The sequence below is a fragment of the Heloderma suspectum genome, chromosome 4 (assembly GCF_057233095.1).
Source record: "Heloderma suspectum isolate Gila_16-S chromosome 4, 16-S_ref, whole genome shotgun sequence".
NCBI lineage: Eukaryota > Metazoa > Chordata > Lepidosauria > Squamata > Helodermatidae > Heloderma > Heloderma suspectum.
The window spans coordinates 185,313,965-185,443,780 of record NC_139461.1 but is presented as its reverse complement, the minus strand read 5'-3'; the positions used below and the strand labels follow the sequence as shown (position 1 = coordinate 185,443,780).

The 129,816-nt window shown below is 42.5% G+C and overlaps 4 protein-coding genes across 7 annotated transcripts; all 4 read left to right on the top strand.

The window, feature by feature from the left end:
• Window positions 1-9,148: 9,148 nt before the first annotated feature.
• On the top strand, window positions 9,149-42,219 carry ZBTB41 (zinc finger and BTB domain containing 41). 2 transcript variants are annotated; one of them, XR_014790441.1, is made up of 12 exons: window positions 9,149-9,282; window positions 13,227-14,467; window positions 16,697-16,904; window positions 20,871-20,940; window positions 22,134-22,281; window positions 23,633-23,762; window positions 25,604-25,699; window positions 26,210-26,316; window positions 34,420-34,525; window positions 35,894-35,982; window positions 36,705-38,909; window positions 39,219-42,219. XR_014790441.1 is itself a non-coding variant. In XM_084851495.1 (11 exons), the coding sequence occupies exons 2-11, from the start codon at window positions 13,318-13,320 to the stop codon at window positions 37,358-37,360; spliced, it is 2,760 nt and encodes a 919-aa protein (XP_084707621.1). In that variant the 5' UTR covers window positions 9,149-9,282; window positions 13,227-13,317; the 3' UTR covers window positions 37,361-42,219. The 2 variants fall into 2 exon arrangements, 1 of the variants encoding a protein (XP_084707621.1); XM_084851495.1 differs by having other exon boundaries at window positions 36,705-42,219.
• A 1,255-nt stretch (window positions 42,220-43,474) lies between these two features.
• ASPM (assembly factor for spindle microtubules) lies at window positions 43,475-77,329 on the top strand. The gene is made up of 27 exons (XM_084851493.1): window positions 43,475-43,962; window positions 44,325-44,468; window positions 45,062-46,361; window positions 47,635-47,730; window positions 49,636-49,782; window positions 54,982-55,227; window positions 55,442-55,509; window positions 56,878-57,019; window positions 57,100-57,230; window positions 57,669-57,844; window positions 57,937-58,082; window positions 58,168-58,253; window positions 58,942-59,157; window positions 60,998-61,202; window positions 61,303-61,448; window positions 61,536-61,658; window positions 61,777-61,908; window positions 62,231-65,074; window positions 67,136-67,299; window positions 67,416-67,575; window positions 68,535-68,684; window positions 69,230-69,400; window positions 70,670-70,862; window positions 71,681-71,835; window positions 74,490-74,666; window positions 75,720-75,892; window positions 75,981-77,329. Exons 1-27 carry the CDS (start codon window positions 43,642-43,644, stop codon window positions 76,084-76,086), a joined length of 8,118 nt encoding a protein of 2,705 aa, XP_084707619.1. The 5' UTR covers window positions 43,475-43,641; the 3' UTR covers window positions 76,087-77,329.
• A 1,449-nt stretch (window positions 77,330-78,778) lies between these two features.
• On the top strand, window positions 78,779-104,545 carry F13B (coagulation factor XIII B chain). 2 transcript variants are annotated; one of them, XM_084848202.1, is made up of 11 exons: window positions 78,779-78,903; window positions 86,018-86,218; window positions 88,057-88,254; window positions 95,060-95,236; window positions 95,379-95,555; window positions 96,492-96,671; window positions 97,342-97,593; window positions 98,783-98,989; window positions 101,574-101,756; window positions 102,640-102,850; window positions 103,530-104,545. In XM_084848202.1, exons 1-11 carry the CDS (start codon window positions 78,840-78,842, stop codon window positions 103,531-103,533), a joined length of 1,854 nt encoding a protein of 617 aa, XP_084704328.1. In that variant the 5' UTR covers window positions 78,779-78,839; the 3' UTR covers window positions 103,534-104,545. The 2 variants fall into 2 exon arrangements, with proteins under 2 accessions (XP_084704328.1, XP_084704329.1); XM_084848203.1 differs by lacking the exon at window positions 103,530-104,545 and having other exon boundaries at window positions 102,640-102,854.
• Window positions 104,546-118,478: 13,933 nt separating this feature from the next.
• Window positions 118,479-128,215, top strand: LOC146347842 (complement factor H-related protein 2-like). Of its 2 annotated transcripts, none has more exons than XM_084851489.1 (5): window positions 118,479-118,601; window positions 122,471-122,533; window positions 123,651-123,833; window positions 124,278-124,509; window positions 126,431-128,215. In XM_084851489.1, the coding sequence occupies exons 1-4, from the start codon at window positions 118,544-118,546 to the stop codon at window positions 124,472-124,474; spliced, it is 501 nt and encodes a 166-aa protein (XP_084707615.1). In that variant the 5' UTR covers window positions 118,479-118,543; the 3' UTR covers window positions 124,475-124,509; window positions 126,431-128,215. The 2 variants fall into 2 exon arrangements, with proteins under 2 accessions (XP_084707615.1, XP_084707616.1); XM_084851490.1 differs by having other exon boundaries at window positions 126,434-127,097.
• Window positions 128,216-129,816: the final 1,601 nt, after the last annotated feature.

Here is a 129,816-nt window from a genome sequence, read left to right as displayed (position 1 = left end):
GCTGTTTTTTTCCATCCCTGAATGTTTGCTATAGCTGGAAGTGCCAAAAGGATTTTCTGTATTTCTATCCTTTTAAAAAGGGATACTAGTTCCCAAACCTGACCTCATCTCCTGGGAAAATCCATTTGTCAAGGGTTCTGAGAAAGGAGGGAGATCATTAGGTGTGGTAGGATCCTTCGTCGGGGATGTCAAGCTATGCATTTTCTGGGCAGATGTTTCTTTTGGTGAAATGTCACCTACTTGACACTTGGGAGATCTGTCAGAGTCAGGGAATAGGTGGAGGGGCTCTGTCAAATGGAAAAAGGGTAGCTTGGATATAAAGTGCAGGGGAAATGTTACTGAATACCAGATGCTAAAGGCAGTACTAAAATATTGTCTAGTTTTATCTACTTTGACTAGGAGTGATCGTCCAGTATCTCAGGTTTTGAGTGCTTGTACCTGGTGTTGAGAACTCAAGGCAGGCCAGCAATTCTCTTGGTGTACTGTCCACCCTGCTGCCCAAAAGTCTCGCTGCCCAAGCTGACAGAAGGTCCTCAGCTATTGTCTTGAGAACCCCACAGGTGATGGTCTTTGGGGATTTCAGTGTCCATGAGGAGGCCACCTTCTCTGGAGCAGCTCGGGATTTCATGGCTTCCATAATAACCCTGGCCCTGTCTCAACACCTGTGGCAGGACACACTCGTGATCTGGTGTTCTGCTCAGGAATAGGGGAGGTTGATCTGCAGCTCGACCAAGCTTTGGTGGCTCCACTGTCATGGGTAGATCGTTACCTCATGAAGCTGGACTTTATGGTTACCTATAACAACTGCAAGGGTGGAGGATCAAATTTGATCATCTGTCCCCAGAGGCTGAACAATCCAGAGGATTTTCTGAGGTCACTGGGGGAGTTTCCTACAATTTTCCTGCTTAGGCCTTGGTCTCTGTCTGGAATAGAGGGCTGACCAGGGCTACTGATGATTGCTCCCAAATGCCCATCATCAAACTGTAGAGCTGTGTCAGCTCCTTGGTATTCTGAGGAGCTAAAACCAGTGAAACACTTGGGCTAATGGCTAGAAGATGGATGTGAAAAATGCTCTGCAATCACAACCAAGCACAGGTTAACTGCCCATTTAGGGACTTACATTGTCATGGTGTTGGTGGCAAAGAAATCTTACTTTGTGGCCACCATGGCATCCATACAACATCAGAGCTATTTAAGGACTCTTTGGTAGAGTCCTGGGAGAGCAGAGTGTGGCGTGCTCAGAAGCTCACTAAGATTTGTTTGCTTTAGATTTTGTGGATAAAGTAGCTCTCAGTCACACCAAGTAGAATACCATGGTTTAACAGAGCCAGAGATAGATGGGGCTAGGACAAGGTCTTGTCATGTTCTAATGGATATTTTTCAGCTTGTGCAACCTGAGGATGTGGACAACCTGTTTGTGGTGGTAAGGTTAACCACCTGTTCTCTGGATCCATGCTCTTATAGTTGTGAGCAGCCTTATAAGGACTAGGTTTTAAAAGGCATGGTATACATAAAATATTAATAAAATAAAAGATCTGTACAGCATTCTATTTGTCAGTTCTGTTGATCATCAGAGGCTATTAAATGCATATGAAAGGATTTGACTTCCCCACAAAGTATATTTTCCTTTGTTGATCAAAATAGCAAAGTAATTGGTTTGTTCCCCAATTTGAGGAAGATTTCTCTTTTCATTCTTCCAGCTGATGGGAGGGAGAACAATAAAAACAACCAACAACAGAGAAGGAAAACTGACAATAAACAGAAATGGGGGAACAAAGCCATTTCTTTTGAAAGGGCTGAGTTCCAAGAAATTCCAATATTAGAAGACTGTTTTGAAGGAAACAAAGGGATTATTCAAAGTTGGGAGCATCCTTGGAAATGCTGTGAGTGTGGAAAGAGCTTCAATCAGCAGATGGACCATAGTGAACATCATAGAATTCACACACCTGAGAAAACGAATAATTGCTTGGAGTGTGAAACACAATTCATTCACAGCTCAGACCTTAACTTGCATCAAAGAATTCACACAGGCAAGAAGCCCTATGAATGCTCGGAGTGTGGAAAGAGCTTCAGTCAGAGAACAACCCTTAAAAATCATCAAAGAATCCATACAGGGGAGAAGCCCTGCTTAGAATGTGGAAAAAAATTCAGTCACAGCTCACACCATAACTCGCATAAAAGAATTCACACGGGGAGAAGCCCTATAAATGCTCAGAGTGCGGAAAGGGCTTCAATAACAGCACAAACCATAAAATTCATCAAAGAATCCACACAGGGGAGAAGCCCTACAAATGCTCAGAGTGTGGAAAGAGCTTCAGGCATAGCAGGGACCTTAATTCTCACCAAAGAATTCACACAGAGGGGAAGTCCCATAGATGTTCAGAGTGTGGAAAGAGCTTCAGTAAGAACATAAGCTTTAAAAACCATCAAAGAATCCACCCAGTGGGGAAGCACCATAAATGCTCAGAGTGTGGAAAGAGCTTCAAGAAGAGTGCAAACCTTGCAAACCATCAAAGAATCCACACTGGAGAGAAACCCTATACATGCTTAGAGTGCGGAAAGAGCTTCAAAGAGAGTACACACCTTAAAAACCATCAAAGAATGCACACAGGGGAGAAGGCCTATAAATGTGCAGAGTGTGGAAAGAGCTTCAAACGGAGCACACACCTTAAAATACATCAAAGAATTCATACATGGGGAGAAGCCCTATAAATGCTTAGAGTGCAGTAAGAGCTTCAAGCGGAGCACACACCTTACCTCACATAAAAGAATTCATGCAGGAGAGATAAATTCTCAGAGTGAGGAAAGAGTTTCAGTCATAGTGTAAGCTGTTAGTTAACCTCTATTTTTGGAGTTATTTTGTGGATCCTGGGGTGCTGTTGACAAGAAGAAGGCCCACAATGCTTGGGCTTCCTGTAAGCAAAAGCACTGGCTCACAAATGTTGACAATGCAATCTTGGTGATGGTATGCAGGAGATGCCATGAGATGGGCCCGAGCGCCACAAAACAATGGAGCAATAACATATGGATACTCCTTTCAGCTAGGAGTCACGAAGGCTGTGAAAGCTAGTGATTTTCCTTGAAGATACCACTGCACCTGGAAAGTTCACACCCATTAAAATCAATATTAAAAAATGAGAGCTTATCTCTGAAATGACCTTGCCTGGTTAGAGAATAGTATGGAGCCAGTTAGGATAATATTTAGCAAAGGAGCAAGTAGGGCAGAGTCAAGAAATTATTTTTAATTTTTTTTGGTTAAAATACATTTAGGATGCAATCCTATGGCCGCTAGTCCGCAGCTAGACAGCCATAGGATAGGTCAGTTTCTGGGAACTGACCTCGGAGCCTGCGTTCTGACGTTGGTTCCCTGAGAACCGATCTCTACCCCCTCCCACTCTGCCTCATAGGCAGTGCGGAACGGCCCCGCGCTCAGAAAAAATGGGGCGTTCCCTGGGGCATGCCGGGGTGGGGAACTCAAAAAATCCGGTACGACACATCCTATGTGTCATCTGGCTTCCGCTTCCCATGCTCTGAGGACCAAAATCGGCTGTCTAGCTGCAAAAGCTGGGCAGGGGGATCGAGGAGGAGATCCGCTCCTCACCACTCCTCCCGCCCTTCACTGGATAGGTGGTCTCCCCCAGGCTCGGAGGCGACAGTTGATCAAGGTAGGATTGCTCCCACCTCCCTTGGCAAAGTCTTCTAGAAGTGATAGAAATGTAGAGGAGCTGCTTGCTTTGATAAAAACTTTGTCTCTTCAACTGTCAGAACAGGCTAAGAGATAGGATACAATCCAGGATTCTATTACCGCCTTTCAGGGGGCTGCAGCCCTAATTAATACTTCTCTGCAAAAGACAAAGGAGGAAGTTAATGACCTGCAAGTTTGCATATCAGCTCAAAAGATTACAATGAAAGCTTTGTATAATATCCTGTCTACTAGAATCTCACAACTGGAAGCATTTACACGAAGAGCGAACCTATGCATTATTGGCATCCAAAAATTACCCACTGATGTAAGCCTGTCTAAATTCTTGGATAAATTCCTGCATGAATTGCTTTGCCATCTGATTATTTACTTGATATTGAGCATGCATTCTGTGTTCCAAGTCCGGTGCATGGTGTTAAAGGGGCTGCTGTTACTGTCATAGTTCAGTTTGCAAGAGTTTCTACAAAAAATTACATGCTGCGCATGGCAAGAGGGAGGGGAGATCTTCTTTGGGGGCCAAAACAAGATAAAATAATGCTATTTCCAAATTACACTAAAGAAATGGCTGATAAAAGAAGGCAATTCACTAAGGTGAGAAATCAGATAAGACAAATGAATTTACAATACTACATAAAATACTCTGCCACATTTTGCATCCTTGTTGAAGACCAGATGAAAAAGTTTTTAAACCATGAAATGGCAGAAGCTTGGCTTGTTGGTAAAGCACGGGAGACATCTTGTTCAGTCCCATGAGCTGGGAATGTATAAACAATTGCTTGTTGGTTTGTTTGGGTTATAAGATCCGGGCAGTATGCCAGAGATGATTGTTTATATATATCCATTTTTTTCCTTCCATTTTCTCTTTGACTCATATATATATGAGTCATATATATATATATATATATATATATATATAAAAATGGAAAATATATATCCATTTTTTTCCTTCCATTTTCTCTTTGACTCATATATATATATATATATATATATATGAATGAATGAATGACATGATATACTGTATATGAAATTCTAGTTTGTGGGTGTATAGAAATGTACACACTCATGTATATATTTAGAAATGATACTATCTAAAATATAGATAGTATAAAATATACTAGTGATTGTTGATCTTGTTTTTTCTTTTATCCTTAATAATTTTCTTAAAAAAAATTATTATGAGTATTATTATTTGAGACTATGATTAGTAATATTCCTGGTTGGTTGATTTTAACTTTATCATTATATGTTAGCTGAAAAGCATTTTATGGCTAGGGGAAAATTTATAGCCTGTTTCTTTGCTATAAATCTGAGGATATGTTACTGAAATAAGATGGATTACCTAGGCTGTACTGAATTGTAATATTGGCAGTGGTATAATCTTTTAAGTAGAATGATACTTGAAGTTTATGTGTAATATGTAACTTTTTCTTTTCTTTTCTCTTAATACTTTTTCTTGTTCTCTTTATTTTCCTGTTCTTTAATCTTTTGCCTTCTTTTTCCTTTTTATATTTTCTTTCTTGCTTTTCTGGTTGTTGCTGTGTCCTCAAGAATACTGTAATGTTGGAAACTGTAGATGGTGATTATGTTGTTGGTATTCTTTATTTCATTTATAAAGATAAAAAGTAGAATAAAAATTAAGTTTTTAAAAAAGGTAGGATTGCTCTCTTAACTTTGTATTTTCTTGTTTTTCTTTATTTTGTGGCCTTTCTCCAAAACAATGCTGAAACTTAAAACTCTGCTACAGAAAGTTTGCCTCAGGAAGGAAGTGAAGAATGATTTAATTTTAAGATATATCTGGCTTACAAACTTAGGGTGCAGTCCTATGCATGTTTAGACAGAGAAAAGTCATACAACTCTCAGCATACCCCGCCAGCCATGCTGGCTGAGGAATGCTGGGAATTCTAGGACTTTTCTCTGTCTAAATATGCATAGGATTGTACCCTTAGCTCTTCTTTTCCTATATTTTTGATGCTCATAAACAGTATTATTTTGTTCTTTGATTTTTAGGAGCAAGGGCAGGCTTTTCCCCCCTTCTGCTCTTATGCTTGGTTACTTCTAAGGTTCTTGTGTTTGTCCTGAGAACCAGGCATTGAGATAGCCTGGAGCTGTGTCCTAGGTGATCCTGTGCTACAGGTGATCTCTCAGGACACCTCTCCTTCATAGTAGCCACTTGTCCTCTGTTAGCTCTGGCTGAACAGAGGACCGGGTGGCTGCTCTGGAAGAGGTGTCCCAGGAGATCACCTGCAGCAGAGGTGATCTGCTTTGATGCCATTTCAACCAGACAGTGCTTGGCTCTGAGGAAGGCCCTCCTCAGAGCCAGATATTTGAGTCTGGGTAGCTCTCCATAGAGCGTGCCCACCGTCTGGGTTGCTCTGAGAGGGTTCGTAGAGTGAGCCAGAGTGTGGGCGGCTCCTCGGGAGCAGCTGCTCGTCCTGTGTCTCAGTGGGTGGGCGGCTGCTCAAGACCCCTGCCAGCGGCTCTCCTGCTGTGGCATTTGTTGTGGCAGGTGAGCAGGGCCCACGGGGCTCTCCAGAGCACCTGCTAGTGCCACCGCCTTGCTCCAGCAACGTGGCACCAGGGAGCCCTCCTGGTGGCGGGGTGTGCATGTCACTGTGCAATTGGCTGTTCCTCCTGCTCTGCCACCTGAGGCATGGGATACATCCTGCCTTATGGGGGGGGGGGGCTGGCCCTGGGAACATCTGTTGGTATAGCTGAGTGCGGCCAATGAAGTTCAGCTGGTACCAGGTAGCTGAGTAGTTTTATGATTAGGCACCAACCTGGCCACCTGCCAACGTTGCCTTCCAGTGACTCTGTGAATCCAAACTGCCCTTAAGAGAGATTCGTGAATAGAGCTGCCAGACAGAGGTATATTTTGTGAGCCAATGGGATGCCATATTGGTGCCTAACATTATACTTTGTTTTTTGAAAACTGCATTGAGATGATGTTTTGTTCGCCCCATTACATTGGATCTGTGCTATAATGTCTTCATTAAATGATATGATATTGATTTGCTGCTGCTTTGTCTCCCTCTGCTTGGAAGTCTCTGCTTTTGTTTGGGTTGGTCTAGCTCTTCCTGAATGCTACTTGGTTCATTTGGCTTATATCCCATTGATTTCAATGGGTCTGCTCTAAGCATGACTAAATCTGGATCCAACCCTGCATTAACAAATTGTGTTCAAGATGCTTGTTGTTGTTCATTCGTTCAGTCGTGTCCGACTCTTCGTGACCCCATGGACCATAGCACGCCAGGCCTTCCTGTCCTGCGCTCCCTCCCAGAGCGTGCTCAAGTTCATATTCATTGCAACAGTGATGCTATCTAGCCATCTCTTCCTCTGCCGTCCCCTTCTCCTTTTGCCTTCAGTCTTTCCCAGCATCAAGGTCTTTTCCAGGGAATTTTCTCTTCGCATTAGGTGGCCAAAATATTTGAGCTTCAGTTTCAGTATCTGTCCTTCCAATGAGCAGTCAGGGTTGATTTCCTTTAGGACTGACTGATTTGACCTCCTTGCAGTCCAGGGGACTTGTAAGAGTCTTCTCCAGCACCACAGTTCGAAAGCATCAATTTTTTGGCGCTCAGCCTTCCTTATGGTCCAGCTCTCACGGCCATACATTACTACTGGGAAAACCATAGCTTTGATGATACGGACCTTTGTCGGCAAGGTGATGTCTCTGCTTCTTACTATGCTGTCTAGGTTTGCCATAGTTTTCCTCCCAAGGAGCAAGCGTCTTTTAATTTCATGGCTACAGTCACCGTCTGCGGTGATCTTGGAGCCCAAGAAAGTAAAATCTGTCACTGCTTGCATTTCTTCCCCTTCTATATGCCATGAAGTGATGGGGCCAGATGCCATGATCTTTGTTTTTTTAATGTTGAGTTTCAAACCAGCTTTTGCACTCTCCTCTCAAGATGCTTCTCCACTGCAGAATTAGTCATCTATGCAGTAATATGGGCTTTATACAGTTACAAATGAGTGCTGGACCTGTGATTTTTATGGTTCAGTCTGTGGAGGCAGATGTGATGTGTGACTGGGTAGTGGTTTGGGGGTTGTTCCCTTTAAAAAATAATATGAAACCATCAGGATCTGTTTTTGATTTCATGGATCAGGCTTTTACTTTCTTCCAGTGAAGGTTGTAGTATTGAGGACTGTGTTTGCTGGGCCATCCAGAAGGATAGTTCAGGTGAGCCAAGGCCTGTCCCCTCCACTCTTAATGGTGTAGTGGGAAGGACATGCTAAGGGTTCCTGTGGCGTTCCTGCCTTCTCCCAGTGAGAATTCCCCTTTTCTAAGGCCTTTCTCACACCCAGCAGGAACCACCTTGTCTCACACACACTGGGTTTTGCTTCCACCAGGACCTTTGAGGCTTAGGTCCGACCCTTTACTCAGTCCTCTATCTCCGAGGACACTTTACTCATAACCTTGCACTGTTCCCTTTAATGAATAATAAACCGGTAACTCTTAATGGCTTTATCAATATATGTTCTTTCATACACAGTAGTCTAGATCACATGCTCAGACAATCCCCTCACAATTGCCACAGCCCGCTTCCTCTGTTTTCAGCCCTAAAATCCTGCTTCTCACAAATCCTAGCTCTGTTCTAAGCCATCTCATATCAAATCTCTACCATATCTCTGATCTTACCCCTCACTAACTCTGCCTGACTCTCTCCAGCGAAGCACACAGTTTATATAGCACATACTTTTCACCCTCACTCAGCTAATCATCACACATATGCAAAGCCACCGTTCTTCCTCTCACTCATCTGCATCTCGCCCTTGCACCAGAGATGCTCGCCATGAAGGACGGAGATATAACAAGTTATATCTCCGTCCTTTATGGTGAGCATACGTGACTCATGTGTAACGCCACAGGTACACTATAACTAGTGACGGCTGGTGGCTCCAATTTCGGTGGGCGATAAAATCCATTCTGGGTTTCAGTCAGAGCCAGTGAGAACTCTAAAGGAGTTATCCAGAGTGCTGAACCTTACCCCCCAAATAGTTTCAGGACCGTTGGATAGATCCTTTGGAGCTCTCACTGGCTCTGACTGAAACCCAGAACGGATCCCCGGCCCCACCGAAATCGAAGCCGCCGCTCTCCACTGGCCCTGCCTATTGCTTGAACCCCTCTTGCCCGCAGTATGGAGGAGTCGCATCACAACCGGAAGTGGGGGTAGCGTGGAGCGCTTGTTCTGCTCTGTCTTCTATTCTTCGACGGCAAACGGGACAGGCGCTCTCCCCACAAATCTCTGGTCTTCTTTCTTTGCGTTGATAGCCCCGCAACTTCAATGGGGGACCGGACGCGTACGCTTAGCCTGCGACGGCCCCCGCCTGCCCCGCCCTCTCCCCACGCCCCGCCCCCTTTCCATGCACGTGCGGGTGCCTGAAAGCGTAAACATGCCGCGCTTCCTCCCAAACCGAGGCTGCGTCTGACGGAAGCCTTCGCCGGAACCCGGAAGTGATGGCGAGAAAGGAGGTGTGTGAGTGGGCGGGGCGGAGCTGTTGGCGAGCGGGGCGAGGCTGTTGTGGGGATTTGGGGCTGAGTTTTGAGGCCCATCTCATAACAGTGGCGGCGAATGGGCAAAGAGGTATGTGTTCCTCCGCGCGCAGTTGGGCACTGAGGCGACCGTTATTCGCTCCCCTCCCTCGGGCGGGGGGAGAGGCCACGAGGCTCCTCCCCTTTCCAGGCTGTGCTTATTCAGGGGGGTTTCCGAGGGGCGCGGCCCTGGTCTTGCCTGCCTGGGGGGTGGGCGAGCGGGGCGGGGTTAAGCAAAAGTGGGGGGTGGGATGTGGGGTGTGTGTGTTGGTGCCCCCTTGCTAGGGGATTGGTTGATGGCTGCTTCTCGCCCCCTCGCTCCAAACTTGGGCTTGGAGGGTCACCGTTTTATGCATGTGTGAACGTGGCAAGTGAAGACACGTGTTGAACACGCTCGAGTCTTGAGGGCCCAATCACACATGGCGTTAAACATGTAATTAAAAAGGGATGCTTTATACTGCCACTGTTGTATGTGAAGGAAAAGCAGGTGAGGAGAAGCAATCAAATACTAATCACTCCTCCTTTTCCCTGCCCCGCAGCAGAGTCTGGGAGAGAGAGTGGGAGGGGACTTCACAGCCAGGAAGCCCCCTGGAAATCCCCCCCCTCCTGAGTTCTGCTACTTCTGAGGTGGGGAACCAGGGAAGCATGCAAGCGAGAGAAGGCAGCAGCTGCTCCTACCTTTTCTCTTCTGCTCACCTCCTCTGGGCATCGTGGCAGGGAGGATTGGGCCTGCCGTGCTGTCTCTGGGCAGTGGAGCATAGAGGGCTGGTCAGTGAAGGAGTAGCCATCTCATCCTCTCTCTCCTTCACCTGAGCTCTCCCGCTGAGTGGCATAGTGTGGGAATTGAACCCAGTGAGCCCAGCTCTTCATACGGCCCAGTGAAAGAGGGCGAGTGAGTAAGCAAATGTGGTGGTGGCTGCTTCATTCACTCGCTCACTGGATGGCTAAGCCCAATTCTTACAGCATTGCTCAAAAGGATGGGATGTGCAAGCAGGTAGTATGTTCCATAGGGAGAGGGCAGGTGAGCCATCAGAGAGAGCAGCAACCATGACTTGCCCAGCCCTTCCTGCTGAGAGAAAAAAAGTTGAGCAGTGGTGTGGAGGCAGCATTCGCTCCTGCAAGGAGTAACTGCTGCTTCCTCTTACTCACCCTCTCTCTGGGGTTGTATGCTTCTGGGGGCTGGTGGGGAAGCATGCCAGCAAGAAAAGGCAGCCACTGCTCCTACTTCCTCTCTCTTGTTCACTCTCCCTGGGTACTGTGGATTGGGCCCCTCGTGTTCACTAGAGAGCATGAATAGCTGCCTCATTCACCACCACCCCTCTCTGGATGGTGCAGCATACAGGGTTAGTCTTGGGAGGAGCAGCCACCCAAGCGACTCACCTGAATTCTCCTTTTGGGCAGCAGAGTGGTGGGAATTCTGTCCAGTGAACCAAGTCCTCCCTGTTGTGCCAGGAGAGGAGGCAGCAGCTGCTCCTTGAAGAAGCAGCCACTGCCTCCACATGACCACTCTGCCTTTCTTTCTCAGAAGATGATGGTTGCTATTGTCTCTGATGGCTCACCCATCCTCTCCCTGTACAATATTACCTGCTTGCACATCCTATCTCTAGGTGATGCGACAGGAAGGATTGGGCTTAGCCGGGCGAGGGGGCAGAAGGTGGCAATGGACTGCTCACTCACCCTCTGCCTGCTCATTTGTCTTCTCTCACTATGTGATATGGAGGAGAGAGCCTGAGCAAGAGAAGGGCAGCTGTTCCTTTGGGAAGCAGCTGCCACCTCTGCATGCTCACTCCCCCTCTTTCATTGGGTGGGGTGGAGGATTGGGCTTGTTGGGCCCAGTCCTCACACCACTCAGTGGGAGAGTGCAAGTGAGAGGATGCAGTGGTTGCTCCTTCCATGACCACCACTGTATGCTGCACTGCCCAGGAAGAGAGGGTGAGTGAGAGGCATCTACTTCCGACTCGGTCTTTCTCCGTCTCAGTAGCCAATCCTCCTTGCTGAAGTGTCCAGTGAGGATGGACAAGATACAGGAGGCAGGAGCAGCCATGGTTTTCTCTTGCTTGCACACTTCCTTGTCTGCCCCCAGAAATGGCATTGCTCAGAGGAGGTGCTGCCAAGGGGAGGGGAGACTTAGGGGCTTCCTGGCTGAGGAATCCCTCCTCCCTTACCTCTCTCATCCAATCAGCTGCTTTCCCTTCAAAATGAAAGTGGCAGTGTTAGGCACCCTTTTGAAATAGGTGTTTATTTAGATTCTGAGTCCTGACATGCTATGTCTACCCATACAGCAGAATGTAGTGGTTAATTGCATAGTAAAAGCCTGAGGTGATAAGATGGACCAACCCCCTTCAGGTACTTTCTCATGCGAACCAAGTTCCCTGTAAATACACAATTAGCACATCAGCTGGGAGAGATCTTAGTCTAGTTCTTTTTGCTGTGGCAGTTGTCTATTTGGAGGATGCTTTGAGTGTGGGAGAGCATTCAGAAATTTGACCCTCCACCTTCAGTCTGAAATGGTACACTCCTCTGCATTTTACCACTTCATTCTGATCTCTTTCTCTTACATGTGTAGCCCAGGCCTTAAACATGATGATTGGTGAGCAAGGACAGCTTACCTGTGCAGACTTACACTCACCTGGTGTCTTGTGAAAGCCATGTTGTCTTGTCTGCAGGTGCAGCATTGGCACAAAAGTGGGGGCGGGGGCTGTAGTCTAGGTGGGTGTTCCACTGGCCTGCTAACATTGTAGCTAAGCGACAGGTTTAAATGAGACACTTGAGTTCGTGCAACATTGGATGAGGAAATTATTCTTCCCAGGGGACATTTCAATTGAGCTACATCCTCGTAGTTGTGGGCAAGTTTATTGTTTAGGGCAATGTTTTCATTGGCACTTAAGGACTTAATAACCAGATCCTAAACATGCTCAGCTGGAACTAAGGCTTTAGTCAATCCTTAATTGGGAGTAAATCCTGTTTAACTTGGAGCTGTAATCTAATGTATACATATTTACTTGAAACTAAGTCGTATTGATTACAATAGAGCTTATTTCCTAGTAAATGTGTTTAGCATTGCCACTTACTGTGGCAGTAGGCTCTTGCTTGCAAACTCTTTTGTTACAAGTTTGTTTTAAGATGCCACTGTTCTTATTCTTTCTCTCTCTTCACCTGATACTGCCTTTGCAATAGGATAATTACAGTGGCCAGTTTAGGGGTGGAGATGCTTCTGTAGCAAAACGTTTGTATGTATGGGTTGTATGTGATGCTGTTGAATTTCAGGGGGGAGATTCCCCCCAGCACCCCCTCCTTGCACCCGTAAAATCTGCTCTGGAGGGCTGGGAAACCCTTTAGAGCAGATTTTTGGTCAGTACAGAGGGCTACAGGGGGTAAGAGAAGGAGGAAGTCCTGGCATGCTAGTGGACTTCTGCTAGCATGGTGTTGGATTTAACCCCATGTTTGTATTTTTGCTTAATTATACTCTGGAATATGGCAGAAAAAATGAAAATTACTAATTACATTCATGCTAACAAAGGAAGCCAAATCTCGGACACGCTTATAGAAAACTCAGTCTTGTTTGCTAGATAACAAATCTAACTCTGTCTATCCATATGCTTTCACCATGCATGTACTGCTTTTTTCTATACTCTGTGATTTATGTATGGAATGTATTTTATTTAAAAGTACAAAATATCTGCACATGCACACAAAGTTCTCATACTCTCTTTCATGCCAAGAAATAACCTCTAAAAAACCATTTACCATAGCTCTTGTGTAACAGTATGCTGCATATGTAAATGTATTTCTGGATGCGTGCTCACTTGGACAATACTTCAGACAGAAAGCGAAACTTCATTATAGTCTCTAGAACAGAGGAGCACCTGTTGTGAGTAGTGTAATACATATGAACATGTGCAAACCATATTAACTGTTGGCGAGTAGCTCAGTTCTTGTTAATAAGTTACGTGCCGTTAGGTTTCAAGCAAAAAAAAATACTTATTGTATTTGCAGGTCATAACTTCAAATATTACTGAAGCAGCTGTCCATTTGAAAGACTTTGGCTTACATATGAAGTTCCTGATTTTAAAGTGGCATAACTGCAATGAAGAAAAGGAGAAAGCTCACTTCAAATCTAGATGACAAAACACGTCCTGGTCACCGGCGGCAATCTACTGATAAGATTCCTGTAGCCGATTCTGTTCAGGAAGCTGCTGCTGGTTCCGTAGGAGTAGCTGCTACTGATTCCGTAGGAGTAGCTGCTGCAGACCAGCTTGCGTGTTCCAAAGAACTTCCTCCATCACCAGATCAAAGAAAGCTCTTAAGTTCCTTGCAGTACAACAAAAATCTACTCAAATACTTAAATGATGATCGACAGAAGCAAACATCTTTTTGCGATCTACTCATAATTGTTGATGGAAAAGAATTCAGTGCCCACAAAGTAGTAGTCGCTGTTGGGAGTAGTTACTTTCATGCTTACTTAAGCAAAAATCCGGGTACAAATGTTGTTACCTTGGATCACGTAACTCACCCAGTTTTCCGTCATCTACTTGAGTTTCTCTACACGTCAGAGTTGTTTGTGTATAAAAATGAAATCCCCTTAGTTTTAGAGGCAGCCAAGTTTTTAGATATTATTGATGCAGTTAAACTGCTAAACAGTGAAAATGTTTCCAGTTCGCAAGCTGAAGAGAGAACTGGGAACCCATCACAGATAGAAACATTCACTGAACTATCTCCCAAAGTAGCAAGCAATCACCAATGCACTTTGTGCAGTCGCAACTTCTGTTACAAGAAATCCTTAGAAAATCACTTGTCCAGAGCGCACAAATATTCTGCATGGGAAAAAGAACATGGGCTAAAAATGGTTGAGAGGCCAGATATCTCTACCAGAAGATCAACACGAAATCGCAAATGTCCAGCTAAGTTTGATCAGAGTGACAATGAAAGTGGTGATGTGTCTGATAGCAATTTAGATAAAGTCACTCCTGGTAAGGAAAACAATGAGTTTAATGAGTCTGAAGACAGCGGGAGCGAATATAATACCGATGAAGACAGGCAGGATGAGGACACTTTGGAAGATGATACCGAGTCTGAAGAGCAAAGTGAAAAAGAGCTTGATGAAGATATCCATGAACCTGATGACCCAGCAGGAAATATATCTGAAGGCAATCTTTCCACGTATATTCCAGTCATTCAGAACAGTAGCAAAAAATATTTGCAGTGTCCTAAGTGTGATAAAACTTTTGATCGAGCAGGTAAGAGGGAATGAGATTTTCTTTTTTCCTTCGTTTGTTTAGTTTTATTTATTTTTTACATTTCTGTATTGCCCAAAAGCTGGGTGGTTCACAACAATCAAAACCATAAAGCACAACATGATAAAACATAATATCAGCGTTTAGAAGTTTTGTTGGAAAGCAAACTAAAAATTGTGCTTTGCCTCTGGACTACTTTGTGGGCTCAATGAGATATTTGTGCCCCTCTTGGGAACTGCTCACACCTTTAAAAAGAAGGCTTATGTCACACTATGGAAATGCAGGTCCTGTATAGAGATGAATATTACAACATACAAGAATGTTAGCAATATCGAGCAAAGTGTGTAACCTACATTCTTAGAGTAGGAACAGAAAATTAGGACCTTGCACGTTTCTGTATATTGCAAGATCCTTTGTATGGACCTCTGATATATCTACCTTTTTTAGGTAGCAGTGGTTCACAGTAACTTAGGGCTACAGCTAGGGATGCTGGAGAAATTCAAGATGGACTAAAATGAGCTCGGATTTCTAAGAATCCGACCTGCTGAATCCGCTGCGGAGCAACCCCTTCAGGCCTCACAGAGTCCATGGACTTTGATGATTTTTTTACTTTCTTGAAATTTACGCATATATATTTTTAGGAAAATATGCAAATTTCTGCTGAGGAAACGTTGAATGGAATGGGGGACAATATGCTAAATGTTACGAACCAAGGTAAATTATGTAAATATTTACAAAAATACGTAATTATTTGCATATTTTTCTGCGAAAAAAATATTCTAATCTGTTTGTGGGTGGATGATGGAACAAAAGGCACCTGACAATCCACGAAACGCAGACGGAGCAGATTTTACAGTCTGTACATCCCTAGCTGCAACATATTACTACTAAAAGACCTTCATTTTGAAAGGCATGTGAAGATAATATTTGAAAAAGAACACATACTCATATTATCAAGAGAATGCTTGCCTTCTCTGGACTTGCTCTCGTGGCTCTGGAGGGCCTATGCCACCTTTGGAAAACACGGTAATGTTATTGTTAGAAGTATGTTAGCATTTGGGCATTCTCTAAATCACCAGTCTTGAAACTGGTGGGTTATGACTTTAATGGTTTACTAACAACCATATTACAGATTGGGTGGGAGAAAAAGGGTGTCAGATCTAGGTTCTAGGCTTGATTCAGATGCTTACTCATGGAGCGTCCTGCAGTTCAGCTGGGATCTCATGAAGACGGCAGTTGTATGAACTGAAGTTGCCACACTGTGGCGTGTATGTCAGACACATAGCTGCTGAAATGTACGTCATTCAGTCATGTAAATTGTGAAAGCTACATGTTCACCCCCAACATGAAGCACCAGTTCATACCATGGCTCGCTCAGGTTGTGACCGCACCAGCCGCCCTGCATGCTCCCAAGGATGATCAGCCATGTGACCCAGGCCTTTAGTAAAGGTAAAAGAAATATATAAAATAAAATAAATACGGCTGTGGACTGGGTTTAAGATCACTGCTTTTAGATACTGCAGCAGGGATAGTCTTTTTATTTGTTTTAATCGCTGAATGCTGGGTCTTCCAGGGCATGAGAGGGTGAATGAGTAGTCTGTCGAAAGGAGTCTAGCAGAGGAGCTGAAACTGCTTAGTAATATCACTATAAAGTCTGGAGAAGCATCCTATCAATTCCACCCCTAGCAGCCAGTCCAACCAGTTTGAAGGCAAGGATTGAAGATTGGCTGCTAGAGGTGAAACTGACATTGCACTTCTGTGCATCTTGCATAGCATGTCTCCTATGTGTAGGCTGACCTGGTGGGGATGGCAGTGGTATACCACCACATTCCAAACACCATTTGGTTAGCTCTGCCAGCTAGCTCATCCTTCCCTGACCTGGTGTCCTCCAGATTTGTTGGACTACATCTCCCATCATGCCCAGACATGCTGGTTAGTGATTATGGGAGTTACAGTCCAACACATCTGGAGGGCACCAGGCTGGGGAAGGCTGAATTAGAGGAAGTGCAGTTTCCTGACTGAGAAATGAGATCCTCCCACAATGGAATGTTTTCTTTGAAGGATAACGTCTAGCTTTCACTTTGTTGTGTAATGCACTACAAACTGCTCTGTCTGGGAAGGCTCTCAGGAATGTAACAAAACCTATACATTATACGTGTTATTACTGGATGTTAGCAGTACTGTTTGGCAGCTGGTTATGGAAGCATTTAATGCAAGTGGTTTCTTTTGTAGGGAAATTTGAGAGCCATGCTCGTGTGCACACTGGTGAGAAGCCTTTTGAATGCGATATCTGTCATCAGCACTATTCGACCAAATCCAACTTAACTGTACATAGAAAGAATCACAACAATGAGACTGAATTTCATAAAAAGGAACACAAATGTCCATACTGTAACAAACTGCATGCCACCAAAAAGACCCTGATAAAGCATGTAAAGAGGCAAGTATCAATGCAACTTGCTCGACTGTGGTTATAGAGTGTGAAAATGTGGTTGCTTTTCAGTACGAAGCAGTACAAAACGTATTGAGTCAGAGGATTATACATAAACAGTGCTCCACTGGAAAGGATGGGAGTTGCAGTCCATTGCATCTGGAGATCGGGGAAGGCTGACATAAAGTAGCAGCTCTGCACACTTTTATCAAGTGACTCATTGTTACATGGGATTGAGAATGCTTACACACTTCAAGCCAGTTAATACACTTGCCTTTTGTCATGTTCCCTCCCCCCCACAAAAAAAACATGGTAGTATACGAGTGAGGAAGCCACACAACAATAGTACAGCGTGGTTTAAGAAAATGGGGCAAAATACTGTTTAAAGCAGGGATGGGGAACATGTGGCCCTCCATACGTTCTTGGACTGCAACTCTCATCAGTCCTCGCTGTTGGCTATGGTGGCAGTTGCAGTCCAACAACATCTGGAGGGCCCAGTGTTCCTGATCCCTGGTTTATAAGAGAGAGGGACTGCACATGGGAATAATATTTGACAGCTGCGCTGATGCTGTAGATTTGGAACATGCAGGTAGCACTGCGGTTTTAAAAGTATGCTATCTGAAAAATTATACCAGTAGAAATATAGATCAAGAAGTGTTTGCTGTGAGTAGAAGTACAACTTAGCACAGTAAGCAATTGCTGTTCATTCGTTCAGTCGTGTCTGACTCTTCGTGACCCCATGGACCGCAGCACGCCAGGCCTTCCTGTCCTCCGCTCTCTCCCAGAGTGTGCTCAAGTTCATATTCATTGCATCAGTGATGCTATCTAGCCATCTCATCCTCTGCCGTCCCCTTCTCCTTTTGTCTTGAATCTTTCCCAGCATCGGGGTCTTTTCCAGTGACTTTTCTCTTCGCATTAGGTGGCCAAAATATTTGATCTTCAGCTTCAGTATCTGTCCTTCCAATGAGCAGTCAGGGTTGATTTCCTTTAGGATGGACTGATTTGACCTCCTTGCAGTCCAGGGACTCGTAAGAGTCTTCTCCAGCACCACAGTTCGAAAGCATCAATTCTTCAGCACTCAGCCTTCCTTATAGTCCAGCTCTCACAGCCATACATTACTACTGGGAAAACCATAGCTTTGATGATACGAACCTTTGTCGGCAAGGTGATGTGTCTGCTTCTTACTATGCTGTCTAGGTTTGCCATAGCTTTCCTCCCAAGGAGCAAGTGTCTTTTAATTTCATGGCTACAGTCACTGTCTGCGGTGATCTTGGAGCCCAGGAAAGTAAAATCTGTCACTGCTTCCATTTCTTCCCCTTCTATATGCCAGGAAGTGATGGGGCCAGATGCCATGATCTTAGTTTTTTTTTAATGTTGAGTTTCAAACCAGCTTCTGCACTCACCACTTTCACCCTCAACAAGAAGCTCTTTAGATCCTCTTTGCTTTCTGCCATTAGGGTGGTATCATCTGCATATCTGAGGTTGTTGATAATTCTCCCGGCAATCTTAATTCTGACCTGTGATTCATCCAACCCGGCATTTCTCATGATGTACTCTGCATATAAATTAAATAAGAAGGGCGACAATATACAGCCTTGTTGTACTCCTTTCCCAATTTTGAACCAATCGGTTGTTCCATGTCAGGTTCTTACTGTTGCTTCTTGATCCTCGTACAGGTTTCTCAGGAGACAGGTAAGGTGGTCTGGTACTCCCATCTCTTTAAGAATTTGCCAGAGTTTGTTGTGATCCACACAATCAAAAGCTTTAGTGTAGTCAGTGAAGCAGAAATAGACGTTTTTCTGGAATTCTCTTGCTTTCTCCATGATCCAGAGAAAGTTGGCGATTCCTCTGCCTCTTTGAAACCCAACGTGTACTTCTGGTAGTTCTCGGTTCACATGCTTCTGAAGCCTAGCTTGTAGGATTTTGAGCCTAACCTTGCTGGCATGTGAAATGAGCGCAATTGTACGGTAGTTTGAACACTCTTTAGCATTGGAATGTAAACTGACCTTTTCCAGTCTTGTGGCCACTGTTGAGTGTTCCAAATTTGTTGGCATATTGAGTGCAGCACTTTAACAGCATCATCTTTTAGGATTTTAAATAGCTCAGCTGGAATACTGTCATCTCCGCTAGCTTTGTTGTTAGTAATGCTTCCTAAGGCCCACTTGACTTCACTCTCGAGGATGTCCGGCTCAAGTTCAGTGAGCGCACTATCATGGCTATCAGGGACATTCAGATCTTTCCTGTATAGTTCTTCTGTGTATTCTTTCCACCTCTTCTTAATCTCAGCTGCTTCTGTTAGGTCCCTGCCTTCTTGGTCCTTTCTCATGCCTGTCTTTGCACAAAACGTTCCCTTGATATCTCCGATTTTCTTGAAGAGATCTCTAGTCTTTCCTATTCTATTGTTTTCCTCGATTTCTTTGCATTGTTCATTTAAGAAGGCCTTCTTGTCTCTCCTTGCTATTCTCTGGAACTCTGCATTCAGTTGGATATATCTTCCCCTTTCTCCCTTGCTTTTCACTTCCGTTCTTCCCTCAGCTACTTGTAAAGCCTCATCAGACAGCCACTTGGCTTTCTTGCATTTCTTTTTCTTGGGGATGGATTTCGTTGCTGCCTCCTGAACAATGTTACGGACCTCCGTCCATAGTTCCTCAGGCGCTCTGTCTATCAGGTCTAATCCCTTAAATCTATTCCTCACCTCCCTTGTATATTCATAAGGGATATGATTTAGGTCATACCTGAACAGTTTAGTGGTTTTCCCTATGTTCTTCAATTTAAGCCGAAATTTTGCAAGAAGCAGCTCATGATCTGAGCCACAGTCAGCTCCAGGACTTGTTTTTACTGACTGTATGGAGCTTCTCCATCTTTGGCTGCAAAGTACATAATCAGTCTGATTTCGATGTTGACCATCTGGTGATGTCCATGTGTAGAGTTGCCTCTTGTGCTGTTGGAAAAGAGTGTTTGCTATGATCAGCGTGTTCTCTTGGCAAAACTCTATTAGCCTTTGTCCTGCTTCATTTTGTACACCAAGGCCATGCTTGCCCGTTATCCCAGTGATTTCTTGACTTCCTACTTTAGCATTCCAATCCCCTATGATGAAGAGGACATCTTTTTTTGGTGTTAGTTCTAGAAGGTGTTGTAGGTCTTCATAGAACCGATCAATCTCAGCTTCTTTGGCATCAGTGGTTGGGGCATAGACTTGAATTACTGTGATGTTGAGTGGTTTGCCTTGGATTCATACTGAGATCATTCTGTCGTTTTTGAGATTGTACCCCAGTACTGCTTTTCCCACCCTTTTGTTGACTATGAGTGCTACTCCATTTCGTCTAAGGGATTCTTGCCCACAGTAGTAGATATAATGGTCACCTGAATTAAATTTGCCCATGCCTGTCCATTTTAGTTCGCTGATTCCCAAGATGTCGATGTTCAATCTTGCCATCTCATGTCTGACCACCTCCAGCTTACCTTGATTCATTGATCTTACATTCCAGGTTCCTAAACGATATTGTTCTTTACAGCATCGGATTTTCTTTTCACCACCAGACACATCCACAGCTGAGTGTCCTTTTGGCTTTGGCCCAGCCGCTTCACTCTTTCTGGCGCTACTTGGAAATACCCTCTGCTCTTCCCCAGTAGTATATTGGACACCTTCCGACCTGAGGGGCTCATCTTCCGGCGTCATATCTTTTAGCCTTGTGATACGTTTCATGGGGTTTTCTTGGCAAGAATACTGGAGTGGGTTGCCATTTCCTTCTCCAGTGGACCACATTTTGTCAGAACTCTCCACCATGACCTGTCCATCTTGGGTGGCCCTGCACGGCATAGCTTATGGCTTCACTGCGTTACGCAAGCCCCTTTGCCACAACAGGGCAGTGATCCATGAAGGGGACAGTAAGCAATACCAGAGCTCAAACTGATGATACGCTTTCTATTTACTCAAGAAATAGTTTCTCACTGGATTTCTCCCCCCCCCCCCAGATTCCATCCTGAAAATGTACAGGAGTTTCTCTCCATCAAGAAGAAAAAGAGTGAAGGCTGGAAATGTGATGTAAGTACGGCTTTGATTTCACTGGGAGAAAATTGACACTTTGGTTTTATAATGTTTTGAATACTGTGCCTTGGATCCAGGGAGGTGAATGTGCATTCAGTGGGGCTTTCTGGTTTTTCTATTTCAACTGCAACTTCTCATATGTCATTGGAAGCTTCTCCAAAGGGCTCCCTGACTTTCTGGAGTGCGCAATAATGGGGCACTTGGAGATGCAATGGGAAAGGAGCCTCAGAAATCCCAGATCATGGCTGAAACCTTTACTCCATGCTCTTAGATTCTCCTCCTTTTCTAAATGGTGAAGTTTATATTTTAGCATAATTGGGTTGTGACTTCTTCAAAAATCTGATTAGTGTGTGGGGGAAGTGATGCTGAAGTTCACAAATCATAATACTAAATCCAAAAGGGGCAATCCTAGGCTGCATCTTCCTGCTCACGCTTCAGACTCTGCTCTCACTTCAGGCTCTGGCTGTCTCTGCGCTTACTGGCTCTCCTGTTCTCTTTATAAACTCTCCTCCCTCAAAACCCATAGTACTGCTTCAAACTTGAAGAAATGAAACTTATGTGGAGAAATGAAACTGACACTGAACTAGAGAAATGAAACTACTCCTTTCAGGGTTAACCCCTCCCAACAGACAACTCCAGGCCTCCATGTCTGACCTTTTCTCCCTTTGCCTCTGTAGGCCTCAAACCTTCACACTTGCACTCTGTTCTATGCACTTGTGGGTGTGCCTTTCATGGTGTAGCTGGGTTCAGCACTTCAATCTAATGATTTAAAAATTAAATTGACTTCATGAAGTGTTGATGTGTGGTGCTTCTAGTCAGTAGCTTGACCAGAGTGAATTCGTTGAGAATAATAGTACCAGGTGGTAATCAAGGTACTTGATAATTCTGCCTTTATGCTTAAGATGTTGCAAAACTTGAAACTATGGAAATGCTAGAGAAGACAGAAGTCCACAGTTGTGCACTTGTTTTATAACACCTGCTACAGGGCACTTCTGAAAAGATAATATTCTTATAGGTTGAGCATTGGCTTTACTTGGTAAAGCTGCTTATCTAAGCATTAGCACTCCTAAATAATTGATTTATTTATTTCAATGATATCCTTCCTTCCTTCAAGAAGCTCAAGGCTGAGCAGGTGGCACATTGCAGTGGGTGTTTATAGTTAATGGTTGGTTGACTGTTCTGTCACTTAGATTTGCAATAAATCTTTCACACGAAGGCCTCATCTAGAAGAACATATGATCCTTCACACCCAGGATAAGCCTTTCAAGTGTATGTATTGTGAAGAGCACTTTAAATCCCGCTTTGCGAGACTGAAGCACCAAGAAAAGTTCCATCTAGGTATGGAAATCTCATTCTGATGTTATATAATGTTTTCTTCAATACATGTTTGTTGAATTGGGTGTAATCAAGTAACCAATATTCAGCTCTTTTTCAGAATTGTGTTTGGGTATATTTACTTAAGCGTTTTTTTTTTTTAATTGCTCAAAGTAAGAAAAAATGTCATTTTAATGAGATGAATCTTCTTAGAGCAGGGGTGGGCAACTTGTGTTACTCCACATGCTTTGGCCTACAACTTCCATCAGCTGTAGCCAGCATAGCCAATGGTTAAAGATGATGGGAGTTGCAAGCCAAAACATCTGGAGAGAGACAAGTTGCGCACTCCTGACTTAGTGTGTGCGAGAGAGGCAGGTAGTTGGGGAGAATAATTTCAGCTGATCTAGTTGTAGTCTGGACTTTCTGTATCCCACAGCTTACCGGGTGTGGGGATTTTTTTTTTCTATCCAGCACTTGACTCTTAGTTTTCCTTTACTGCTTCCCCCTTGAGTTTGTCAAAGACCAAATTTAATATTTGTAGCTTGTTGCCGGGTCTCCTTCCCCACCCCCCTCCTAATTCCAGGTTGGGAGATGAGCTGAAGTTGATTTTCAGTTTTAGAAGTGTCTTGGAGATAATTGGAAAATATTGTGTGAATTAGGGCTAGGCACATTTGAGTGTGTATATGTAGGCCTCTATTGCTGTGTGACACCCAGCATGTGGAAGTCAAGCAAGCTCAGAGCCTGGACTTCTCCTGTATACAGGGCTATGGTACATTTGATGTGGGGAAGACCAATGATTGGATTTCCCAATTCCTTTTTTAAAAAAGCAGCTGGGGTGGGGGGCATCTGGGCTAACTTTGCAGCACTGGAGAAGAGGTAACCATTTTCAGACATGCTGTTTCCCCATATTGTATTCTCCTCTCTTCTCCCCGCTGCCCCATTACTAATAGTAGTTTTGAGAGTGGCTATTTCCATTTAGAATATGATGCAGAGGGAAAAGGGTTAGCCCCCTTAGCACACAGGACTGGATTCAAATTAGCGCTCATCCATGCATGTACATATACACACTGTCACTGTTTTTATGGCTAAAAGAAAAACGTCAGGAGATTTTCCATATCATGTATAGTTTGGCAAACAGATTGTGCCTCATCCACTAGGATTTTAAAAAGTGAAAAAAAAATACCAGCAGAGGGCAATGCTTGCCAAACTGAACACAGAAATGGAAATTTTGACTTGTTTTAAAGGGGACATAAAAAGTGAGTGTTTTGCTATTCAGCTTTATATTCTTGTACTTGAAAATAATGTGTTTGGGTATGACAAAATCCTCTTGCTTAAATTACAAAAAATTATGATTTAAATTTCTGTCTCTTCTCAGGACCCTTTCCATGTGATATTTGTGGTCGTCAGTTTAATGACACTGGGAATCTGAAGCGCCACATTGAATGTACTCATGGAGGAAAGAGAAAATGGACTTGCTTTATTTGTGGAAAATCGGTTAGAGAAAGGTAGGTGGTAAAGTACATGTGAGCAAATACATACATTGGGTAGTATCATGTGAAAACGCTCATTTCCAGAATGGGTATATCGTGCCCCTTTTGGAAACGTGTTTTCATACATGTCAGGGCTTGCCCCTGGAAGTGCAATATTCCAACCACACATGGTAGGGGTTGCGTGTGGATCTGGGCTGGTGGGGCTAGGTACCCATGGACCGGGCCTGGTGGGGCTTGCCACATGCGCATGGCTCCTATTGGATACTTTCCAATGTTTAATGTAAATTAGTAATTGTTTCCAGGTGAAATATAATAAATACAAGATGGTTGACCTAGTATTTCAGTCTTTGAACTTATTGAAGGTGCCAGTGCTAGAATCTTTCACAAAGCAACCTAAAATAAAACTGCATTGGTCACCCCTAATTAGGACTCTGAATATTGCATCCCTAGGTTCCTTTGTGATTTGATGTAAGTTATTTGAAGCTAGTAGGATTATGTCACATGGAATGACACTAGAAGCAGATCTTAAATATGAAGTTATTTACTATAAACTATGTAGAATTCTTGCAGAATTATTTGCTATCAGAGAGCGCAGGACAGGAAGGCCTGGCGTGCTATGGTCCATGGGGTCACGAAGAGTCGGACACGACTGAACAACAACAACAACAACAAATATATTAAAAAGCCAGTTCACATAATGCCATCATATTCTAGTACAAGTAGGACCTGCAGCAAAATGTTGTAGTGTGGAGAGTTCTTATTGAGGGTTCCAGACAGCCAACTATGCCCTCTTCCAGGATACTCCACCCCACCCCACCCCCACCCCCAGTCAGCATTCTGTCCTCTTGAGCATGCTTAAACAGCATCGGGCTGTTTTTGGATTTGCCAACTTGCAGTTTTATTTGTACTTCTGCAAACCTTGGGGTTCCCCCCAAGCACAGTGATACCCCCTCTTGTGCTATCTTGCCTACATAAGAATAGGCACTCAGAGAATGGGATTTTTATTAGTGTAAAGCTGATGAAGAAACCGAGGATACAGCTATGTAGATCAGCAGAGGCCTGATTCACAATAGCTGTAATCACCAGGGCAGGGAACAGGCTTAGCCTCTGTCCAGTGCTGTTCTTGAGTTGCCTCCTTTAGTTTCTCTTGCATAACTGAATGTCAGGCGTCATATATACCAACAGCAAACTCATTCTCTGAGTACTTATTGTTATGTAGCCAAAATGGCACCATCCATGCACAAGAGGGAAGGTATCAGCAAGCTTGCAGAAACCTTGAGGGTTGCAGAAGTACTGAAAAAGCACAGGAACAGGAGCACTCCACACTTCAACATTTTGTTGCAAGTCTTTCTACTTTGATTCTGTGGAGAAGACCTTGGTCCTGGGGACATTGTTTCAATGTAGGGCACTGCAGAGCATAATCTCTGAAGGAGTATAAAGGGGAAAATAAGTGCTGAGCTATTGTTGGGGAGCTAGCTTTTATTAATTAATTGAGGGGGTCAATTTGTATTCCTCCTTTTCACCCAAATATTGCTCAGGGCAGCTGTTGCATGCTGGTAGTTATCTTAAAAGCTGTAGAATGGTAGGCTGAGTTTGCTGGTGAGCACAACAGGCCATGCTCAGGCCTTACCCCTGCAAAGGCTTTGGAAAGCAGGGCATGCTTGCCAAGTCCCAGCCTTGTGATAGTCCAGAGGAGGTAAAAGATTTGCCTTTCCAGTGATCTATTTGAGCAATAGCCTATATTTAATTCTTCTTCCTGCTCCCTGGCTGCATTAGACTTTGGCTGTAGAACTATATAGCACAGTGAAAATACTAGAAAACATATTCTTCCTAATAGTTCAGTTTCTCTACTCCAGAACAACTTTGAAAGAGCACTTGAGAATCCATAGTGGAGAGAAGCCTCATCTGTGTAGTATTTGCGGGCAGAGTTTTCGTCATGGAAGTTCCTACAGGTAACAGAGCCTATATTATTATGCTACTGTCAGCAATGCTCTGAAAATTATTTATAATATCTGTATCACACTTTTCATCTAAAACTGCCCAAGGTGGTTAACAGCAATGATAAAAGAAATTAAGAACATCCCTGTGGCATGTACTTTCAGAAGTTAGCAAACATTAGCTACTGATAGTGCAATCCTGTGCATGCCTACTCAAGTCTCTTGAGTTCAGTGGGGCTATGAGATTGTAGTTTGGAACTACATCACATGATCCATTCCCCCCAAATTCCAAGGACTTCATATGTTAAGCTCTACTGTTAAAGAAAAGTATGAAAATCAGTAGGAGCATAGCGATTCTTGCTCTGTTGTATGTGCCAAGAAACAATGTAATGTCTTATCCCGTGGCATGCTGAGCCATTGATACGTCACAGTACTAACTGTGGAGACTGCTGTCTGAAGGCTTGTATTGTGGCAGTCTGGGTTTAATTTTGAGCATAACAGACCCTGCGTGCTTATTAATTGCAGGCTTCATCTGCGAGTCCACCATGATGACAAGAGATATGAATGTGAAGAATGTGGAAAGACATTTATTCGCCATGACCATCTGACAAAACACAAAAAGATACACTCGGGTAGGCAATCGCATTGACATTGGCTTTCTCAGCAAAGACTCCAGGAACACAGAATTTTTGTGTGTGTATATATATTTAAGGCAGTCATGTGTTCTTTATGTAGTTAACGTGTATATAGCATAAAATGGGCTGCTCAGTAGTGGGAGGACACTTTAAGACCCATCTCTTTTCACCATGTTAAGACAGAGTGGTCAGAGGTGGTATGCATGCATGCATATATAACCAGAGAACTGCTTCCATCCACTGTAGACACAACGATCCAGTGGAGGCTCATTGCTAGAGGAAAGGAGTATGGAGGCAACCTTTGTCAATTCCCCCTTTCCCTTCCAGCCCCCTGCATCGTGTCTCATGCTGCCCCAGAGGGTCCCCCAGCTCTCCAGACAGATTTTTAGGAAACACAGGAGGCCGCAGGGAGAAGGAGAAATGGTAAAAATGGCCTCCATACCCCCTTTCTCCAGCATGAGTAACACTTCACTAAATGCTACCATGGATCCTGCCCATAATGTATGACATTACAGAAAAATATAGCAAAGTAGGGGTGTGTGTGTTTAAATTAAGGGTTCAGATGCAAGGTTACCATTCATTACAATAGTTGAAGTACTTCTCTTAAAACAAGTGAATTGTTACTGAGTTATGGAAATTGTGATCACATATGATGCCTTACACTATTTGTAAGAGTTTCATTTTTATGATGATGTTCTTAAAGCTCTTTCAGAAATGTGCAGTTTTTTATTGGTTATTTTTTTTGTTCTTTCTATTCTCTAATTAAAAGTTCTCTAGCCATAAAGTGAAACTATAGTATAATACAAAAAAAAAAAAAAACCCCTCACAAAAAACTGGTATCAACAAAAGAGAGCTAGTGTAACAGGAAAACAACAACTACAAAGTGCCTTGAAGATGAATCTTTCACTTGGGTCAAAACAGAACAGCTTCTGTTCTATGAAAAATACAGAACATATTTCAGATAAGTCTTCCTCTAAGGACTGGTTCAGACATAATACAAAAGCAAGGTGTTGTGTGCATGAGCTGCAGTGAGTGAGTTCACACCCTATCCTCTCTTTTTTCGCATGCCAGGGGAGGAGATCAGAAACTTTTGGTTTTAAACTTACTCCATTTTTCCATTACATCTAAACTGGGGAAACTCTTGTTGGTGAGCAAGCCAGGATTATGGCTTGCTCCTGGCTTGTTTGAACAAAACATAATTGAAACCAGCCAAGAGTTAGTTCAGATATAACTGGGAACTCTGGTTAATCTAAAACCAACTTTTGATTTCCTCTTCTGGCAAGTCACAAGGGGCCGGGGTGCGGGGGGAGCACATGAGCCTGAGGTTAACTGTGGCTTATGCACATTGTGCTGTTGCAGAACCCAGAGTCAGAGAGACCACGGAGTGAAGGAAAAAGAGATTCTTTATTTAACGCGCGGGCTTAAGGCTGGAATCGTTTCCAAAGAGCCAGAAGCCCTGATTTACATTAGCACATTGGTTTTATAGACATTGTGACACATATGAAACGGCTCCTCTTCCCCCTCCCGCATGGGGTTGCAATCCTTAACATTTCTTTTCTTAGCACTATTGTTTATAATACAAGAACTGGGTTATAGGGTAGCCATGATAAGGAGAGAACAGAAGAGAACAGCAGAGAACAAGATATACAACTGTATGACCTTTGACAAGATAAGGAATTCCTGTGTCTCGTCAGCTTACAACAATATATTCAAGGGAGAAAGAGCTCAGCAAGAACATGAAGCATGAGACTGCATGAGGCTACTTAGTCTGACCCCTGATATGGCTGCTACATTCCCCCCTTAAATGCATAATTTCATTACAATTATAGCATTTCTGATAACTATACAAAGCTTTTTGTGACATACATATTACTTAGCCTCTTGTTGGGCTATTAGAGCATAGAGGGCAGCAGTTTTACTAGCTGAGACATAAAACAGATTGGTTAAACAGCGCATAAGACAAGGAACGCAGAGACATAACAGAACTTTTATGAACAATACTGGTAGAATTAGGATGAACAATGCTTTTAAGCTAGCTAAGATCTGGAAGCCAAGGGGTTAACTAATTGAGCTAATTGTTTTGTCTTATTGTTTTGTTAGCTACTATATTGTGCAGCTTGTTGATTTGTTTATTTATAGCATTGCCATTATCAGTTAAGTTAAAACAACAGAGCTTTTGGTGTGTCTTACAACTTAAATGATGGAGAAGGAAGAGGTAATCTATACCAGCTCTGTTTTCTAGAACTGCACCTCTTAGATCACGCAACTCTTTATTTAACAATGACAATGCTCGTGAGGTGGCATTTATGCTTTTGGCTAAGCTGCAAGCTAACCAGTTGTTCTTTAGACCATTAGCCAAGGCTAAACCTGGAACCCCAACTAGTGACATTGCTAAGGCCAATTTTTCTGAGTCAGAATATAACTGCACATGACTATTACAATTTTTAGTTAGTTGGAGTGCTCGAGGCTGCCGTTGACGGATTTTTTTCAGGCTACAGGGGAAGAATTGGCACCAGTTCAATTGGCGGCTGAGGCAACATGGGTGGTTATCAGACAAGTTGGCAGGAATGAATGACCAAGTGCGGGAATTACATGTCTAAAACCATCTATGAGGCAAAAGTATGTGGGCATCATTAAAAGATATGTTTTGAATTTTATTACAGTGGAAGGGGGCCAGGGATAGCTTTGTATTTTCTGGAAAATTTTTTGACAATTAAGCATTTGTGCACACGTAGCATTTGTTTCAGCAATGATGGGGGTGCGTAGAGTGAACTCTGTAGGGGGTAGGATCTTTGCAACCACGCCCCAATTAGCATTTTGGGAATAAGTTAAACTTACACCATAAACTCTTAACATGGTATCTTTTTGAATTTTCTCAGGATGTCTACAGACAGGTATTAGGCAAGAGCTAATAAGCCTGTTTGCAGGTATACCTCTTGGCAAACAAAAATGTTTTACTCTTGTGATGTTAGCCAGGTGAAGCCAGTAATTATCAGCAAATCACTGGGACAAACTTCTCCTTCCAGGGGCAGACCCCCCTTTTTGCACCTTATTAAGGAAACACAATGCAACACTACTAACACTACAACACTACAACACGCATGTTTGATCTTCTTTGGGATCTGACCGTACGCTGGGCAGCTATTCACCTGGCAAGCTGCAGTAGGGTCTAGTCCCCTTTTTCAATTCTCCAGTTGCAGGTCTGACCGTACGCAGGGGGACAGTTTCTCGGTGTGTCTACAGTAAGGTCTAGCCTGAGTCTTCTTACTGCTTTTTCAGAATGATTTTTAAAGGATTTTCAGGATTTCTGTTTATGGTCTACTTTCCCCCTCTCGCTCTCTTGACTCGTGTCTAATGTATCCAGGGTTTAATTCTAGCTGCTTTCATAGCTGCGGGGGTGGAAAGTATGACAGTTCTGAGTTCTTTCCATCTGGGAGTCAAAGGGTTATTTTTCCCTCTTTAACTCATACTTTAACTCTTGGTTGGAAAGGATGAACTTCTGTGATGGGAATGGCTTATTTTTTTAAGACAAAGCGACGCTGGGCTTGAAGACCTTTGCTCAGTGTTTGGACTTCTTGTTTAAGGCTAATGTTTGCTTGCTTTTGATGCTGCTCCAGTGTCAATTATGAAGTCAATGTCACGGCCCCTCACAGTCAATATCACGGCCCCTCTCAAGCTGTCTCCCTCTTCGCCCATTCTGGCCTCTTTGGTTTTTTCCTTTGTGTATTTGATTTATTTTATTTGGGCATTCATGCCACTAATGTCCATCTTGTCCACACTGGGCACACTGGTTCTTTTTTTAAGAATCTTTTGCCTCTGCCGGGTCTTCTTCTTTTTTTTTTCGTTTACATCTTCTTGGGCCTCTGGGTCGAGGGGGGTGTACTGGCGATAGGCATTTGAAAGATGCTCCAAGTACGCTCTGGGGCCTCGGTGGCACCTTGCAGCACTTTAGACACTTTGGTCATATTAACTGACTTCTTCATATCTGCTTTCATGGCTTTTAACAGCAGGGTTTGATACTGGGTGAGGCGCTCTAGCCCCACTTGTGTTTTGGGATTCCAGCGAGGGGGGGATTTATTTACAAGGAGACTTTATTGGGTAACTTACAGCACACAGGCGTACTTAATGGCTGGATCAGACAGCTTCTCTGAACCACGAGCTATTGGGCTAAATGGGTTTTTATACCATACATGTTACCCATGAGGCAGCACAACACTAGCAAGCATTTTTAGCATAGGCTAGAAGTGTTTGGTTCTCAGGCACAGCTTCCTGTAAACAACTTCGCTTTCCAAAGTGCTTGATAACACTTTTTATTTATTAGTATGGGAAGACAAATTTTTTCTCTTTCTTTTGCTTTCTTTTTCTTTGCTGATCTGCCTGTATTGCAGATCATGTTTCAAACTTTTTATATAAAACTTTCTGCTCCATGCACCAGCCTTGTCTCTTTATTTGTCTTTTTTAAGTTAAACTTACTTAAACTTTTCTGCCTTACACTAGTCCCACTGACACACATTTGGGATAGGCTCTTCTTCTCCTTTTAGTTACATTTTCTTCATCTTAAAGAACTATTACATTATTGTGGCTACTTTACCCCAGGTAATAAGCTCCAGGCACAATCAGCTGCTTTTAATTTACCATGGGGGCAACTATGGCCACGCTTCTTTTTTATAAATGTTTTTTCTTTGCCTCTTGCCTTTTCTTTCTTTCTTTTTTTCCTCTCTTCTCTATCTGTCTGCTACTTTCTCTATTCCTTCTTTTCTACTTGCTTTTGTCTTTCTTTCCTTGTCATCCATTGGGAACCACACTCAGTATTATTTGGAGTTGCAACTAACACTAATCTGCAAATATCACATATATTTTATGATATTTAAGAAATCATAAAATATACACAACAAACTTTTTCTGCAATTTAACACAATGAATGGAAAACACTTCTTGCATGGTAAGGCATGATGGAGCAGATCCAGCAATTATACTGCTCTTCTGGCTGAAAGCTCAGGGCTCATTAAAATCAAGGGACGGGCATACCTACACACGCAGAGTTCTAGGTCACCATTTTTGCATTGGCAACTCTATGCTGCATGAGTTCTGGCAGAAGGAAATCTAAAAGTCACAGATCAAGCTCAGCCTGCTGTACACTGAGCTGACTACAAACACAGACACATGGTCTACAGCGATGAGAGTTCAAGTTTATCCAAAGCTTCACAGCACTGTCCATGGCAAGTCTTTGACAATTTAAAATTTTAGTTCATGTGCAGAGTGTCTCTAAAAAAGCCCAGACATTGATGGAGGCAAACAGAGAAGGCTCTGGGCAATGAAGATGCGATGTTTCCAGCAAAGGCTCTCTACTTTTGCATCAGTTTAAAAAGGGGAAGTGTGGCCCTACACCCCTTCTGACAGACAAGGGCCTTTAACTTTTTAGCAAGGCTTCTGTTTAAACAGAGCGGCACAGCTCAGCTCTCTAGCCATGATGCTTTAACTTGGGCAACTCCTCTGTAAATTTTATTTTACTTCTGTCAGGTTCTCTCACAGACATTTTAAGAACTTACTCTTTTTTTTTTTCTTTTCTAACCTGGTACACGAAAGCACTGAAACACTGAGTGCCGAAACTCAGGACGCTGGGGGGTGATGGGCATCGCTTTATACTTGCATTTTTCAGGCAGCCATTAATCTTCGGGGAGGCGGTGGGGTGATTTGCAGGACTTCAAAGGCAAGCTTCTCAGTTTGTTTGTATTTGTAAATCCCAAGCTCAAAACAGGACACGATGAGGTACAGGGCCACCAAATTCTTGCTTTGGCACGGGCAACAAATAACTCGGGTTAGCTTTCTTCGCTGGGGTCTCAAACAGGAAAACAGTCTTAATTTAAAGTTGTAACATCACTGACAGCGTCAGCCAGCCAGCTACACAGATCTCATTGTTTTTCAAGACAGTTGCTCCAATATCTTTTTCTCAATCAGGTTGGGTCTTTCAGCTTACACAGTTTATTGCAGCTTTCAGGAGCATGGCAGTAGCATGATTTTGGCTTGGCTAGGAACATGCTGTCTGGTTTCTCGGTCTCTTTAGCACACACACTTAGGCAGTGTAACACTGGACACTCAAATCAGTGAGATTTCTTCATTGCAGGGAATCCCACGGCAAAAGCTTAATGGTTACGCTCTTCAGAAATCATATAGCTGATGGTCAGTAGCTACAGGCTCTATGCAATTCTAACACAGTTCAAAGCTAAACACGGTTACCTTGACAGAGATCTTCAACATGGTCTTTCCGCTTCATTCTGCTTTGGGACAGTCTTATGGCACACTTTTCACTCGAAGAGGGGTCTAGCCTGTGCTCTGGGGGCTGATTCTTCACCTTTATTTTCTATTTTGCCTTTATTTTCTGGGTCTTCATTTTCAGTTTCTATTTCTTAGGGATTTCATCTCAATTAGGCGAGGTGATGATGTTGCACAACTCAGAACGTTGTGGGCAATTTTCCTGCCCCCCCCCCCTCTCGGCGCGCTAGGCTAACAGCTACTTCTTCGGCCTTACACTCTCATGCTCCCACGCTTTGTTAAAAGCCAGACTGTCCTGCAACATTTTTCTAATTAACAGCCTCAGATCTTGTTTTTTTTCCTCTCAGCTCGACCTTGAGCTTTTTGCTGTTTTCTCTTTCTATTCTGAATCTTTTTAAAAAAAACCTTTTTCCTTCTTTGTTTGACATACATCTCAAGGGGGTGCAAGGTTTGCTTCCCCCACCACCCATAGCCTCCCTCCTAAATTGAAGACAGACACAATTAGGGAATGGGAATTGGTCAGTGAGTAAGGGGTCTCACTGGCCGACACAAGAGGATTTTTCACACCACGCACTTTGCTACTGGCCTGGGCACCCGGACGGTCAACGGTATGCGTCAGAAACCGCAGTAGCCACTCACACAATCATCAATCTCTCCACTACATCCATATGTCCCTGCCACCCACTTTTCCCACTTTTTACCAGAGCGGAAAACGGCTTCCCCAGCTTCCTCAGCTTCCTACTGAGTACTGGCGTGCTAGGTACTGGCGCCCACTCGGGGGTGTGATCAGGCCCCCCTTCTACCCGCAAGGAGTAGGTTCTTTTGTATACGTATACCACCAACACTGACCTTCTTCATAAGGCGGGGCCCTCTTTTTTTCTGCCCAGTGGCCTTTCTCCCTAAAGGCGGGGCCCTCTTTTTCCCATATACTTGCCTTTCTCCTGAAGGCTTCCAATGTGGGTTTCAACTCAATTGCAGCTGCGATACAGGCAGGGCTCAAGTTCCTTCCTCCGCTTCCCAAGGTTCTCTTGCTGCTCGCTGCCGTTTGGGCGATCCCGGTGCAGGCTTTCTCCCATTCACTCGACAAAAAGGTCGGTGGCGCCAAGAAAGGGAGGCATGCGCCGAGCTCGTCTTCCCGGTGCGGCGATCAAGAGCAGGCAACTGCCACCTGTCTGGCTCAGAGCCTGCCACATCCGAGTCACGGCACCATTTATGTTGCAGAACCCAGAGTCAGAGAGACCACGGAGTGAAGGAAAAAGAGATTCTTTATTTAACGCGCGGGCTTAAGGCTGGAATCGTTTCCAAAGAGCCAGAAGCCCTGATTTACATTAGCACATTGGTTTTATAGACATTGTGACACATATGAAACGGCTCCTCTTCCCCCTCCCGCATGGGGTTGCAATCCTTAACATTTCTTTTCTTAGCACTATTGTTTATAATACAAGAACTGGGTTATAGGGTAGCCATGATAAGGAGAGAACAGAAGAGAACAGCAGAGAACAAGATATACAACTGTATGACCTTTGACAAGATAAGGAATTCCTGTGTCTCGTCAGCTTACAACAATATATTCAAGGGAGAAAGAGCTCAGCAAGAACATGAAGCATGAGACTGCATGAGGCTACTTAGTCTGACCCCTGATATGGCTGCTACAGTGCGAAGCTACAGTTTAGTGTTATGTTTGAATTAGCGGTAAGGGTATGAAAGCGCACGTGACTATTCGTAGTTTTCTGACAGACTCTTAATTTTCCTTGTTTGGATGCTTCTATTTTTTTGTTTTGTTTTAAAATTAGAACTAATTCAGATTGTGGTGTTGGTTCTCTTTAGGTGAAAAGGCCCATCAGTGCGAGGAGTGTGGAAAATGTTTTGGCCGACGAGACCACCTCACCGTTCATTATAAAAGTGTTCATCTAGGAGAAAAGGTGTGGCAAAAGTAAGTTTTATTTTAATTCTGAAACATACTCATACTGTGAGCAAAGATTGGACATGCTACTATTTACAATATGGCCTGGTTCAAGCAAAACTATCTTGATCTGCCAAACCATGACTTACTAGAAGGAGCCTTGTGCCAGCACGCTTCCTCCTCACCCTCCCTTTGCACACCAGGCTTTGAGGGAGATACTGTAGTTTGTTAGAACAGTTTCCATGATGTCCGAATTGGGAAACTCTGGTTTAAATACAGGTTCAAAGCTCCAGGTGGGGGCATTTTAGATCAGCAAACCCGTGTGGGAGGAAAGGCCATACCTTGGCACCAGTTTCTGGATCTTCAAAGCAACCGCGAGGACTGCAGATTAGTTTAAAAACAAAAATGGGATATCCTGATCTTGGATTGCATGTGCTGCATCTAGTTTGCTTTTGTTTTTGATGCTAAAACATATATCCTGCTTTTTTGCCAAAAGCAGTCCCTGAAACAACATACCATAACAAACACTTTCCCTTGAAATAAAACAACACAAAAATGTAAAAAATCTGTATCAATTAGTTTTACCCCAAGATGCCAGTACTAAGCACAGAGGGTAAAGTTGCTTTAACTTTTGCTGCTGTTCAGTGTTGTACATAGTTTGGTTCAAAATACCTTGGGATTAGCCCAATGTCTCTGAAGTAACTTGGGCTGCAATTGTGTGCATACTTCTGAATAAACTTGCATGGGAGCATGCTGTAGAGATATTTGCAAAATGTTCTTTTCTATATAGTTTCCAGAGGGGTATCCATGTTGGTCTTGTGGCACATTATAGACTAACAAACTTATTATAGCCTAAGCTTTTGTGGACTAGAATCTACTTCATCAGGTGCATGAAGTGTTATCCTAAGTTGGCATGTACACATGTGTACACATGTAATTTGGTAGTGGGGGTGGAGGATGGAGAGAGGGAATTGTAAACAATGAGGTCAGAGGGAAATGAAATGCAGAAATTACAGTCAGTGATAATTACCTTATTGATAGTGGCCATTCACAAAATAGTTTTTGGATGATAACAGACATCCTTGCACTGGTAAGCTGATGCATATATGTAGTGCAATTAAAAAAAACATACACTTTTGCACCTGTTCAAGCTACAGGAAATAGAGTTGAACCTTTTGATGAACTGTAAATTTGTCTGCCTTCCCATTCTTTGTGACGAAGAGACTGAAATGGTTCACAAACAGTGACCTAATGGATTTAGATCTTTCTACAGAACACAAATTAAAAGCAGGAAGAATTGAATGGTTAAACCTATGGTTTCATGTAAGCACTGAAAATATTCCTGGATGGGCAGCTGATCTTCTAACACATTTCTATTTCTTCGTTTTTCTTTGAAAGGTACAAAGCAACATTTCATCAGTGTGAAGTGTGTAAGAAAGTTTTTAAGGGAAAATCAAGTTTGGAAATGCATTTTCGGACACATTCAGGTAAAGAGTCTTAAACTATGATAGATCTGCATATTCTGAATCATAATAGTAGCAGGAAAGAGCACAGAGCTATTTCAGTGATCAGACAGATTTTACTTTTTTCCTGGCTACCATTGACACATATTGGTTGTTATAATTTTCTTGCAGTGTCAGTGCAATGTCACATTTTTGTGTCACATAGTGTACCTTAGCATCTTAAAAGTGAGTTTAGACTGCAGATAAGTAATTGTCAAAACCTCTGTCATGTGGAAAGCTAGCACTTCTAAGTCTAATTTTCTAAAGTAAACAGTCTTCCTGATACAGTAGCTTTTAAATGCAGGGCATTCTTGATATGGGGGAGCATTCCGTCCATGCAGCCTTCTTGTTAACGTATTGTTTTTATATATTTGTGTAAGAAAGCAGGTTCTCAATGTCAATTTGTGGCTATTTTGGTTAACTGTGATTATGCAGGCAGCTTGCCTATTGTTTTTTCAAAAGCTTTACCAATCTGTTTCCTTATTGTTCATGTTGCAGAGTTATTAAAGCACTTCAAAAAAGAATGACAGTAAACTTTAAAATGGCTTCTCTGTGTTTTTTCCTCAAATATATGCTGGACACTTTGGGTTCTGTAGGAATTACTTGGCAAAATATTTCTACATGCAACAATGAAACTAAGAACAATATGTACCATTGGTATAATAGGTGATAATGTTTACTTTATTAATGCTGACTTTTCAACACAGGTGAGAAGCCATACAAATGTCAAATTTGTAACCAGTCCTTCAGGATTAAGAAGACGTTAACTAAACACATGGTTATTCATTCAGATGCTCGCCCTTTTAACTGTCAATACTGCAATGCAACATTTAAACGAAAGGACAAGCTGAAATATCATACCGACCATGTGCATGGAGGAAAGTCTGCAGAAGAACCACTAAGCCCACTGTCAGAGGAGAAAATAATCTCTTTACCAACTCAGTACACACCTGATGACAAGGCTTTTCAAAGTGACTCAAAACCATTCATGGAACAGACCAAGACTTATCAAACAGAAACCAAAACAATGCTACAGAATGTATCCCCAGACACATGTGTGCCGGTAACACTGATACCTGTTCGAATGCGTGAAACTCAGTCAGATCTTGTACAGCATACCACCTCTATTACATCCTCTCCTCATAACATTCTTCCTCCACAGCCCCCTCCAGCAGACTATCAGCAAGCAACAGATCTGGCATTTCTAGAAAAATATACTCTCACTCCACAGCCAGCAAATATAGTTCATCCAGTCAGGCCTGAACAAATATTGGATCCTAGAGAACAGTCTTATCTTGGGACGCTATTGGGTCTTGATACAGCAACTTCTGTACAGAATATTTCAAGTAATGAACATTCATGAACATGTCTAATGGAATGTTAAATTCCATTAATTTTACTAATGCATTTAGCTAGTAAAAAAGCTAACATGCCTGTTAGAATTTCTGTGGCTTCCTCAGTCTTGAAAGCTGTGGAGCACAAAGAAAACAAGTGTTGGTTTTTTAATGCAGTGGTTTAGCACTTGAAGTATATTCATCATGTGGTTTTAAAAAATTGTATAGTTATTTTTTAAAAAGACTTTCAAAAGGTACTAGAGTCAAGAAATCCTAATGACATGTCTGCTCAATTGCAGATAACTGTTTATCTTTCTGTGTTTTAATTTTCCATGTACACAAATTTCCTTTCATATATGACAATGTTCTGGAAAGCTTTAGGGTGAAAACCACACACACCCCTCTTCATGCTGCAGATTAGCTTCATCCCAAATGAATGTCACATTAATTTGTGAAATTATTTGCATTTTAACATTATAATCTGAGAAAGTAATGGAGCAGATTGCAGCCTTTATTTAAAGTTAGAGTTTTGCCATTGCTGTCAGTAGGAGCAGGACTACATGTGTGTGTCAATATGTGATGCACACACTGGAAATCAATAGCTTAAGCATACCTTAGTTTCTTGCTTGGGCTAGCTTTCTTCATTTTGTCGAGGGGATTTGAAATATTTGAGAATCTTTTATTCAAGATCATTGCCAAATGTTATAACTTGTCATAATTAAAATCTGCTGAAAGGCAGGCTCAAATGGAGTTGAAACATCCATATCAACTATCTTTATTATGTTGTGATATAATGTAATCTGGCAGTCTGATCTACAACCAGGTTAAATCCAGAGTAGGTTAAACATGCTTTGATTGGCTTAATGTATGTGGACTAAAATTTTGAGGATCAAGGATTGATGCAACGACCTCTTCTACTTCCTTCCATACACAAATCCAAGGCTCTCCACTACTAGAGACAAGAGCACATATAGCCTTTGACATGGATAGGTTTAGGTAGGATGCCAGCAATGGCAGCATATTAGTTTGTGTAGATTAAAATGATGCAAAGACTGTTTTGACAATACCTAGCTCCACAATGAGACTGGGAACAGCTTTATCTATCTCATACTTCACTTTAGGGTACACTGAGGGAAGTGGAGACGTTAACACCCAAACCAGGAAATCCAGTGTTAATTTGAATGTGAGATCTTTCGACACGTACTTGTTGTGAGGAGAGTAGGAAAGCATGTGAACCTGATGCTCACTGCTAATCTTGCCCTGGGGGAGTAAGTAATGTGGGTGCTTCCAGATGGAGGGCTCTTAGTGCTACTAAGAGAAGGCATTGTGCAGCTATTCCATCTTTTTCTCCGTAACAGATTTTCTGCAGTAGTGAAAAAGACTGAAGAAGCTATGGGAAAACATGGGAGGGTTACAAGAATGTCATCTGGACGCGTACACACACACACACACACACGGGTAAAATTCTGTGAATGAGGCAGGGCAATGGTGCAATAAATGCTTTGTTTGGAAGCACCCTGTGTGGGTAGCCTCTTGGGTCAAAATGGAATGAAAATGGTTTATTTTTTGTTGATTACTGTTTGCAGCCCTATAAAATCCTTACTTGAGAAATATCCTTTTGATAAGAACCTTGACTTGCCCTGTTCCCACATGTGTGCTCATGGAGCAAGGTGATACTCAAAGGCAAAATGAAAGTAATGAATTCAGCAGTAAATGATTCTTCCCTTCCCAATCATGTTGACTACAAAACACCAAGTAAATTAAGGGCGCAATCCTATGCATGTTTAGACAGAGAAAAAGCCCACAACTCTCAGCATTCCCCAACCAGCATGGCTGGCTGGGGAATGCAGGGAGTTGTAGGCCTTTTCTCTGTCTAAACATGCATAGGATTGCGCCCTAAATGTCCTTAAACTCCTTCCCTTTTGCCTTTCTCAAGGCCTACTCAAGAATTGCTAAACATCGTTTCCCTTGTAATACAAACTTGTTTATCCAGATGATGTAGACAGCAATGTTTTTCCATTGTAAAGAACTGGTTTAAATTATGAGCATACTGTGCATTTCAATTCATGTACTTTAGTGCTGTATTCAGGAGGAAGATCCAAGTGGAATGTTTAACTGAGCAATCCTAGGTAAATTTACTTGGAAGTAAAATTCTGTTGAAATCAATGTGACTTCTGAGTAAAGTTGATTGTGATTGTACTGCTGGGTTGAAAGCATTCAGCTGTAAACCTTGATAGTGAAAGCATTTTTAATGCCTGATAACGTTAAAAAATGTTGACCGAGTAGTTACCATTTCTAGTGTTGAGAACTGTCTGGAGATGCAGAAAACTATCCTTGGTGCCACATACAACCTCCACTGGTTTTCTTTAGCTACTTGTGAATAGGACCTAAAGTGTATTTGAGATTTTGGAAAGATACAAATTGGTTCTTCAGTCCCCGGCAAATGTAGCACTTGATACCTCATTACATTTTTTTTTTAAATAAATAATACATTCTTAAATCTAAGCAATGATGGAACCAAAAGCTAGCTTGATGCTGGGCAGTCTCTGTTCTTGCTTGTGCATTCAGATCCTTAAAGACAGTTGCTACATGTTTCTTTAGTGAGTATTAGGCAAACTGATATTAGATCCAAAAAGGTTGAAGACGTTTTAAAATTCTTAGGGAACAATCCTATGGCTGCTAGACAGCGGCTAGATGGCCATAGGATATGTTGTTTTCTGGGAACCGATTTCCCCCCACTTCCGTGCTGCCTCTGAGGCAGCGCGGAACAGCCCTGTCCTCCATGCTCGCAAGAGGAGTGTGGAGCGGCCGGAAAGGGGTGTGGCTGGGGGGGTGTCCCGGGGTGAGGAGAGAGTAACTGCATGTATGACACATCCTATGTGTTGTAGAGCAGCCTCCTTCCCTGCTCTGTCCTCCTGTGCCTAGACAACCGCAATCGAAAATGCAGGGCAGGAGAAGCGCAGAGGGAACGATCCCCTCCGTGCTTCTCCTGCCCTGCTTTGGATAGGCGGTCGCCTCCGAGTTTGGAAGTGGCCGCCTATCTAGATAGGATTGCTCCCTTAATTGTTCCCTAAAGACACCAAAGATGTCTGTTCACTGTTGACTAGTACTAGAATATGTCGAATTGAACATACCTATTGAAAGATTGGTCCAAAGAGGCACAAATAAATCCTGGGGTTATGGCTATTTCAGGCTTAGTTCATACGAGAGGTGTGTGTGTGTTGGATGTTTGTAAGCGTGTAGCAAGACTAGAAGCATAGAGTAGTCGCTTTGATTTCAATTAAATTAGTCATGACTATCTTAAGCTTCATTAATTTCACCAGTTCTGCTCTTAGTATAACTAAATCTGGATCCAACCCAGTGCTATATTTTGGCATCCTTTTGATACTCTAGGAAATAAGCTCCATCTCTTCCAATATTGGTGTGTTCAGTAGAGAGGGCCACATGAGCTGGAAGCTGCTTATTTTTAATTGCTTGTGCTTAACAATGTGTGTGTGTTATATGGACACATTTGATGCTAAACTACATCTAGCTGGACTTGTGCTTACTCTGCAGCATATTTATTCAGAAATGGTTTCAAATGTGAAAAACATGACATGGCCCTTAAAAAAATGTCTTTATATATATTTTTTGACTTGGAAACCATAAAATTAAAAATAATATTGACTTCCACAAATCTATAGAATTTTTTACCATCACATTTTCAACATTAATGTTTCTACTACCTCAATGTAATCAGAGGTTTTCTAATGAGCTCACAGGCCATGGTTTGCCCATCTCTCTCCTAACCTGACCTTCAAATGCTATTGTAGAATGTTACTTGTAAAGCAGAGCAGGTTTTTGAGAACATAGCCAGTCACTAATACTCTATTGTGATGTCTGTTTGAAATGCAAATGCATGGAGACTGTACCATGTGGCTGAAGCCCCAGGGGCCAGAGGGCAGGTGCCTAGCCATGGTGAGAATTGCTTCTGTGTTTACTATTTCATGATGTGGGTTAACAGAACAGAATGAAATAACATATTCTGAAGAGGAGGGACAGTGCAGATCTGTAACTTTAAGTATAAAGCCATTGAAAATGTGAAATAGCACTAGTACCAAATTTGACTGGGCAGTATAGAAATTAGAAATGGGGTTGAAATTTTAGTGTAATACAGACAATTGACTAAGGATACTTGCCACAGAGAGCAACTTTCCCATGTCCACATTTCAAATGGCCACCACCCTCCAGTTTGTATTGATCAAGTCTGAGACTTTTTCTGCTCCTTCTGCCAACTATAGATCTTCGCACTTCTATCCCGTGTTTTTCCTCATTTCACAGGTTTCTCTGAACCCCCTTCTCTCTGCACCCCATAGCACTAACTGTTGTTTTCTCTGCATCACTACCCTTTGCTGTGCCACCCTCACCTGTTACTCCCTTCCCCCCCCCGATACTTTTTGTGTAACTTTGTTGAATATGTATACAAAGTGTAAAGTTTTTCTGTAGCTGTTACTGTTGTAGAAGAGTTTGAACAGGTTTGACTCTGCAATGAATTGGTCTAATAATTGTCTGCATATTTCTGAGTATCAAATCAATTGGAACATTTGTATGGCTCCTTGTTTCTTAATATTTTTAAGTACTTTATAAAATTACATTTGAGAAACACCAAACTATGACTCTAGTCTTGTGAGTATCTGATGCTTCTTGCAAAAGTACAGAATTGACCTGAGCCTTGCATATTAGTGAGAATGTAGGTGAAGCATTTTGCATACTCAACAAATCGTACAGATGCCAAATAAATTCATTGCATGGATACAAAATCCAGGCATTTTGTAACTATTTGTGCATGGTTTGTTGCTCAGTCCTTAAGTCGTGTCCGACTCTTCGTGACCCCATGGACCATAGCACACCAGGCCTTCTTGTTCTCTGCTCTCTCCCGGAGTGTGCTCAAGTTCATATTCATTGCATCTGTGCATGGTTCCTGGATGCTAAAGAGGGCAGGAGTAGGTTTCTCTTTCCATACGTGTCCTGTTCCTCGAATAGGACTGCGGCTTTCTTTTAGTCCCAAGTTTTGACTTGTTTGCCTCCTAACATACATACAGTGTATTGTGCACACTCTGCCTCCCCCAACCTGGTGCCCTCCAGATTTTAGGAATAACACTCCAATACAACCCAGCCAGCATGGCTGATTGGGATGATGGGAGTTGTAGTCCAAAACATCTAGTGGGACCCAGGTTGGAGAAGACTGGAACAGCGGAGGTGGGGCCTTTGCCCCTGCCTTCCCTGTTGTTTCTTAGTCCCTTCCTGTAGCTCAGCTTGATCCCTTCAGCCGTGCCTGGTAGAGGAGGCTGGCTGATGACAGTACCTGAAATGACTTGGTAATGGCTCTCTCTGGGGTAGGTGGCTGGTTCAGCATGATTTTGAAACAAGGTTTTAATTTAGACTTGAGGGTAGTTTTTTCTCCCCTCCGAAAAAAACTATTTTAGATGCAGAGATTTTTTTTTGTCTCCACTCTTAATTCTCATCTTTCTCCTTGTAAAATTTTTAAAAATGATAGAATGGGAAGTTTCACTAGTACTTCTTTTTTGAAGAGAAAATAACTAGGGCTTCAACATTCACGCAGTGTAAGCTGGGGGGGGGGGCACTTGTGGCCCGAGAGATGTTTTGTCCTACAGCTCCATCATCCATGGCTATGCTAGCAAGGGTGATGCGAGTGGAAGGTGAAAACATCTGGAGACCATAAATTGCCCACCCCGGTCTAGAGTAATCAAAAAAGCTGACTCTGATCAGACAACGCGCTTCTAGCTGGCGAACGCTGGGAGTTGCAGGACTTCCTAACTATGCACAGGATTGCGCCCCAAATTCACAGCCTGAGTGTGAGGAGTCGGGTCGCGCACGCCGAAGCAAGACCCTCCAGCGCCTCCCCACACCCGCAGCCCCTTTTCCCCCGTCTGCGCGCGTTTCAAATACGACGCTCGCTCGTCATTGGTGGGTGGCGGTGCACGCACCGGCTCTGCGGCTTGGCGCGGCTGAAAGGGGGCGGGGAGCCAAAGGAAGGAGCGGCTCGCGCGGTTGGCCGAGGCTTTCTTCCCTGTCGGCCGTTGGAAGGGGGCTCCCGCGCGAGGATTGGCTGGTCGTCTGCCGACGCTCCTGCTCTGATTGGCGGCGGTTCTGGGTTTGAATCCCGGAGTAGCGGTTGGAGGGGAAGGGGCCGGCTGTGCGTGAGGGGCTTTATGACCGCGGAGGGGAGCGGGCCCGCGCGGCTGCCCGTGCCGAGGGGAGCCGAGGGGCGACGCGGCTTGGCTTGGCTTGGCTGCCCCCGCGCGGGGCTATGGCGGCGGGGAGGCAGCGCGTGGAAGCCGCCGGGCTTCGCGAGCGGAGTTCTCCCGCGCGGAGGCGGCGCCGCTGGGCTGCCGGCGGGGGCCGCGAGGCTGCCGCCGACGGCTCGGCGCGCGAGAGCCCCGCCGTCCTGACGCTCAGCCACTTCTCCCGGCCGCCCTTCCTCAGCTTCGGCACCGTCCGCGTCGGCGCCTCGCGCGTCCGTCGCCTGGCCGCGGAGAACCCCAACGCCGAGCCCGTGCGCCTGGCCGTCTGCCGCCCGCCGCCCGCCGCGAGGGGCTTCACTGCGGAGCAGGGCGCCTTCCTCCTCCAGGTGCGTGGCAGGGCAGCCTGTTACTGCCGTCGTCGTTCTTGTTAGCCTCATCGTCATCTTATTGAAAAGCGGGACCCGCCGCATCCAGGACTGAATCTGTGGTTGATCGTAGCCTTTACGCGCCGCTGATACTTTGGGAGCTTCTGTCCATAGGAAGCAGGAGCAGGTTTAATGATTCCCCCCCCCCCCCCCATGGGGATGTTGTTAAATCTGGCTGTTAAATATTTAGCGCTCCCTTGTAGCATGCAAGGGAACGCAGAGGGGTCGGTCTGAGTTGTGCTTGTAAACGGAGGTACTCTTCTGTAGGTGTTCGTCACAGCAAGTAGGCTGGCAGTCTGATGTTTCGTGCTTTCCTTTTGCAGCCTGGAGAGAGGATATTCATTTCAATTACGTGGACGCCGCTGGAAGGTGGCAAAGTTCGGGAACTCATAACCTTTGTTGTAAATGATGTTGTCAAACATCAAGCCGTTTTGCTGGGTACTGCAGAACAGCCGTTAAAGAATAAGGCAAGCAGCTGTTTAAATTTTTCTTTCTTTGTTTATTTGCAACACTGTCCAGGCTTCTGCTTTGGCTTGCAAGTTGACGGTCCAGTTATATACAGCTTCGGTAGTAGATTGAAAATCTCCTCTGGGCAGGGTGTTTTGTGCAACCTGTGTTTGAAGTAGGAGGAACCAAGCTGGTGTGGTTTAATCCAAGCTTCCATAGGTGATAGGACTTTTTCCTAAAAGTCTCCTATTCCCTGCCCCTAGAATACCTCCTTTGGTTTCAGCCAGTCCTGGACTTGCCAGATGCTCTGGATTCTACAAAATTGAAAGTAGCCACTGTGAATAAATATGCTGTGCTGATACCTGTATGAGTTCTGAGTACTGGCTTTATTGGCTTTATTGCAACAACTTGCTGCCTTTATTCCCTTTTACTTTGCAAGGTTGCATCAATACTGATGTTTGCTGTTCCAGTTAGTAGCAAAAATGTTGCAGCAGTTGTATGCTGCAGGCTATATGGGACTAGGGAGAAAGAAAGGAGGCACCACGTAGCTATTCAGGGCTTTTAATATATGCACTCATTAATAGCTGTTTATCTGTGTTGGTTTCATTTGCAGAAGTGTCTGTGGGATACTATTAAAAAGAGAACTCCTGCACTACAGTCACGATGTAAGAAAAGACTGTCCATCATTAAAAATGTTAATGAAACTTTTCAGATGTCTGAAAAAACGGCTAGAGGTAGAAGCCCTCTTCAGTCCTGTGAAAACTTGGAAGTGAATAGAGATAGCATTTCACCTAATGTGGATTCTCTAATCCTCTTGGAAAATAAGCTTTCTCTCTCTCCTATTAGTCCCATACTGCAAGAAAACCAGCATGTCACGTGCACCCCTCTATCAATGAGATCAACTACATATTCTGTTTCTGGCATAGCAGTGTGTGATGAATTATTAAAGGATGTAAAAGAAACCTGTACTGTTATGCCACTGTGTGATTATCTTGTAGAAACAAAATTGGGAACTGCACACAATACTTTTAATTCAGTGGAAGCACAAAGTTCCAATCCAGATTCAGTTTGCACTCCAGAACCACTGAAAAGACCACAAGTTCCTTTGAATCACAGGAGGATTTTAAGCCCTGATTCTTTTGTAAACAACAGCTATGAATTTATTGAAGAACCTGCTCCAGCAGTGTCGATTCTTTCACCTGATCAGTTTTTAAAAGAAAATCAAGTCGTTATTCAGGCAGCTTCACAGGCTCCTAAATCTGTGTCTATTTCAAGTGTGAAATCTTGCATGTCAAGGCCAATTTCTCCAAAACAGAAAGAAAAAGTGCAAGTTGTAACTTTTTCTGTGGAATCCCAGGTTTCAAATAAAGCCCGTAACAATGTCTACTATAGAAAAATTGCAACGCCTCAATATGAGAACTTTGAACGAAATGTTAGTGGCAATAGGAAAAGTGACAAAGATCAGACTTGCTGCTTCCAGAAAGAACAACCTAAGAAAAGGCCTGTTCTTACCAGCACTGTTACCAAAAGTAAGCCAGATCCTCCTGAGGTAAAAGGAATAGAGATGCTGAAACCAAAATCTAGAAAATGTCTTTCTAATGCAGTACAGCAGTGTGTGGATATTATTCCTCAAAGGGTAATGCCAAGACTTCCAGTTATAGAACCCCTCTCAGGTGAAGCTAAATGTTGCAAAGTTAAACCAGCTTCTACTTGTTTGGGATCAACTTCATATAGTCGTAAAAGAAAAAATGGAGAATATTTAGAAGATGCTATTAGCAGAAGTGAAGAACATGAGAATTTTGAAACAAAAAAAATCCTGATGTCCTGTGTAGAAAATGAAAATCAGAGTGCTTACAAAACATCAGTTCCCAAATCTGTGAACAGAGGGAAGCAAAGTCAGAAAAAGAGACCTGGTGATGTATTCTTTAAAAAAATATATTTGTTAAAGAAAATATTTGCGATTGCATGTTGCCAGGGATTGGTTTGTTATATGTACAGTAAGTAGCATTTGATGCAGCGCAGTGGGAATCTGTGTGTGTGTGTGTGTGTTACTCATGTTTAGTACCTTGCTGGTACATAGCTTTCATTTGGCATCTAATACAGGGGTGCACAACCTGCAACTCCCCAAGAGGTTATGTGTGACTTCACCAATCACTATTGCTTTTTCCCTGCTGCTGCTAGCAGCAAGGAAAAAGAAATCTGCATCAGGATTGATGGGGGAGGTGGAGAGAAGGCTCTTCACTCCCTCCCATAAAGAAAGAGAATTGCTGGCATGTGTGTGCGTGCACCTGTGTGCTGCCCCCAGCTAGCATCACAAGTGTCCCTTGGAGCTTGTGCATCCCTGCTGTATTAGAAGCACCACTTTGAATCTGAGAAGAGCAGAAACGTCTACAGTTAAATTGAAATGGTGTGTAATTTATTTATTTATTGAGAACATTTGAGCCACCCTTTAGTAAAAACTGTTTCCATGATGAAGTGAAGTCAGTACATTGCTTCCAACAAGCTGACTTTTCTCATATACCTTGAAGAACAGGGACTAGGGGAAAAGGGGAAAAATTCAATGCCACAAATCTTGTTGCCAGTGGCGACTGCCTGCCCTGAATGGCCAGCATAAATTGCAGAGAACTCAGAATTTGGGGGTTGGAAGATCTTCCACTGCGTCAGGCTCAATATACTATTCCCAGTTTGCACTGGACAACGGCCAAGTGGTAAAGGGACTCGTACAGCTCCAAACCTGGTGTGAAGTGGAAGATGCAGTCTCTCCATCTCCTTATTTTCCTGCACCTCTCAAAGGAATGGGAATTGATGGTGACCACAAATAAATGGTTGGCTGGGACAGTGAACAAAGTTTGTGAATCTCTGAAGAAAGAAGCTTGACACCTGTAGGTAGGAAAAACAATTAGTGGAAATAAAATTCAAACTGGGGTTACCTCCTGTGTCACAGCCTGGAGAGCATTCCCACAGACATTCATGGTATATAGTTGTGGGGAGAGGGAATGTGCCCTCCATAGTATCTGAGCTGAAGCCAAGTGGGTATGGTACTATCTGAGAGGGTTTGCAGGTTTATATACTCTTGGAACAATGAATATTTCCTGCTCAGGAAGACTGCCGCAGAATTATGGCTTATTTGCATGATTTCTTTGTCTTTTGCCTCTTGTTTAGTCTTGTTTTTAATTTTTTTTTCAGGTACCTTATCTCAAAAATCAAAGACTGTTAGAAGAACTAAAAACATAGTTCCTGTTGCACAGTCTCATCTGACCTTTGTGAAACCTTTAAAAACAGGTGAGAGTAAATTCTTGATCCTTTGTATTCTTCAAGAAAAAGAAAAACCTCTTTGTACCCGTTTAGATGTCTACACTTTTGATAGAGTTTACCTGGAATAAAGGACTGTCTGTGGCTATTCTCTGAAGTTGTATTGTATTCAGTAGTAAAAATCTGCAGATTTATATGCTTTTTATTCTGTTTCACAACTGGTAAATGTATAAATAATAAATTACTTCTCTTTCAGGACATATGTAAGTTATATACTGTGCTAGGTGATAAATTTGATCTCTGTGTTTTACGCATGATAAAATATTTCATAATGATTACATAATGTCAAACTCCCCAGTCTGGTGCATGTGAATAAATTGCCACTTAAAAATTGCATCTTATCCTGGCTCCCCTGCCTAGACTGGTGAGTCTGACCTAGGGAATTTAGCTACTGATGCTGTTCAATTCTAGCACAAAGATCTGCCTACATAACTAATGTGATGATGCCGTAGTGCTGTATAAGCTGTGCTCGTCACAGTTCTGCCCATTTTCTTAGCTTCACTAATGCTAGGGCTGCATCCTTGCATGAGAGGATGCCTGTGGACTCAGTGGCTGCTTGCTGCCTGCTTTGGGCATTTAAAAGCACACACATGAAATTAAGGCAGAATATGGTGAGTGTGTAATAGCCTAGCAATGTGACAGGCTTGAAGTACAATAGGCAGTGGCCCATGTTACTATTGAACTGATTTATTCTTTATAATCTGTCTGGCAACTAGTGTTTCTCACAGGTCCCATGAGGGGAGACAAGTGAAACTATGTGCTCCTACCCCACAAAGTGACCTACAAACAAGTTCCATTGCTATTCCTCCTCTGTCCTGCAGTACCTATAACTTTGCTTCCCTTCCATGGTACTTGAATGATGTAGAACAGACAGCAAGGAAGCATTCTCCTATTAATCTTATACTTTTATACTCTGTTTGCTTTTTCCCCCTCTGTCACTTCCGACAGTATATAGAGGAGAAGTAAGAGCTAAAAACTGAGGCAACCAAGCAGAAACCCTGCAGAGGGACAGATTTGGTGCAATGTTGCCAATTCCTAGCGTAATAGCATGTGTTGTTATGAGCATATGCACTTCTTATATGGAATAAATAGCTTGATGGACTCCATCCCTATAGCTATTGTGTTGTGCACTGAAGAAGTCGGGAGGGGAGATCAAGAGGGACAGGAGAAGAAAGATTAGGCTGAAAAATGAGTTGCTATTGGCCATATTGTAGGATAAAACCAGAGAGGGCCAAGTCTGGCTTTGCCCTGCCTTGGGAAAAATGGAGGATATGGGATGCAAGATTACTATATTGTTGTTTTGCTTTTTGATTGTTGATTTTAGTTTTGCTAGCCACCTTGGGCATTTTTTATCCTATATTTATAGTATACTAACATGTATAGAAAGGCTCAGTATAAATGTAGTTAAATAGGTTGGATTCAGATTTGCCGTTCCATGAACAGAAGGGCCCCTGTTCATAGAAGACACTGAAAACCAGTGGAGGCTTCGCGCTGGTTGGAAGGGAGCATGGAGGTGATCTTCGCCCATTACCCCTGCAGCTCCTTGTGTCACCTCTCAAGCTGCTCCAGAAGGTTCCCCAGCCCTCCAGAGCAGCTTTTAAGGAGCTGCAGTGGGAAGGAAGAATAACAAAGATTTCCTCCCTTCCTTCCTCCAGCACAAACGAAAATTCTGCTAAGCGCTCTTCTGGATCTATCCCGTAATGTGCACCCTCAGATAATGCACTTGCTAGATGGTGTTTGTGCCATTGTCTTTTAACTTGTGCACACCTAAAACTACATTTGCACACTGCAATTGAGTGCTGAAGTATCTCTCATTGGACTGGGATCTCAGTGCTTCATGTAGAAAATTAATGTCACTTTTAATTCTTTTAAAAGATATTCCTAGGCATCCAATGCCTTTTGTGGCCAAGAACATGTTTTATGATGAGCGCTGGAAAGAAAAACAGCAACGAGGGTTTACTTGGTGGTTGAATTTTGTACTTACTCCTGATGACTTTATAGTGAAGATGGACACTTCACAAGGTAAAACTAATCTTCAGAGTCTTCTTAATATTTCAGAAAAGGTGCACTTATACAATTGCTCTAGATTTCAGCACTCTGGTGTGTCTACATATAAACCGTCCATTAAACTGTCTCCATCTATTATGATCAGTTGGGGAAATTTTGTTATGTGTCCTGCTGCCATCTGAAGTGAGGTTGGCAAGCATACACGAGGAGGCTTTTTCCTGGGCCTTGCCTAGGATTTGGAACTCCCTGCTCAGAAAAACCTATCTGGACTCCTTGCTGATGACATTTTGAAGACATCTGAAGACCTATTTATTCTGGCAGGTGATCGACCTGCTGGATAAGTGATTGATTATTACTTCCCCTGGCTGGGAATCTGGAACTTGTTTTATGGGATATCTACTGCCTCCTGTCCTTCTTTTCTTTGTATCTTTTGATTTTTAGCTATTTGTTTTTAAGAAATTGTTTGAACTGCTTTGAATATTTTTTTAGTCCTTTACATTTTTTAAAAAGGAAAACAATTACAAAATGGGCAGTAAGCAGTATTATGTACATTTTAAGTTATATAGAGTATTCAAAAATCTAAGTTCAGGAAAGATTACAATTCCAGAGTGATTCTTTTGCAGGTAGCAGTTAGATGGAAAGAGAAGCATCTATTATTACTCTGGCTTGATAAAATGTGGGAAGTTTCAGTCATGCCTTGGCCCTCCCAAAGAGTGTTCCTCTGACCATTCAAATACGTAATGGAAAGCAAACCCTTGTCCAGTCAACACTGCTGTTTTTTTCCATTATGCATTTGAATGGTTGGAGGAAAATTCCTTTGGTGGGATTAAGGATCTACAAAACTTTGTAAGAGAACGTGTATATCTTCCGAGAATTATCAGTTTATTAAAACCTTCAGTCATGGACAAGTAACCCACATTCTTTGTGGTGGACTTTTTCCTAGAAAAATGGTTTCCATTTATTATATACAAAAACAATGCATAGAAAACCATTGTATCTTGAGTTACTTTGTAATGTGAAAGTGAGGAAGGAAGAAGCATAATACAAAACAAATTTTTTAATGGAAAGGATGTAAATTAGTATTTACCATGCCTTTTAGGATAACACATTACAAGGCAGCGTTCAAAATTCAGAGGCAATAAAAGCACTGTATGCTTAGTAAATGCAATAAAACCATGACATAACAAAATAATGTAAAACCATAAAATGATGTAAACATTAATAACGTATTTTGACATATTACTTAATTTGAATCACTTCTTGCATTCACATGTACAGAGCTGCTTTAACTTGACAGCTAATATTAAACAAGTTTTATTAAGCAAGAATTCTTTCAGTGTTAAAGCTGTGTGTCCGTTCTTATTTATTTATTTATTAAATTTATTAATCGCCCATCTGACTGGTCACCCAGCCACTCTGGGCGATGTACAACCCCCATAAAACAATTTAAAACAATAAAATTTTACCATAATTTTTTTTTTTTAAATACCCTAACCCACCCCAAATGCCTGCCTGAACAACCACGTTTTTAATGCATGACGGAAGCTCATTAAAGAGGGGGCATGACGGAGTTCCCTAGGGAGGGAGTTCCACAGAGTGGGGGCCACCACAGAGAAGGCCCTCTCCCTCGTCCCCACCAGTCTAGCTGTCCTGGCTGATGGGACAGAGAGAAGGCCATCTGAGGCTGATCTTGTTAAGCGGCCTGTCTGGTGTTGCTGGAGGCGCTCCTTAAGATAGGCTGGGCCGGAACCATATAGGGTTTTAAAGGTCAAAACCAACACCTTGAATTTGGCCCGGAAAACAACTGGTAACCAGTGCAACTCCTTCAGCACTGGAGTGATGTGATCTCGCCGGCAGCTGCCTTTAATCAGGCGAGCCGCCGCGTTCTGTACCAGCTGCAGCTTCCGAACCGTCTTCAAGGGTAACCCCACGTAGAGCGCATTACAGTAGTCTAAACGAGAGGAGACCAAGGCATGTACTACCGATGGGAGCAGATGGTGAGGAAGGAAGGGGCGCAGCCGCCGTATCAGATGGAGTTGATACAGTGCTGTCCGGCTCACAGCTGACACCTGAGCCTCCATGGACAGCTGGGAGTCCAAAATGAACCCCAGGCTGCGGACCTGGTCTTTCAAGGGTAGCCGTACCCCATTCAACAGCAGGTCCCCCAGCCTCCTCTTGTCTCCCACCAAAAGTACCTCGGTCTTGTCAGGGTTCAGCTTCAGCTTATTCCTCCCCATCCAGCCACTCACCGTCTCCAGACATTTGGACAGGGATTCTACGGCCAACCTTGATGAAGATTTGAATGAGAGGTAGAGCTGTGTGTCATCCACATATTGATGACACTGCACCCCAAACCTCCTGATGATAGCCCCCAGTGGCTTCACATAGATGTTAAATAGCATCGGGGAGAGGATGGAACCCTGTGGCACCCCACAAGTAAGTGGCCACGGGTCCGAAACCTCCTCTCCCAGTGCTACCCTCTGGTACCTGCCGGAGAGGAAGGACCGGAACCACCGCAATACAGTGTCTCCAGTGCCCAACCCCTCCAGGCGGTCCAGGAGGATACCGTGGTCAACGGTATCAAAAGCCGCTGAGAGGTCGAGGAGAACAAGGAAGGAGCATTCACCCCTATCCAGAGCCCTCCTCATATCATCCACCAAGGCGACCAAGGCCGTTTCTGTCCCATGCCCAGGCCTGAAGCCCGACTGAAATGGGTCTAGATAATCAGTTTCTTCCAAGTGTGCCTTCAACTGCACCGCCACCACCCGCTCAATCACCTTGCCCCAAAATGGCAGATTTGAGACTGGGCGAAAGTTGTTCAGAACTTGAGGATCCAAGGAGGGCTTCTTTAAGAGCGGTCTTATCACTGGCTCCTTGAGGGCTGATGGCATCACTCCCTCCTCAAGGGAGGCGTTCACCACCGCCTTGATCCCCTCACCCAGTCTCTCTCTGCAGCCCATAATGAGCCAAGATGGGCAAGGATCAAGTAAGCAGGTGGTCGGCCTTACAGATGAAAGCACCTTGTCCACTTCATCAGGAGGAAGACGCTGGAACCGATCCCACAAAACTGTTTTGCCACAGGCCGCCTCTTGCTCACTAACTGTATCCACAGTGTGCAGAGTAACACACCTAATCTGATCAGTTTTATCTGCAAAGTGCCTTGCCAAAGCCTCACAGGAGGCCTTAGAATGCTCCAGTGGTTCCGGAGCCACTGGACCAACCAGGCTCCGGACCACTTGGAACAGCCTCCTGGGGCAGCACTCTGCAGACGCGATGGAGGCAGCATAATATTCGTTTTTTGCTGCCTTCACCGCCACGTGATAGGCTGAAGATATAGCTCTAGCCTGTGTCTGATCGTCTTTGGAACGAGACTTCCGCCACCGGCGCTCTAGCCGTCTCACCTCCTGTTTCAGAGCTCGTAACTGCGGATTGAACCATGGTGCAGTCCGAGCCCTGTTCAGGGGGAGAGGGCGTTTCGGAGCCACCTGATCTAATGCCCTGGTGATTGCGGCATTCCAGCCACCCACCAGGGTCTAGACCGAGTGGCCGTTGGCATGCCCCAGAGAATCCCCAAGCGCGTTCAGGAATCCATTTGGATCCATAAGACGCCTGGGGCGGACCATTTTAATGGGTCCTCCACCCCTGCGGAGGGGTTGTGGAACCGAGAAGTCCAACATCACCAGATAGTGATCTGACCATGACAAGGGGGTGGTGGATATACCCCCGACTTCCAGATCACTCCCCGCTTCTCCAGAAACAAACACAAGGTCTAGTGCATGACCGGCTACATGGGTGGGCCCAGTTAGAATATGGTGCAGCTCCCAGGAGGCCATGGTCTCCATGAAGTCCCGAGGTGCTCCTGTGAGGATGGCCTCCGAATGTACATTGAAGTCCCCCAACACCAGTAAGTTAGGGGACTGTACACGCACATCAGAGACCACCTCAAGCACCTCGGCCAGGGAGTCAGTCGTGCAGCGGGGTGGACGGTACACGAGCAGAATCCCCAGACTGCCCTTCGGGCCCAACCTCCAGTACATGCACTCAGCAACCTTGGTCTCCCGGAGAGGGGGTCTGGTGAAGACCAAGGACTCTCGGTAGATAACAGCCACTCCCCCTCCCCGATCCCCAGCCCTCGGCTGTTGTGCATACGAAAATCCAGCTGGACATATGGCTGCAAGGGTTGGAGCAGCAGCCTCGGCCAGCCAGGTCTCCGTAATACATGCCAGGTCTGCACCCTCTTTATATTCTTGATAATATTGCTTTCCTGGAAAGCCTTAAATTGAATATTGTATATGTCTTCAGCTTTGAGAAACACTCAATATTTTCTCATAGTCTAATGCTAATTAGATTGCCTCATACTAGTACTGTAATTCTTATTTACTTTAAAATGTGGTCCTTGTCTAGTTAAATCAGATATAACTAGACTCCTGAGGGTGCGATCCTATGGGTTGTGCCCTGGGAACTCGTAAGCCCCCAAACTTGGAAACTTACGAGTATCCTATGCAGAGAGGGGGAGGCACTTTGAGCCTCCTTCACTGCATTTTAGCTAGACAGGCATTTTCGCCTGTCTAGCAGAGACTTCGAGGAGGAAGAGGGAAAGAGGCTGGGGCGATGATAGGAAAAGGCATACACCAGCAGCCTGGTCCCCGCCCCGCCCCTAGGCATGCCTCCTTTCCCCCATCTCTGCGCTCTGTTTACCAAGCATGGAGAGGCAGCCAGTATGGTTCTCTCCATGCCAGCTACAAGGGAGAGGGGGCGGGGAGCACGGTTTCCTGGTTCTGAGCTCAGAGTCCTGTCTATGACCATGGAGCCAGGAAACCAAAAAATCCTATGTCCCCCAGGGGGGCATAGGATTGCTTCCTAAATGTGGTGTTCCTCTTCTATCTCATTTTGTGTTGAGCTTTTATAATCCTAGGTTATTTACACTTGGTTGTGAAGTACCCTTCAAATGATGTGAAATAATATTGCAATACAGAAAAAATCTAACTTCACAGACAGGAATGGGCCATGAGACCCTTTAGCCCAGCCTCCTATCACAGGGCAGGATGATCCAGTCATATAGATTTCCCACCCAGTCAAAATACTGTTTACTACAGAAAGATGCCAGCCAGCTTAGCAAGTTGCTTTGTTGACTTAAGGCAGTGAACCGAACCACACTTTCTAGAGGGAGGCAATATAAGATATCAACATCTGCACTTGTTTTCTCTCCATCAGTCAATGCAGCATCTCTTATCTTGGGGACAGAGTCTCACCATAAATCCAGTGTTCCTAAAGCACCAACCAAAGAGGAAGCATCCTTAAGAGCATATACAGCTCGGTGCAAATTAAATAAGCTTCGTCGCTCAGCTTGCCGTTTGTTTACCTCTGATGAGATGGTTAAAGCAATGAAAAGGCTGGAGGTCGAGATAGAAGCAAAACGCTTGCTAGTTCGAAAGGACAGGCATCTGTGGAAGGATATTGGTGAGAACATAGCTGTTTTGATATTTATATGTAGAGAATTGAACTGAGGTGTTAAATTGTTTACAATTCAGTGTAGTCTATATGCCCATTAGTTCTATCATCAGCAATACACAGATTCAGTATAGTAACTTCATAGTGGGTACCTAAGAATATGTAACACCCTTTCCAGCAATATTTTCATTTTGTCATGCTCTTGCTTCTGTGTTTGTTCCAGGAGAGCGGCAGAAAATACTCAACTGGCTTTTATGCTACAACCCGCTATGGCTGCGTATAGGTCTAGAGGTAAGTCTGTACTTCTCTAATGTTTAAAGTATTCTACCAGTAATATACTGTCTTGTAGAGTCTTGCTGACAATGGTACCGGAATTGATTATTCAGGATCAGAAAGTTCTCTAATCCTGGTTGGTGCAGAACATGAAGCTCGGTGATAGTAGCTATTTGTGGCAAAACCACACCCCATGCATTTCAGGGCTGTTAAGACTTATCCAATATTATGGGTGAGAACAGAAGCTGCTTCAATTAATAATTCTTTTATTTTATGACATTGTAATTTTAAATTACTGTAAGCTGCTCTGAGTATTGCATAGCCAATAGAAAGATTAGATAGGAATCTGTATGTAAGTAAATATTAAACTAGTTTGCATTACTTGCAGCATGAATTGGAGCTTTTTGACATCTGTCCTATCATTCCTTTGTTTTCCCCAACATCTTCTCAGCTGTTGCTGTTTAGTATCAAGTAAAGGCAATCTTGTAATGACACAAATGAAAACCTAATGTGCACGATATCATCTTGAAAGTGACTTAACAAAAATCATGTGAATCCTACAGTAAGAAACAAATTAATTTTGCTTATTGAGGTTCATCTATCTGTAACAGCACATATCTCTTCTTACTTCCATCTTACTTAGTTAAGCCAAGACTTTTTGGGTAAAATCCAACCTAAGTCCTACATAGAGTAGACACACTGAAATGAATAGGACTTACATTAGTCATGACTAACTTAAGTCCCATTAATTTCAATGGATCTATTTTAAGTAGGCCTTGTGTTAGATTTTACCCTTTGTTTAGTTTCAAACATTCTGTCAAAGGTCAGTGTTGTGGTTAACCAAGTACCTTTGCTGTCTTAACTATTTATTAGTCCATACATGTTTAGCAATTACTCATTGGAAGATGTCCATAGGTGTGGTCAAAGTTGTTCTATAGCCATTTTCAAGAGTGCTTTCAGAAACAGGTATAGACAGCAGAATCACTTTACAACTTGTGAACAGCAAGAAGCCTTGAGTCACAAAGAAAATAAATTGTGGTTTGAGGGGCATATCCATATCATATGTTCACCAGCTGTTGCGGAAGGAAAATGCAAAAACGGAATGGTACTACATAGCAGTACACTCCCCACAACAGTCTTACACTGCTTTGCAGTAGGGTCAAACATGTTTGCTGCATTTGGAGATTGGATAGATTGATTTACTAGCTGCTTTGCGATTGGTGCTATATTTGGGAACCTGTGCCTTAACTATTCTTGTTGGCTCTGTCAAAGGGAATACTGTAAATATTGTAGTACTGTTGTTTTTTATGTCTGGTCTGAACTGAAGATCTGAACCTTATTGATGTGAGGGTTTGAAAAAAAATTGTTTCTGTAATTCTCTAACAGACAGTCTATGGTGAACTGATTGCCTTGGAAAGCAACAGTGATGTGATGGGCTTGGCAATGTTTATACTCAATCGCTTGTTGTGGAACCCAGATATTGCAGCTGAATACAGACACCCAACTGTGCCTCACCTTTATCGAGATGGTAACTGCCTTTCTTTGCTCTTTAATCTGATTTAAAGTTGTAACATAGATCTCTGTAAATAATCTAACACTGTATTATAGGTCATGAAGAAGCATTATCCAAATTTACACTGAAAAAACTTCTGCTACTGGTTTGCTTTCTTGATCGTGCCAAATTGTCTAGAATTATTGATCATGACCCTTGCCTCTTCTGCAGAAATGCAGAATTCAAGGTACTTTCATTTAAGCCTCTATTATGTTCGTTGTATGCATAATTAAGATATTTATTTGCAAGCCACAAGAAAGAACTGGCATATTAATATTAAGACGTTTGTGTATTTCCTGGGAAATATTCTTCTCCTACCCACAGAAGAAAAACAAGTGCTTGGTATGAAATACAAGTTGATTTTGTATGTTAGTTGAGGAGTAGGCAGTTGGTGATGGTTTTTTATTGAAGTTTTAGCTTGAGAAATAATTGGTAACTAGCAGCCTTAATGTTAAAGACTAATGCCCACAATTTGATTAAAGCAAACTGGGGAGGTGATAGGAATGTTTTGCTTAATTTATAGCACGATCCTATGCATCTTTACTTGGAAGTAAGCCCTTCTAATTGCACAGGATTGTAGCCCTCCTATATGTGTGTATGTAATGATTTATTTCTTTTTCTCCAGGCTAGTAAAGAGATATTACTGGCATTTTCCCGAGACTTTCTAAGTGGAGAAGGTGATCTGTCTCGCCACGTTGGCTTCCTAGGCTTTCCAGTTAATCATGTGCAGATGCCACTTGATGAATTTGACTTTGCTGTAACAAATCTAGCTGTAGATTTGCAATGTGGTATACGCCTTGTGTAAGTTTTTACTGAATTTTGTTACTGAAGCTACAGAAAGATTTAACCTGAAGGAATGGGTTACTTTTAACATGGAATGTTTGTATTTTCAGGAGAGCATTGGAGCTTCTGTCATCAAACTGGAGTCTTTCCAAAAAATTAAGAGTTCCTGCAATAAGCAGACTTCAGAAGATGCATAATGTCAAAATTGCCCTTCAGGTATTGAAAGACCATGGAATTCCATTGAAAGATGAACATGGTAAGTTTTGGCAAGTAGCGCAAGGACAAATACTTCTAAAACAAGTGTGTAGATGCTGCTAATCTTTAACTAGTTTGATTTATAGGTGCAGCAATTGACACAAAGGATATTGTGGATCGGCATAGAGAGAAAACATTTGCATTGCTGTGGAAAATAGTGTTTGCTTTTCAGGTATGCATAATAAAAATTTGGGTAGTTAATCTTTACAGCATATATTGAGGATGTGTAGTATGCATTCAAGGACTTTTAATATTGTATCTTTGGAACTTTAGCATACTTCTCAGGTTGCTGCATAAAAATGGTCTGTATGTAGAACCAAATACTAGTGTAGGGCTGGATTGTGACCACTGCAATTAGATATGGCAATTTGGTCTTGTAACAACAGAAGAAAAACAAGTTTTTAAGTTGCCACAAAACTAAATGTAGTTTTGCTTTATGGAACTCCTTACACATATTTACTCAACAGTAAATCTCATTAACTCAATAGGGTTTACTGTCCTGTGCAATCCTGTGCTCATTTGGGAATAAGCCTCTTTGAGTTCATTGGGATTTCTTTTTGACTAGGCATGTATAGGACTGCATTGTCAGTCAGCGTTGTTCTTGGCTATGAGATCTTTCTCACAGCCTAGCAACAAAACAAAAGTTTCCAAAGGTATATTATACCCCATCATTTCCCTGTTGCCTTTTAAGTTTTGTTCTGAAATATCAGATACTGCCACTGGCTTAGCAATAATCTGATTTAAACATCCCTAAATATCAAATACTGATTTTTGATAATTTCTGAAAATAATCTTATCAATTTATCTGTATAAGATAAGTGTTACGAAAAAAATATAGCTTTTTGTTTGTTCTTGTTTAGGTGAACATTTACCTAGATGTGGATCGGTTAAAAGAAGAAATTGATTTCTTAAACAACATGCATGCTGCAAAAGCAAAGGCAGCTGCTTTGGAATCTTCTGTTGCTAGCAAAGTGAGAAAAGACAGCAGTACCTTTTATTCATCTGAAAGCTACAGTGAAAATGTAAAGCTGCTGATGGATTGGGTGAATGCTGTCTGTAGATCTTACGGTGTTCAGGTAAAGAATTATTTCACCCAAAACAACTTTTAGAATTGATATGCTCTGTTTTGGCCTGTGTGTATTTGATAAGCTAATTAGGACTGAGAGTTTTAATTGGCAGACCAGGGATGGACAACTTCCGGAGGTCCAGGGGCAGTTTTTGCCCTCCTGATCCCCATTGCAGTTTCTGGGGTGCACCCCCCAAAAGAAAAAGGCCTGAAATTGCCAGTTTGCTGCCAAATTTCAGCAGCAAACTGCTCCATACATCTATAGACTTGCTCTGCAAACAAGCTAAATTTAGCATTTTGGGTGCTCCATAGCTGCTGTGAATGCCATTTTTTTTAATGGTGGGGGGCAGTGGGGGCCACATGTGGCCCATCGCTTTGGTAGACCAAAGCTTTGGTACACTAATCAATGGAAGTGCCAGTTTTAATCAACATGGCTGAGACTTCAGGGCACACGCATTTGTTTTGATTCCTGTGTGTTTCGGTTCTAGGAAATGAAAATTAAATGATTGAAAATTGTATGATGAGGTCATGGTGTTTCATAGGCTTGTTTGTCACAGTCCTGCCCATTTTCTTCATATGCTTCACTGATGTTAGGGTTGCATCTTATGTGGGAGAAGATGCCTCTGGAAGAGGTGGCACCTTGTTGCCTGCTTTGGGCATGATTAAAAAACCCCACACATTTACTTAAGGCAAGATGTGGCAAAATGTAGTGAGTGTAATGGCGTAGCAGCATGCCGGGGCTTGAAGAAAATAGGCAGTGACCCATGTGAGTCTTAACAAACACTCTATGTTACTGTTGAACTAATTTTTCTTTATACTGACCTGTCTTGCAACTAGTTTTGCTGGCAGGTCATGTGACAGGATGCAAATTATGACATTTGCTGTCAGTCAATGTAGACAACACAGAGCTAATTGGAACAATAGTCTGATGCAATGTAGGATAGTTTCCTATGTTTGTAGGTGGTGATCCTATTGAGATTAATATTTTCCCTTTTTTCTTTCCAACAACTTACTTTAAATTTTAAAGGAAACCCCAGGAGTGAACTTTTATAATCTATAAATAAGGACATAGCTTAACTAGTAAATCATTGATGATTCAAAACTAGTTTGGCAAAGGCCCAAGATAAAACAACTGGTTTCATAGACCTGTGTGTAAGTGGCTGACTGCTCAGTTAGAAAGGCCTGAGAAACGGTAGGGTCTGTAGCTTTGTGCTGATGATACATACCTGAAAATTTCTCATTTGCCTTTGATAATTTTGTGTGTGTGTGGGGGGTGTGTGTGTGTGTAAAACATATGTTTGTAAGGCTCTCTGTATCAAATATGATAATGTGTATGTTGATTTTAACAATTTTCTGCTAGCAAGTGCTCTCATATAATATTCCAGAGAGAATAAGGAAAAGAGAAGACCACAACATTATTCTGGTTGTAAAAAAGCAAGGGGTGCTACAAGTAAGCCATTTTCAGCTTTAAATACTACTTTGTGGTGAGGGTTCCCCCCCCCCCCACCTTTAATTTTGCTTTTTAAAAAAGCCATGGGGAAAAAACATTAGTGTAAGGCAGCCTTCCCCAATCTAATGCCCTCAAGATGTTTTGGACTACAACTCCTAGGATTCCTGACCATTGGCCATGCTGGCTGGTGCTGATGGGAGTTGAGGTCCACAACATCTGGTTGGGGAATGCTGGTATGAGGGAATGCACTGAAAAGTAGGTTCAAACCAGAATTAATTCAGTAGGAATGAAAGCTCAGAACTGTCCTTTTTAGCACGTAGTATACTGATATAAGTACTAGTAAGAGATGTCGCTGGCAGCAAATATTTGTATGGTTCTGTTTGTTTGTTTTTTAAACTAGGTGGAAAATTTCACAGTATCCTTCTCAGATGGAAGAGTATTATGTTATTTGATTCATCATTATCATCCATGTTATGTTCCTTTGGAAGCTATATGTCAACGCACTACTCAGACAGTAGAATGCACCAAAAATGGTACACTCGCACTGAATTCATCCTCCGAGTCTGATGCTTCTCTAAATCTACTGAATGGAACTTTTGATCAAAGTGAGTTCATCAAATGGTGCTTGAAGGCAGATAGAAGATGGTTGTTATCATTGTATCTGATGTAATAAATTCAATCACTTTTTGTCTCCTTTATATAAAGCTATAACTACTTCAGTGCTTTATAAAGAACTCCTTGACAATGAGAAGAGAAACTTCCAGCTGATTAATGCTGCAGTTTCTGATCTTGGTGGTGTTCCAGCTATGATTCACCATTCAGACATGTCTAATACAATACCTGATGAGAAGGTAAACAATGACGACCGTAAACGTCACAATTGTCTTGTTCAATCTGAACTTACTAAGTTTCTGTGTGTTCTCTGCTCTCTTTTTTAGGTAGTTATCACCTATGTGTCATTTCTGTGTTCACGACTTCTAGATCTTTCTAAAGAGATTCGAGCAGCTTGGCTGATTCAGTCTGCTTGGAGGAATCACAGACTGAAAGCAAAACTTGCTCAGGTATTTCTTCTCATTGCTTTACATTTTGTTCTAAATTGTCAGCAGAAATTGACTACGGGAAGAAGACAGAGTTGTTCATATTAATTCAGTCTGCTGTGGGTTTTTTTTCTCTTGTCAGACCAAGAAGCAAAGATTTAATGCAACAGTTGTAATTCAGAAGTACTGGAGAAGATATTTGGCCCAGATGGAACTTCAGAAATTAAAAAAGGCAAAGCAGGAAGAAGATGGAGTATCTCCTATAGTCATCCAGGTATGACTGACTTCATATGAAATTACTCAATGAAAATAACTGGATTTTCCAGGTGACTGAGATTGCCAGGTGATGTAGCATTCTTGACCAGAATCATAAGATTTGAAGATCAAGTAATGTGGGTTTCAGTATTAGGATGCCTTCTAGCCCACAACTCTGGAAAAAACAAATCATGGATCTTTTTATAAAGTTCAAGCGTGTGTGTGTGTGTGTGCGCGTGCATGTATATGCACACACACAGACAATATCTTTTTCTTGTATTAAAAGTGTAAATGTAAATGAAATGGATTGTAACAAACATGTTTCTTCTCTTGTGTTTCAGGCTGCAATTGTATTTCAGGCTTGGTACAGAATGAAGAGAGAGAGGCAGCATTTTCTAAGGATGTGTGGAGCTGCTGCTACAATTCAGATACGCTACCGTGCATATAGAGAGCAAACCTCTCAGAGGCGGAAGTTCTTGCAAGTAAAAAAGGCAGCTGTGTGTTTACAAGCAACCTTCAGGGGTTATAAACTACGCAAAATGCTTAAACGACAACAAATGGCTGCTGTTAAGATCCAGGCTGCGTTTAGGGCGTATGCAGCTAGAATGAAACATCAAGCTTTGATTCAAGCTTCTCTTGTGATTCAGAAATGGTACAGAGCTGTCAAAGCCAGTTCCAAAATTAGAACAAGTTTTTTGAAGACCAAAGCAGCCGTGACTTTCTTGCAGGCAGCTTTCCGCGGCTGGCAAGTTAGGAAATGGATTTGGGAGCAGCATTCTGCTGCAGTTACTATACAGTCTACCTTTAGGAGGTACAAAGCTCTTAAAAGATACAGGATGGTGAGAAATGCTGCTCTAATACTTCAGAAGCATTATAGAGCCAAAGTTTCAAGTAGAAAACAATGGCAGGGGTATGTTGTGCTTTGCAACAGAATCATACAACTCCAGGCAGCTTGGAGAGGGAGTGTTGTAAGAAAGCAAATCCGAAGACAACACCAGGCTGTTGTGGTCATACAGTCCTGTTACAGGATGCATATCAATCAAAGAAAGTTTAAACGGTTCAGAGGAGCTGCTGTTACAGTTCAAAGGTGGTATCGTGCTACTATCCTAGCCAGGAACAAAAGGCAGGAATACCTTGCTTTAAAGGAAGCAGCTGTTAAAATGCAGGCAGTTTACAGAGGTGTGAGAGCACGGCTTAGAATTCAACGCATGCACCAAGCAGCTGTTAGTATCCAAGCTATATTTAAGATGCATCAGGATAATGTTAGATATTGGGCAATGAAACTGTCAGCTACCATAATTCAGAGAAGATACAGAGCTTTTTGTAGAGGAAGAAAGGAGAGGAAAAAATATCTGGAGCTAAGGAATTCTTCCCTTATCCTTCAGGCTGCTTACAGAGGCATGAAAGTTAGACGGGAGCTAAAAACTTTGCGCCAGTCCGTAACTTTTATTCAATCATTTTATCGAATGTATAGGCAACGCAGATCTTTCCAAAAGTTAATTGCAGCGGCAAAACTGATTCAGCGGTGGTATCGTAGCTGTAAAGATCGAAATGCTCAGGTGCACAAATACAGGCAGATGAAGATTTCTGCTGTCCAAATCCAGTCTGCATTCCGAGGCATGAAGGCAAGGCTCCATTTGAAAAAGATGCACGTGGCTGCCACCATCATTCAAAGGAGATTTAGAACTTTTCTCCAGAGGCGATGTTTCTTTTGTCTTAAAGCTGCTGCTGTGACAATTCAGCGGAAGTACCGAGCAACAGTGCTCTCAAAAAAGCAGCGTGAAGAGTATCTCTGCCTCCATAAAGCTGCTGTCATGGTGCAGTCTACCTTTAGAGGTCAGCTAGTAAGAAAATTTGTGAAACGAATGCAGTGGGCTACTACAGTTATACAAGCTACCTTGAGAATGCATATCGCTCACACTCAATACAGAACTATGAAGCTTGCTTCTTTTTCAATACAGCAGCATTACAGAGCATACAGAGAGGCTAAACGTGTGAGAGAACTGTACTTAAAACAGCGCCACTCTGCGTTAGTTCTTCAGGCTGCCTACAGAGGAATGAAAGTGCGACATACCTTGAAGAAGCAACATGATGCTGCAACTATCATACAAAGTAACTATCGAAAGCACAGGCAACAGTGTTCCTACCAAAAAATGCAATGGGCAGCCATAGTTATCCAGATAAGAGCCAGAGCCAATAAGCTGAGCAAAATTGCAGTCCAGCAGTATTCATCTGTTAAGAAAGCTGCAATTTGCATTCAGAAGGCATTTCGCAGGATGAAGGTGAGACAATATTTAAAAAGGCACCAAGCTGCTATTGTGCTCCAGCGGAATTTTAAAATGGAGAGAGAACGCAGAATTTACCGCACTTTTAAAGCAACTACTATAGTCCTTCAGAGACGGTACAGAGCATTGATTTTGGCAAGAAGACAGCGTCAGGAATACATTTCAGTTTGTGCAGCAATTGTTTGTGTCCAGTCTTTCTACAGAGGTTTTAAAGTAAGGAAGGAAATTGCATGCATGCATTTAGGAGCAAGGACAATTCAAGCATCATTTAGAATGCATAGGGCTAGGCGCTCTTACCAGAGGCTGAGGTATGCTGCTGTCACCATACAGAATTACTACAGATCTCACCTAAAAAGGAGACATCAGCAAAATGCATATCTGACATTTCAGAAATCTGCTATACTGCTTCAGGCCACTTACAGAGGTATGAGAACACGTCAAAAACTGAAAGCCATGCATGTCTCAGCAACTGTTGTCCAGTCTCTTTATCGCATGCATGTACAGCGCAAACAATACAAGCTGATATGCTGGGCTGTGCTAACTATTCAGTCTGCCTATCGTGGAGCAGTAGCACGCAAAAAGGGAAAGGAAGTGCATGCAGGAAGAAAAATTGAATCCTTTTGTATGGCTGAGGATCACACAAATTTTATTCAGCTCGGAACTGCAGCTCTTGTGTTACAGAGTCAGTACTATGCAAATGAAGCTAGAGAACAGTACCAGAAATACTGGAAAGCTGCACTTTTAATACAACAGCGTTATCGATCTTATTTGACTGTAAAACATCAGAGACTGGCTTATTTACAAACTCTGAAGAATATCATCATTATGCAAGCTATAGTCAGAGGTTTCATTGAACGTCGAAGGCTTTGCAAAATGAAAAGAAGTGTAATAAAAATTCAGGTATTTAGTAATACTTTCCCCAGCATTAATTGTTAGTGACTACAGTACACAAGAACCACTCTTGAGTTAAAAACAAGGGTGGGAGTACAATACTAGATGCCTCCTATAATGATGATGTGACTGTAGCCTTTCCCAACCCGGTGCCCTCCAGATGTATTGCATTACAACTCTCAGCATTCCTGGCCATTGGCCATGTTGGCTGGTGCTGATGCGAGTAGTAGTACAAAGCATCTGGAGGGCACCCAGTTGGGGTGCTGATGTGATGGTTCCTTCTTAAATTCTATCCCTCAGAAGTGTTTTGTTGCCATTGTATCTTCCTAGTTTTCTATTTTATATCAGGAATAACGGATATATACATTAAGCTGATTTGGATACTAAAACAAAGGACCTAAATCTCTCCCGTTGAAATCAATTGTATTTAAAAAAATAGTTTTGGCTGGATCGTGTGCAAATTTCTCTGATTCAGAAGGAGGAGTGAAAGCCAAAAATGGTGGTGGGGTAGAGGGCATTTTTTAGCCTTTGAACAGAGCAAGGAGGGGTTGGTTTGCAGCTGTTTTACTAATCAAATTCCTTCGGTATTGTTTGAGATATTTGTTCATTACTGGTAACTAAATTATTTACCACTCTGCTTTCTTTCACTAGGGCACAAAAGATGGTAGTTAGGTCTCTTTATACATCAATAAAGGCTGGGGCTGTTGGAGGAAGAAAACAGTATTTCTAGTCATGATTCCAGCAAGAATCCTACAACGGTGGTGGGGTGGGGATGTGGGGAGGATCAAGTGATCTTGTTTGGCCTTCAGCGGTGGTTGGGAGTGCCATGGGGCTTTCTTTGGATGGCTGCTTCATTATTAAGTATAAGTTGGAGGCATTTCTTTGGTCTTCCTGGTTTGTTACGTTTCTTCTAAATAGGTCATAGAAAGGAATTCTGATTGATGAACATGAGTATTCCTTTTAACTGGAATGAAGGTTGATGCTAAGATTGAATCTGCCAGCAGCTAACTTTCTAGGATGAGGGCTCAGAGCTGTATGTTTGCAAAACACTGGTAACTGAAAAACTCTTGCAATGAATGGTGCTAAGCTTCAGAATTTTGCTTAACTAGAACTCGGGCTTACTTGCCCTTTTATGCTTGCTCTCACCATTTGGCTGATTTGTTTTGCACTAGAAAAATTTCTCTACATTGGCTTATGGTGGAATGGAATCTAAAATAGAAACTGTCTACGCATTACTATTAGCAGTTTTTATTATAGGACCAGTTATGTACAAGAAAAATATTTTGAATAGGTTAACTCTCTAACTGTAGAGAGTTAGGCACAAGAAAATTAGTGCTCCCCTCCCCATGCCACCTTTGTATGGATTTAATGTTTTTCTGCATTTTTAGGCAGGTTTGATTCAGGGGCAATATAGTCCACATGGCCTTCAATTTTCATTTTATAAAATGTTTAACAGTTGGTATTAGGGTTTAAGAGTATTTGGGGTGGTGGTAAATTTCTGCATCAGGAGTTCTTGATGTATATGCAGACTTAAGTACTAATGATACTGGACTAATTTCAATGTTTGAAATACCCCAACATACACAGTAGCCAATGACACAAAGAAAATGAATTCATTTACCTTGGGACTCTGAGGTTGTTCTCATGTAATGATGGCAAATTGTGGGTTAATTAAGCATGTGCCAGGCGCATTCTGCAGCCGTTTTTAATATCCAGCCCCCGATCGGGCCTGATACATGACATCCCAACCCAGATATTTTAAGTTAATTGTGGGTTAAACAACCCACAGATAACATAAATACTAATTTTATGTTATCTGTGGGTTGTTAACCCATGATTAACCTATAATGTCTGGGTTCGGATGTCACATAGCAACCCCCAATTGCTGGTTGAATAGTCAAAAAGGCTATGGAATGCACTTGTGGAATTAACCCATGATTTGCCGCAGTTACGTGCAAACTGGGTCTCTATGAACAATTTGTAAATACTGGACTGTTCTGTGACCAAAAAACCAGAGACATGAGTGCAATTTTATAACAATAGTAATGTTTGCATACATTTCTCCATTAGGCTTTTTTTAGGGGCTATAAAGTAAGGCAGTTGGCAGCAAAGAATCTGAGCGTGTTTCCGCAAGCGTGTTTCATCAGATGCAGAACAATGAAAGAATACAGAGCCATTGAGAAAGCTACCTGTGTAATTCAGAGTTATCAAAGAGCTAAGCAACAGAGGATATGGTAATGCATGCAGCATGAACTTTAAATATTAACCATTCTTCATATGTTTTGCGGGAGGATAAATGTGGAAAGCTCAGATTGGAGGAATTCAGTGTTCATATTTGTTTTTCCTGTAGGTTTTTGAGGATGAAAACTTCTACAATTCTAATTCAGAGGAAATGGAGAGCAACTGTGGCAGCAAAAATAGCTCTTCAAAAATTCCTGGCAATCAAAACAGCTGTAGTAGTAATTCAATCTGCTTATAGAGGATACAGTGCTAGAAAACAGTTTAAAAGGGTAACTACCCATAAAACTGACTTTTAGTGGGAAAATGAAGGGCATTGATACCTGATGTAATTAAGTTCAGCTGAATGTATATATGACCTGAGATATACAATAGAATGTCCAGTCAAATGTATTATTTTTTAAATAGTTGTGTCAACCTTCAGTATAGCTATTTTCAGGATGGTTTATAGAACTGGAATGTTTGATACTCTTTCGAGAAGAACAAAATTTGTAAATCCCAACACTGAAATGCCTAGTAAGTGTGGACTATTACCCATTCTTAATATTTAATCATGATCTGTAGTCTAGATTCTGAGGTTTTATTTTTTATTAACTTTTAAAAAATCTATACCACCCTTTCGTCACAAAAGGCAATCTCAGGGCAATGTACATAAAGTTATAAAACCAATATAATACAGCCATAGAAATTAGAAATATAACAATTATTTTAGAATTTGTGTAATGTGGGTCCATCCAGGTAAACTAGTCAGAATCCTAGCAGCTGAATTCTGAACCAGTTAAAATCCAAGTGTAGATTATTCTACACCTCTTTCCTCAGACTTCATTTGTATGGCTTGAGGGTTGGTTCATGGTCTATGCCATTGGTGGGGAATGTGTGGCCCTCCAGCTCTTGTTGGACTCCAGTCAGCCCTAGGCCACATAGCCAATGGTTCAGGATGATGGGAGTTGCAGTCCAACAACATCTGGAGGGTCACATGTTTCCCACCTGTATTCTAAACCCTTGATGCTCAGGGTGTTGTCTACTATTCTGAGTACAAGTACCAACACTTTAGCTAAAGATAAAAAGTATAGGTTGAGGAAGTATGTTTGAATAGATAAACAGATGGGTGAATCAGTGAGTATCAACATCTTGCTGACTTTCATATACTGGAATCTGAAAAATAGACACTGCAAAGTTGGCCTTTCTCTCTGGTTTGAGTACTAATTCAGTTTATTTTTATTTTCTTTAGATTTTGCAAGAGAGACAGCAGAATCGTTTGCTTCATTTTACAGCTGTTGCATATCATCATCTTGCTGCCACTAGAATTCAGAGGGCTTACAGAATTCATCTTCACTTGAAACGTGAACACTTGCGGCTGTCTTCAGTTCTGTACATTCAGGTTAGGTTTTTTTTATCAAAGATGTAATTTTAGGCACTCCTTTCTGTTCAATGCATTTAGTCTTGTTCATAAAAATATTCAGTCTTTGTAGTAGTCCATGTTGCTTAAGCTTGTCTTGAAGTTTAAAATAGTCATCCAGACCAGGGGTGGGCAGAAAGTAGATGTGAATGTACTGGGTGATTTGCAGTAGATAGGCAAGGATTTCTGATTCACATTGTCTACTCCCCCCCCCCCCCCATTGTAGTGCTGAAATAAAGAAATCTTGGGGTAACTATGAATGGATTTTTGTGTAGAAAGGATTATGAGCTTCATTCAATTCTGGTACTCAAAACAAATCCCTGGGTTCAAAATTCTTTAATTTTAAGTGTATGTTTTTTATTCCAGCCTCCAGTTGGTGGATCTTGGGTTCTAGTAAAAAACAAAGTAGATCCTGCAAACCTGAAGTTTCCCAACCCCTGATCTAGACCATCAGTTCAAATCCTTTTAAAAACTTCAGGTATCTTTATCAAGATAAAATCCTTTTTCTTCTCTGTCTGTTTAAACAGTGGTGGTATCGAGCAAAACTGCAGAGGAGGAGATACCTACAATATCGTGAGAAAGTTATTAAATTACAGAGAATCATGAGGAGATGGATGAGTTGCAGAAATGTAGCTGCACATGGAGTTCAGGAAAACCTGAGCCAAAAGACCATAAGCAATGGAATAACTAAATTTCAGGTAAATAAGCAGCCTAGAGAGATGATACTACTTTATTGAGTCATAAATGATATTTAACATTTTGTGTTTCCCCCTGTGTGTGTTAGTGGTAAAAATGGAGCTGTGGTGCATGAAGGGAAATGGTCGTAGCTCTGTAGTAAAGCTCTTAGTGTAAAAGGTCATAGGCTCAATCCCCGTCATCTCCAGGTGGTGCTGGAAATAACCCCTTGCCTGAAAGCGTGGAAAGCCACTGCTACTTAGTATAGGGTAGAAGAATCCATTGTCGGCTTCCACATTTGGACTAACTTAGAGACCTCATTTACTGAAGAGAGTGGAATTATGATCCCTCTTGCTCTCCCCATTTTGTATCTGAAGGTCTGAATACTTATTTTTTTATTTCTAAATTTTTATCTTGCCTTAATTGTCAAAACCTCAAGGCAACTAGCATTAAATATAAAATCTTAAAATAAACACTCTAGAAACCACTAAAAGGAGGAGATAAAATGAGCATAAAAGCAGGTGAGAAAAATCAATACTAATTTAGGGGGAAAGACTAAACCATGCGTAAGTAGTGCTTGCCATGAAATTGTAGACCCGGCAAAAGCTGGGTTCCAGTCATGTATAAAGCCAACACGTCAGCTCTGAAATCTTCGGAAAATGCATGGACGTTTAGAGTAAGGGTATCAGGCCTGTTCCTGATTTCCTTAGTGTCACCTGATCATCACCCCAAGTAGTCATTGAACATGTAAAAAGAACTTAACTTCTTTCTGGGGAATATCCTGTAAATGACATCTAAAATCTAGCGTACCACTCAAGGATCATCATTTGAAATACTACATCCATTACCCACTTCATAAGTCTCTCTTGTCTGCCTGTTCTCACTGAATTACTTCCAAAGTCACTGAATATTATTATTTATTATTACATTTATATACCACCCCATAGCCAAAGCTGTCTGGGTGGTTTACGAAAGTTAAAACTTTAAAATACAGTATACAAAGTGTAAAAACCATTTACCTAAAAGCATATGGACAATATATACAGACAGCATATATCTAAAAACAACTTTGAACTAAAACCATTTTTTAAAAAAAATCCAACAATAAAACAATAGAACTTAAAAATATTGTACAAAAGTCAACAAAACATTAGATTGGAACTGGTTGAAAAACTGTGTAGAATTAACTTTGTGAGGTACAAAATTGTACTTCATTGCATTCCAGAATGTAAGGGGCTTTCTCTTCTCTTGCTTTCTAATAAATCTTTTTTCTCCCCTCCCTCACTCATAAGGCATTGTGGAGAGGATATTCATGGAGGAAGAAGACTGATACTGTAACAACTAGAGCTCTGCGAGATAGCTTGTTGATTGCCAATAAAGAAAGCAAAGAAGAAAAGAAGCTGTGTAACAGAACTGCACTTGCCATTGATCGCCTTCTCAAATACAAACACTTTTCTTACATTCTGGCAGCTTTAAAAGACCTGGGTTTGTAATTCCTTGTTTAAAAAATTTCCTGATACACCAATATACAAACTACCAGACTTTGTTACATGTACAAAGGACTCAAAGTAAAAGGGACGGAAGTAAAGAGATTAAGAAAAAATTATTAATACTTTTATCACCAAATTAGTCTTTTGCTATCAAAAGCACTGGTGTTCAAATGGGGAGGGGAAAAGATGTGGATGGCTTGGCCAGAGTCAATTATGTCCATCTCAAAAGAAGCAGGATGGCATCCTACCTCATCCCACCCCACTTCAAGCACTGATGAACACAAAACCCAACATCTGGTCGTCTTCTGCTTTATCTCCAATGGTGGGCCTGTTCACTTATTCTATTTGTCCTGCAATTAGAATCATGTGAGGGGGGAGCGTGGATGCACTGATGACTGGTCCTGCCCCCTTCTTTGTGGTCCCAACATCCTCCACGCATTGGAGCTGAAGGGCTGAAGCAGAGAGCCTGCTGTACTTTTGTATGGTCCCTGCACAATTTAGTTCCATATCTTCTAGATTACAATATTGCCTAAAATTTAGAAACCCTGGGTTCTAAATTGTATGAGGAACCTACTCGGATATAGTAGGTTCCCCCACTGCAGACCTTCAGCCCTAACAATCGAAGGCTGTTAGTGTGAGGCTATGGGGACAAAGTTCTCCCCCTCACAGGATTCTAATTGTGTGAGGTATCCTACAAGTGAATAGGGTTTGGATATCAGTGAGAACTGGCTATTTAATCTACCTTTCCTTCTGATAGTATGTTTGGGTCAGCTATTGCTATTCTGAATCCCTCCCCCCTCTCTCTTTATACAGAGGTTGTAACTAGACTATCTCCTGTTTGTTGTGAAAGTATGGCCCAGAGTGAAGCAGTATTCACTATTTTTACTCTGATACGGAGTTGCAATCGTAGTGTCCCTTGCATGGATGTTATCAGATACTCGGTCCAAGTTCTGCTGAATTTGTCAAAGGTATTTACTTTCAAGTTTTGTTGAAAACCTAGTTTCATAAGTTTGTATAATGTCTCTGCTTCTCGAAACAGGAGATCATTTCCATCCTTTTCAGCTAAATGACACAAATTGAAATGGGGAAATCCTTGGTCTTTGACTGAAGCCCAGGCCAACATATTTCATTGTTGCTAAGGCAACTTGAATGTATATGGATGCACCCCTAGTGTGAAAGAGTCAAGTCACTTCTGTTGTGAAAAGTGCCAGTGATGTGTGTGTTCAGAATTTTTTTCTAATGTCCTAAATTGATTAGGATCTAACTTGGCATCTTTGACTCATATTTAACAGAAGTTTATTTGCTATATAAATATATCAGGTTTTCCAGTAGGCAAAGTACTTGAAGTGAATACTTGATTAGAAAAAAAATCAATAAACCATATTACAGCACAAATATAAAAACGTTTACTCAGAACCCACTAAGGTAGTCCCCATCTCCCAAACAAGTTAGCCCTAGCATTGCAGCCTTAATGTGGTTTAAATGTTATTCAAAGTTTTACTTCACATTTTTTTATCAGAGTATTTGCAAATATTGGGCTAAATCCAATGTCATGCAAGTGGACTTCTGCTGGTGCAATGGCGATTTTCTTTCCCCTTCCTCTCTCCCCTTGAGCCCCCTGCATGTTCTCCAAATCTCTTCTGCTAGGTCCCCCAACCCTTCCTGGGAGACTGCTGGTGGGAGGGTGAATTCAATCCACTACTGATGTCCATTGTACTGGCGGAAGGACGCCACTGGATATAATCCATTAAGACATGATGGTTAATTAATTTACACTTTCCTTATATTGTTGGTTTAAATGTTAAAGGGGAAAAAGTTAACAATTTTATGGAACAATGCATTTTTAGCAATTTTTTTTCCAGGGGGGCGGCGGAGCAGCAGCAGCAGAGTACAAGAACTGGGAAGAATACAAGAACTGTTCAGTTCTATACCAAAATGAGATTTAGTATTGTAAACTTGCCGTGTTTTATAGTTGTTTTCCATAAATTGACATCACTTTAAATTATATATTCACTTTATATGTGTGGATATTCTTAACTTCTAGGCTACAATTAAATTCATTCACAGCACTTAGAGTATGTATATGTTAGTGTGAAAAATCATCCTAGGATATCTTCATGCACTTCATTTTAATGTTTTGTTTATTCAAAATCCTGGAACTCTCAGCTAAAAATGATGAGAATTTGCCTTTGAGAATTAAGCTGTTTGCTAAAATTGCAAGCATTCTGAGTGCACTCTGCTTATGCTGTTCATACTTACTGTTGACAAAACAGAATAAAGTGACAAGGCTTATTTGTACCCAAGCATCTATATTGTACAAATCATTGGCATTGTGAAAGAACAGAATTGTCTTCCATTTTTGTTTTAGGATATTATAGGCTTAATGTGTGTGCGTGCATGTGTGTTAGTTTCTGCCAGAATATTATTAGTTTAGAGGTCATTTAGTTAGAATATAATGGTCATTGTGTTCAGAAGAGCAGGCGATTGTAAAGTTCAACAAAGGTCAGAGGAAGAGAGGGGGCATTTTAACTTAGGAAATAGAAACGTAGTATGCTAAAATGAACAAGAAATTACCCTCCTGATTGGCTGGAGTTGTGGGGAGAGGAAAAAGAACCAAAGTAATTTTAGAAGATATAAGCCAAAGGCAGAGGAGCAGACAGAAGGTGAGAGGGAGGAAAGAATGCCTAGAGGAAATTGGAGTCAGAGCTGCTGGAACTGGTGAACTGATTAAGAGCGTTGGACCTATGACAATAAGATATTGCTTGGATAAGGGACCTGGATAAAATAGGGACACAATTTAGTTAGGTTAGCTGGATATGCTTATCTTTAGTTCTGTTAAAGTTTAAAAATCTGAATGGATGTGTGTGTCTATCCATTCAGATTTTGAAACTTCCTATTAACAGCTTTCTTCAGTAAATTCTTTAAAAAACTGAAATGTGGTCTCCTTTTTCTGTTAAAGTACATACCTGAGATCCAGATAGTTTTAAGGCTGGTTTGGTGGAGTCAGCCAGCGAAAAAAAGATTTCCATCTTTTGGAAGCAGAAAAGGCTACAGAAAGGGAAAGTAAAAAAGGAGTGTGGGCACACTATTTTGCCTTTTTTCCCTTCTGCTCATGGAACAAGGTGTTACTGGGCTGTGATAGGCATCTATGACCTGGTTCAGATGATTGAACAACCCATGGTTTGTTAACCATGGATTGTTTCGGTGCACAGAGGAGCGAGTATGCTGGCTCCCAACTGCTCGCCTGCTTCTGCTTTGCTAAACAAACAAGGAGCTCTTTGATGTATAAACCCAGGAGAAGCAACCCAGACTTTGAAACCATGGCGTGTTCTTGGGTTAAAAGTGGGTTTTTTCTCCCTCAACAACCCAGAGTTCTGGGTCATAGATCACAGAGAACAACCCAGCAGCAGCATTCCTGGGTTGTTTAGCCAAACGAAAGCAGGCAACTCCCATGTCTCACAAAAAATACATGGTTAACCATGGGTTGTTTAATCGTTTGAACCGGATCTATATGTCCACTCTAAAAGATCTATTAATGGTTTGAAGTACAGTGGAACAGTCTTGCTCAAAGTTGAGATTCTTTAGGTTGCACTTAACATGGAACTGTTTTCTTCTCTTCAAGTATGAAAGGACTACTCAAGCTGTTTATACAGTGGAAAATTCTGTAGAAACTTTATTGGACCTACTTCAAATGTACAGAGAAAGAGCTGGTGACAAAATTTCAGAGAAAGGTGGAAGCATTTTTACCAAGACATGCTGCCTATTTGCTCTTCTTTCAAAGGATTCAAGAAGAGCTTATGTAAGCTTTCATCTTTCTTCTCTACACCTCCACCTGGGCTTACATCTTCCTCCTTCAAACTACCAGGTCTGTGAGGGATAAGCAGGAGAGATTTAATACAGCAACTGTTAATATACAAACCTAGCTGGTTTGTTTGATCAGTTCCTCGGTTTGATTCTTGCCCCCTTCGCTTCCTCCCTCTCTGTATCCCAAATGCATTTGTGGCACTGTAGTACTGTGACATGTAGAGTGGTTGGTATTTTTCCTGTTCTTGCCTGCCACTTCCTGTAGCCTGGGTTCATACATAATGACAATCCACAGTTTAAACAACCCAGAATTCACAAACCAACATCAAACCATGGGTTCTCTTCGTGGGTTTGTGGTTAACAACCCATAGTTAACCCATAGTTAATAGAGACAACCACTTTGAATATTGTTGGATGGTGTCTGGATCAGGTAAATTAAATTCTGATTGGCTGGGGATTCTAGCTAGGTGGAAAGGAGCAGTGGGGAAAAGACAGTTAAGGAGTTGACAGCTGGGAGTCTCAGTTGGTAGACAAGGAGGGAGAAGGTCTGCTGATTGGTGTGTGGTGTTTTAGAAGGACTAAGAGAAAGCTGAGGGGAAAGTGAATAGCTAAGGCCTAGATGTTAAGCTATTCCTTCTCTGTGGGATAACCATACATGGCTGGTGAAGATGAGGAATAGGGACCTGTGTTATGCCAGGAGGCTGCCCTAAGATCTTGCTAGAAGAAAGTTATATAACTGGGCAGTAAAAACATAGATAAACTGTCCAAGCAGCCAGAAATACAACAGGAGGAGATCTGGGAGAAAGACTGTACCCAAGAGATGGACCTGGTTGCGAGTGTATTTGGCTGGGGTGGAGGTTTTTCTCATACTGTGAATTATACAGGTAACAGAAACACTGAGGTGGAGATGAGGTATATTAGGGATGTGTAACTAAGATATAGTCCAGCAAGAATAAGTCCAAAGAATTCCCTCAAATGTAACTGCTTTCAGGCATCATTGAACAAATCATTACACTCTTTAACAGTAAAATTGTGGCTTACTTTTTAGGAGATCCGAAGCAGTCCTCAAGTAGTTGCTCGTCTTCAGAGCTTATTTAAACTCACAGCCCGTAAACATCAAATGGATGCCCAAAGAATACTTGCCAAACAGAAGTTAGGTGCATACAAAAATGGCCATTGCTCTGTCCCAGTAACTCCTCTAAAAACAAGACTAGTTTCAAGGTAAGAAGCCTTAAACCGTTAACTTCTGGCTTAAAAATGTCCGCAGGTCCTGCTTTCTTTTTTTATAGCATTTATTTTCATCCCACAGACAGAGACCAGATTGGGTTTTAAGGAAAGATAATATACAAGAGATTGTTGATCCACTGCAGGCCATTGAAATGGTAATGGATACACTTGGAATTTCTTGCAACTGAAGGATAATAATGTTCCTGTAATTATCTGCAATTATGTCAGTTTTAAAAAGAAACAGAATTCACATCTTCGGTGTCAATTCTCTTATTGGCCCTATTCGCACAGCACAGAAACCAAACGATCAAGTGTGCTACTTTATTGTTGGGATTTTTTTCTGGCTTGTCAGGGGAAAGACAAGGCAGAGTTCCTGGTTTGCACATTATAACAAGCAATCCAGGGATGGAGTGCCCTGGGTTATTTAGCCACTCCTGTTTTCAGTGGGAGTGATCGGGCAGCATGCATCAGCACACTCGCTCATTCACAATAATGCACAATTGTTGTTTTTTTAAACCTAGGTTGTTGTGATGTGCAAACTGGGCCATTATGTAAAGCTACTTTATTAATATTGAACCTTGTTTATTAGTATCTTTCAGCTATGATATGTTATATTACAAGTGTTTTTAGCTCATTTGATGATTTTTTTTGTATTAATAAAGACTCCAATATTACTTGGATATGATTTATCAGCAGTGAACTAACTGTGTACATGGGTTTTTTTTGTAAGTGCCATTTTATACAATAAAATAGGGGGAAAAGAATTCATTGTTGGCTAATGTGACTTGTACTGGTTTGGTCTAGTTTATTTGGGAATTTGGGATCTATAGCTGTTGTATTTAACAAGTGTAGACATTATGTTGCCCAGCAAGGTGCCAGCTGACCAGATGCTCTGGGGCGCACTGTGGATCTATATCAGGTTTTATTTAGTCCTACCCCACTTCTTTTCCTCCAAAATGCGAACAAAACCTTAATACTTTTTCTTGAATAGGCTGACTGGTTCCAACCACCTTGGGCTTTTGAGACACAAGTTATAGTCGTTAAGAAGGTGGGTCCAGCCACTATGTGATTTTCTGATTTGCTGGCTAGACCAGTGATATCAGAAGGCTCTCATATTATTGGACAGACCAAACAGTAGTCACTGCTAAGGGGCTGGCTTTTACTGAGCAGAGATCCCCATTAAAACTGTCCTAGAATTTCCTATATACTATCTAACTGGAAGCCAGATACTCTCTCACTCTCAGACCATCCTCCCTGCAGTAAACTCTGCATATGCTTAAAAACCCAAGATTATGCTCAAGTAGGTAATGTGACTAGATAAGTTAGACTTCTTAATTTTTATTTGGAGTTGTGTATGTGTGCAATTGTTGCCTTCCCTGTTCTTTTCCCCTTGTTTCTCTGTTTTAAATAAAATCCTTTTCATATTTGGACACTTGGCTGTATTTCTTTGAAAAGGGACTTCTCACTGAACTCTTCCCCATGTGAAAGACCACGTGGTTACAAAGCTACTGCTTGTGTTTTAAGATTTTTTAAAGGTTTTGGTAAACTCTCTGTTTCAGGGCTTTGGGAAGGAAAGTCCAAAAGTACCTTTCATTTTTTCTTTTTCCCTAGAGCTGGGCTAAAGGGAGGGGTCCTTGACAATGGGACTCAAAAGTCCCCAAGCAGCTGTACAGACTAGGGGGTGTCAGGAGGTTCATCCTCACTGGTGGCAGCCTGTAAGGAATTATTTTCCTTGTGAACCCACATAAAAGGGGGTCCACCAAGAGGAAAAGTTATTGCCCCTCCTGGTCTTGTAACAGCCCCGTTTTTCTGGATGCTGTACCTTTTGCTGATCTAGCCCTCCATTTTCCATGGCTTCTATGTCAAGAATAAGATGTCATAATAAACTATGGATATGAAACCATGAATAAACATTAGAGCAGCAAAAGATGCTCTAGTCCTCCATATTCCATGGCTTCTGTCTCAAGAATCTTATTCTTGAGAGAAACCATAGAGTAAGATAGGCTAGATCAGCCCACTCTCTGAACAGAGAAAGGAAAGACTATGTCATGCAAGACTATGATGAAGATACCCTCTCCCAGTGGTGCTGTTAAGCTTAGGGAAAAGCGTAATAGCTGTGTGTAGGTGGGTGGTATCTTTAGATTATGGGGTGGAAGTGAAGGGGGAAACCGTGTGTGTGTGTGAGAGAGAGAGAGAGACACGGAGACAGTGAGTGGGAGGAGACTATGTTGTATGTGTGCATGCAAAAAGGTTACTCACCCCTAACCTAACAGAAGGACTGTCAGGCACGGAATCAGGTTCAGACATGTGTCAGATAAATGTGCCCTATGCAAGCGTAATTATCCCAATTTCTTACTTTGTTAGAAGGATGCTCTCACAGAAGAAATGACAGCTGAAAGAAAAAGGCACAGTATTTAATCTGGTTGGTTAAGTGTTCAATAAAGTGAGCAGTTATTCATGCACAATAGTGTGGTTCCTGCCACCTGTGATTTTTACAATTCCCGGTACAAAAAATAATATTAAAAGGAACAGCTATTTATTTCATCAAATAAAAAGTTTGTAATTAACTGATCAACTAAACATTGGAGAGCTACTCTTCATACACTTGGACTAGTCTGCTGAACTCTCCAGCTGTGGGTTTCTTAAAGCTGGATTTTTATAATTGTTTAGTGCATTCTCAAAGGTGGATGGAAGTTAAAATTTGCATTGATTGTGTTTATGAACTAGGAATGGTATTCAGGAGTCTTATTCCCTACTGAAAGATTGTTTGTTTTGTTTATTGCAGCACAGATGTAGGTACACACAGTTCTATTTAAGGAGTAAACTTTAACGCTGGAAGCAAGTATGGGGCTTGCTGTATAAATGATTAACTCAATTTCCTTCAGGAATTGAGTAAATCAGCAGAATTGGGAAAATACAAATCTACCAGGGAGCACTCAGGATGGGATATGTAGGCTGGATTTTTCCATTTATATTGGCTGCATCAGGAACACTTCTTGCAGAAGGTAAAAGCACTGAATCCTCTTCGTTCTGTATGTTTTAAAAATGGGTATACTCTATAAAATGTGCTTTCACTTCAGTTGTGGAGATGGTTGATTCAAGTGTGAATGTTACAGTTAACATGTCTTATTTAGCACATTATTTAACACAGGGCAATTCATCGCTGATACTCACAGTTGTCATGAAGACTCTTAAGTGATTTGTACATTCAAGATGCTAAAATGTGTAGCTTTATGGAAGGAAGATCCATGGTTAAATGTATTACAGCAGGGGTCCCCAACCCCTGGGCCACACGGTCCGTGGCCTGTTAGGAACTGGGCTGTTCAGCAGGAGGTGAGCGGTGGGCGAGCGTCCCTGTTTTTCAAGTAATAGGCTACGTAAATCTTTACGTAGCCTATTACTGCAAAGAACAGGGACGCAAATGGCGTCGGCTATGCCTGATGCCATTTGCGTCCGCAGTCCGGGTGCAGCGGGTGGACAGCAGTGGACGGACCTAGACCAGCCGCCGCCAGGTAGGTTCTGTCCCAGGGGGATTTCGGGGGGTGGTGGGGGGTGGGGTAGTAATAATAATAGAAATAAAGTACAGAATAAATGTAATGCGCTTACATTTAACCCCCCCCTCCCCCCGGTCCGTGGAAAAATTGTCTTCCACGAAACTGGTCCCTGGTGGCAAAAAGGTTGGGGACCGCTGTATTACAGGATCCTTTCCCTTTTGAATACTTCCTTTTCTGCAGCATTTTGTAGAAAGGGCCTCTAAGAAATGCACGATACCATGTGTATTGGTATCCAGTCCAATGCACTGCAGAGCCTAATATAGGCTTGTAAATGTTTTATAGTCTGATGTAGGTAAGAATTACTATAAATTGCCTCCAGGTCATCAGGCAGGCAAGCTTTTGTAAATTGGTAGGGGTGTGCGTGTATTAATTTCAGGCTACAGATACGCTGCAATTGACAAATGTAGACTAGTAACTCTTGATCCTATTTTAATTCCTTCAGTAGAAGATGGTGGCATATTTTAAAGCTGCAAAATCCCTAGCGTATGCAATATCCCTGGGCATTTTATCGTTTTAGTCTTTTAGCTCTGTTTTAAATCTGCTACTATATTTTAAATCTCTGCATTGTTGCTAGGTTTTATTCTCGTTGTACCTTTACACTGTAGTTTTAAACTTTTATATTTTATATTGTGCTTTATGCTGTATTTTTGGTTTTAATTTTTGTGAACCGCCCAGAGAGCTTCGGCTATTGGGTGGTATAGAAATGTAATCAGTCAATCAATCAATCAATAGTGTAATGAAGATTGCCTCTCCTCCAGAAGCATATTGTTCCTTTTTAATATTTCCCTTTGGTCAAACAGAGTTAGCAAGATGTCTGTTTCTATCTCTTTTAAAGCAAGTTAATTATTGAAATCTTTAAAGCTGTTTAAGTGTTTGAAAATTTGTGTGCTACTCCAATTTATTTATTTATTACATTTCTAAGTTAAAGGGCTTGTTTTTAAATCAGGCATGGAAGTAGGTGAAAGGTAAGTTGACAATGCATATAGATCTACTGGTCTACAAACTTAATAAGAAGACGATGATCTCTTGCAGGGAAGGCAACCTGGTGCCCTCAATGTTTTAAAGTACAACACCTATCAGCCTCAATCCACATGGCCAATGGTCATGGATTATGGGAGTTGTAGTCTGAAACACCTGAAGGGCCCTAGGTCACTTACCTCTGAATATAATTTTCTCAGATATGATACTGCTGGGAAATGGCTGTATAGCTAAACTTAAATATATACCACAATGGTATGTGACATTTCATGATTTAAAATTTCATATTTTATGAAATATGAAACAGGGATATTTTTTTAATGAAATTTAGAACAGAGATTTTGGTGGGTGCCATATTGTCAGTCTTAATTTGGCTACTGAGCAATACAAAATTGCAACAGTGTGTGCATGCTTGTACATATTTTTCACACATGTGCAAGTACATATGTTCTTGTGCATCTGCTTTCCCGCAACCATATTCCATACACTTCCATATACATTAGAACAAAGTCTTTCAGCACCTTAAAGACTTGGCATAAGACTAACATTTTCTCCCCTAGGAAGACATGAACGTAATTCTTTAGAAAAACTGGAGCTGTGACCAAAGATGCTTCAAAACCAACTCCCAGATTACATGACCCATGGAAGTGACCAGAGTTAGATTGAAATTAAGTGGGTTTGCATGTACATCAATATAGGACTGTGGCATCGAGTAATGACTGACTTGAAAATGTGAAATGTCATAGGTCACACAGCCCAGAGTATTATAACTTGTCACATCAAACACAATGCTGTTCAATGGATGCAGTTCAATGGATGCAGTTCGTATGCAGTTGCCAATCATCAAGTGATGCATGTGCAAGCATGTACAAATCTCCCATGGCAATTTTGCAATTGCCAGATGAAAAAAATAATAAATCAGGCCATTTACTCCCATCAGTCTGAATGTTCCCTGCTATAGATGGTTCTTTTGATTCTGGTGTCTAAGGGTAAGATCCTGTACACTGAAGGGAACAGGGATATTTTTAGCATTTAAAAAGATGTAAGGATTTACATGCTGATGGACTGAGAAGTTTTGATGGATTCTCAGCATTGGCTTTTAAGTTCAACACAGTGGAATTAGATGAAATATGAGCACAAATTCCTCTACTTAAAAGCTCTGGGGAAACAATTTGAGAACTTCAGTCACAGAGAAGTCATGAAAATAGAAAATCTATTGAGTTAAGTAAGTATTTTAAGTACTTCATTGAAAGAAGCCCAACAATTTTGTTCGGACTGTATGTAATTCAAGGGACAAATAGGATATATCAAATTAATGTGTTTGGGTGCTGAAAATGTACTAGAATACATGCAGATTTGTGTGTCTTATGGAGTTATCCAAAGGTTTGAAGTTATTGGATGCAAGTAACTCAAATCATCCATCAGGTAATATGGATTAGATTAGAATTTGATAGTTTGAAAAGGTTGCTGCATCATGTACAAAATGTGTCAGATATAGTTCAGTTGCTGAATGTTTAATTGCTGCAAAAATTGCCCTTGCTGGGTATTGAGGGGAAAAAACTTCTGTTAGAATGGTTATTTAAACTTTAGCATTAGAAATTGCACCTACTGATAAAACTGAGATGATGTATAGATGAAATGGACAATTTATACAATCTGTATTTTTTTTCTAAATTGCAGCCGTTTATTTTGTATTAGAATAATTTGGGGCAGGGAGACTTATATTTCTATATTTAGAGGAAGGTGAGCAGTATCTTTAATATTATTAATAATAATAATAATATATTTTTTTTAAGAGTGATGTAGTACCAGATTGAGTTGTATTGGGGTTGTGGAGTCTTGTTTCTTTGAGTTTTCAAGACCAGATCTTTATCAGAGATGTGTTAGAGGTCAACACAATCATCCATCAAAGGGTTGCCTGTGCATGCAGCTGCTGTTAATACATGCTGGAAAGCTCATCTAGTACCTGTTAAACTAGATAGGTATGTCTGGTGATGATACCCAAACAAAGCTGGCAGTTGAACACCACAGACTGACTAGAGCTGGATTTGTGTGACGCAATTGATGATGCTTTCTAGCAGACCATTGAGCTATTAGAATTCACTTAAATCTGGTTCTAATAATAAATAAACTTCAAAAATATTACTTCTGTTAACCGCATTGTTGTAGGACTTGGGTTACCCAGAAGTCTTCTCACAGGTGTAGGCCCCCAGGCCTGTAAGCAAGCTAACAGTAGTTTTAGAGACACTTAGAGATCCATAATGCTCTCTGCTTTTGTTCATTATTAGTTACAATTCCTTGCAGTTGGGGCTCTTGGCCCATAAAATGTAGTGCCCCCTCAGCACATTCCATGCCATTGAGCTCTGGTACCGTTTATCTTATCAGAGCCTAGGATGTGCCTGAGAGTGAAGCTATGTTTATCCTAAGCAGTAGTGTAGTGGCAAATTCAGAAGTGCAGGGACCCTTCATGACAGTCACAAGCCACACCCCCTTCTAAGATTATATAACCTTGTAAGATATACAACTGGGATCCAAAAGTAGTGCAGCTGAGAGTAAGGCAGTGGTATTTCAATTGGATGTCTGAGGAAAAAATGCAGGTGTGTTAAAATCGTTTTCACTCACTCACTCACACACAAACATTTTAAGTTTTCAAAATATGATACTCTATGGAAGCTTCACCCTCTCAACTCAGCCGTCATGGACAGATGCCTTCTCATATAAACAACCCCCTTGCACATTCCCTTAGCGCCCCAACATTACCCATTAGCCTTCCCTAAGCTCCTTCATTTTATCTCTCCCTCCAACAGAAATGTCCACACACCCAGCTGGATTGAACTACACACACACACACACACACAGTGGTGTAGTGGTAAATGTGGAAATGCAGGAGCTCATTGTGACAGTCTCCAAGGGCAGTCCAAAAATTTCAGGCAGCTGTGTCGATCCATATCAACAGACCAGTTCTAGGAGTTTTCATCTCCACCAGGAGCATGTCTTTGGTAAAGCAAATAGGTCTTAATTGCCCATTCCGGATGAAGTCATCCCAAATACTTTGCATTCCAACATGGAACAATATATTGTTGCTTGGAAAATTTCCTCCACAGCTACAGTGAGGATTGCAGCTAAGCTCAGAGGGAACAGGGAATTCTGAGGGGGGTGGCAGCTGACATCAGAGTCCCTGCTAATAAAAAAAGTGCCAGGGCTGCGTCCCTGTGAGCCCTGCCTCCACTACACCACTGATCTTAAGCTACAGGTGCCTATGTTGTATGAAAAACTATGGAAGTCTTGCTTTTGCCAAATAAGCACTACTAGACTATTCTGGGAAAGTTGTAGATAAACTCTGTTAATGCTTGAACCTGTCATATTATCTCACTACTATGCCTGAACAACATGTATGATATAAAAGTCTTTGTGTAGCGCAGCTCTTTGTTCAGAGCTTTTCCTGATCCAACCATTGGGTATGCTTGTGTGCTGTAAGTACGCAATAAACATCTTGTAAGCAAACCTGGATCTGACTTACCACTTTCTCGGCACCTCTAAACCTTGGAAGCCGGGGCATACAATTGGTGCAGTGAGCAGGGTGCCAAGGGAGTTGCTATGTTCAGGTTCAAAGGGAAGGAGGATGCGGTTGTCGGTGTGCAAAACCGACTCCCAGCCTGGCTATGGGGCTGTCACAAAACAATTGGCGGTCCTAAGTGGACCGGTTCCATGGCCAGAGGTGGAGAAGGACTGCACACCAGTGGCTATGGTGACTGCGTTAGAGTCTCTGCAGCTGGGAAAGTGGTCAGCTAAGGAGAAGCAGAGTGCAGGAACTCTGGCATGGCTTTTTCTGACAGCATTGACAGCTGTTGGGCAAAAGGAGTTAAGAGTCGAAAGAAAAAGCAGAAAAGCTCAAAGACGAGATAGGGAAGGAACAAGATCTGAGGCTGTTAACTAGAGAAACATTGCAGGACACCCTGGCCTCCAACGAGGCATGGGAGCATAAGGCTGAAGAATTAGCTGTTAGGTCTATACGCCAAACCCAGAAGAAGTGCCCAAAGCATGCCAAAGCATGCAACATCATCACCTCGCCTGATGGGGATGAAATCCCTAGGAAAGACCCGGGTGATGAGGATGAGGAACAGGATGAAGGTGAAGAATCAGCACCCAGGGCACAGGCTAGACCCCTCTTAGAGCGGAAAGCGCACCAGAGGACAGTCCCAGGGCAAAATGAAGCAGAGAAACCACGTTGAGGAGCTCAGTCATGGTAATAGTGTTTAGCTTTGGACTATTCTGGAATTACATAGAGCCTATAGCTACTGTCCATCAGCTATATGATTTCTGAACCGTGTAACCATTAAGCTTTTGCTGTGGAATTCCCTGCAATAAAGAAATCTCACTGATTTGGGTGTCCGGAGTCAGCTTGCCTGAGCGCGTGTGCTGGGGGGATCGAGAGACCTGACAGCATAGCATGTTCCTAGCCAAACCAAAAATGCCAAACCACGCTCCTGCAAGCTGCAACAAATCCTGTAAGCTGGGAGACCCAACCTGATTTAGAAAAAGAAGGTAATCGTAATAGCTGTCTTCAAAAACGTCGAGACCTGAATAGCTGGCTGGCTGACGCTGTAAGTTATGTTACAACTTCAACGAACCCCCTTTTGCCTGGAAGACTGTTTTCCTTTTTGAGACCCCAGCAGAAAAAGGCTGATCTGAGTCATTCGTCATATGCCTGTGTGCTACAAGTACTCAATAAAAATCTCCTTGTAAGTAAATCCAGATCTGACTTAATCACTTTCTCAGCTCCTGTAAATCTTGGAAGCCCACGGCTGGGGCATACAACAGGTTGCTAAAGGAATGAGTTGTGTGTACACTTGGGGTTCTACTCCCACTACTTAGACTTTTTAAAATCACTTATGCATCTTTTGAATAATGATCGACATAAATGTATAGCCTATTCCCATATACATATGAATGCTCACAAGGTGTTAAAATATGTATTCTTATCCAATAAAATGTGACCACAAAGGACCACACGAAATTAAGTCAATATGTTTTCCTCCCTATTTAAGTGCTTAAAAAAAAATAATGTAAACTAAAAGATTACATCCTACAATGTTTTAAGTAGTACATGTGATTATATATTTCTGCTCACTCTATTCCAGTATACTATGACCCTCTATTTTTAAAAACAGGTTCCTGATGCTATTCAATAGAGTCTTTTGGTGTGCCTTCTACTAGCGAAATAATTCAGAAAGCCTAGGTACTTCTAACTTCAGAAAAATCCCATATATATGCAGCACAGGTAAATTATGAGGAGTAAGCAGCCACCTACCACCAAAAGCCTTCTGAAACAGCTAAATTTTCACAGATGAAGAAATATTGTGATGGGGGTCAGATGGGCTTCTCTGGGGAGCGTAATCCAAAGCACTGATGCTGTGACTGAAAAGGGCCTGTTTTCTGGTGGCTGCCTGCCAAGCTTCAGGTTATTCCTGGTTGCCCACTGCCCTGGCTTAAGATACTTGAATGGAATTCAGTTTGAGTTGTTTCTTGAAGTGTGCTTGTATGCTGTATAAATATCTCCTACTGAACATTAATACATTTGTTCTAGACAAGCTTTGTGACTTGCCCAACATAGAAAATGGAAGAATTGCCCCATATTACTATAGTTTTAGAGACTATTACTTTCCAATGAAGAAAGGCCAAAAGGTTTCGTATTCCTGTTTGGCTGGCTATACGACAGAAACTGGGAGTCCAGATGCAAGAATAAACTGCACGACGAGAGGCTGGACACCGGTCCCAAAATGTTACAGTAAGTCAGTGTCATTGTCTTTCATAGGCTAACCGATTTCAAGATGCAAAACTATATAGTAAAACAATCTGTTAATGTGGATCCTCCATTTTATGTAGAAAAAAAGATATGTGGTCAGAGCAACCCTACCGTTTGTGGAGAGCTCCGATGTCGGAGCCTCCGACAAATCCAAAAGCCCTGCTGGTGTGAGCCCAGCAGGGTGGAGGAGAGGGAAGAGCAGCATTCCCGTTCCCTTCCTTCTCTGGGCTATTTTGTATTTTACAAATTGCATCTAGTTGAAACCAACGGCCGGTGTAGATCAGCAGTCAATTTGATGGCGGGTCTGGCAATTTTTTATTTTTTAAATTGCTTTCCAACAACCTAGAAAACACAAAAAATATGGTATTATTTCAAAAGTCAGATCCGGTTTCAACCTGAGAGATTATATTGGCCGGTCACAAATATAAGCTCAATAAACTTCTGTATTGAGTATAGTTTCTGCATGCACCAGCAACACGCAACCTCATATAAGGGTTTTATATGTGATCCAATGCATGCATGGCATTTCAGTGCAAGCAAACTTTTCACACTGCTGTCAAGGGGGAGGGGCACTAACAAATCTGAAGCTTCCACATCTGCACAGGATCTTTTGGTTAGGATGAAGTGAGAGGCCAACTGTAGTACTTATTACTACAAAGAAGGACTCCCAGGAGTTTTAAGATAAAATCAAAACACTTAAGAGAGCTGTCTAAGACACTAGATACTGTCTAGATGGCCATAGGATTTTTCAGTTTTTGGAAACCAAGGACATCCAACCTCAGTTTCCAGAAACCATGCTCCCCACCCCTCTCCCGTCCCCTTGTAGCCAGTGCAGTTCTCTCTGTGCTGCTGCCATCTCCATGCTTGTAAATACAGAACAGAGGCATCTGAAAGGGGGCAGTCCCAGGGGTGGGGAAGAGACCTCAGAAGCCGCTTTAGACTGCTTCCTATTTGGTCTCTGGACCACTTCCCCAAAGCCATGACTAGATGTGCGTCTAGCCACAAATACAGGGTGGCTGGAGTGCGGAGGAGCGGAACCCCTCCGTGCTCCGCCCAACCTGCATTGGATAGGCATCAGCCTCAGTTCTCAATAGGATTGTGCCCTTAAAGTAGGAAAGAAATGAAGAGATGTGTGCAAAGATAAAAAAGAGTTAGATAAAAAGAGTTATACAGCTTCATTGCACTTGATCACCTGTTCTCCTATACTGCCTCTTACGTGCATGTATGAGCCTTTCTACATGAAGCTTTTATTTTGCGCTCATCATTGCTCACTGACAGTAGTTTGCAGGTCTTTTACATGACACCATCATGTAATGCTCTGCAACCATTATCTTGGTGTTTTTCCTAATGAGGAAAGCCTGGTATTACTTAGAAATGCGGAATGTGAGTCTTGTGTAATTGTGCAATTCCACTATACCACAGTGCCATCTTGTGGTTCTATAATAACACCTATAGAAAGGCAGAGAAAGAAAACCCTGGAAAAAAGCATGTGCAAAGGAGCCAATCTTACTCCTGCAAAGTATCTGGAAGCAGAAGCCTCAGTAAAGGTGCAGGATAAAAGTCTCATGTAGAAATGCCCTATATATCTAGCATGATGCATCTTGTTAATCCATGCACTCTGCTTGTGGCACCATATCATCCTAGAAATTGCAGGTTTATCAAGCTGTGTGCATGTTAATGTGTAGAGTGGTGCCTCCTTGAGGCAGGGAATTGGACTAGGTGTCTCCCATGCGCCTTCCATTGTAAGCATGTAGATGTGTTAACAACGGAATAACAAAACATTTTCCCATCTTTTTATTCATCCCATACCTAATATTTAGAGAAGTGTGCCAGACCTCCCTTGGATCATGGTGTTTTCTCTGATATGAAACTGTCCTACACAATATGGGAGAGCCTGCAGTACAGTTGCGATTCAGGCTATCAGAATCCTGAAGGCAGCAGGGATAAAACGATACAGTGTCTTCAAGATGGATGGTCCGCTCTGGTACGGTGTATGGAAACAACTGCTACGGCTTTAGGTAAACCCCTGCCCCCAACAAGTTGTTCAAATGGTTCAAGACAAGGTTCTCACTGGTGCTGGGGCACTTTGAATGTATTTGGTGATCGTTTGACAGAGGTAATTTCTATGGCTATTTCTAGTGAATTTGAGAGTGTGTGTGTGGCGGGGGGAGAAAGAGAGAGATGTCTTAGAAATAAGACTTTTGGAAACAAAATTATCAAGAAAATGTCCTAATTTTCTTGGGAAAAATTCCATCTACATTCTTACATCCTTTCACAATTAGAGATTCACAGGTTTTAGAAAAACTGTATGGTATTCAATTCAGCAAGTTAGTCATTAACCATCTTTGCCGGAAAACGTATCAGCAAAACGTATGAAATAGTTTTATATCTGTTTCCTAACTAGAATGTTGAAAACCTGGGCATTTCAAAACCTGACATTTCAGATCCAAATTGTGTCTTTGTTCTAATAAAATTGCCACCTGGAAGAGGTTCACCAAAAGTTGGATCCAGAATCTCTTCTGTGGATGAAAGGGCTCTGATCATGAAAGGTGTGTCTGCCTGATATTCAAGGATCACCATGGACCACAGCTCACCCCATTCAACAGCCCCCCCCCCCAACCCTCAGTGTAGCAATTTCAGGGGGCTGGAGGGGCTGCTGTGGAGAGGAAGAGGTTGGGAATTCTGCTTCTGCCAGCCCAGTTGACTGGGCCTAAATCTGGATCAAATTATCTTTATTTTCTTTGACATACACTTGCCAACCTATTTGTACTGGAAAAGAGGCTAAAGGCGCAATTCTATATATGTCTAATCAAAAGTAAGTTCTATTGAGCCAAATGGGACTTATTCCCAGATACATGGATATAAGATTCCAGCATTAGGATTTACTTCTGTGTAAACATGTATAGTAGGGGTGCACAACCTTTATGGCCCTGAGAGACACATGTATGCTGTCTTGGGCTGCATGCATGTGTGTGCATGTGCACACACACACACAAGCCATCCTAATACTGACCACTCTTTACTTGCTGCTAACAGCAGCAGGGAAAAATCAGTCTGTATGAGTGTCTCTGGGGAAGGGAGTGGAAAGTACAGGCAGCAGGAAAATCAGTGGGGTGGGGAAATTCAGTGGCAGTGGGGGTGGGCACAGGTTGTACACCACTGATATAGTTCCACAACTTGTGCCCACAGTGTACAGTTCTGGTCACCACACCTAAAAGAAGATATTGTAGAGCTGGGAAAAGTGCAGAAAAGGGCAACCAAAATGATCCAAGGGTCCAGAGCATCTCCCCTTCGAGGGAAGGTTACCACAGTTGGGATTGTTTAGCTTGGAAAAGAGGAGGGTAAGGGGAGACATGATAGAAGTGTACAAAATTATGCATGGTGTGGAGAATGTGGATTGGGAGACATTTTTCTCCCTCTATCAAAATACTAGAACCCGGGGTCATCCCATGAAGCTGATTGGTGGGAGATTCAGGACAGATACAAGGAAGGACTTCTTCACGCAGCACAAAGTTAAACTATGGAATTTGCTAACACAGGATGTGGTGATGGCCACCAATTTGGATGGCTTTAAAAGGGACTTAGACAAATTCCTGGAGGAGTAGGCTATCAATGGCTACTAGTCCTGATGGCTATGTGCTACCTCCAGTACCAGAGGCAGTGAGCCTATGTACAGTTGCTGGGGAACCTGGGTGGGAGGGTTGTATTGTGCTCATGTCCTGCTTGTCGTTTCCTGGTCGACAGCTGGTTGCTACTGTGTGAACAGAATGCTGGACTAGATGGACCCTTGGTCTGATCCAAATGGCTCTTATGTTCTTATGATATATAGGGTGCACTTTAGGCTGAAATCCTGTATGCACGTACTTGGAAGTAAGTCCCATTTAACTCAATGGAAGATCTGTGTAGATTGCTCTGTTGGATGGGTTTAACATAGAGTACAGTTAAAATGGGGGATAATTTAGGGGGTCACAATTACGTCTGGGCATATGGTAGGCTTGTTAAATAGGCAGCCTGCTAAACAGTGTGAGCTTGTTTTGTTTGTAAGGGGCCTCAGTCTTGGAATACTGGCAACCAGACCATCCTAGCAAGCCATCTTATTGTCTGTGCCACTGTGCTAGCTTGCCAGAGGAGGGAGCTCCTGTCCTTCTCTGGGCTGCACTTCAGTGGAACTCATGCTACACACCAGCAAGTGAGAGTGCAACATCAAGCTTGTAGTATCTCTGCTGGAAATGGGGCACTGAAAGTCGGGTTTTTGCTCCCTATTGGTGGCTTTGCCAAAGGCAATATCTTCCTGGTCCTACATTCTATAAAGGATTGATAAGATGGGTCTGTAGGGACAGCCATCTTTGATCCCCCCAGGAATGCTTGGTTGTTTATTTGGTCAGTTGCTTCCGACTGTTCGTGACTTCATGCACCAGCCCACGCCAGAGCTTCCTGTCGGCTGTTGCCACCCCTAGCTCCCCCAAGGTCGAGTCCGTCACCTCCAGAATATCATCCATCCATCTTGCCCTTGGTCGGCCCCTCTTCCTTTTGCCTTTCCCTAGCATCATCAGCATCTTCTCCAGGGTATTCTGTCTTCTCATGATGTGGCCAAAGTACTTCAGTTTTGCCTTTAATATCATTCCCTCAAGTGAGCAGTCTGGCTTTATTTCCTGGAGGATGGACTGGTTTGATCTTCTGGCAGTCCAAGGCACTCTCAGAATTTTCCTCCAGCACCACAATTCAAAAGCATCTATCTTCCTTCGCTCAGCCTTCCTTATGGTCCAGCTCTCACAGCCATAGGTTACTACAGGGAATACCGTTGCTTGAACTATGTGGACCTTTGTTGTCAGTGTGATGTCTCTGCTCTTAACTATTTTATCAAGATTTGTCATTGCTGTCCTCCCAAGAAGTAAACGTCTTCTGATTTCCTGGCTGCAGTCAACATCTGCAGTAATCTTTGCGCCTAGAAAGACAAAGTCTGTCACTGCCTCCACGTTTTCTCCCTCTATTTGCCAGTTATCAATCAAGCTGGCTGCCATAATCTTGGCTTTTTTGAGGTTTAACTGCAACCCAGCTTTTGCACTTTCTTCTTTCACCTTCGTCAGAAGGTTCCTCAGCTCCTCCTTGGTTTCAGCCATCAAAGAGGTATCATCTGCATATCGGAGATTGTTAATGTTTCTTCCAGCGATTTTAACTCCAGCCTTGGCTTCATCAAGCCCAGCACGTCGCATGATGTGTTCTGTGTACAGGTTGAATAGGTAGGGTGAGAATATACAACCCTGCCATACTCCTTTCCCAATCTTAAACCAGTCCGTTGTTCCGTTGTCTGTTCTTACCGTTGCTACTTGGTCGTTATACAGATTCCGCAGGAGACAGACAAGATGACTTGGTATCCGCATCCTACCAAGAACTTGCCACAATGTGTGATGATCCACACAGTCAAAGGCTTTAGAATAGTCAATAAAACAGAAATGGATGTTTTTCTGAAACTCCCTGGCTTTCTCCATTATCCAGCGGATATTGGCAATTTGTCTCTAGTTCCTCTGCCTTTTCAAAACCCAGGTTGTACATCTGGCAATTCTTGTTCCATGAATTGCTGGAGTCTACCTTGCAAGATCTTGAGCATTACCTTACTGGCATGTGAAAGAAGTGCCACTGTTGGATAGTTTGAACATTCTTTGGTGCTTCCCTTTTTTGGTTTGGAAAACCAAAAGATATTAAAAGATATTAAAAGATATTAAAAGATATAAGTTGATCTTTTCCAATCTGTTGGCCATTCTTGTGTTTTCCAAATTTGCTGGCATATGGCATGCATCACCTTGACAGCATCATCTTGCAAGATTTTAAACAGTTCAGCTGGGATACCGTCATCTCCTGCTGCCTTGTTGTTAGCAATGCTTCTGAAGGCCCATTCAACCTCACTCTTCAGGATGTCTGGCTCTAGCTCACTGACCACACCGTCAAATCTATCCCCGATATTATTATCCTTCCTATACAGATCTTCCATCTTTTCTTGCCACCTTTTCTTGATCTCTTCTGCTTCTGTTAGGTCCTTGCCATCTTTGTTTTTCATCATACCCATTTTTGCCTGGAATTTACCTCCGATGTTTCTAATTTTCTGGAAGAAGTCTCTTGTCCTTCCTATTCTATTATCTTCTTCTGCTTCCGCGCATTGCTTGTTTAAAAATAATTCCTTATCTCTTCTGGCTAACCTCTGGAATTTTGCATTTAATTAGGCATATCTCCCCCTATCACTGTTGCCTTTTGCTTTCCTTCTTTCTTGGGCTGCTTCCAGTGTCTCAGCAGACAGCCATCTTGCCTTCTTGGTTTTCTTTTTCTTTGGGACTTTTTTCTTGCTGCCTCCTGAACAATGTTGTGAACTTCTGTCCATAGTTCTTCCGGGACCCTATCTACTAAATGTAGTCCCTTAAATCTATTCTTCACCTCCACTGCATATTCATGAGGAATATTAGTGAGCTCATATCTACCTGATCTGTGGGTTTTCCCTATTCTCTTTAGTCTGATTCTAAATTGTGCAATAAGAAGTTCGTGATCTGAACTACAATCAGCTCCAGGTCTTGTTTTTACCAACTGCATAGATGTCCGCCACCTTTGGCTACAAAGGATGTAGTCAATCTGATTTCGGTGTCGACCGTCTGGTGAAGTCCATGTATAAAGTCGTCTCTTAGGTTGTTGGAAGAGAGTGTTTGTTATGCCCAGTGAGTTGTCTTGGCAAAATTCTATCAGCCTATGTCCTGCTTCATTTTGTTCTCCCAGACCATGCTTGCCTGTAATTCCAGGTGTCGTTTGACTACCCACCTTAGCATTCCAGTCTCCTGTAATGAATATATATATATATATATATATATATTGGCATACTATCCAGTAGGTGCTGCAGATCCTCATAGAACTGATCTACTTCTGCTTCTTCAGCATCTGTGGTTGGGGCGTATATTTGGATCACTGTGATGTTAAATGTCTTACCCTGAATTCGAATTGAGATCATTCTGTCATTTTTTGGATTGTATCCAAGCACTGCTTTAGCCACTTTATCATTAATTATGAAGGCTACTCCATTTCTTCTGTGGTCCTCTTGTCCACAGTAGTAGATCTGGTGGTCATTTGATGTGAAGTGGCCCATTCCAGTCCATTTCAGTTCACTGGCACCCAAAATGTCTATATTTATTCTTGACATCTCTCCAATAACCACATCCAATTTGCCCTGGCTCATAGATCTTACATTTCAGGTTCCTATGGTGTGTTGATCTTTAGAACATCGGATTCGTCCTTCACCACCAGTGCCATCAGCTGCTAGCCATCCTTTTGGCTTTGGGCTAGCTGCGTCATCACATCTAGGGCTAGTTGAACTTATCCTCTGTTCCTCCCCAGTAGCGTTTTGACCATCTTCCGACCTGGGAGTCCCATATTCCTATGGTATACTGACATATCTCTGGTTGTACTGATCCATTTAGTTTTCATGGCAAGAATACTGGGGTGGGTTGCCGTTTCCTTCCCCAGGGATTGTATTTAGTCTGACCTCTCTGCCATGACCTTCCCGTCTTGGGTGTCCCTTCACGGTTTAGTTCATGACGTCATTGAGGTGCTCAAGCTCCAGCACCACGACAAGGTAACGATCTCCTTTGCTGAAGAGGAGTGCTACACCACCACATAGCATCATTCATAGGGATTGACGAATCAGTCTATTTCTGGTCTGTGTTGCATGTCACATGTGTCTGTTCTGCCCAATTTCTGCATTATTCTGTGGGAGGGGGGAAGTTGAAGCATGAAAATTTGCATTTATATTTATTTATTTAATTTATTTATTACATTTATATCTTGCCATTTTTCCTCTTTAAGGAACTCAAGGGGGTGTACATAATCCTCCTCCTCTCCATTTTAGCCTCACAACAACAACCCTGTGAGGTAGGTTGGGCTGAGAGTCTGTGACTGGCCCAGAGTCACCCAGTGAGCTTCCATGGCCGAGTGGGGACTAGAACCCAGATCTCCCGACTCCTAGTCCAACACTCTCGCCACTACACCACACTGGCTTTATTTCTATATGCAGTTTTTGAGCTGAGAACTGAATTGCAAAATTCATAGAAGGACACAGTCTGAAGGATTACAGTCTGTTCTCTTAAAAATGCAGACAACTGAACCCCCGCACCCCGCCAACATCACTAGTCATTCATGTGGAGCCTTCTGGCCCTATTTTCAAAGGAGACAGTATCTTGCCAGGCCACTGCTTGGTGCAGTAGCTTGGCTTTTCTTTTAAGCTAAAAAAAGAGAAGAAAAGTGAAAACCTTTCAGCCACCCCATCAAATGTAAGTACACCCCCACCTGAAAGCAATGTGGCTTTTGCTCATGCCCTGAAAGTTGGTGATATTTCCCCACCACCACCACGCACCCCACCCTTGTTGAGGGACAAATGGTCCTGCAAAGATAGAGACAGCTATCTTTGCCCAGCTTTGCCCTAAATTCTGCCCAGCTGTGTACTGGAGCTACCTGTTCAGCAGCTGTCAGGTGACAACAAAGAACCAATAGGACTGCATCTGATCTTATAAAGCCTCAAACTGAAGACAGGCTCTTCAGTCTGAGAGCAACTTGTTGCTTGCAGAAAGTCGAAGCTCATCTGACTGTGCAATAGCTGCCTTGTTTGTCTGCATGCTCAGCATGGTTTGGTTTGGTTTGCCTCCAGATTATTCAGGGCCTCAATGCTCACTGAACAGTAAAAAAAAAAAAAAAAGGAACAAAAACATCACATGTATTTTTTGTACATTTGCCACTGTTTGCTGTTCTTCCTCCCTCCCTTCCCTCTTCCCAATGCCACTTCTTGTTTTTAAGACACGTGTTCAGCACCAGACCTGCTCCATGGCCACTACCATACAGCCCAAAGAGTGTTCAACCTGAATGAAAAACTGAAATATGAATGCGATGATGGATATGTTACAGCTGGAGGCAACGAAACGGAGGAAGTGCTATGTCGTCCTCAAGGCTGGCCCCTTATTCCAAAGTGCACTAGTACGTGGACTCACACGGTCTTCGACTCTTTTCGACTCCTTTGCCTTGACCAAATTTGCATTAGTTGAAGCACTGATAATTTCTCAAAATTGGAAAATGGGACGTTTGCTTGCTTTCATTCTTGTATTGCGTTTCTTCTTAGAATTTGAATGTTCATTACAAAGTCCTATAGAACATGGAGGTGTCCATCCCAGGAAGGGAAGTTATGATGAAGGTGATGTGGCCCAGTTTTTCTGCTTGGAAGGTTATTCCTTAAAAGGACCGGAGTTAATTCAGTGCTATTACTTTGGCTGGTACCCAGAACCTCCAGTATGTGAAGGTAGTTCTTTTACACTCTTTATGAAGTTGGGACTGGGGGATTTCTCTGTCCTCTCCAGCAAACCCAAACTCTCCCCATCAACCTCTCTTTCCTTTAAAAATCTCTTTGCCCATCTCCACATAACACCAGTACCATGGACTGTGTAGTGCAACTCTGCATACGTTGCAGAACGATGTGGGAAGCGTAAGTGACATCAACTATCAGCTGAAGAAGAGAAATTGAATGCTTACTTTTTGTATGTAGCACGTTTGTTCATTCTCTATTTCTCTAAACTATTTTTTTCTTCTGAAAGATGCTGTTTGTGTGTTTTTTTAACTTCCTGCTATTTGGAGTTACGTGAGTGCTGTTTTGATCCCCTCTCTCAATTTTTGTGTGGGAGGGGGGTAGAGGTAGGGATGTGTTTGATTTTTTTTTTTTTAATGAACACAATTTAAACCAGATACTATTATGAAGCATGCTCTTTTATAAGCTGGTTTACCCTAATATACCTTATGAGAGGTTTTTCACATCGCGCATAGTTTTTTCTATTGGGTGGGAGTTACCCTTACAATATCATCTGGTAAGAGCCTCCAATACCATTGGGTTGGATTCAGAGAAGATTGTGTAGAACCCTGCTTATGCAACAGGGATTCCCTGGCTTCTCCCATGTGCAATACAGCAGTCTGCACCCACAAAAACCATCCTGAGGATCGATGGATCCTTCAGGAATGGCATGGGATGGGGCACAGGGGAGTGTGGAATGGGGAAATCAGAGGAATTTGGCAGGGATGCCTTATCCAAGCAGCAGTGCTTTTCCACTTGCAGAAGACATTTCTGGATCCAAGCCATTATCCAGAGCCCAAATTTACTGTAGCACTGGCCTTTCTAAAGGATCGTATCATGAAGATGGATGTAATCCAACCAAAATTGGGTGTCTTTCTCCCTTCTTTTTACCAGAAAGAAGAAACAAGTGTCCTCCTCCACCTCAGCCTCCTAATGCCAAACAGCTAAGCAATTTAAGAACATACCATCATGGAGACATAATTCATTTGAAGTGCGAGCCCACTTTTCAAATCAGAGGATCTGATGAAATCCGGTGTGAGAATGGCAAGTGGACTTTGCCTCCCAAATGCACTGGTTAGTTGCATCAAAAAAACCTGAACTTTCTTTTTTTTAGAATACTGTATTGTTGGAAACTGAAGATTCTGATTATATTGCTGGTAGTGTTTATTTCATTTATATAAAAAAATAGATTCAAAAAACAAAACAAAACAAACTCTAAACCTGGGATTAAAAGAGGCTTAAATGTTGGAATATCATCAATTAGCATTTTCGACATTTTAATATAGTTAAATACATGCATTTTCTCCCAAAATACATAAATGCATATTTTGATATGTTGAACTACCAAGAACGTTGTCGCAACATTCAGAGAAGTATAAAACATGGTGGATAGCTAAGTTCTGATCTGCATGTTAGTCAAGAGATCCGGATCAGATCATTTCATATAAGAATTTGGAAAGATCAAATCCCTCATGTCCCTAAACATGGGAATTCTTGCTTTTCCAGAAAGGGAGGCAGGAGGAGGTTGACTAGTATCATTGTATCTTGGGACTTCGTTGTGGCGAGTTCTGAATTTTTTCCAAGCCATCTCATACAGCCTTGCGTTCAGCAAGATGAAAAGGACGGAGGCTTGTAAAGATGCAAAAGAAAATTGAAGTTGAGGGTGCTGGTTGTATGATTATTTGGCAAATTACATGGGCATCACTGGAATAATCTGTTTTCTTCTGTTTTCTGTTTCCATCAGTCCTTCCTCATGTCCCAGATGTGGAAAGGGTGACAAGCACAGGTGTTCCTCACAACCTAGAAACTGCTAGGAACTGCAGTTCCCCTCCTGTAGTTAAAAATGGTTTGATTACTAGTATAGTTGATCCATTGTTGACAAGCTACAAAACTGGTTCTTTAGTGCAATACAGATGTCTCTCCTTTCATCTGATGAAAGGACCTAACACAGTTCACTGTGTCCAGGGAAACTGGACAGAGCCACCAATTTGTTTAGGTAAGTCTTGGAGAAAACAAATGAATCACATAAATTATAATATAGAAATTGGAGGGCCCTATGGCAGAATGAGTCTGGTAATGATATAACCTTAATACAAATGGTGAATCTCTAGGTCAGAGGTGGGCAATTTGTGGCCTTCCAGATATTTTGACCTACAACTCCCACCATCCCTCACCATTGATTATGCTGGCTAGGGCTGATGAGAGGTACAGGCCAAAACACCTGGAGGTCCACAAGTTGTCCACTTTTGTTCTAGGTGTTTATCACCTTTTATTGGATATCTTATGAAACCCTTGATTTAATTAGGGATGAATATATCTAGGCCCTAGAATTCCATAGAACAATGCTTCCTCAGAATTTTGGTGACAGATTGTCATGCATATTCAGGCAGTGGGCAGTGGAATCTGGAATAATAATCTCCTTGAGCCTCTGCAGATGCCCCTTGAGTGTGCATTGAGCAAGGACCAAAAGACCTTTGCATGTGCAATGGCTGCAGACGTCATCAGTGTGTATTTCCCAAGGAATTGCACTCTTAGGTGACTGGTCCCATTCATAAATAAATCAAGACAAATCACCTATGTGCCATTTTGGTGCCTTATTATCCTACATAGCAAATTTAGTTTACAGAGAATATTATGCATTATGATCCTATAAAACAACTTACCCTAATCAGTTTTTGAAAGCATAGTTGCTGTTGACCTCCAGGAATTTCTTCCCTGAACAATTTTGACACTGAATGCATGACTGAAGTGTGTTTGGACACACAGTGCAGCCTTCATAACTGACAATCTAATCCTGGTTTATGAGAAATAACAAGTGGTCAAGCTCAGTGAATTTTCTCGTTATGGATGGAGTTGCTGAAATATGAGCAATCTATCAAAATCAGGGACCAGTTGTTTTGGACACCTGTCTATAGTGCTAGCCTTGCAAGGCATGCTCTTTATCCTGATGGCCATGCCACTGTTGATCACCATTGGGCTTGACTGTCTCAATGCATCTGGAGTGGGATACTAGGACAAGAATGCAATCACAATTAACCAGTAATCTCAGGATATTCCCCCCTAACCCTGATCACTATCAACCCTCTGCGTCAGCTAGGTTTCTGTGGTGGGAAATTAATGAATGCCTAATTTTCTAGTCTTTGTGTCTAGCATCAGCCACTTAATTATTGACCTTTGTCCTGCAGAACCATGTTTGATTGATGAAGAAAATGTCAGCAATTACAACATAGAAATGAAATGGAAACTGGAAGAAGAATTATTTTTTTTACATGGTGATGTTATTGAATTCGTGTGTAAACCAGGATATGTTTTGCCACCATCTATCAGAGAATCTCAGCTGTTGGTACAGTGCACTAATGGAGAACTGAGATATCCGAAGTGTATTTCAAAAGGTAAAATACTATCCTTCTTGCAAAAGTTTTATTAGAGTTCTGCCAACATTTCTGATCCAGAGCATTGTTTGAAGGTCTATGATGCAATTCTGTTGTTGAAGCTAAGCAGGTTTGATCCCATAAAGAGATTGCCTGGGAATCCTATGCTAATTGATATGAGCCCTTTGGAAGAAGAATGGGATATAAGTGCAATTACTGTGTTCCATTATAGTGTTGGAGGCTTTAATGGTCATCATGATGACTTCTACCAAGGTTATGTGTATTTAAACTCATTATGCTCTTGCAAGAAAACACAGCTCTTCTTGCCTAGATATATTGCAGTGAACAGATAAGGTGGACATCTAAGTAATTTGAAGCTTTGGTATCTATGGAAAACTATCATAGCTCCATTTTTCTATGCATTTTGTGAAGCTTGTCACTCTTCTCTGGACACAGATGTAAGTCTCTTAGTTGTTGGTATATATAGGAGTATATACATTTTTGATTAGGAAATGCTGGTGGTCTCAAACTAGAGCCAGACTTTAAATTTGATTTGCACAATATTGGGTGTTATTTCTTTTGAATCTTATTTATACCATACTGTTCCTCCAAGGAGCTCAGGATGGCATATAAACCGGGTTATCCCAGTTTATCCTCAAAACACGGTAGGTTGAGTAGAGAGACAGTGACTTCCCCAAAGTGCATCTGTAAATGTCATAGCTGAACAGGTATTTCAGACTAGGTATCACTGGTCTAAGTCTTAATGCTCTATCCATTGTACCATGCTGCCTTTCATTTTTAGCTACAGAGCAGATCGAGAGAGGATTTTTTTCAATGTGAAGTTACTTTTTGGTCAGGCATTTGATCATGTAGAACTTACCATGTGCCCCACTTTTTGAACCTTGACACACAACTGAAGCTAACAGGGGAAAACATTTCAGGATAAAAGGTGGGTCTTGAGCGGCCGCAAAGATTTCACAAACTCCAGTTTCTTAGCTTTTTCACATGTTGTTCACAGCTGCTTCTTTCCTCAATCTGCAGCTATTGCACTATCTTCCTTTTCTTTAAGGAAATGGCCGGGCTTCTTTCTGGGCAATTGTAGTCAATCAAGTTTGACTATGTGATGACACCACAAAGCGAAATTGGAGTGAGGGCAGTACTTTCTGTCCTCATTTTGAAGGGCTGCAGTGCACACCCTCAAATGATCAAAGCAGAGGTTTGGGGTGGGGCTGTCCTGGATTTTTAGGAAATAGCTAATTTTGCTTTATTTGATTTCCTGAGAAGGCTATTAAGAAAATGCTAACCGACCTCTTTTAAAATAATATAAGATATATTATTATGAAATGGAAATGCCAAATGTTTAATGATATATAAGAATTTGAAAATGTAAATAAATAAAAAGTAGTAATTGTGTTAAAGGGAGGATACACAAAGACACAAGTAGGTTCAAAGTGAATTCTGAGCTCTGGCTATTGGGTGGTATAGAAATTAATTAATTAATTAATTAATTCTGCGTAACTGGCATAAAAAAAATAGTTGTCAAGATGACCTGGATGGTATCCAAAGAGAAAACGCTGAGATAAAAGCCTTTCACTTGGACCATAGGGTTATTTGAGTAACGAAGAGGTGTGACTGTGAGACTTCTTTTATTCCAGGTCAAAAGTGTACTGTTTTTTTCTTCTTATTATCAATGAATGTGCAAAAAATATTGTGTAAGGTATGCACATTAAAAAGCTTGATAGACACATCTCTAGAAAAAATTATAGACTTAGGTTTAATTAGAAAATTTTGAGTCAGAAGTTATCTTCTCAAAAGATTCAGAATTGATTGCATCTAACCTAAAAGGTGTGCATGTGAGCCTTTTTTGTATGTTTTATTTTTTTCAGGAATGTTTAGTAACAATGAGATAATTAGGACTGTGAGCTCTAATTCATGAGACAGTAGATAATGTTATGTATGAGGTAATTTCTACACAAAAAGGTATCAATATGTGCTGTTTTTCGAATGCAGGAGCTTCTTATTAGACGTTCATCAGCCCTGTGTACTGTCAGGCAATTGCCTATTCAGAATTGAAAGGGAATTTGGTACTTATGAGATCTCTCCTTTTTAAGCTATTAGGGCTAAAAATCTACAGACATTTGGAAAATTCTATTTCCTGTTAAGCTATTAAGCTCTAAGAATCTTTAGCAAAGCTCTGTTTAACAACAGGGAAAAAAAATCAATGTTATTTTATGCAAGTTATACTTTGATGTGATGTTACAAGTATATTTCTAATAAAATAAAAAATGGATCATTTTTTCCCCCTTACTAACTCTTGTTAGTACAAAACCAAAATTGGATCCACCTAAAACAATTTTTGGTGTATGCTTTGTTTGAAGTGTACTGATCAGCTGTGGGTAGTTTATTGTCAGCCAAAGGCTTCCTAAATGCTGAAACCCTAGTTTGAAAACATTCAGCCAAACCTGTGACAGGGTGAAAGATTTCTGGCAAAATGCACCTGTCCCCGTTTTTGTTCAGTCTTAGTTGCAGTACATTGTTTGCAAATAACTACCTCAGGTTGACTTTCTCTCACCTCTTTTTAACGTATATTTTTCTCATTTTATAGACCCAAATGATAACTGTGGCTCTCCACCTTCCATAGAAAATGGAGTTCTTACGGGATTGTTGACAACAGACTATGCCCATGGTTCATCAGTAGAGTACAGTTGCCATGAATATCACTTTTTGCAAGGGTCTAGAATAGTGTCCTGCTCAAAGGGTCAATGGAGTAGCCCACCAGTTTGCATAGGTACTGTACAGCGTTGCTGATTTTTGAGCATAGTAACAATAAGATACTATTCGAGTTTACTTGATTCATTGTCAGTTGTCTTGGTCTTGTGTTGCTCAGCCAAGAAAACCTGGGATAAGTCAGCAGTATTTGACATTCTTCCAATATAGAAGCCATTATGGAAGGGGGAAGGGCTGTATTTATTTATTATGTAATTGTTTTATTTATATCTCGCCTTTCTGCCAAAAAATGGCACTCAAAGCAGCTGTAGCTCTACCACTGTAGTTCAATGATAGAGCACATATTTTGCATGCAGAAGGTGCCAGGTTCAGTTCCTGGCATCTCCAGGTGTGACTGGGAAAGACTCGTGTCTGAACCCCTGGGGAGCTGCTGCCAGCAGTCGACAATACTAAGCTCATTGGACATGGTCTAAGACAGTTTCCTATGTTCCTAATGCATTCTCAGTCCTTTCTAGAAAATAGTTGGTGCTTTTATATCACAGTAGAGAGGCCTGCGTGTAAAGGTCTGCAACAGCCCCATGTCAAGCCACATGGTAATTAATTGTATGCAAATTTGTTTAATTATGCAGTTTAGAACTGAAAGCATGCATCAGTTTAATTAGAAACTGAACACCCAATTAATGTGATGCATGCTTTCAACATTAATATGCAATTTTCCAAACATGATAGTACAGCACTTCAACCGCTCCCTTATTTTTGTAATACAGTATTAGCTACTATAATTATTTTTGGCAAGTAATTGACCAATTGTCTTCTATTTAATCATCTAACTGAGTAAAAAAAAGAAGCAACAGAAATGAAAGTAAAAAAATATCTTATGCTGCTGTCCTATTAAACTACATGGTATGGTTAGAAAATATTAATTCTACATTTGTTTTCTAAAGAGCCATGCACTTTATCACAAGACGAGATGGTAAACAATAATTTGGATCTGAGATGGAGTTTTGACAACCGGCCTTATTTTCTACATGGAGAATTTGTTGAGTTTATATGCAAAGCATACCATTTTACGCCACCTTCAAGTTCAGGGTCTGATTTTAGAGTACAGTGTCAGAATGGGCAACTGTTGTATCCGCGCTGTATTGAGATGCGAGGGTAAGCCACTACATCATCTGCAAAGTAGGGAGGTTTTCTTCATGTATACTTCAAATGTCAGTACTGGTGAGCTGCCACCAGTTCATTGTTAGTGAACTGCCGTGATGGCATGTTACTCAGCCCCACTCCCAAATCTGCAACATGGGCCTAATCCAGACCATGAGCAGGACCCATAACATTGTCTATTCCAGGGATAGGCAACATGTGGTCCTTCAGATATTTTGGCCTACAAGTCCCACCATCCCTCATCATTGGCTATGCAGCTGGCTAGGGCTGATGCACTACAGATGCATGTCTGGGGAGTCATGTGTTTGCATGCATGAGGAGCATTTGACGTGGGGACTCTTTAAAATATAGCATGTTGGGAAAGTTTAGCCTAGCCTAGAAACCTTCTACCTGAATTTCTAGCTCTTCATTTTGTGGGACCATTTGAACTTGGAGCTGCATTCAAGACATGTGATCTCCCAAGCACCTAACTGAAGTCATAGCTGTGTGGGCAGCAGAATGTGTCCTGTTCAGTGTTCGAACTGGTGCTTATAGACCCTTTGCTTTTAGGCAGCTGAGCAATGCTGCTGCTTTATTATAATCTATGTACCCCAAAGCAAGTTTTGGAGGTGTTGGCTATACTTGGCCAGCTTGTCTCTGCTTTGAATTAAGATTCCATGTATTTTGTTTTTAGGTAAAAGGGAATTGGGGAAAAATGATGCTTGGATGGCTCATCAATCTTTCTGTGTTGCAAGATGGTTACCGATATGAATGTTGGCTCAGATGTTTACGGCCACAAGGCTCTTTAGTCACTTGACACTACTGGGAAAGCTACTGACCTCAGCCTCGAACATCATGTGGAGCTGCTTTTAAAGGGACTATCTCTGCAATCTGTTTGTTGTAATAAAGATTAGCAACAGTGTTCATATGGTCGCGCTTGCATTTTGTTACCTCAAGTTTCATGAAATACCAGACTTCTGAAGTTGCATCTCATTCTCCTTTCCCTTTTCTTAACAGTTATGGGTTCAGCATGGTGTTTTTCACACTTCTAAGAACACTCAACATAAAGCTACAGCTGACTGTCTATTTCTCGTTTTGTGTGCATGTGCATGCAGGGCTGGCCTAAGACATTTTGTGTAGGAGTGAGTCCTATAGCCAGTGATGTAGGACACAAATTTTTTCCATTTCCTAAGTTCATTAGTAAGAATGAATGTATGCCAATTGCAAATACAATATCAGGCAAGACGGGCAGGTTCAAAGTTGTAATTAATGTCTTTCAGGTGATTATCCCTAGCAGGTATGTGTGTGTGAGAGAGAGATATGTTATTGAGATACATATGTATCTCAGAGTGAAATGGAACTAATAAGTAGTGACAGTGAAACTGAAGGTGGCCCAACAACCCGTAGTGGTAGAGAGTAGAAGTCTGTGAAACAGAGGAGTGATTGTCAGCATATCATGCACAGTTCTTTGGGTTGCTAAAATTAATTCGTGTGTCAACAGTTTTCAGTACCTTTGTTTCCCCCCCCTCTTAATATTTGAACAATGCTATTGTCTCTAAATTTTACAAGTGTTCCAATTAAATATTCTATATAATATAACATTTAAATCATTTTTTAAAAATTAATGCTTTAATGGTTTCTTCCAAATATTTCTGGTCAAATACTTGTGGTGTATTGGGACAAAAAAAATAAAATCTACTTTTTAAAGCTTTGTTGTTTACTAAATACAAGTAAAATAAACATGCTAAATTAGATCTTTCTAGGTCATCAGAAAATTTTCCGATGCAAATGACCCTAGATAAATTAACCTAATTTGCATTGGAAAAATTTTCTGATGCAATCTGAAAATTTTCCCATGCAAATGATCCTGTGTAAATTGACTGAATTTGCACTGGAAAATGTTCCAATTCAAAATGTTCTTGAAAACCCACATCACTGTCTACAGATAATAATACATGGAGGAACTGAAGCTCAAAAATCAAGATACAACTATAGATGGCATTAAGTGGTAATATAAGCTCGTGACAATGAAGCAGTATAGAACTGTGGCTGCTTCTCCTATGCACAAGGGAAACGTAAGCACAGCTGGGGTTTTCTTTGTGCTCTTGCACTGTTCCCACAATTGAAAAGGCAATGCGTTTTCAAAACTGAGCATAGGGATGTCCGCAGAATCCGCCACGGACTCCAATGAGCCCAAATTCCAGTGAATTCGGCCCCCCGAAGTCTGTGGTGGAATGAACGCACTTACCTGTGCCTCTCCGGACCAAATATCCCCCCCCCTGGCTGGTTCCATTCCGCCATATGTGTGGAACCCAGAAGTAAGTGATCAGATGGAAATGGCATCCACTACGCCGTTTGTGTCCCGGTTTTTCCTCGCTATAGGCTACGCGTCTCTATGTAGATACTTATGTAGCCTATCGCATGAAAAAAACTGGGACGCAAACGGCATCATGGATGCTATTTGCGTCCCTGGTTTTTCACACGATAGGCTATGTAAGTATCTATGTAAATAGAGACGCATAGCCTATCACGAGAAGAAACGGAGACGCAAATGGCGTGGCTGATGCCATTTGCGTCCGGAGGGCGCTGTTCCACGCAGATAGAAGCTGGGATGGAGCTGGCCAGCTCGGATTCTGGAGGGGAGGAATGGATCACCTCCCCCCCGGCGGACCCCCCCATGGACACAAGATAAGGGGATTCGTACATCCCTAACTGAGGAGTTGCAAGTAGCCTGACTGTTTACTGTGTAGGCTCTCTGTCTTTAGCTTAGCATAGTTAAACTAGATGTTCAGCAACAGATCTGTACCCTGGAAACCTCACTCCTCTGAACATCTAAAAGGCAGCAAGAGGGGATGTGATTTGGAAAGAAGCAGCAGCAGATGCTTAAGCCTCCCCTCCGGCTTCTCCCCAGCTGGGTTTTGTTTGTTTAGAAATGTAGACCCTGCCCTTCTTTTGCACTACTCAGAGCAGCTTACAACAAATAAAAATAGAACATTCCCAGATGTAAGTTGGTTATGGCTGGGAGAAAAGCATCATTGTGAGGGCCATCAGGGTGAGAAATTCTAGGTGGCAGAAAGGGTTAAGCACCTCTCCCCGACTTCCTGCTTCTCTCAGTCACTCTTGCCACTTTTTAGAAATTCAGTGGAGATTCCAGACCCAGGTCTCTGCCAAACATCATCTGGGTCTGACAATGACATAAACCTGATATCGACCTGGTTCTCATGTAATGACAATCCATCGCATCAACAACCCATGGGTTGTCATGCATAAGCCTGCAGCATACCCACCATGTCCACTTTTACTGCACAACACATGATCAGGTCCTTCATAGGTTGTGGAGCATGACATCTGAACCAGGACCATGGGACTGCTTAGGGGCTAAACAACCCAGCAGTTAATATATGGTTTGTTGTTGGGTTAACTGTTGGGTTGTTTAGCCCCTAAACAACCCAGTGGTCTAGGTTCAGATGTCATGCTCCACAGCCTATGAAGGACTTGATCGTGGGTTGTGGAATATAAGCAGAAGAGGCAGCTCACTCTCTTCTCATGCACAACAACCCATCAGCTGTTTAACCAATGGGTTGTCATTATGTGCGAGCAGCCCCATCTTGTGGGAAAAGGAAATAGCCAAAGGATGCTCTGCACATGCCCCTTCATCCATTCCCAAGGAAGCATAGGAAGGAAAACACCAGGATCAACTATCTAGGGAGAAATGAGTGTTTTGTTCAATGAGGTATGTCCCTAGCCTGGTTGGCATTACGTTCCTGACCACTTCAACTTTATTCATGTGGACCCCCCCCCCCCCATACACATATTGATTAGGAAAGTATTGGTGTCCTGACTGGATATAAGAGAAAAAAGACTGAAGAAAGAAGGCAAGTGCTGTGTTATAATTAGATATGGCTACCACACACAGGACTTCAACCAAGCAATACAAACTGGGCAATAATCAGAATTGGGGCCAGTTCACACATGCATGTACATTACTTAGGGTGCAGTCCTATGCATGTTTAGACAGGAAAAAAAAGTCATACAATTCCCTATGCTGGCTGGGGCATGCTGGGAGTTGTAAGACTTTTTTCCTGTCTAACTATGAATAGGATTGCACCCTTAATGACTCAACATTTGTATCAGAATGTGTGAACCAACTTCATTAAAACACTCTAATCACAATGCAACTCAATGGGCTTAAACCACTTAACTCTTTGTTGTTGTTGTTCAGTCGTTCAGTTGTGTCCGACTCTTTGTGACCCCATGAACCATAGCACGCCAGGCCTTCCTGTCCTGCGCTTTCTCCTGGAGTGTGCTCAAGTTCATATTCATTGCATCGGTGATGCTATCTAGCCATCTCATCCTCTGCTGTCCCCTTCTCCTTTTGCCTTCAATCTTTCCCAGCATCAGGGTCTTTTCCAGGGAGTTTTCTCTTCGCATTAGGTGGCCAAAATATTGGAGCTTCAGCTTCAGTATCTGTTCTTTTAATGAGCACTCAGGGTTCATTTCCTTTAGGATTGACTGATTTGACCTCCTTGCAGTCCAGGGGACTCGTAAGAGTCTTCTCCAGCACCACAGTTCGAAGGCATCAGTTCTTCGGTGCTCAGCCTTCCTTATAGTCCAGCTCTCACAGCCATATGTTGCTACGGGGAAAACCATAGTTTTGATTATATGAATCTTTGTCGGCAAAGTGATGTCCCTGTTTCTTACTATGCTGTCTAGGTTTGCCATAGCTTTCCTCCCAAGGAACAAGCATCTTTTAATTTCATGGCTACAATCACTGTCTGCGTGATCTTGGAGCCCAAGAAAGTAAAATCTGTCACTGCTTGCATGTCTTCCCCTTCTATATGCCAGGAAGTGATGGTGCCAGATGCCATGATCTTCGTTTTTTTAATGTTGAGTTTCAAACCAGCTTTTGCACTTTCCACTTTCACCCTCAACAAGAGGATCTTTAGATTGTCTTCGCTTTCTGCCATAGGGTGATATCTTCTGCGTATCTGAGGTTGTTGATAATTCTCCTGGCAATCTTAATTCCAACCTGTGATTCATCCAACCCGGCGTTTCTCATGATGTACTCTGCATATAAATTAAATAAGCAGGCCGACAATATACAGCCTTGTCGTACTCCATTCCCAATTTTGAACCAATCAGTTGTTCCATGTCCGGTTCTTACAGTTGCTTGCTACTTGACCCTCATACAGGTTTCTCAGGAGACAGGTAAGGTGGTCTGGTACTCCCATCTCTTTAAGAATTTGCCACAGTTTGTTGTGATCCACACAATCAAAGGTTTTAGCGTAGTCAATGAAGCAGAAATAGACATTTTTCTGGAATTCTCTTGCTTTCTCCATGATCCAGCGAATGTTGACGATTTGATCTCTAGTTCCTCTGCCTCTTCGAAACCCTGCTTGTACTTCCGGTAGTTCTCAGTTCACATGCTGCTGAAGCCTAGCTGGTAGGATTTTGAGCATAACCTTGCTGGCATTTGAAATGAGCACAATTGTGCAGTAGTTTGAACACTTTGGCGTTGCCCTTCTTTGGAACTGGAATGTAAACTGACCTTTTCCAGTCTTGTGGCCATTGTTGAGTGTTCCAAATTTGTTGGCATATTGAGTGCAGCACCTTAACAGCAGCATCTTTTAGGATTTTAAATAGCTCAGCTGGAATAGTGTCATCTCTGCTAGCTTTGTTGTTAGTAATGCTTCCTAAGGCCCACTTGACTTCACTCTCTAGGATGTCCGGCTCAAGTTCAGTGAGCACACTATTATGGCTATCAGGGACATTCAGATCTTCCCTGTATAGTTCTTCTGTGTATTCTTTCCACCTCTTCTTAATCTCATCTGCTTCTGTTAGGTCCCTGCCTTCTTTGTCCTTTATCATGCCCATCTTTGCACAAAACATTACCTTGATATCTCCAATTTTCTTGAAAAGATCTCTGGTCTTTCTCATTCTATTGTTTTTCTCCATTTCTTTGCATTGTTCATTTAAGAAGGCCTTCTTGTCTCTCCTTGCTATTCTCTGGAACTCTACATTCAGTTGGGTATATCTTCCCCTTTCTCCCTTCCTTTTCACTTCCCTTCTTTCCTTAGCTACTTGTAAAGCCTCATCAGACAGCCACTTTGCTTTCTTGCATTTCTTTTTCTTTGGGATGGATTTCGTTGCTGCCTCCTGAACAATGTTACGGACCTCCGTCCATAGTTCCTCAGGTGCTCTGTCTATCAGGTCTAATCCCTTAAATCTATTCCTCACCTCTACTGTATATTCATAAGGGATATGATTTAGGTCATACCTGAACAGTTTAGTGGTTTTCCCGACGTTCTTCAATTTCAGCCGAAATTTTGCGATAAGAAGCTCATGATCTGAGCCACAGTCAGCTCCAGGTCTTGTTTTTACTGACTGTATAGAGCTTCTCCATCTTTGACTGCAAAGGACATAATCAATCTGATTTCGATATTGACCATCTGGTGATGTCCATGTGTAGAGTCACCTCTTGTGCTGTTGGAAAAGCATGTTTGCTATGATCAGTGTGTTCTCTTGGCAAAACTCTATTAGCCTTTGTCCTGCTTCATTTTGTACACCAAGGCCATGCTTGCCTGTTATCCCGGTGATTTCTTGACTTCCTACTTTAGCATTCCAATCCCCTATGATGAAGAGGACTTCTTTTTTTGGTGTTAGTTCTAGAAGGTGTTGTAGATCTTCATAGAACCGATCGACCTCAGCTTCTTCGGCCTCAGTGGTTGGGGAATAGACTTGAATGACTGTGATGTTGAATGGTTTGCCTTGGATTCGTACTGAGATCATTCTATCGTTTTTGAGATTGTACCCCAGTACTGCTTTTCCCATCCTTTTGTTGACTATGAGTGCTACTCCATTTCTTCTATGGGATTCTTGCCCACAGTAGTAGATATAATGGTCACCTGAATTAAATTCGCCCATGCCTGTCCATTTTAGTTTGCTGATTCCCAAGATGTCGATGTTCAATCTTGCCATCTCATGTTTGACCACCTCCAGCTTACTTTGATTCATTGATCTGACATTCCAGGTTCCTAAACAATATTGTTCTTTACTGCACTGGATTTTCTTTTCATCACCAGACACATCCACATCTGAGTGTCCTTTCGGCTTTGGCCCAGCCGCTTCACTCTTTCTGGCGCTACTTGGAAATACCCTCTGCTCTTCCCCAGTAGCATATTGGACACCTTCCAACCTGAGGGGCTCATCTTCCGGCATCATATCTTTTAGCCTTGTGAAACGTTCCATGGGGTTTTCTTGGCAAGAATACTGGAGTGGGTTGCCATTTCCTTCTCCAGTGGACCACATTTTGTCAGAACTCTCTGCCACGACATGTCCGTCTTGGGTGGCCCTGCATGACATAGCTTATGGCTTCACTGAGTTACGCAAGCCCCTTCCCCGCAACAAGGCAGTGATCCATGAAGGGGACTTAACTCTTTGCTGGACTGCAAACATTATGTCTGAGGCACTGTTAGGTGGCAGAAATTTCTGTCAGTAGCCTTTGATCTGTAACAATTCATTCACACATACAGAGATACAGTTCGATTCTTGCTGTCATAGTTAGTAATCAACTTGTTTGTGTGAACTAGTCTTTAGTCGTGTTGCTAATGCATATTATGGAGATAAAGGGGGACAAACAGACAAGGTTAAAAAGTGGTGGATTGTGGCATCCAATGTGATAAATCTATGATGGCTATCATGCTTGGTCAGAGTTGAGCAATGATTTAAAGTATAGCTCATGACTCAGCAATCATATTGTATTGCATGCATTAGTCATTTCAATTAACAGTATGTAACATTTTTATTTTTTAATTTTTCAAAGCAGTTCACATACATTCTCAATAATCTTCGCAGCAACTCTGTATGCCAAGTCAGTATTATTATATTGTTCCCATACTGTAAATGGGAAGGTGAGAGATAGTGCTTTGCCTAAGGTAAGATTCGAAACAGGGTTTCCTTGCTTACAGCTTATGTGCTCAGCCTGTATGCGACATCAGCTCTCAAGCACAGAGTCAAGGTTATGGTTTGTTATGTGTTTGATGCTCAATAAATATTTGCACTGTCGCCATTTGTGTTGTCAGTCCTGAATCAGGTCAAGACAGTACTCCAATATAAAGAACAACATTTCATCATCCAGCAAACTGTGCAGACTCCAGGAGGGGTGCTTCTGCCCAATGGCATTTTCCTAGTCTATTATTTAGACTTATTTGGCTGAAAAAACAACAACACACAAACAGCACCTTATGGAAGGTGTGGCATTTGCAGAACGATTTGTAATGGTAACTAAATGAAGGCATGAAAGAAGTGTGGGTCTATGTCCAGACTTCGGTAATGCTAGTGCAAATGGCGTACCAGGAACAAAGGGGATTGGTGTGGGTGGAGCAGCCCCAAAAGAATGACTGTTGTGCAAGACCCCCACATCACTTGATAGGGTTTTTTTGGTGGTATCTGTATCGCAATATAATCAGCAGTGGTGGGAAACTCTCATCAAAAGAAAACCCTTGAGATATGATTCAAAAATAGGTCTTCCTGTTATTAAGTATTAACTACAGCTGTGCATTGAGGAAGATCTACGTGATGTAGTTCTGGGCTGTTGCCTTTTTTGGCACGCGCGCGGGCACGGGGGGGGGGGAGATTAATGTGGACAAGATCAATATCTTACCCATTAAACTTTCAGTTATATAATATACCAGTCATACCAGATAAGATTCTAAGAGATAGCAAAGCATGTTTACCTATGGTAACAACAACAGCAAAAAAGCCAGCCTCAAAGAACCAGACAGTAGATGATGATAGATTGGGAAATGGAGGGATTGAGTTCAGTTACATCATCGTGCATCTGAACTTGCAAGTCTGGAAGCAACAGACAGAATTTATTAGCAGTGGAGCAAATTCATAACAGTATTCTTTTACATGCATTAATATGGATAAAGCAGGGGGTGGCCTGTTCTAAACTGAGTCCTGGCTCTTTGCTAAGCAAATACAGGGGTGTATACGATCGGGTAGTCAATTTATCAGGCAAATGGTTGATCAGGGTTTTACTAGACACATAGGGGGGTTTCGAGAGTGAGGTCTGAGGTGCAGCCAGGGTCAAAAGCTGGGAGATCAGTCAAAGGTAAACACAGTCCAAAAGCAGAGTCAGGTAGAAGTCCAGGGGTCAGTAGCACAGAGGTCCACACGCATAGCAAGGCTAGGGAGAAAACAGGATACACAGACTAGAGCTGAAGTTCAGACTAGGAATGTCACGGGAGTCTGAGAAGGGGGTGGAGTCCAGTGGACTCCCACTGCTCAGCTTCCCAAACTTGAGTCCATGGACCATCACACTTGCTGGACCCGGTGAGCACTGTGTTGAGCAAGCGCAGCGGTCCCCACTGGTCCGCTGAGCTGTCATTTTGCATAAAAATGGCAGCTTATTCTTTTACGTAAAAGGACTCTTACATAAATGGCAGCTGTAAAGCAGCCATTTATGAAAGATTATAGGCGTAAATGGACCGTTTACACTTGTAATCTTGTGTAAATGGCCACTTTATGGCCGTCATTTGCATAAAAGTCCCTTTACATAAAAGAATGCAACACCATTTCTATGCAAAATGGCGACTTGCTGAGGGAATGGGTGGCCACTTGTCAGGCGCTCACAGACTGTCCAGGGGCTCATGTGGCACGGTGAACAGTGGCGGGCGGGTGGGCAGTGGGGGTCCAGCAAGCAGTGTGTGAGGCAGACTGGAGTAAGTCCATCCATCCCTAGTTCAGACATTGTTTCCAGCAGCTCTCAAGTTACAAGTGAGAGTTAATATAGCTAGAGCTACTAGAGCCCCATCCAATGCTCAACTGCATCATGCTAGAGGCATGTCAGATGCCCTCCTCATGAGGAGAGGCCGACTCATGAGTAGTCCTCTTCAGTAAGTGAGCACTCCTTCACCTGGCCACCCTCCTGGCTAGGTGGTGGCACAATATCCTCCTCTGCCTCAGAAGATGAGCTCTCTGCCACTCCAGGAGGCATATCCAAAGACATCACCCCTGAGGGTTCTGTACCATCTCTGTACCATATTGAGTAGGGATGCTGGAGAAATTCGAGATGGACTAAAATGAGGTTGGATTTCTAAGAATCTGACCTGCGAAATCCACTATGGAGCGACTCCCTCAGGCTATGCGGAGTCCGTGGACTGTAGGATTTTTTTTACTTTCCCAAAATTTACGCATATTCATTCATAGGAAAATATGCAAGTTTCTGCTGAGGAAAAGTTGAATAGAATGGGGGACAATACGATAAATGTTACGTACGAAGGTAAATTCTGTAAATTGTTCTTCTTATGTCATTACTTGCGTATTTTTCCGTATGATGAAAAAATAATTCGCATCTGTCTGGGAGCAGATGATGGAACGAAAGGTGCCTGACAATCCGTGAAACACAGATGTAGCGGAATTTACACGGTCCATACATCCCTAGTCTTGAGTAGTACCAGGGTCTTTTGAGAGGCCAACTGGCTGTGAAGGTTCTGGCTCCTCCTCTGAAGATGTCTCCAGTGGTGGCATGACAGCTGAGACCATGACAGCAGGTATTGACCTTCTTAAAGCCTGAGAGCTGAATTCCTTTTCAGTGAAGCTCTTGGGTGTGCATTCTGGTGGTGGGCGGGACCAAAGGCAAAAGAGACAGGGCCAAACACTCCAATATACCAGCCCTTACTGCCAGTAAGCAAGCCTTAGGAGATGCATTTCAGCCTTTTAGAATGGGGACATTGCATAACAGCCAGGAAACCACCAAATGATTGGTGGTCAAGGAAAAGGGGTGGGGCCAGGGGAAGGGGCATGTCCATCTGGGGAAACCTGGATGGCCAGATTTGGCCCCTAGGTGGGCCGGATTTAGTCCCCAAGCCTGAAGTTCTGCACCCCTGGTATAAAGAGAAGGCAAAGTGATTGAATAGAGACTTGAGAGAGACCCAAGTTAGTACTAGAGATTCTCTCGCATCTGCAGTCAGAGATGTTAATTTTACTCTTGGCCAATAGCAGAGAAACGTCATTTTTTGAATTATGTAGAATAGCAGGACATCCTTATGAGCTAATGTTAAATATCTTGGTGGTGGCACATATATATATGCCAAACACTGGAAAAGACATGCTGAATGGTCAAAATAGGGGGCCGCTATTGAATGGCTGAGTAGGAAATTAGTAAACAGTTGAAAGGTCACCATTTAAGTTACAAGTAATTTTGGAAGCCAGCTGTTACATAAGAACAGAATACAAACCAAACAGGAGAATTTTAGTATGAAATTAATATCAATTGTAATTATATGTCTTTTTATACTGGATTTGTTGAGAGGGAGAATTTTATAGTCATCTGTGTTTCACCACAAGGTATCAAGTTTACATGTAATCTAAGAATCAGGTGTTGCTCCCTGAAGCATGCAAAGAGTGCTGAAAAATCACCCAAAAGGGGAAGAATTATTCAGCACTGTTGAAATGTTTTTTGGGGAAAACTGAATACTTTCAGCTCAGCTTTAATAAATACAAGTGGGACCTTGCAGCAAAATACTGCAGTGTGTGGACTTGATCCTGTTCAGTGGTCTAGCCAGCCCTTTTCCAGGATACACCATTCAATTTCCCATCCCCTGGTTTCCCATCCCCCACCCTCCCCAACAGATATTCAGCATTCTTTGACTACAGAGCATGGTCAGTCCACATTGAGCTGTTGTTCTGCAAATGTTGGGGCTCCCCAAGCATGCTAATACTTCATTCTTGTATCTGAGTGCCCCTTTTCTGGCTACAATCCTGTCAGCACTCATCACTTGAGTTCACTACTAGAGACAGTGTTATGATTATCTTAACTAAAGATCCCTTATATTAACATTGGTTTGGGCATTTGACTTGCAGCAAACTTTAGGCTGCAATCTTACATTCGATCTTACTTCCCAGTAAGCTATATTTAACTCAATGGAATTTACTTCTGAGTAGACATGTATAGCATTGGCAGCCCTTGGAGGCCTGCTGCTACAGGTGCCCATGCAGCTGTCCCCAAATTCTGCCCTGGTGGTGCCCCTATGATTGTGCTTGGGAAGAAGGTGCATGGGCAGGGCTCCTCCCATGTAATGCCTCCCCCAGCACAATTGTACACTTGACAGCCCACCAAACAGCTGTTTGGTATGAAATTTAAGTGGGAAAGGCAACCCCTATGCAGTCTTCTCCATTGAAATCACATGTCTTCCCCCACTCCCAGCTGATTGGTGGGGAACAGTGCAAAGTGATCTCAGTGTGCAGGGGGTGTGGGGACATAAGGACATAAGAGCCATGCTGGATCAGACCAAGGGTCCATCTAGTCCAGCATTCTGTTCACACAGTGGCCAACCAGGAAACCACAAGCAGAACATGAGTGCAACAGCACCCTCCCATCCATGTTCCCCAGAAACTGGTGCACATAGGCACACTGCCTCTGGTACTGGAGGTAGCACATAGCCCTCAGGACTAGTAGCCATTGATAGACTCCTCCAGGAATATGTCTACCCCCCTTTTAAAGCCACCAAAACTGGTGGCCATCGCTACATGTTGTGGTAGCAAATTCCATAGTTTAACTATGTGTTGTGTGACAAAGTCCTTCCTTTTATCTGTCCTGAGTCTCCCACCAATCAGCTTCGTGGGATGACCCCGGGTTCTAGTATTGTGGGAGACGGAGAAAAACGTCTCCCTATCCACATTCTCCACACCATGCATAATTTTGTACACACACACCCATCCCTGCTTGATGAGATGTGGGGAGGTGTCTGTATATGCATGCACAGAAGCACATGAGTGCGTGTATGTGTATGTGTGTGTGTGTGTTTCTGTGATTGAGAGGGGGCTGAGGGGAAGCTGTGTGTTTATGTTTGCCTGTGTGTGTCCCCATATGTGTGTTTGCATGGGTGCGGCCAAGCAACCTGTCAGGGTTCCTTTTGCCCCCACTTAACTTCAAACTCCGAAACAAACACAGACAAGGTGCTTCAGTCTACAGCTTTTAATCCATTACTTCACAGGGTCATACAGATGCAAATTCTCAGTGACTCTCGGTCTACAAGGAAATGCCTTCGGGGGTTCAAAAGGTAGTTACAAAAGTTGCCCGCCATTTGAAAGGAAGGCAGTCTCACTAGTCTAACTTGGGGTGGGGGGAGGTCTCTCTCTCTCGTGAGGCTTCTAAGCGCAGCTTTTCACACAAGGCCAATTGGGTAGACTGTCTAAGTTCTGCCCCTGCCTTCTCTCTTTTTGCTCTGCGTCTGCACCTGGTGTCTATTAAATCAGACTCCCCAAGCCCCGCCTCCCCCTGTTCGCTGTCTCTCGCGGGATGGTGGTGGTGAAGAGGAATCCTCATCCCCCACCAGCTGGACCTTTGAAACCTGAGGAGCCTGCCTAGCCATGTCTGGACTAGCCTGGGAAAATACCTCCCCCATGTCTGGCAGTTCTCCTTCAGAATCTGAACTACTATCCCACTCCCTGTGCTCAGAAACACCCCTGACACAACCACCCATTACCATGGACAGCCCTTGGGTGAAAACGGTTCCCCATCCCTGATGTATAGGATCGCACTGTGAACTAAATGTTACACACGAAGTTGCAAACACATTTATAAACACCCAACAACTTGCATTGACACTATAAAATAGTGTGGGGGAGAGGGTGGTTTGGAGGGGAGGGGGTAGTGGGAGGCTGGGGTTGTTTAATCCTTTCCACACACACTGTTTCTCCCAATATCCCACAAGTAGCTGTTCCCACTATGAAGACATGAGAAGGCTAGTGTGGTCTGGTGGCTAGAGTGCTGGGCTAGGATTTGGGAGATCCAGGTTCAAGACCCCACATGAAGCTCACTGGGCCCATCACTGTTTCTTAGCCTAACCAACCTTGTTACGGATTTGGTCTTTGCTGAGTGTTATCAATCTATAGTTCCAGTATTTAGGAAGTTTTGGGCTACCAGTTAACTACCTATAACTGATCAATGCACTTCAAACAAAGTGTACTCCAAAAATTATTTTCAGTGGATTCAATTTTGGCTTTGTACTAACAAGAATTATTAAAGGAAAAACTTTTTGATCAATTTTTCATTTTTATCAGAAGTATACTTGTAGCATCACATTAAAAATATAACTTGCATAAAATGACATAAAAACATTTTTTGTTGTTAACAGAGCTTTGCTAAAGTATATTTAGGTCTTAATAGCTTATAAAGGAGAGATCTCATTTAAAGTACAAAGTTCCCCATTCAATACTGAATAGGCTATTCGTATTCAGCTGACAGGTACACAGGACTGGTGAGCTTCTAATAAGAAACTCCTGTTTTATTTATTTATTTATTTATTTATTTATTTATTGTTGCATTTATATCCCGCCTTTTTTCCTCTTGCAAGGAACCCAAGGCGGCTTACATTATCCTCCTCCTCTCCATTTTATCCTCACAACAACAACCCTGTGAGGTGGATTATAAAATCAGCACATATTAATACCTCTTTTTGTGTAGAAATTACCTCATAAGTAATATTATTTACCGTCCCATAAATTAGGGCTCACAGTCTTAGGGAGCAAACCTATGCACCTCAGGCAGCATCTGTGGGGAAATAGCATTGTTCGATTTCTGGGCTCCAAGGTCAAATACAAGGCTCCAACCTTGGAGCACAGAAACTGCACTCCCTGTCCCCTCCCCCTCGTAGCCAGTGCGGTTCTGGCTTTGTCTCCACGCTCGGAAATCGATAAGCAGAAACTTTTAAGTACAATTTTGACTGGAATAATATAGTCTCACAGCTGTTCATTGCTGAAGTAACTTTTTGGCCCAAGTAATAGGGCTTTAAATCAAAAATTTTTCTTTGGATACCATCCAGGTCAACTTGACCATTATTTTTTATGCCAGTTACCCATAATTCATTGTGAACTTGCTTGTGTCTTCTCTATTGATACTTGTGACATTATTATTTCTTTCATTCTCTGGATTCCTAATTACCTTCTATGCAATATGCTTAATTGCCTGGGGCTTGCAGTTCCAAGAGAAGACAGTTTTTGCTTTTTTGTGGAGGGAAAATAGTTACTTTCTTCAGTAATCATTTTGAGCATATTGAGGACTGTGCCACCAGCCTTTTGTGGCAGATCCTTGACAACCTCACAGGATTGTTGTGAAGATAAAATGGAGAGGAGGAAGACTATGTAAGCCACCTTGGGTTCCTTGCAAGAGGGAAAAAGGTGGGATATTGATATAATATAATATAATATAATAAATAAAATGAATACCCTTCCAAATGGGATGGGATTTGGAGTGAAGTAGTATGCAGGAAGCAGTCCTCCTCTGCTACTTGTCTGCTCCAAATTTCCCCCTCCTTAAGCTGCTTTGTCCCAAAGACAAAGATCATTGGGCACATTGGTATAGCGTGTGGTGTTAGGGTGTGCTAAAAATCCTATGTCGATTTAGTACAATTATGGATTTATTCAGGAGCTTGCCTTTCCACCCCTCAGTCACACTCATGTTTGAAGAATCCTTGTTGAGGGTTAGTGTCTTGGTTAGTTCCTCAAAGAGCTACCTTATGATCCACTTTGCTTGCAGCAACAAAAGGAGTGTGGTGGACTTTGCAGTATGGCTAGAAGTAAATAATTAATTTGCTGGAACTAGAGAAGGTGAAAGCCCTTTGCAAGGACAGTCCCTAGAGTCATTTGTGAAAAGCCCAACTGCACAGTGCAGGAACATTGACAACTGCCTGGAATACTGACATGAACTCGTTCGGTTGTATCATTCTGTGCCTTCTGTGGACATGTGCTTTCCAACAGGGTAAGTTATTCAAGTACAAGACCTCCTCTCCCCCTCTATTAGGGCAAAAATATTGTTTCCAGTTGTTGTTGTTTTTAATTTTAGAAAGGCAGGGTAGTTTTTTGAGAAATAAATAATAAATAGATCTCCTTTCAAAAGGAGTATTGTAAAACTAGAACATGTCACAGGAACGTTTGGGGATGTGCTACTTATATGTAGGAATAGATCTTTAAGGCAGGGGTCCCCAAACTTTGGCCCATGGGCACATCTGGGAATTTGAAAAAGTGCTGTGGGCACCACCACAAAATGGCTCTCATGAAGGATGTGGCTACTCACATAATGGCTGCTGTGGGAACCTGCCTAGTCAAAAGAGGTGTGTGTGTGTGTGGGGGGGGTTTGGAGAAATAGTGAGGCTAGATGCAGGCAGGGAGGGGGGAAATAGCAAGGTAAAGGGGTAGAAGGGACAGAAACAGTGAGGCTAGGGGGTAGTAGAGGGGAGTAATGGTGAGGTAAAGAGTGACAGAAACAGTGAAGGGAGTAATGGTGAGGTAAAGAGTGACAGAAACACTGAGGCTAGGAGAGAGGAGTAATGGTGAGATAAAGAGGTGGGGGAACAAATGAGGCTAGAGGCTGGGAGTGGAGAGAAACCGCAAGATCAAGTGGTGAGTAGGAGAGAGAGCAAGGCTAGGGGCTTGAAGGGGAGAGAAAGAAGAGGGCTAAGGATGGGGAAGGGAGAGAAATAGTGAGGCAAGGGGCTGGGGGAGAGAAATGGTGAGTGGGAAGACAGAGAGAACAAAGGGGAAAGGCCTGTGTAGATGGAAGAAGACTGAATATGGCCAGGAAGCAATTCTTTCCCCCTCTTCCTTCCCCCTGAGCAGTGGCAGGTTCAGGAACAGGAAGGAGAACCGGGAACCCTAATGTTTTTCAAGTTTTAGTAAGAATGAATTTTTGAAGGGGGGAGTGGAGAGCTTTGCAGGCACTTTTGGAGGTCCCCACAGACACCACGTTGGGGACCCCTGCTTTAAGGTTTATGTTCCAGAGAGTGTCCACCGGCCAGTTACTGTTAGATGCTTAAAGATTATTCAGCTTCTCTTCAGTGGTTTATACAGATTGTGAATGCACTGACAAATTTTTTCCTCTCCCCTTCTGATATCTTGCAAACTATTGCTATTCTTAGACTTGCTTGCTTGCACCCGTTACTGTGACATCTTTTCCCAGTTGAAGACTTTCATTCTCTAGATTATCATGCTGCTGTTGTTGTTTCGTTAGGGTTCCTGCTGAACTGGTTGGCAAGGTTGGCGTCTTCTCACCTGCTACACCAATGGATTCCATTTAGTGATCTCGCCCCCCCCCGCATTAAAATCCAAAGTGATGGTGCAGTGGCAAATACTGTGGAAAAGCCAGGACCAGAACAAACTCCTAGAGCTCAAACCACTACTTTGGTCATGGTTAAACATATCCCTCAAGAAAGGCAGGCAAGAACTTGTACTGTTGACTGAGCAACAGTTGGTCATGAGTCAGGCACAAGCACTTGCTGAAGGAGGAAGCACCACCTGTATTCCTGTCTTGCAATATTCCCTGCTCCATTCAGTAGGGATGGGACAGAGGTTATTTTATATACTCTGCCACTCATTTTTTTAAAATCTTCCACTCTAAATCAACCCCCTTGCCAGCATTAACAACAAAACTAGACTAAATCTAAAAACAAAAATAACAATAAGAGTTCAGCAGCAACAGCTGAAAAAACAGCAGAAGCAATCAATAAATGAGCAACTTCACAGGAAGTGTGCTTAAATACTGGGTTGGATCCAGGAAGCAATCCTATGGACCCTAGACAGCATCTGAGGGGACCATAGGATCCCGAGGTCGGAGACAACTCTCTGACCTTGGACCCAGGAGTCCGAGCTCTCCCCCCAGCCCCTACCCAGTGCAGAGAGAACTGTGCCAGCTGCCTCTCTGAGGTCACAAAGGTGATCTCAGAGAGGAGGGAATGGAGGTGGTTCTGTGAGCAGGGAGGGCAGAGGACTGGGGAGGCCAGCTCAAGAAGGATCCCCCAGCCTCCCCAGCCTCTTTCCCTCCCACTCTGTAGTGCCCCAGCTAGATGGGCAAAAAAGCCCATCTAGCAAAAATGCAGAGTGGGAGGAGCACAGAGGTGAAGATTGCTTTCATGCTCCTCCTGCTCTGCATAGGATGCCCATCAACCTCTGAGTTTGGAGGATGGCACGCATCCCGAAAGGATTGCACCCTTAGTCATGCTTAGGGTAGACCCACTGCAGTCAATGGGACTTAAGTTTCAACAAGTTTACAAACATGGCTATGTCTGGATCCAACCCGCTGATTTTGAGAACTTAGGGTCAATCCTACAGCCCCTAGACATTGTCTGAGGGGCCATAGGAAACTGGGGATTTTCACCTCAGAGGCCAAAGATAGAGTAATGACCTCAGAGGTGAAAATCCCCACTTGGATCTTCACCCTCACTCCCCTTCCAGCTGCCAGAGAAAGCTCCACGGTGACCCCTCTTCCAAGTTTGCTGTCACAACCTTGGACAAGGACAGGAAAAGGGGGTGTGCCAGTGGGTGGGGAGGGGAAGGAGGAGGAGAGGCCAGGTTACATGGTATCTTGGCCTCTTCAGTCCTAGCCCTGGGGTCTGTCTAGTGGAAAAAATTGAAAAGGATGGCAAGGTGAATGAAAATTGCCTCTGCTGTTCCTCCTACCTTGTTGGTAGCAGCCTGGAAGAGCACAGGAATCTTGAAAGCCAGTATTGGAGGCTTCCATCTAGCAGGTGGCATCCTGATAGGGCTGCACCTTTAGTGAGGTGGACAGCCAAACCTTCCTAGTGAATGTCTGAGTGAATGTCTGAGCATGAGTCCTAGGTCTATGCATCCCACTGGGTGGAGGAAACATCATGAAGCCTCCTTTGCTGAGTGTGGTTTGATCCCCCTAGAATCTGGAGATACATGCAAAGGAAGTCTAGCATGGCCAAAAAAGACCTTCTGCAGGCAATGCTAGGCCTGAAGGGGGCGACAATACCATGACAATACTGCTTTCCCCTTGGCTTACTGGATCTTGGAAGATGCATAGAGAGGCCTAGCTGCAGCAGTACATCTCAGTCAATGCCTGGAGAGGATCACAAAATCCATTCTGGATGTTGTGATCCAATCTGGAGTTTTGGTGGAATGGAATGGATTAATATTCCACTGTGCCAAAATGTTATGGAGTGGAACCTCATTGTTCCACTCTCCCTAATGTTAAGGATGTGTTGTTTGTTCTCATTTTCGAATGTTTGCCCTCAAAATGTTGTGAGTGCAACAATCTGATCTGAAACATATGGACCTAGCTTTTTTTCTTGGTGAAGACATTAATTGGCATAGTTTATTTTAGAAAGTAAGTAATAAGTAAGTAAGTAAGTAAATAAATAAATAAATGATAGGCTGATTGATCTACTTTTAAAATCTTAGGAATTAATAAAACAGGGTTACTGACTGAAAAAAAGTTTATGCTTCAAGAGAACAGAAAAGTAACTACTGAAGTATGAGCTATACTGGTGTTATATTTATTTGTCTTGGATGCTTAGAATTATTTCCTGATGGTTCTGGAGTGAAATATGACAACATTCCCTACCCTACTCAGAAAGAGTAGGCTAATCTGTCTGTGAAAAGTGTACCATACTCCCTTTATCAGTGATGAGAATGCGAGATAGCCATTACGTTTGCTTTTCATAGGACAAACAGAAGGAGAAGCAGTTGTTCAACCCCAGGGCTTACCAGTGCAGAAGTGAATATGTTACTACTGACATTTATGTGAAATTTAGTTGATTCCCCCCTCTAAAAAGTTGGGTGACACTGCAGCTTACTACCCTCTTTTTCACATTCCCTGTCTTTCTCTTTCAGTCCCAGTAAGCCAGCAGGCACAAGTTGTTTATGAGGACCTGGGGAACATACTGACTGATCCAGGTAAGACGCAGAACTCCACCATCCTAAAACACAAACATCCAGGATGAAATCCTGTTGGGGCACAAATTCTGATACTTTAGGTACATTTTGGCTGTCATCCGGGTTGTGTAAGCAAAGAAATATGTACCCAGATTGTATTACCTATAGTCCCATACTCATGTTGTCACATTATGTGCTCACATCAGTTTTTCTAATTACTTCAAATCCTCCAAAACTACAATCCCAATCTGAATCCCTCCCCACACAAGCTGGTATTCAGTTTTTGGTTAAGTCAAATAAAATAAAACAGCAGGAACCCTAACTGGATTCCTTGCATCATGTCTACTTGCATCCTCAGGCAGAGGTAATTCCTAGCCCTGCTACCTGAGATTCTGCTAAATGGAGATGCTGAAGAGAGAGTGCTTCTCTACATCAAGGAAAAAACCTGCAAATTTACCAGGGCTTTGTCTTCCGGAGTCTTTGCAAGTTTACAGTGGGCACAATACATGCTCTCCCCTTGTTTTTTCCAGTTCCATTGTGGGCAAGTTCCATATATTTCATTTATTCAGCCAGTAGATGGCGCTGCAAGATTTCTAAAATATCACACAATTCTTGAATTACACCACCTCTTTGATGTGTTTTTTGGCGTGTGTGTGTGTGGGGGTGCTACTGCATTTTCTGCTGTTTTTAAAATGGCGGAATAAACCTAAAAAAAACCCCGAGAGAGGCACCGGAGATTGACGATGTCATGAAAAGGACCTGCGAAGTTCCATGAGTGAACAATCACAAGTGCATGATAAAAGCCTCCTATAAAAATGCCCTGAACCTGGGACCTTTGACATGGAAAGCATGTGCTCTACCTCCTCCAGAGAAATGTGTCATTATTTAATGCAGGATTCATAACAAGATAGAGGTTTGGGAGGAGATGGGTGGTGGCAGGTGAGATGCTAACTGATGATACAATCCAATAAACAAGTTAATAGGGAAAAGCCCTTCACCATTTGGTTTCATTTTCAGAATCAAGATGGCTTCCCCATTATATTTCTTTTCATTTTCCTGAGTGTGGTATGTTCAGCCTGGCATTTGCTGCTAGTGGACATTCTCTAATAGATCTTTTCATTCAATATTTGCATCGTAGACATCCCGAGAAAGTGTAGTCGCCCACCTGCTATTGATAACGCACTGCTCCTTGCCTACCCACGGCAAGAATTCTCATCCGGGGCGTCTGTGATATACCAGTGCTACAGACTGTTTGAAATGGAAGGCACTCCACTTGCGAAGTGTTTAAATGGTCAATGGAGAGGCGTGCCCAGATGTGTTCGTAAGTCTACAATCTCTAACCCTGAGTGATCTTGTTCCATTAGCAAAATGGCCATGATTAAAATGAAAGGGGACTCCCAGCAGTGTGCGAGATAAACCCGGCAAACTTTTGTGATAAACCTGTCAGTGAGGCTGGTGTCAGAGGTTGAGGGCAAGGTTTGCCCGCACTGCACAGTGTCACTATGAGCAGGGATTTATTTTCCCCCATTGAATGGCAATCAGTACAAGAGAAAGTAAATGCATGGGCCCAGTTGGCAAATACCACTGAGCAGAGAATAAATTTGATTGTTGCTCTTTGATTGCAGCCATTGTGAATTGCGCCTGTGCCAGACTGCATAGCTTTATTGTGGTTTCTCTTCCTTGCTATCAAGCCCATAAACATTTAAAAGAATTCTCCAGTATCAGGTTCATCTATAATTGGTGAATTATTTGTGCTTTTCTTCAGCCACTTGTAGAGCAAATGAACCTGACATGGACCGTAACAATATACACCTGAGGTCAATAACTAAATCAACATCGATGACAGCATCTGATTACTGGATGGAGTTTGAGTGTAAAATGGGATTTCGCAAGGATCCGTTGTCCCCGCCTTTTAGGAAACAGTGTGTAAAGGGACCATGGGTGTATCCAAGATGTATATAAAGGACCATGGGTGTATCCAAGATGTATATAAAGAGGTGAGTATTTCCTGGTTCAGCCACAGATAAATCACACCACACCACCACCACCACCTCCTCCTTAGAATTTTCCAATATCATCATCATCATTTCTAGTGCTTGATCAGGTGGGGATCTGATACCTCAAGCCTCTTTAAATTAGGAAGGTTACAAATAAATTTCCTGCTTATATAGGAAGTCTGGAGAATTATAGCTTCTTGCATAGTTTTTAACAGGATTTTATGGCACTGAGATTCTCTTTCTGTTTTGCCTCATTTGGAACATTTGGAACAAACCCCAAAATTTCAGACTTCATTTTATGTATTGCTTCACTATATTTTTCAGTCTGATCTAATAGATTACCTATAAAGATGGGTTTGTTATGCTATATCATCTGCATAAAGAGAGATTTTCAGTTATTTTCCTTCAGGTTTTAACTGTTAAATCCCCCCCCCCCCCGTTGCTTTAATAGCTATTTCCAAGGGTTCTATTGCTGAAGTAACAAGATAGGTGACAAAGGGCACCCTTGCTTTTGTAGAAAAAAATTGCTCTAATGAATTATTGTCTATCCTAATCCTGTCTAGAGTGGAATTATAAAATACTCTAATCCACTTTTTGAAGGATCTCATAACCCAAAGGGCATAATTCAACAGGGCAGATTCCTTTCTACACCTGCCGCCCCAATTCCCTTCCCAGTTGCACAACAGAATTGGTGGGACCCACCACCACTTATGCAAGGGAGATTTAGCAGTTCCTAGGGGAAGCCCCTGACTGAGCAGAATGCTTGTTTCTGGAAGGAGACAGGTTGGAGGAGCTCCCTTATGCGAGCTCTGCTAACCTGCCTTCTTCCATAAATGAGCATTTCCGCTCATTTTGGATTGCCCCGGAAGCACTAAATCATTGTTGCACAAGCAGTGGGGGCCACTTGCGCAATGGAATTGGTAGAGTGTAAGAGAATCGGTGGGGCATGAGTACCCTGTTGGATTCTGCCCTAAGTATTCAATTTTTGTTCTAAGTATTTTAAGACTCTTAATAAGCGATTTTCCTCTTGCCAAATGGCATTTTACATTAACATTTTAAAACAGGAATTCTTGTTAAGTTCCATATTTTCAGAACATTATCTGACAATTTCTGCCCATTCGTAAAATATTTGCATGCAGTATGTACTGTTTTGGTCACAGTGTGTTGAAATCTGTTACCCATAAATGGCTGAAAAGGTCTTGGTCACAACTCCACAGGGAAAAAGGAGTACAGACAGAAGTTGGTACTCCTTTGCAATTAACACACTCCAAGCCTCATTCTAAAAAGGATTTACCTGCAAAGCAAATACTAGCCTCGGAAGGGGGGCTTTCCTTAGGACCACATCATATAGGAAGGGGTACATTTCCTGCTCCTTTCCTGCTCTGATTCCATTAATTATCGGCCTCATTCCAGCTGATGAAATTTGTATTTACAAATGTTACATGTTAGATAAAAAACACATTTAACTTCATCTGTACTTTGTCCCTGATAGCAAATAATCTCCCATGTGCTAAAGTGTGTGAGACATGCAAAGGGACTCAATTGCCCTAGTGTAAATAATTAAATAAAACAAAAATATGGGATTGCAATATTTTAGTACAGTACCTGCCTGCCACTGTCTACTTTCTATTCTGTAACCCCCCTGCCACCCCATACCCTCTCTCCCTGGCATAATGCTATTGCTGTTGTTGTTTATTAGTTGGATTACATTGCTTGTTGTTGTTGTTATTATTATGGTTTGTACATTTTTCATATAGGGACACTGTTCTGAGTTTCTAGAAAAGCATTCTGTGTATGCATATAGAACACTCTCATTTATTCCTAGCAGCTATTTGCTTATTTTAACAATTGCTAGTAGAACCACACATGGTTTGCTAGGCTGTATTGTAATTTTATTCTGGTTTGTTCTGTTCTTTTCCAGCAGCTGGAACTTGAATTAAATCCACTTTTTAGCAGATAAACTTAGCCAGCACTTGAAGATCAAAGCAACTGAAATGTATTTACTAGAGCCCTGAAAGCAAGAATGTAGATGATTAGTTCAAATCAATATATGAAATTCAGCCTTTGTCAGTACATTTTTTGCATCTTTGGTTCCTGCATGACTATTTTACAAACTCTAAAAATGTCCTTGCCTTTCCAAGAGACTTGCCTCTCCTTGTATTGAACCTAAAGGTTTTATGAGACTTGTTCTGGTTAGCCTTTCATTCTCACATTCTTAGGCATCAACTACCTGTGGTTCCTTCAGATCTAGCTCACTGCTTTGTTCTGCCACCTGGATTTTGAGCTTTTTCCGTTCATTCTTTCTGTCCTTCTGCCCCTTCCCTTACACTCAGACTCTCCTGGAATACTGAGCAAAGCTTTGCTCCAGCTTTTTAATTAAGCATAGTTTCTCCAATTCCATGTCTGTTCTACTTTCACCCACTCCCCATGCAAGTATTTGCATTTGTCTTCTATCCTTTCCTCTGGTTGCTGTTTCCATTCCCATCCCATTTTTCATGTTATGAAATCTCAAATTTATTAATATGGAAACACTTGAAAATAAAATAAACATTAATAAAGGAAAAGTCCTTTATGACACCACATATCTGAATAATAATAGTAACCATAGCCCTATTCAGACATTCACCTGCTCGCATTTAGGGCTGAAGTGTATAGGGGGATGTGGTGGGCACATAAACCCTGCCATCAATGCCCCTGTGTGCTCAGTTTCCATATAGACCTTCATGTGTTGAGCAAAGACAATAAGACAATACATGTCTACAGTTCTGGAGAAGCACAAAGGACAGCTACAGACAAGGCTTGCAGGACCATGGATAGATCACCAGGTGCAAGCAACTTGCTCTAACCAATTCTCAACTTTAGCTGAGGCATTATATCAGGAATGCAAAACCAGGGGGCCACATGAACCCCCAGGTGTTATTTGTGGCCCCAGTGACTCCCATAGCCAGAATTACCACCTAATTTGCTGCCACCACTGCCAGAGACACTCTAGGAATCAGCACAGTTTGCTTCCCAGAGGATGCTCTAGAATTAACACTGAGAGGGCCTGCTTCCAGGAGGCCACTAAAAAAAACCCCTAACACTCAGAGGGCATAGAGAGGGATAGTGTGTGTGTGTGTGTGTGTGTGTGTGTGTGTGAGAGAGAGAGTATATGTGTGTGTGCTTCTAAGTGCATGTTCATCTGCATGAGCAGCTCACAGGGCCAAAAGGTTGGTCACCCCTGCCTTATATCCTATTCAGCTCCTGCCTAGCCTTCCTAGTTTTCACTCTTCAAGAGTGAGGAGTTAGGATCCTTGATAAAGGAACAGCCATCAGAGGTTGTCCTAAACACTTGGGTCCTTTCCCTTACTTCCTCCTTACATGGAGCAGGTGTGTTGATGAGTGTTGAGGAGCAGGTCTCTGGTGTGGTTGGATGTGGTTCCCTGGAGAAATTGGGGCTCAGGAAGAATTGCTTCTGGGGGTCCCTGATCCCCCAGTATCAGGCTTCCTGAACATATTGAGAGATCTACTCACATTCAAGTGAACACAGAACTCCTGTTTAGACCATGCTGCTCAATACTGAGAGGTCTGAACTGTGGGGGTGGGTGGGTGAATGACCCACACTGCAACATAGAGGGCAGGCCCTACTCACGTGTTTAGCCTATCCTGTTCAGGATGGCCAGAACATGGTTATAATGCTATCTGAAATAAAAGAAAATACATTATTCACGAGACTTGAAGTTATGAAATCACAACCCTCATTCTGCATAAATATCTAATTTGTCTTGTACAAGTGAATAGTTTTCATTTAGCACTAAACAAGACAGATCCATCAAAAATGTGTAATTATGGGAATGGATGGATGGTGTCGGAAACATATACATCTCTATGACATCATGAACTGGTAAATGCCCCAAATTCCAGATGTCTACCCAAGTTGGTGAATTTTCCTGTCTTTCCCTTAATCTTTAAGGCTTAAAGCTTTGCAGAGGTTTTTCTTTCTCTGGACACAGATGTGCACACAAAGATGTGCTCAGCTGATGAAGTCAAAATTACATCTGGTTTATTTGGAACAAATTGCAGAGATGAGAAATCAAGCAAGGTTTAGAATCTAAACTTTAGATGATTCCTGGCTCCCCGAACTGAACAATACTGCTAGCTTTATATCAGTACCTCTATAGTCTCCTAGGACCCAATATAAAGCCAAACCCTTGCAGAAAGTGCTAGGAATTAGAGAGAGCAGATGGCTATTCCTCTCCTGGTTCTGTCCTATGTGCCTTAGATTTGCAGGTTTGTCTTTCAGGGCCTCTCCCATTCAGGCTGTCCCAGCAGTCAGGACCCAAGAATCCAGGGCTTGTTCGTCCACTTTCTCTGACAAGCCATTTTTCTTCAGTATGATGTATACCACCTCCCACCCTCGCTCCCCAGCTCACAAGTCCCCTCACCCCACGTCCAGCTTGCCTGGCCGTGGGGGCGGGGGGATGTTGCAGGGGGGGGGAATGTTGCGGGTGGGGGGGAAGGGTGGGACAAGATCGAAGGCCATTTGCCCTCGCTCTCAACATCCAGGTGGGGAGGGGGCTCAGTCAGCCGATATTTAGGCTGCCCCGCCCCCTTTCCTCATTCATTCCGGCTTTTCTGGCTGGCTCAGCAGCAGCAGCAGCAGTGAGGAGGAGGAGGCGGCACTCGGCAGCAGCGGCTCCAGCGAGCCACAGGAGGGTGCTGGCCACCGTTAGGGCAGGCCATTTTTTCCTGCCCTGGACCTCGTGGGGCCATCACCCTCGAGTGGGGGGAGGGAGTATTTCCTGGAACCCCCCCCCCCCGCTTGCTCCTAGGGCTGCAGACTGCAGCGGCTGACCCTACAGGCCCTCGCCGTGCCTATCGCGGGGGGGGGGACTTTCCCATGCCCCGTATGGCCCGGATTCTGCTGCGCTTTGCAGCGGGCAGCTGCGGCGCTGCCTTGCCGGCCCAGCAGTGGGATTTTCTCCCAGCTCGCTCCCTCCAGGCTTCCTGCGCCTCCTGTGGGACCCCATTTTGCCCAACGGGGGAGTTTCCCCTCGCCCCTCACAGCCCAGAATTGCCACCTTTCTCGGTGGTGGTGGTGGCCTTCCATTCCAACTGGAAGAGGGGGGAGTTTTCTCATGCCCCACCGGAATTGCCGCCTTTTCGCGGGCTTTTTCCTGCGCCTCAGAGCAGCCCACTTGGCCGCTGACTGAGGCCCTGTATTGCTGCCTTTTGGGAGGGGGATTTTTCCCATGCCCCACAGTGGCCCATTTGGCTGCCATTTGCGGTGCCTGAATTGCCTCTTGGCAGGCTGTTTCCTCCTCCCCA

Coding starts and splice junctions, on each gene's coding strand:
- ZBTB41 (XM_084851495.1), top strand. CDS start 13,318: ATGAAGAAAAGGAGAAAGCTCACTTCAAATCTAGATGACAAAACACGT. Junction 14,468..16,696: donor TAAAACTTTTGATCGAGCAG/GTAAGAGGGAAT, acceptor TTTCTTTTGTAG/GGAAATTTGAGAGCCATGCT. Junction 26,317..34,419: donor ACACAAAAAGATACACTCGG/GTAGGCAATCGC, acceptor GGTTCTCTTTAG/GTGAAAAGGCCCATCAGTGC.
- ASPM (XM_084851493.1), top strand. CDS start 43,642: ATGGCGGCGGGGAGGCAGCGCGTGGAAGCCGCCGGGCTTCGCGAGCGG. Junction 61,659..61,776: donor TGAAAGCAAAACTTGCTCAG/GTATTTCTTCTC, acceptor TTCTCTTGTCAG/ACCAAGAAGCAAAGATTTAA. Junction 69,401..70,669: donor ATGGAATAACTAAATTTCAG/GTAAATAAGCAG, acceptor CTCACTCATAAG/GCATTGTGGAGAGGATATTC.
- F13B (XM_084848202.1), top strand. CDS start 78,840: ATGGGATATGTAGGCTGGATTTTTCCATTTATATTGGCTGCATCAGGA. Junction 86,219..88,056: donor ACCGGTCCCAAAATGTTACA/GTAAGTCAGTGT, acceptor CCTAATATTTAG/AGAAGTGTGCCAGACCTCCC. Junction 98,990..101,573: donor TCCGAAGTGTATTTCAAAAG/GTAAAATACTAT, acceptor CTCATTTTATAG/ACCCAAATGATAACTGTGGC.
- LOC146347842 (XM_084851489.1), top strand. CDS start 118,544: ATGAACTCGTTCGGTTGTATCATTCTGTGCCTTCTGTGGACATGTGCT. Junction 118,602..122,470: donor GACATGTGCTTTCCAACAGG/GTAAGTTATTCA, acceptor TTTCTCTTTCAG/TCCCAGTAAGCCAGCAGGCA. Junction 123,834..124,277: donor AGGCGTGCCCAGATGTGTTC/GTAAGTCTACAA, acceptor GCTTTTCTTCAG/CCACTTGTAGAGCAAATGAA.